Genomic DNA, 143,101 nt, shown 5'->3' with positions numbered 1-143,101 from the left:
CAAGTAAAATCATTACCCAAGTAATGAATGTATCCCCTCTGCATTATCCTGGCTAATATTGGCAGTGTCTCTTTGGAGCAATCGGTTGTCATGCACCTGTAACCATGTTTTAACACAGCAGCTTCCTTGTCCAAGCCCTTCCAACCACCTTTGATCTTGCATCTGAACCTCGAGGGCCAGCTTATTACCTGGTTACTAACCTTGGGACTGAGTGACCTGTCCGGAGTTAACAAGTAAATCAGGGGAAAAAGGAGAATTGCAGGGGAAAAAAGGGAGAAAAAAAAAAAAAAAGAGAATTGCAGGGGAAAAGGAGAGCAAGATGCAGCATGTGTTGAGCAGGGTGGATGCCTGGGACGCTTTTGGGTGGCTGAAGTGCATATGGTATTGGGTTACGGTAGAGTATCGACTGATATTGATGTGTGCTTGCGTTGATATGCTACAGCCACAGTACCAGGGGTTACTTGTCTGTGTAGAGGCGTCACTCTTTGTTTAGTCCCTTCGGTTGTTTGGTAACTATTTGCTTTACCTTTCTTTGCCTTTATTATTAGTGAAGGGGGACCAGTACGTTGTTAATTGGTTAAAAAAAAAAAAAAAAAAAAGAGTTGGAAATGTACCTGAGAAACCAGAAAAACAGGATAGGAACAATATCTTGAGGAAACCATCCTGCTCTTACAAAGCCATGGGTGACCCAGTAGAGGTGCTGCTGAGATTGGGACCTAGACCTCCCCCCCAGACACTTGGCTTTTTATTGCTGTGTATTTTCCGGGTTTATAAGCAAAACCAGAAAGCTTCTTGTCTCTTATCTTTCGCAGGATGATGACCGAACGTCAGAACGCTTAAAAACCAATTAGCCAAAAGCCTTTCACTCAGGCAGGAGCAGGATCAGCTTGACCAAAACACTGTGCTCTGCGCCTGCGTTTGTGAGGGGATGACTCCAAATAACACTTGGGTTCTAGTCACAAAACAAAAACAGCTAATGTTTCTGCTGAGCCAAGACTGTTTAAGGATTTCATATGCAGCAGACCAGCTTCAGACGGAGGGACTGTGCCAGACTGGTGAATTCTCTTAAACACTTCAGTTTGCCTAAATCAGAAGGGGAAAAAAAGCCACTTTCAGCAAGGGACTTAAATAGCTCTGCTAATTTACCCCGTGTTCCTTAGGCAGTGTGCCGAAGGGAAGTCTTTTCCCATGTTTACAATTTTGGTCATGGGGAAGGTAGGAGGAAAAAGCCAAAATTCAGTTCATCCTTTCATAACTTACCAAACACTGCTCATTGCTAGCAGCTGGAGTGGTCCCTTACAGGATCTGGTCCCATCTAGCTTTTCTGGGATTCCCTACCTTTCAGGGAAGAAAGCATGTATTGTCCTGAAGAAAACAGGCTTAGGGCTATTCCCAGTTCTCCTATCTGCTTCCTGTATTATCCAGGAAAACCATTTCACTGCCACTACACATTTCATTATCAGTCCTTATCTCACTGGCTGAAATTTTCTCACTGCTTATTTCTGTTCCCTGAGAAATGATTTTCCCCAGAAGTCGCCTTTTCCCAACAAATTGCCAGCACTGTGACAATTTTCCATCTTTCCTCCTCCCACCCCGCCTCGTTACAAGATATTTTCACTGACAGATGAGGGTGGGACCAGCAGGCATCTCCCTGCACTCAGTTCCCGTATCTCAGGACGTGCCATCCCTGCAAGAAACTGCCCAAGCACCATTCAGGCTATGCCCAGCCTTCCCTCCCTTGGCTCCTGCTGGGAGCCTGCTGCAGAGCCGTGCTGCTCAGGTGGCTGGAAAACATCTTCTAATTTCCTGACCGTGTTTATTAGTGACCAGCTTATACCCATTTGTTCTTGTGCCAGCCCTGCCTTTTGCGCTTTTCCCTCCTTCGTATTTACTTCCCTGATGTATTTATAGACAGCAATCATGCTCCCCTCATTTTGCTAGGCTTAACAAGCCAATCTCTTTTAGTCCCTTCTCATAAAACAGGCTTTCCAGGCCCTGATTATGCAACATCCTTGTTGCTTTTCTCTGCACCTGTTCTTGTTTGAATTCATCTCTTCTGATAAAGTCAAAACAGTCTAAAATCACCGAAACATCCTCCCGACTGAAGCACTGGGCTTGATTAGTTTTCAGCCAGAAACATTACAATAGGCTTGGATATTATATTATAAGAGCTATAAACAAAGGCAGCCTTTTTTTTTTTCAGATTCAGATATAATCTAATTAGTACTTGAAGGACCAAAATGCTTAATGAAGTGGCTATTCTGGCTATCCAGGAGACGTGTGGCTGTGATTGGCACGAAGCAGATGCTGGCTCTGCCTACGACATTGCTCCATTCACTGCTGGGGGAGAATCTATTTATTTAACTCTACCGGTTAACCTTTATTTTTTAAGGTTTGCTGTATCATCCATCAAACCGGGAGGATTGCTTTTCACAGGTGCAAATGAGTCATCACATGTTTTCCAGCTTGGAAAGCATTCAAAAAACTAGGAGCTAGAACTAAAAAAAAAAATAAAAAAAAAAATAAACGAGAGAAAGGGAAGAAACTACAGTCTCATGGCCCTCACTGGGGCAAGACGCGGGGATGGTTTTTCTTCCACTGCAGGTTTTGTGCTGGTTTCTGAGATCCTTGTCAGCAAACGTCAGAGGCTCTAAAGCTGATCCCGACCCGCAATGAAACAGTTATCCCAGCCTTAAAGGCAGGATTAGCTCCCCGAAGTGGAGCAGAGAGCCCCTCTGCACTTTTTAACACCTCATGAAGAGATCTGGCTGCCAACAAAAGGAAAATCCTAATGTGTAAAAAATGCATAATAATAAGGACTTTGGCTGAGTGGAATTCCATCACGGATCAGATGAAATTGCCTTGTGCAAGTCGCTGAGGGCTTCATGCTATGCTAAATGACCTTTGTACCATGTAAAATGGGCACTCCTGCAGGATGCGGGAGAACCAGGGGCTGGGCTGCTCTTTTCTTTTCCCCCCCTATGGAGTTCAAGCTTGTCAAGAATACAACAAAAACGAGGGGGAGAAAGAGAGGGGAAGAAACGTCCCATTGAATTTTTCACGAATGATTTTTGTCAGAGGAGAAGGAACATCTGTGTTTATGAAGGGTCTGGTGGGGGGGTGACACAGAGAAAGCAGGATGTGACCGGCCGGTCCTGGGTGCCCAAGAGCCATGTGCAATGCCTCACGTGAGTCGTAAAGAGCAACCTGTGCTGCAGTTTTTAAGGCTGTATCTGAAAATCACCCTGCCTTTGCCTGCCCAATGCTCCCTGCTGTGCACTTGCATAGGGGTAGATGATGCCCAGAGGGTTTGAGGACGAAGTTTCAGAGGTCTGGGCAAGGTGCTGATGCTCAGCACTCTAAAAATCAAGCCTCAAAATTATGAAAAAATCCACAATCATCCCACTCGAGAGGGGCTGTTGAGTTTTTACGACCAGGCAGGACCACGTCCCTGCCCACACAGGACATAGTGCCATCACCCAGGGCTGTTCCTGAGTGCCTGCAGACCCTGGGAGCAGATTTTCTTTCCCTGTTTGTTTGTTTGTTTTTGCTGGGGTTTCCTCACCTTCCTCAGAGGCACCTGAGACTGGAAAGGGAAGGCAGGGAAGGATGTGTGGTCTGGTCCTCCTGGAGGTGTTAAATGACGATGGTCTGGGATCACCCACTTGGGGCTGCACTTGGCACCAGATTAGAGACCAGGAATGAGTGTCCCCCAGCTCAGATGGGCAGGAGCCATGGGGCTCTTTCCTTTCGTCTGCAGTAACGGCTGTAACCATTTTCATAAAGTCGAGGGGGAATTTTACTTAATGAATTTCCTCCTATTGCATGGCTGAGGACGCCTGGGAGTTCTCCTGCAACTTATAGCAAGGCTTTGGGTCTTTTACTGAAAGTTTGTTATGGGGAGCAGGGGAGATACCCATGGTATGTGGGCATAGCTACTGAAGACATGTGGAATAGCTACTCAGTGGTGGCTTTGGGACTGAACATGTGTTGCAGAGCTCTGCAACCGTGGTGGGGGAATTGGGCTCAGCATCAGGGCACTTACTGCCAAACCTGCCTCCATCCCATTTACCCCACTAAGGACCGGGACCAACGTGCTAGGATCTGCACAAGCCAAACCAGCATGCTACTAACAAATAAATAGTACAGGATGATCCCTTAATAATAGAGAAAATAAACCGATGCCCAAAAGAGATGAGAGGAATCTAAAGACATTTCAACAATCGTATTATGAATGTCTACTGAAGCGGGGTATGGATGTCTGCTGTCATTCGCCCAGTGGCTTTTTATTTGATCTGGCTATGCATCAAGTTTCAATTTTCCGAAGAACTCACCATTCAAACCATGGTCAGATTTCAAAATAAATGTTTTTCACCAAAGCTCACCAGGTCAGCAGCCACTGAAAATTTGCCCAGAAGACTGATGAAGGGCTCTGGAAGAAGAAGCAGGACTGCTGCAGGCACAGAGCACCCAAAAATCAGCCCTTGATTTCCTGTCAAGACTTGTATTTCTGATGCTGCCTGCTGCTCCCAAATAATCCCACACTGCCCCACACCTACACAACCACATCTCCCGAAGGGTGAACAAGCCTGAACAGGCAGAGATGAGTATCAGCTCAATGGCATCAGATACCTGAACTGCTTCAGCCTCCTGACTGCTCTCCATGCCTCTCTGCAGCTCATTAGACAAAGATGCCCCTGAGTAGAGATAAAAAACTCACGGCACAAGCGGTGCTCCCGAAGGTCAAGTGGCACAAGAAAAAGCCAGCCAGAGAGGAGAAATGGAGCTGGACTCCTGGCTTCTCTTTCTGTGCACTCCACTGCCCTTTTGCATGACTCGAAGCTGTTTATTCACTCAGCCTCCAAATCTCTTTTCGCCTATCTGTGGAATTCATGCCGATCTGCCAGGAATTTTTCATGAGTTAATTTGGTTTGGGATGCTTGGAAGAGCTGCTACTGAAATGTGAAGGGGATTTTTTTAATATATATTTATATATATATTTATTTATTTATTTATTATTAAACCTTGATCCTCCCCCTGCCTCTCTCTCCCCACGCTGCCTGTGGCCAGAAGGTAGCTCTGCTCCTTACAGAGTGAGCAGTTCCACAAATCTCCCTTGAACTTTCCTCCTGAACGGCTGGTATCAGATTCTGTTAGAGATCTGATCCATCTGGAGATAACAGGAATAATTTATCCTTTAAAGCAGTTCATGTTCTTGCCCAGACATTCCCAGTGCTGAAGCAGGGAGGAGTCTCCCTCTTACAGGACAAGCAAGAAAAATTGCCCCAGTGCCTCTTTTCCTGGTGGTGTCAGAAACATTTGACCCCGGTGACATCTGATGTCCCTTCCCTAGCTGAGATGGCTGCTGAACAAACACAGGGAGCCCATGGACTGTCCTCACAACTCTTCCTTCCACGCTGGCATCCCTTTTGGAGTGATTTTGCCGTTGATGCACAGCTGAATATTTGGGCAAAGACTAAGGGGGGTGGAGGTCCCCTCTGCCCCAGCAGTGCTGCTCATGGTTGCACATCCATCAAATTCAACGTGGTAGCACCAGGGCAGCTGGGTAAGTCCCTCTACCTCTCTAATCCTGAAAAGAGATCCTGGTACCTCCTGGTGAGGCCCAGAGGACAGTTCCCTAGATCCACGGCTGTACCTCTATGCATTTTTTTTGTTGCACTGTGCCCCACGGAGCAGAGCCAGCAGTGCTCTTCCAGCCCTCATGGCCCCGCGGACACGGCACGTTCACCCGTACAGCGCCTTCCCCCCATACCAAGCAGTTCCCCACACAGCAACCCCTTTCTTCTTCAGTTCAAAGTGCCCTGGCACTTCATCTGGAAAATCCTTTAAATCTACATTACCTCTGCCTTATTTAATCTTTTCGGGAGCGCTGACATCCAGTGCATGAAAAAGAGATTTTGGGCTGAAAGGAAAGCTGCCCCCGATCACTTCTTGGGGCTAAGTTACAAACTGAATTGGAAACTGGAAGGTGAAAAGAATATGTTACCTTTTAAGTGTCACATTTTCCTCTGGAAAAAAAAAAAAAGCCTTTTAACTGAGCTGTTGCAGAAGGCGTAGACATAGCATCAAGCCATGGCCTTAGATTTTGCGCTGTGCTTTGAATGCTCCTAAACAGGTGCCTTTGGAGTCTGTTTATTTTTTGATTATTTTCTTTCCTTTTTTTTTTTTTTTCTTTTCTTATTTTTTCCCAGAAAACAGGGCTACCAGGCACATACTCTCATTCAGAATTTGGAAATCCCTCAAACTGGGGTTAGGTTTACATATCTGTGCTGAAGCACCGACGTGCAAGTGCCCGTTGCTTATGGCACTTCATAGCACAGGGCAGATTCGTCCTCAGCATCAGCAGCATAGGAAGGGCCCTGGGCACACTGCAGATTTCAGAAGGAAAAGCAGAAGGGAATCTTCAGGCAGCACCAATGCAGCTGGATATCACAAGTCTCTATTTGTGATAGCAGAGGAGTGCAATCCGCAGCACCACTTGGGGCTCACTTGGTTTTAACTTGAGGTGTCACAGACTTTGCGTGTCCCATTTGAAGGATGTGCAGGGATTTGTTGCACAAACTGATGGAAAAAGGGTTTGTAGGTGCCAGTGACAGGAGGTGAGCACAGGGGCAGAGACAGGATGGGGAGATGCAGAGACTCACTGTGCAATTCAAAAGAAGATGGAGGGAGAAGAAAGACTTGCTGGAAACAATGTTCCATGTCTGTTTCTTCCCTGTATATCTCATAAATACCATCATCTGCAAACTCTTTGCTGCCTCTTCAGCTACACCAGGATTGCCTGGCTGGTCTTGGGGTCACCAGCCCCTGGGGAACCTCCTACTTGGTGACTTCCCACTGGTCTCCTTGCATGGGCAACCCTGTCCTCCCTTTTCTGAATTCGGGTTCTGGCACACTTCTCTGTCTGCCCCCTTTTCCTCTTTTCGCTCAGGACGTTCAGCTTGGTTTTGACAGAACTTCACTTTAGTAGAAGTTTTGCCCAATTAAGAAAAAGAAAGCCATGATTTCCCTACAGAAAAGATAATCACTGTTTTTTGTGAGTGAACAGACTGGAGGACCCTGATAAGAGCAGTGTAACGGAATAAAAATACTATTTATATATCAGACAGGCTGACAAATGCTGATTAAAATGTCTCCTTTCACAATCAAATGACAAATATAATATAAAGGCATATTTTCTTATCTGTTAAGGAGCTTTCATAGCAGCCTAGGCCAGAAACCCTGTGATATTGCACAGTATCCAGTAACAGGAGAGCTCTTTACAGAAACAGGCACAAGCTACACAATATCTTGGCTCATTCTTTCCCTCTGACAGGGACTTAAGAGGTCCTATCATGGCTATTATATGCTTGGGCATCTAGTGCTGTTGGGCATGGACTTCGGTGTCCTTAGTTCAGTGTCCTTACTTCAGTGTTGTGTCCTTACAGGGAAGCCCTGTCCTGGCGCACCAGTTGAAGGTTTGTTGGTCTTCCTTGGGAGTCTGGCGAGCTCCTGTGCATGCCCCCTCTGGGTGCAGTGAGCCTACTGACTAGCAAAACCAAATACAAACAACCAGGAGCAAACTGCATTGTATTTACACAACAAAGCTGATGGGCGTGTGACCGTGGGGGGAAGGCAAGCCCCAGGTCAGGCTGCCGAAGACTTCCCCGCGGGTATCAGGTGGAGCTCACCCTGCCCACGGCTCAGTGATGCTTCATCTTGTTCCCGTCCCCTCTGCTAACCCAGAGGGGTTGGGAAGCCCTGGTTCAGACAGCTCTGACTCAGCAGTCCTCCCAGCCTCCTCCTGGAGCAGGAGTGGAGAGCAAGCCCACACCAGCCCCAAAATGATGGCGTGTGCTCCCCCACGGCAGCTGCATGAGGAGGTGTGCATGGGGAACTGGAACCACGTCTCTAGAGGCTCATCATCCTTTCCATCACTCTCCTTGCATACAGAGGACAAGCACAGGAGGTCCTACTCACACCTACCCCACACCTACAGCACCCAGGGGTACAGTACAGGTGGCAGGAGACCAAGATCAAGGGGACAATGGCACAAAAAGATGGTGACAAAGCAGGGAGCTCAGCTTGCATCCCTGGGAATGAATCCCAGTTCACCCCCCTGGGAAGGAGACCCCCCCCATAAGTAAAGCGCTCTCACTGAGCACCCATTTTGCCAGTGCTTAAGCACGCCCAGATCTGCCATTGCTCCTCACCACCATCAGTGTCTGCCTCTCCCAGGGCACCCCAAATGTGCAGCTTGTACCTGGGGCTGCCCGAGGCAGGACAGGCTTGTCTCCCACACCGGGCAGACAGGTGAGCGCTGCTGGTACCGCAGCTCCTCCGGGGGAAGGACTGCCTGATTTATCTCCAGCCAAATCCTCCCTGATGTAAATTGTAGGAGCTCTCTTGGCAGGGAGACCCATCCCTTATATAAGCTGAAATATTGCCCTGTGAGATTTGGCCACGGCTGCCAGATTGCTGAGCTGTCTGTCTTCGGCGAGGGCCCCAGGAGAGGAGGGAACGGTTGTGTTTGGACCACTTTTGTCTGCAAGGTAAATATTATTGAGCATTCTGGATGGAGATGCCTCCGCTCTGCTGTGCTAAGACACTAGGAATTCAATTTGACCCTGTAAATGACTTTCACAGTTAAATGTTTGGTCTGGGTTGGATTTTTTGGGGAGAGTGGAGTTTATATGCTCGTGCACGCACACACAAATATTATTTTTTTTTAAGAAAAATCGAAAATGTCACAGCACTGTGTATGTGGAAAATAGTTTTTCAGAAGATGTAATCCCATACCCCTTCTGTCCTTCCTCCCCTCCTTCCCACACACCCCCCCCAGCAACCCAGTCCCCACCAGAGCCAGCAGACTGGCTGGGGTTTGAAGTGTTCCTTACACAGCAGCAGGTTTCAGAAGAGAGCAAAGCCGGTGCTCTTCGGTTTGAGTTTTGGTCTGTCCCCAGGCAGTGCACTGTGGCTGCTGGTGCTCCCCAGTCCACTGCTGGCCACTGGCGCCAGGGGAACTGGTGCAGATGCTCGTGGGGGACATGCAGCAGCTCCATCTGACCTCAGAGACCTGCTGGACTGGTGCTTTGCTCGCCCCCGATGGTCCTGCCACCACATCCACCCAGGCAGGTGCCAGCCAAGTTTCTTCAGCAGCATTTTGGAAGCCACTGAGCTCGCATGGAGGTGAGCAGAGAGGGGCTGAGGCTGTGGAAGTGGGCTATCTCCAGGCTACCTACCCTGGATTTTGGCTCCTATTCTATTTTATGGCACAGCTGGTTGGAAAGGTCAGTGCCAAAATTGATGGCAAAGTGCTTTTCAAGCTGTTGCTGTGCTCACAGCGCTGGGGCTCAAAGCTGCGCTCATGAAGAAGGAGCAGAAGAGGCAGGTCTGGTCTTCTGGACATGGTGACAACTCAAAGCCCCATGCAGCAGCCACAGAGGATGACGATTGTCCCAGCTCTGTAAGGAGGACCTTTCCCTTTCCATCCTTGACCTCCTGATCCCTTTCAGGAAGACCTGTCGCAGCACATCCTGCCCATTCCTTCTTAAAATCACCGTGCGTTGAGCCTGGCTCAGCTTTGCTGTTTCTGCAGCACCAGGAGAACAGCTGGGATGCACTTTTCTCTGCCTGTAAGGGCAGTGAGGAAGCACATTGTTGACTGTGCTCTCACTGCCTTCCTCAAGGACTCCACTCATTGCAGACCCCATTTTCACCAGGCAGCAGAGAAGATCCTCACCTGAACCCCCGACCAAAAAAGCAAACCAGGGATTTGAAGCCTGAGATGCTAAATGGGGTAAACCCCAACTTTACAGTAAAGCAGCCCCCCGGCCACTACTGTCTTATTTCTCAAGGGCTGGGGTCCATTGTTAGAGAACAATGCAGCATTTTTATAAAAGAGGAGAGCACAGTTAATAAGTTCACTAACTGAGAAAAACACAGCCTTTTAATATCTCTCTTTGTGACTCATAGTGTGAGAGCCAGCTGTTACTACTGGAGTGAAATTCCTTGCTGATTAGTCTTTTAAAGGGCTTCCCAGATAATTAAATAATGATTTCTCTCCCCATTCATTCCAAGTGACAGGAGAGCCTGGCAAACCCACTAAGCATGGAAGGGCAGCATGTTTTCCCAAGCCTTATAGGAGCTTAGCTATTCTGTGGCTAATCCGGTGCTTAAGCCCAGCCGTGAGTCCCCGCACCAAGCAGGAGGCTGTCCTGCCTTCCCGGTACTCCACGGGTGCCTTGGGTTTTGCTGCCGAGACTCCAAAACAAGGCTGGAGACCAGAACCCTGTTTTCACGTGCAAAAATATTACAGGAGGGATGGCCTGACCTGGGCAGGCAAATAAAGATAGGTTTTTTGCCTAAGCCTGTGAAGGAACCAAGCCTCTCCTGGGGTTTGCATGAGCTCAGCAATGTTGAGGATGAATCCACCTCTCTTTGTCCTACCCAGAGTGTGTTCGGGGTCACTACTAGAACAAACCAGTGACTGAAATGGAGACAATCTAGGGTTTTTCTGGGATAATCTGAACACATCTGATGTTACCGCCAGATTTCTGAGTCACGGAATCATTCACAGTGTATTTGCTCAAGCAAGCATTTGAACTACACGGCCACATGGCCACCCTCATTTACCTTGCCATTGGCCTGGTGGTGTTGGTCTAGATCTCCACCAAAGCACAAAAGCCGAAGGAGAACCCCCCTGTTCAGCAGGTGTAACGCTGGGGTATAGCTGATCAACACAGCATTCGGAGGAGGCATGCCTTTACTTGAATAACTGAATCCTCACTTTGTTTCAACTCGCCTCATTTTTAGAGGCTTCTTATGTCATGCATTACTAAATCAGCAGGAAATTTTCAGGGCTCGATATACCTCTGCAGAAATTAAGGTCAGAGATTTGTTATTTTCACCACCAACAGAAAATGACTTTTCCTTAACACATATTTTACCAAAGAACAAGAGTGGCTTGTAGCTTCAGTTCTGCTGAAACATTTTTCCAGTGAACAGATGCTTTTATTTAATTGAAAACCAATCAGAAATATCAGCTGAGACAGAAAAACATTGACCAACCGTATAAATATGTGGAAATGAACTTGTGAGGTTTGCCCACGCCTAATTGAGAATCTGTTCCCATGGTTAATTGAGTGTCTGTTTAGGGGCAAGATAAGGGTGGGATAGATAAAAAGGAGGAAATATTTAAGAAGCAAGTGCTCCATCAGCAGCACACTGTAATGAGAGTCTAGCAAAAAAAAAGAGAGATTTTTAATGTTTTTTTTTTTTTTTTTTAACTAAGAGCCATCTGGCCATCTTGGCAAGGAGAAAAGATGCACCATTAGCAAAAGGCTCTTTCTGAAGAAGTTGTTCCAACTGAAATGCAACCCACAAAGCGAAATCTAGGCATTTGGAAATGTTATAGATATATCAGCACTGCTATAACCACTGAATTGACAGGTAAACTGAGGTAAAAAACGGTTTAGGTAACATTAGCATAGGACAAAATCTGTCAGTGGTAAAGGCAAAAACTCTGCCCATCTCTTTGCTCTGATGGTGAAGAAAGCATCAACCAGTTATAAGACAACGAAGAGATGGGGAGAGCTCTCTGATGGCAGATTTTGGATGAACTCTCCCCAAACCTGCAGCCTTGGAAGCAGTGGGCATTGCAAACCTTTCCATGAAAGCCTGGCTGGGGGAGGATTCTCCTATAGAAAACTTGCATTTAAATAGCATTGAGCACTTAGCTTGACAAAAGGCAGGAAATTCAAAGCAAAGGGTGACACTCTATCTTTAACTTACATTTTTATGCCTTTTATTCCTTTCTTCCCCACAGTGCAAATCAAGGACAGGGGGTCAAATTGATCCCTTCGGGAGCTCCCTGCATTCAGTAGTGCTCCACCAGAAAAGTTTGGCGGCCCAAATCATCAGAATGTAAAACTTTTTTTCTTTTTTCTTTTTTTTTTTTTTTCTGGGAATAGGAAACTTAGATACGATTTTCAGATTCACAGAGCAGAAGACCTCTGTAGACACCAGAGACCCAGCAGCATGGGTCCCAGTCCCCTACCCCTGGAGAAAAGGTTAACGCCAGACAGAGATGCTAGGAGACAGGATGCTTTGTAAACCGATAGTGTTCCCTTTGATCTGAGAAGAGTGAGGGAAGGCAGAATCTTTTTCAGATAACCCGTGGAAAGAAAGCAGTTCAGAGCATGAAGGCTGAGCTTCAGCAGAGGCTGGAAGAAAGAGGAATCTCTTTTGAAAAGATAAATGCTCCAAAACCCCACGGCTGAGCTCCCCAAGCAGGAGATATCTTCTCTATCCACATTTTTAATTCAACAAGATATACATTTTTACATCTATTGAAATAATTTTAAAAGCTGAAAAGAAAAAAAAAACAAAAAAAAAAAAACAAAAACAAAAACACAACACAGTAGAACAAAGTGAATTTGGGGAATTGTAGAGCTCTGCCTGGAGACTCAAGCATCAGGAAGAAGTTCAAACTTAAGGTCAAAGTGCTACCACCCCTAATTCATTTTTATTAACTGTGTCCTTAGAAAAACAAAAAAATACCTCTCAAGCATCACACTCAGCCCATCAGACAATGTCATTTGCCACAAGTCAGGTCCCTATTGATCTGCCTGTGCATTTCTAAGGACTCTCAGTGCAGGGGCATGAAGGAGGACACCTCACTGGAGCAGTTTAGGATGCTCTTATCCTCACTGCCCTTGACTCCCTTGAGCCAAAGGACACCCATTAGTCTGCTCCTGTGCAAGGGCAGCCGCTGCCCACCTCCTCTGATGGCTTAGGAGGAGATGGTGTCCTGAAACAAGTTAACCTTGCTGGCAAGTGGGCAGACACATACCAGGTTGGTATGAGCCTTGTCTATGCCCACACAGGTCTGAAATGGGATAAGATGCTTTCTCCTATAGCCTTACATACTCAAGAGTCTCCTGCTTTACAGACCCATGCCAGGAATCAGAGGGAGGTGCTGTGGTCTGGAAGTGGGGCAAAAGCAGGGATAATAAGGGCAAATACTTCTAGGACAGTAGAGGAAAAATTAGTGACTTTGAGAGAGAAGTTGGAGTTGCAATGCCTCTCTATTCCTCCCACTGGTGAGGAAAAACTGAAATAACTGCAGACTGTCATGGCCTGCGATCAGCCAGAACACTGGAAAACACATCAGATAATCCCCCTGTGCTGCAAAACGCATGCTGTGGTGAAGTCTGCCCAGGCTTAGCCCCTGGACCAGACTCCTGTGACAGGTACGTGGGACAACCTCATTGCTGTAAGCATGTAGTGCCATCAGGTGATACATAAGGCCTCTCCATAGTGCTGTTCTTGTGCACCGAGAAGTGGATTTTTCCAGCAGAAAGTAGCTCACTAGACAGGGATGGATTCAGCCGTAGCAGCTTTGCAGCTATAAGCGTGATGCACATCGATGCCGTCCAACAACTCAGCCCTCCCAGCACAGGCTGGACTCCTGCATGAAAGAGCAGCTATCAGCTAACTGAGGGGGCTTTCACGCCAGCAGCAGAAACCCTCCAAAGGGATTGCCTTGCTGTTTCAAAGGGAGTCTCTGGGTGAATAATTACCCTAAGGTTGCATCTTGGCCTTCCTAGCCTTGACAGTCCCTTTTTAACCGCACCAGGAGGGGAGCGGCAGGACCACAATGATGCTGTTCATGTTTGCAGGCAGAGCTGCGTGTCCAGATAACTCCCCTTCTGTTCACCCACCAAGCACAGCCCTGGCATTGTGGCTGACACTAAAAGGCTGATTTCTGGTGCCTTCAGCTGCTTCTCGCAGCCAGTCCCCAGCAATCTCGGCTGGTAGCGTATTGATCAAGGAATGAAACCCCAGCCGTGGGAGAAAGGTCCTCAGCCAGGCGATTTGGGGTGGGAGTTGGGGGTTTTGCCTTTTTTTAAACTACCAGGGAAAAATGATAATCGAGTCTCTTTGCCATTCTTAATTAGCAAGGGGAAACAGCAGTGCAAGAAGTAATTAGCGGAGGCAACTTTCTTTTAATATGAGACCACAGTCAGCTACCCCAGGCGACCCAAGCACATCAGATCGTGCAGGGACATTCAAAAGTCAGCCACAAAAGCAGAGGGACTCCTCCGCATCCAAATGTTACTGCCCTCCTTATATTGCACTATAAAACCGAGGTGTCAAAAAGGCTAGAGATTTTACACTTCGTGTCAGCATTTTATAGTCATTAGACTAATTATGTCCGTGTTTTTACCACCTTTATTCTACTAATTGGCCTAAAAGCCAAACAGGGACATCATTACTTTACACAAACAAGCAATTATTGGGCTATAAACACACCCTGGTCTGTGTTCGGGGGTGAGGAGGGAGCGCTCCTAATGCTCTCTCTGTGGTGCCTGCCACAATACCAGGCATTACAGATGCACTTGACTTCAGCGCTGTTGACAAAGAGGCCTCAAAGCCGCTGATACACGAGAGAAACTGGATATTTGTTACCTCCCTACAAACAGATTAAGGAAAATGGCAGGGCTCCAGGTTCAGCCCATGCATTGCTCTTTCAGTGCCAGGGTAGCTTGGCTTCGTTTTGGGTTGGGCTTCATCGTGTATTTGCTTTCCTAGAAAGGGACAGCTCGGCAAGCGGAGCCAGAATAATTTGTTTATGAGACACCCATGAGAAACACTTTATTTCCAAGAAATTTGGTCTCCTTGCAGGCTACTGGGTGAAACATTAGCTACGAGTTTCCAAGACTTGTCATTGCCTAGAGCCCTGTGAAATACATCTGCTTTGTCCTAAAGGGCAGCGCCTTCCCAGGTTGTACTCCCTGGCAATTCCTCACCGGCTATTTCTCTCTCCTAGCTGGGCTGTTTCAGCAACTGCTTCCAAAAACCAGTGACTGCACTTCATGCCTCCTTGCTGTATTGCTGGCTACAGTATTTTGTTCTATGGCTTGACACATCTTATGCATTTAATCACTGTCTGTGTTTGAAATTAGACTTGGTGGAGTAGAAAAGTTGGCAGGAGGAAAATTAGCTAGCATTAGGAGAACCGGGGAGTGTGTCGTCTTCACCTGGCAGACACCTTGGCTCTTCGTCACCCACAGCAAATCTTTTTGGTACTTAACACCTCCTAGAAACCACATCACATCTATTCCCAGCAGCCGTGGGTGCACAGAATGGTTTGGAGAGGCATGAAAAAAAAAAAAAAAAAAGTGAAGTCCCACATGCACACACTGATATTACCATACTGGCAATATCAATAGGATGATGGTCTAATCATTTTATTTTGGCTCCATAAAGATACCTTTATATGTTCTCATCAGATGAAGTTATAGACTTGGATTCATCTTTGATGACATGTAAAGCCCAAATATTGACTGCTCCTTGACTTAAAGAGGCCATAGAGATTCTCTGTAAGCACTGGGCTATAAGGAAAAGACTAGGGAAATAGAAGGGGGAGGATTATTTCAGGCAAAACGGAATGACATTGCACCTCCCAAAATTCTCTTCCCAGTTTCTTCCCAAAATTCCCTTCCAGTTTCTCCCGAGTGTGATAGTTCTTAAATCTGCTATTAAATTGAAACACAGCTTTGTTACGAACCGTTAAATAATGAATATGCTTCATATGAGGGAGCTCTGATTTTTAATGTTGGTTGAAACTATCCGTGTAATTAATCTGAGTTGTGATGCTGAAAATGTCTGTGTTTAGCCTAAATAAAGTGCTGGAGACTGAGACCTCTCCAGGCTGCTGAAGGGCTTTGAAATCCTCGTCTCCTAACTTTTTTTAAGCCCTTTCCCTGAAAGGCTTCATCGGGGACTCTCACTTCGAAACTGATGACACATTAGAGTTAAATTACACATGAAGTAGAAGTCAAATGCTCAATATTTCCCAAATGTTTTCTGCAGAACGACGCTGGCTGCTGTATTTACTGAGCACATCAGATCTCTGACTCTACAGTTCCTTAAACCAGCCAAGTTTTTGTTTGGTTTTGTTTATCTTCCATAAATCCATTTAAACCGAGCTATAATGGTTATTTTTAAGCTATCTCTGAAACGTTTCTAAATGACTTCTGTAATATCCAACAGAGCTGGCTGCTCTCCTTTGGAAATAAGAAACTGCAGTTTCAGGGAGAGAGGCTATCTGAACAATGTGTCCCCTAAGCAGCCCCGAAGCACCACATTTCCAACTCTAAAGGGAATTTACATGTGTTTTAGCATCAAAGGTGAATCCGACCCTATCATCTAGGGACTGTCATGTTATCTAAGCTCCCGCATATCAGGAGCACGATAACATTGTGTGGTTCAGAGCTGCTCCGGGAACTACATATTTTCTGAATTAGCCCAGGCTTGGATTTATATAAACTGCCCATGATAACATCTGCCCAGGACCCTCCTTTGAAAATGTGCAGAGATCCTGCCCAGCTCCACGCTGGAGCCTGCAGAATGAAAATCAAGTCAAAACTGGAAAAGAAAAAAAAAAAATTTAAAAAGTGGCAAAACACATCTCTTTCCCCAGCATTGGTTTCACGATGCCCATCTCAAGCAACACGTAAAAACGTTTGGCGGTGAAGGTAGAACAATGAAGATGTCAAGCTTCTCGGGAGCGAGCTGCTGTGTCTTGTCATGCTTGGACGTGAACGGGGAAAAAAATGTCTTTATTACCCAGAATGGTAACCTTGAAGTGCACCGGCTGCTTGATCCTATAACTTTCCCATTAGAAGAGGGCGCCCACAATCTTAATGAGGCACAATAAGTAGATTATGAGACTGCCTTTGTTTTGCTAAACAGCAGCTTTTCTGCACAGAGCATCACAAAGGTGTGCAGGGGCCTGGTGCGTGGGGCCGCTGTGACCGATACGCCGATTTGTTCGGTAGGGCTGGGGAGAAGAATTGAAGAAGACAGCACCAGTGTGCAGCAGAGCCATGGGGGGCGGGTGCCAGAGCTGCCGAAATTAGACTCATCAGTATAGAGGCTCTGCCCATTGTATCTGGGCTATAAAGCTGTCAGAGGAGAGCCCGGGTGAATGTTCCCTCGTTCCTACCCTGGCGCTTCCTCCGCTCTCAGCGGAGAGCTAAGCCCCAGGATCTTTTGTTTGCATGAGAAACCACTGGCATCTTACATTTATAAGGACTTTTAAGGCTCTGCTATGAAAAATAACTTTGTCTCGAAAATACAGAGGATTTGATGGTTGCTGTTGGGTTTCTTTTAACTGCCTGCAAACCAGCTAGTGAGCTTGTGTTCTTTGAGAAGTCACTTTTGCAGAGACATCAGTGGTTATTTAAGAGGCAAAAGAGAGCACAGCCTTTGACCAGGCTGCAATCTTTCCACCTTGCATACTCATTTCAATGCCTGGATAAGGAGACTGCTCCAGGGTCAAAAAGCAGCGCCGGATTCCTGCCTCTGTGAAAGGGCTGGATCTGCCGAAAAGATAAGAGGAAAACGGTGGGAATAGCAAGTGGGCTCATCATTGCCAAAACAGGCTTTGTAGCAATGTTCCTGCTGCCATTCCTGTGCTGGATGGATGGGGAGAAGGGATCAGTAGTGGTTGAACCAGTTTGCAGGCTGAGGTGTAGCATGCAAAATTGCATTCCTGTTCTCTGTTGGTTTTAATTAGGGCTTCCCAACATTTGAGGATCAAGGTTGTGGAGCTGCAGGTCAAATGAGGACCCTGTAGCAGGGTTGTTGATGTGAAAGTAGTAAGGCTGCACAGCCGAGGAGAAAGTTTCATCAGCCCACTCAGATGTTTGTTGGCTGCTTGTCATCGCTCCGGTGGAAATGGAGATATATGGAGAAGAGTCTCTCCTATTTTACTCTGGCATCTCCATGTGAGTCTGGCAACAGGCAGAGAGAAAATATAAATCTCAGGAAATCAAGTAAAAATAAATGGGTTTTTGGATGTCTGGGAAGCTCTGTTTTGTGTTAAAATGCACTCCTGGTTCACCTGGTGCAAGGTTGCTCGGTCCCAAGGAGGGGTTTCGCCTCTTCTCATCCATGTGGGGAGGGCACACTGTGAAATGCAGTGCACAACACCCCATGGCCTCTGGCAAGTCCATCCCAAACCTCCCTGGTTCCTTGGGCACTGCTGCCCAATACCAAGTATTGAGAGCCTGGCCACAAGGCTTTTGTAAAGGATTTTCTCAAACTAGAATGAAAATTTCATGCATTCAAGTCTTTTGATGGATCTGTAATTATTTGCTGGGGAGTTTCCCTGCCATTCCTTGGTCTGGAATTGAATCTGGAATTCTGTTTTCCTGTTTACTTAGTAGGTTCTGAGTTTTCTAACCCCCCCCAGAACCAATGCAAGTGTTCCCACTGAACGGTGGCAGCAAGAAGGAGAGGAGGCTGTTCCATCTGCAGTTTGTCACTGAACACTCCTTGCTGAGTGTGATTACTACTGTTTTAATGCTGGTATTAACCCATCACAGACCAAGACCCCAGTATGTGAACTGCTGGATCAGAGCAAATGGGAACTGGAAAGCTAGCTCCTTTCCCAGAAAGGCTGAGTCAAGGCAGCAATAACCAAACAGCCAACTGTGTCACCCCCAAGAGCAAACATTTTCCTACCTGGCCACTTCTCACAACTTAGGAAAGAAGACTCGATTACTTGGTCATATCAAGCAACGCTTGAACTAGTGTCTGGGATCATCTCAGTCAGCTGAAATAAAGTGCAGCAGAAATGTAATGGAACTGATTAATGTTACAGCAAAAATGATGCACACAGAGAATTATTTTAGAAGTCAAGTATCTTGAATCTTCTCTGTATTTGCTAAAGAGAACTACAAAGCAATCCTTTCATACCTGATCTAAGCAGCTACTGATGCATTTTACCAACAATGAGACACGTTACAGGTGTGTTGTTGGGACCACTCAGTCATACATTTGCTAGCTGTAGCATTGGTTTGGGCCCAAGCTGTAATGAGTGACTGAAAAAGCCCTTCTGGACACATCGTCAAAAAATCAACCTCACAGTCTTTTCTTCAAACTGTCCCAATGAAGTTTGGAGGATTTTCCCAGCAGATTTCCTCCTTGATCTCTGAAATCCCTGGCTGGTTTATTTTTTTGCTCCCCACTGCTGCCCCCTCCTTGCTCTGGGAGCCGCTTCCTTCCAGCACTTGGCCAGGGATGAGGGTTCAGCTCACTGTCATGGCACAGCCTTTGCATCTTGGCAAACGCATCGCAGAGCATCACACAACAGGCGACAGTATTTTTAAAACCTCTCTTTCCATGGGATTCAATAAAATAAAATAAAATAAAATAAAATATTGCAGCCTGATCTCTGAGAAACCCGGGAAGACCTCTTCAGTGCTGGGATACCTTAGACCATCATTATGAGCAAATACACCTGCATTACCCTCCTCTCCAGAGACTGTACATCCTTGACAAACCACTCTGAGAGACCACCCTGGACCCCTCAGGAGAGCAGGAGCTACAGGAAGGCAGCTGGGGATGTGGCAGCGCCAGCATCTTCCAACACAGCAAATGCAGTCTCAGGCTGCCTGCTCGCACCCAGGACTTCTCTGCAGAGCATCTAGGGACGTGTTTAGATAAAAGATATTGTTGAAAATAAATCTTGCTTTACATCCTTTGTTGTTGTTGCTGTTGTTGTTGTTGTTGGCAATGCATGGGTTGTTGGAAAGGGGACTGTTAGAAAACAAATCAGAATCTGTACTGTTGGCCAAGGGGTAAAACTATTGTCCAAAATCAAGCATAAAACTTGTTAACAAGCAAGTGCACTATTGGATTTAATGGCAACAGGAGTAGGCAGAAAATTATGACAACTTGCCCCAAGCACTCTGAATGCAGCCCTTATGAACAAGCCCCTTTGCAGGGATGTTGTTTTATTCCTTTCCTGTTACTTTTTTTAAGGGCTTTGTCTTATTTTTAGCAGCAATCCTGTTTTTTTCCCTTTTTTTCCTGATATTTTTCTGTAAATAATAATTGGCTCCTTTATGGCAATGGTTCCACATTGGCAGTGGCGTGTAATGCTTTCTTGGAGGTGGCAAGAAAAAAGGGAGTGATTTGTTTCAATGGGTTATTGTTGAGTGAATGCAAATATCTGCAGCCACTGGAGCAAATAGGAGCAGGGGATTAGGTGCAGGAAGCTGGCTGAGTGGCATAGGCCATCTGTCCCGGTCCTGAGAAAAGAGGAATCTTGTTTGCAGTGTATGTTAATTAGTTAGCTGATTGGCTCAGCTGTCACCTTTGTGGAGTGAAAGCGCATGGACACAATTAAATGCATGTCCATCTATGTTTATCAAAGCACGTGTTTTTAGGCTGCATTGGTTTTTAGGTGTAATTTTGTCTTCTCAGGGACTGCAAGGATTCCTTGCTATTGTGCCCACAAATGGAGGGGAGGAAAAAAGAAAAGAAAGAAAAAGAAAGAAGAAGAAAGAAAACACCTTAATTAAGACATGATCTGGATTGTTTGCTGAAGCGTCTCCGACCGCATTCTTTAATGCACTTGAAATTACCCATTTGCATCAATAGGCGTTAGCTGAATTTATTTCCATTCAAATGTATTCCCTTGATGTTTCTGCAGAAGGTGGTAGGTTTGGAAATACATGTATGGCAAGTTTGGGCTCCTACAGTGCCCCCATTCAAACACAATGTCAATATCCTACACTTGAAAGGGACCCGTTAGTTAACGTAAAACACTCCCCGGTTTGGGGTGGGTTTTGTTTTTGTTTTCATTACATTGACATCTCCAAGGCAGCATCCCCAGTAACTTTCCTTGGGAAGAAGTTGTCTGCTTGCAAGCCCCAGGGAGTTATTTCCCATGGTGTCATTTCAATTATTTTTGATTTATTCGTTTACTGTCTTCCAGTCCTTGTCAATGCACAATGGACCATGTCTCCCCCTCCACCAGCATGCAGGGCCCTGCCCATGGGGTTTTGGGATGCTGCAGAGTGCTGTCAGAGCCACCAGCACCTCGCGTGCTTTAGGGGCTTATGCAGAGAGGGAAGGCGAGGGGAGAGGGCAGGTCAGGGGCGAGGGATCCTCCCCGCTCAGAGATGCCGGCGTTGACCTTCACACAGAGGCATGAAAGAGCTGCTGAGGTTCCCAGTCAAAGGCCTGGAGGAGCAGCCAGGGAGCTGCTCTTCTGAAGCTGCTTTGCAGCGATGGAGGATTTTTCCTCACTTGCCCTTGGAAGAGGAATCTGTCACCAAGCCCACTTGGCTCAGGCAAGTCCCGGGGAGAGGAGCTGCAGAACCAGGCTATGTTCACAGCCCTGGCTCCCCAGAGGGCATGCCTGGAAGGGAACATGAGGGGAGAAGACACAAACATCTGTCCCGTCCTTCCCATCCTCTGGCTGGATCTGGCCACTGCTCCATAGGCTATAAAACCAGCCAAGGGCCACATCTCCATCACCTGGGGAGGTGACCCCCTTGGCGTGCTGTGCCCTTCACCTGCATGCACCCAGCTGCAGGGACTCCCCAGAAGCCAACAGGTTGATTCACAAGGGAAAGAAAATGCCAGGAACTTCCTTTATTGCAAGAACAAGAGCAAATGCATTCAAAGGTCCAATGGCCAGAAGAAGGGGAGGAGATATCCACATCCAAAAGTCGCAGCTCCCAGTTGTAAGCCATGTAAAAGGAATACGCATTTGTATGTTAAGGGCTTGCATCCTGCCTGGGGAAAATGCACTCTGCTGCGAGCCTGGAGTTAGGTGAAGCAGGGCTATGGGGTGTCTGTGTGGTGACAGGGCTGTTCCCAGCTAATGGGCCATTTTAAAAACCCAGGATGTTTGAATATTCATCTCTGCAGAGATGAGACATCTCCCATGCATGCACAAATTGCTAAAACATGTAGCAACCTTCAGAAGAATGTACGTGATACCTTCTTGTCCTGTTTCATAGGAGTCACCCCTTGATAAGATGAGGGCTTCCTTTCTTCCTTCCCTTCCTTCCTTCATTCCTTCCTTCTTTACTTACTTCCTTACTTCCTCACTTCCTTCTCCTTTCTTCTAACCTGGAGTACAAGATATTCAGCCATACGGAACCTCTCTGTCCTGTAGGAAAGGTGAAAGTGAGGATGGGTGAAACCATTCTCTTTTAGTTAGAGATGCTGGATCCCACCAGGAGAGACACCTAGGCAATGCCACCAGTGTGGCCTTTGATGGGTAAGATGGACTGTCTTGGAAGACTGCTCAGCCCCTGGCAGAGTAAATTAAACACACATGCCCCTGGCTGTACTCCTCCTTTTCTGCATGATTCATGGCTCCTGGCCAGCTGAAATATTCGCCAATACCTTGCATTGGCATCACACTCTTCTGGGTTGTGTGTGGATATGTGTATCTTCTTCCTTTTATAACACAAAGCACTAAATCAGCTATATTTATAGAGGATCAGCAGATGGCCAGCAAGCTGCTAAAAAAATAATAATATCTATCAGGTTTGCAAATCTGAAAGGAAAGTTCAAGCAAACCTCCATACCACCTGATGTGATTAATTTCTGCAGTTGTATTTTCTCTCAGTGAAATTATCCAGGGCTTCCAGCACACAGAGGGAGCAAGGAGTTACATGGGTGCCATAACAGCAGCATCTAAGAGCTCCTGGGGCATTCTTGCAGCCCACAAGTGCCCTTACTGCTGCCCAAGGTTGTGCTGAGGCCCCTGCATTAAAGAAGGGAACCAAAGGTGGGCTGGGGTTTGGTTTCAGTGCAGGAGGACACAGGATGGATGCAGCCTGCACCCAGCTGCTTGGGGCTGGAGTGGTGCAAGGGTGACCTACTGAATATGGTATTTCATTGGCTCTTCTGGAGATTATTGAATGCCCCAAGCCTTTATTGGGACTTTTGGGAAGCCTGGGAGAAGCCCCTGGGAGCCCCAGTGTGAAAATAAAGAGAAAAGCTGCTGATGCTCAGGAGGACAGACACAACCCATGGCCATTGCCAACAAGTGAGGGTCAGGTGGGAGCCCTGGAGGAGCAAGCAGACTTGCTCCCAGCACGATCCCAGAATGTCCCAACCAATGCAAGACTGGAATTATCCCTTTTTTCTTTAACCACTCTGCACAATGTATCCTGGCAAAGGGAGGGATTCGTGTCACAGCACTGCAGTATTTGTCCAAGTTGGCCTATAACCACTCTTAAAACTCAGTAAGTTCTTCCATCGCAGTAGGCATAGGGTGTGACTAAACAGGGCCTAAAAATGCATCTAATAGTGAGGATTGCCAAAAACCCTAATTAAGACAGGTAACACTGTATATTAACATCAACCAGGCAGAGTAGCCCCTGGGAGTTTCGCCTCATAGCAAGTGCAAAAACACAACTTGTCCTCTCTCTCCAGGAGGCTCTAGGATGCATTAGCCAAACTGTTTTAAAAATACACTTTTCCTTCTAATTTAAACCAGCTCGCTGCAGCCAGTTGCTTTGGAGTCAGAGTTTTTACAGGCAGAGAGTCTGTTTTAGTAATGGATTTAATTCATGGCAGAACATCGCATGACAGATCTGTCTGGCGTTGGGGCTGGGAGCACCGCTGTGAAGGAGATATGTGTTGTGCTGGGGGTCCCAGCACCCATCGGGTGACACCCCCTCACTCGCATCCCACTGAGGAGAAGGAGTGAGTTCATGCCCGAAACTAGGCAGTCCTTCCTAGTCGTTACTCTTAATTGCACTATTACTCAATTCTGGACTATCAGAAAATTATCCTGATTTGCCACTGCCTTTCACAGAGGTTTATACCAGCACAAATTGAGTGCTAAGTGGGTGTAAATCAATACCAACCCTTGAGCTGAGACTTCTGGCATGGCAGCTTTTCCATACATTTTTTCTAGTTGTAAAGGATACCCTACAACTGTGGAAAATTAGCTCCTCCTTCCCTAACATTGCCCACAGGACCTCTAACACAGGGAGCAGTCCCCATTTCCCAGCCTGTCCTCAGCAGTGTAGGTCATGTGCCCACACATGATTTTCCTTGCAAACCCTCGCCACCTCACTTTTTTAACTCCGTGTTTCCAACACTGGGTGATAGCTCAGCATCTCCCAGGTTGTTTGTCTTCCGTGGAGATTGGTAGCGCTCTGTGTTACAAGAACCCGCTCGCAACAGCCAAGGTTTTCCTCTGAAAAAATAAATAAAGCTCCTCTCCCCACCTCTCAGAGAAAAACCCTTCCCAAAACCCAGGGAGAATCAAAGAGCTTAGCTATCCGGGAAAGCTTATTTCTTAAAAGGGACCGATGAAGTTATTTTGGAAGACAACTGCCAGAGGTATTGCGAGACCGTTGATATCCAAAGCTGTCATAATATTTGACCCTCAGAAAATAGGAACATCCATCCCCTGGGTAAACTGGCTGCAATAATATCAAACAGGGAGCGGGAAAGAAAACACTTGATGTCTTTCAGCAGAGGGAAGCGGTGCTGCAGCAGCACTCCTGGGCCAAGCACACGGGCACGACAGAGATCAAAAGCTGAGCTGCAAGTGCTTCCAGTCAGGAGCCTTTCATCTGCAGCTCTGCAAGCGTTTAAAGATGAAAGTCCTAGAGTTTCACTGGGAGTGACGAAAAACATTCCTTAGGACCTCGCTTGAAAGCATGGCTGTCTGGAGAACGGATTTATATTTTTGGGTTTGCTCTTTTTTTATTCCCCCCCCCCAACACTCCTAGGATTTGTTATACATGTCGGGACAAATGCAGAGGTAGGCCAGCTGCAGGTAAAGGTGGCTTCATGCTCCCCTCTGCAGCACTAGGACATGAGTCTTCTCCACCAGCTGAGCGTTGCAATCCCCTTCAACCAGACATGTTGTACCTCGAGCACTGTTTTCAGTGTTGGGCCTCTCACTACAAGAAGGACATTGAGCGTCCCAAATGTTTGCAGAGAAGAGCAAGGGACTAGAAAACAAGACTTATGAGGAGCAACTGAGGGAACTGGGGTTGTTTAGTCTGGAGAAGTGGAGGCTGAAGGGAGACCTCATTGCTCTCCAGAACTACCGGAAAGGAGATTGTAGCAAGAGCGGTGTCAGTCTCTTTTCTCTGGTGACAAGTGATACAACTCAAGGAAATGGACACAAGTTGTGCCAGGGGAGGTTTAGAGTGGATGTCAGGAAGAATTTCTTCATGGAGAGGGAAGCACTGGAAAAGGCTGTCCAGGGAAGCGGTGGAGTCCCCATTCCTGGAGGTATTTAAGGTATGTGCGGGTGTGGCACTAAGGGACGTGGATTAGCGATGGGACTTGGTAGGTCAAGTTGATGGTTGGACTTGGTGATCTTGAAGATCTTTTCTAACTTAGATGATTCCATGATTCTATGTGTGCAGGTAAAATAGTCTTATTCCCCCCAGTAAAAAAAAAGTTTTCATTTAACCTTCTCCCTCCATCACAGGTCTAAAGAGACATGTGGAGGTCTCCATGTTGAGCAGCCAGGGAAGGAGCCAACTAGACCACAGCTGCTGCAGGAAGCATTGGCCATGCAACTATTCAGTGAATTCTCGCAAATGATGGTTCTGTTCTCAGAAATAAGGATCGTTCAACATACGCCTCACAAACAAGAAAAAAAAAAACGGGGGGATAAATTCATGGGATAATTTATTCACAATGAATAATTCAAGCAGAAGTGACTACTCCAAAGATCGGGTCAAAAGTTGAGTGCTTGAATAAATGAATTGCCCTTTCACAAATATATAAAAAGCAGAAATCTCAATATTTATCATTTGCAGACACACAAATATTCCAGAACAACATTTTCTAATGAAGTGGGGAAGGGTGTTAATAATAAATTCTATTGATAACAGGAGTTAGAAAAGCAAATAATAACTGACTGGAACATGTTTATATATGAAAAGTGACTTTTCAAACAAACTGTCAACAGTGGACTGCATTATAAGACTATTAGGAAATAGGAACTCTGTAAATAACTTGCCGACCCAGGCAATTACTGAACCTACTGCCAGTAAATAAGCATTACCTTGGAGCACGAAGCAAGCTGTCGCAAGCTCTGAGACATATGGCGAAAGCACAAGCAAAGAGGTTGGAGATCCCCCGCTGAGACCAGACATGCAGGCGACTGAAGTGATAAATGGAAACCCTCAGAGACATCTCCTGGTGTGGAAGCCCAGTCCCCACCCTGGCTGGGTGTGAGCAGGGTTTTGTAGCTGCTGCTGCCCGAAGACATGGGGCAACCAACCTCCAGCCCAGCCAGCATGGCTACTATGTTCCTCTCCTTTTCACCAGAATCAGCCACATCTAGGCTCCATCGGGTTGGGGCAGACACATGTGAAATGCACAGCTGTAATGTGCATGCCCCATCAGATCCCTCTCTGCAGTAAATTGCCCATGGACGCTTGCTGTGCTTTCTTGCAAAGACATTGTCTGTGGTTCCTCCAGGGCTTAATCCCACAGGGATCCAAACTGTGACTACTGTCTCTAGATGCAGTCATAACTTGAGTAAATGTTGAGGCCACACTGTGGCTCCTCATGGCATTTCACAGAATGATAGAATATCCTGAGTTGAAAGGGACCCACCAGGATCATCAAGTCTAGCTCCTGGCTCCACACAGGGCCACCCAAAAATGAGATCATAGATCTGACAGCATTGTCGAAACACTCCTTGAACTCCAGGAGCTCAATACCATGACCACTGCCCTGGGCAGCCTGTCCCAGTGCCCGACCACCCTCTGGGTGCAGAACCTTTCCCTAACACCCAGCCTGACCCTCCCCTGTCCCAGCTCCATGCCGTGCCCTCGGGTCCTGTCGCTGTCCCCAGAGAGCAGAGCTCAGCGCCTGCCCCTCCGCTCCCCTCGTGAGGGAGCTGCAGGCCGCCATGAGGCCTCCCCTCGGCCTGCTCTGCTCTGGGCTGAACAAACCAAGGGACCTCAGACACTCCTCACGCATCTTGTCCTTTCATTAACAGCCCCCCTGCTATGTCATGGTGGCAGACCTGCTCATTTCTGGTAATTATGGGTGCAGATCAATACAGAGGTCTGGACTTTCCAACTCATATCACCCAAGTTACTGTCAATGATGCTTGCTCATGGCTGATCTAAGACCTGACAGGAATGTGTCCATCCTGGGCAGTCCTCTGCCACCTTGCTTCCAGCAGAGCATGACCTTCAGCTAAACTAAGGGGAATTTGGTTCAGTGCAGTTTGGACTGATCAGAGTGAAGGTGCAGGTCCTGCAGGCTGGCCTGGTCTGATCCTGAAGTCATGCCTTGAGAATGCGTGAAGGCACTGGGTGGGGAGTGAAATGCAATTTTTGCTTATTCCCTGCATAGCTGCAGTGAGCCCAGCTTTCAGAGGAGGATTGCCTCTGGTACATGGGGTGTGGGAAAAATAAAATGAGGCACCAACAGCCCACAGTGAAAAAGGAGGCTGATGAGAGACAGAGGCACAGACAGCTCAGGTTGGAGCTGAGGTCCTCCTCTCCATTTGCAATGGGGGTGCAGGCTGAAACCCTCCCAAATTCTGGCTTCCTACAACTGCCCCAAAGAGAAACCAGCTCCTCCAACCACCCTGGAAACCAGCTTGGGTTTATTGAACTACAGAGGACTGCGAAACACTGCCCAGATGGTTTGACAATGCATCCGGGGTTTATGGCCTTGAGCAGGAGCTCTGCTGGGATGGGGAGCCTGGGAAGGCTGCTGAGCTGAGCTGAGTATTGCTTCTCTATGCTGCCAAGGACTATGGACCATAATTTGGTGGCCAAGGTAAGACTTTCACCCTACTACTTATGCAACCACAGCACAACCTTTGTGTTCAACTGCAGACCCAGATCATGAGAAAGTTGAGAAAGTTGGTTTGATTTATTTTTTCTTTATTTTATTTCTAAAAAAAAAAAAAAAAGGAAAGAAAGAAAAGAAAAGAAGAAAAGTCCATTCTCAACTTGGCAACAAGAATAACAAACACATGAGTACGAGAGCTGACAGCCTTAATTTGCGGTTACATTTCTATAGCTTCATCTCAGTAAAGACTCTGGATGCAGGGGAGGCAAATAGTATTCCTACCCTATAAAAGAGGTACAGGGGGGAAGAATGTGGTCCAGTAATTATAGAAATAGTCTGGAGTCAGAAGGACTCCACTACGAGCAATTAAAAGGAAAATTAACTATAAGAAAAGTTTTCTTTCGGTTTTATAGCTAAACCCACAAATAGAAGAAATACTGTACACTCAAACTCCAACAAACAAGCATGCCTGATTTTAATGAGCAAAATGAAGGGCTTGTTTTATGGGAAGTGTAATGTAATAGTCCCAGGGTAAGGGAGCCTATTTCTCCACAGTTCTGCACTGCATGCAGTTATTCCAAGTGGTGCGAAGTGAGTGTAAAATGCTACTGAAACTGGACTTCGTCCTTGTATCTTCCTGTGGTCATATTCTTTCCCTCTTGCGTGCATGCCAGTATCACTGCTCTACGTGCAAATCAGCAGATTAAAGCAAAAGTACCAGGACTGTGGCTAGGAAAGGGGGGAGGTTCTGGGATCACCCTCTGGCCACGAGCTTCCTGAATGATCCTGGTTGAATCACCTACTTCTGGCTAAAGGTGGGCTGGCAGGGCTCTGGCAGGGGTCCAGAGGTCCACATCATTGGTGAAGGACGGGTGCTTAGGGCTTGCAGCCCATGCTGTGACCGGGAAGGTGAAAATCTGGAAGCAGCAAAGGTGCAGCCCCAAAATTTCCCCAGGGGAGTTGCAGGCTGTTGAAGTTTCCCTGCACACCTTGGGTTTCCACCTGCATGAGGGGCACGCAGCACCAGCCACACAAATCAGCAACTGCATCCCCTTCCCATCAGACACACGTATGCACTGCTGTCATTTACTGAGCTCTCACTCACATCAGTCGAAAACACTGACGATGCTTACAGCCCCCACTGCCACTACCCTTTGCCCCAGAGACTAATCCGTTCTTACTTGCTCAAACTTACTGAAATGAAAAGGCAACTTGGAGTTTATAAATACAAAAGAAAACATAATTCATTTGCCAGGGAAAAGGTCTTAGGGCTATATAGCAAAAATTATTTCCAATTGACTCCTTCCACCCCACCAGTTTCAAAGAACCAATTTGTTGGCTACTTTGTTGCTTAATTCAAAGAAAAAAAAAAACTCATTTTTCATTTCATTTTTTTTGTGGGCAAGAACAGAGCAGAGGCAAGAGCAGCATAGAGCAGAAGAGAGAAAGGTCTGAGCAGCATCTGGTTATGAGTGAAAGCAATAATCTTCGAAGCTGGCTTTTGTTTCCCATAGCCCGTATGATACAACACAGTGATCTCATCCAGAGTTATGCTGCTTCTCCTCCTTCTCCTTCTCCTTCTCCTTCTCCTTCTCCTTCTCCTTCTCCTTCTCCTTCTCCTTCTCCTTCTCCTTCTCCTTCTCCTTCTCCTTCTCCTTCTCCTTCTCCTTCTCCTTCTCCTTCTCCTTCTCCTTCTCCTTCTCCTTCTCCTTCTCCTTCTCCTTCTCCTTCTCCTTCTCCTTCTCCTTCTCCTTCTCCTTCTCCTTCTCCTTCTCCTTCTCCTTCTCCTTCTCCTTCTCCTTCTCCTTCTCCTTCTCCTTCTCCTTCTCCTTCTCCTTCTCCTTCTCCTTCTCCTCCCATTTTTGGGTATTGCCAGGAGAAGCTGCCCTGTTTGGAAAAATACAGCCTGCAGTTGCACCTCTCAGCCTGCTATGATACTTGTGGGCATCCTGGACAACAATTTCCAAGGTGGTAAAAACCCAGGGCCTCTTGCTGGAAAGATGCATTTGGCCACACAGCAAAGCAGCACATTAGCATGTCCAGGATCATCTCCAAGCAGCTTGCAACACAGGGTCTGAGGGCTACAAGGCTTGTGGAAATGGGTTCATAACCATAATTATTGTACCCTCATTTGTCCCACATCTGCCACCAGCATGCATCTTGCAATTTAGAATTTTTATTGAACCACAAATACCTCTGACCTGTGTCTGGGCCCATTGCTGCTATTGATGAAGCACACGTTGTGCTGGGTTGCAAACCACGAGGCACCAGCTGCAGGGCAGCAGCTGGCTCTGCTGGAATGACCCAACTTCTGCCAACGGCCAACAAAACTCTATGTGTAAATACATCACACCACCAAACCCGATGGAGTTGCTGCTCCTCAGCGAGACCAACCAATTATCTCACCAACTGCATCCCCCTTCCTATGTCCCTTGGGACTCCTGGCTTTGAGCTAGTGAGTGATCTCCTTCACCCACTGGTTTGCTGGAGGCTTGGAGTGCTGAGCAGAGGGACAAGAAGACAACACTGATTTGACACTCACCTCCAAAAGTGAGTATGTTTTGGGGTTTTTTTTTGACTAACACCAAGTATGCCAGAAATGGATGATTTTGGAACATAAAATTCCTTGCAAATTCAGGGTCATCTGAGCTAACAGTTTCAGCTAGAGGGAAAAAAAAAGAGAGAGAGAGAGAGAGAAAACAGTGGGAGGGGAATTCTGAAAAAAATTTCGAAACACATTGTTTCAACATCTTCTAAACAAAATGGGTTGTTTTTTTTTCTGAAATACCAAAATGTTTCATTTCAACATTTTCACATTCATATCTCAAAACAGCTTTTTTGTTTTAAAAATGAATATAAATCAAAAGAAAACAAGGTTAAATGAAAAGGTTAATAAATACAATAAAATATTTTGGGTTTGGATTGAAGAAACTATTTGGGGTTGACCCTACAGGAATCTTTTCCTTTTTTTTTTTCCTTTTTTTTTTTTTCAGTTTGCCAAGAAAACTCAAATAATTTGTTTTGGTTTGGCCCAAAACAATTTATTTATCATTCTTGGAACCCGAAATCCATTGTTTACCTAGATCAACACATCAGCTCCCTGACACCTTTTTCTTGGGGGAATTAGGAAGATCAAGAGGGTTAAAGAAGACCACATCGAGCTGGCTGTGAAGAGGTTGTTGCTGTGGGTCTGGACTTTTTGATCACAGTCAAGGTGGTTAGGTGCTGTGGTAACCACGGTGCCCTCAGGACATGAACCAAAGTGGGGAGAGGCGGGATCTTTTATTAGACCAAAATAAAAGATCTAATAAAAAATATTATCTGCAACCACCAGACATACTTTGCCTGGAGGATGAGGCATGGCCTCTGCTGAAGCACAGCTCTGTCCCAGAGGGCACCGTACCATCCTGACCAACAGATTTTGGACTTCTTGGAAGGAAAATCAGCAGAGCCAAGTTTCTTGGCTTGCCCTGTGCTTGGGAAAACAGGGAATAAAAAACATCCCTGTTGAGCCCGTTGGGAGATGTCAGGCAGGCACCAGGATGATGTGGAAGCCCCAGAAATGAGACCTAGCCCCAGGTTGCACTCCTTGCTGTGCCATGCCGGGGACTCCTGCATACATGTTATTCATTTCGGTTGCGTAATGCTGCGCTGTAAGACCTCATCAGCTGCTATTCATTACTCAGGCACAGCCCTTCTTGAATAGAAACCATAGCAGAAAATAGATCTTGGGATGTAAAAACTGACATCTTGAATTCATAAACCGAGCGACAGCATTCTTGTTTAGAGTCTGAGGGTGGCCTGTTCTGAACTCGCCTTTTTTTATACCAGATGAGTCTAACCTCAGAGTCAGGATGACTCCAGCAAGTATCATTACCCCAAAGTGAAGAAAAGAACATGACTCAAGTCTACACACTAGAGTCGCTACAAAGCGCCCAAGCAGGGGACACCGAGTCTGGTCCTGCCATCCATCCAGACCCATTGGCTCTCTGTCATTCTGCTCGGTCCCAACAACAGCAACAACAAAGGGTGTGATTCTGGGCTGCAATCTGACTGCTTTGCTCACACACACAGATTTTCTAACTAGGATAGTGCTCTGGAAAACCCCAGCTGCTAGAAAAAGACTGACAAAAAAACAAGAAACCACCATCTTCCACCTACCCCACCACCAAACCAGCTCCATGTCCACAGCTCTGAAAACACGGAGGAGTTGTTCCAAGGATGATTGCCCTCTCTGCTAACACCAGGCTAAAGGCAAAGCCTGGTCTGTATCTGAAGAGGAGGCCTAGACGCAAGACCTTTCAAAGCTCCAGCATCTCTCAGTGAAGCTGTGACAGCTCCAGCCCCACCACAGAAGTCGCATCTTCTTGCTGCTCTGCTCGAACTCAGCTAAAGGAGATTCATTTCTCCCCAGGTAGGTAGATGGCCAGCTGCAGGCTTAAGAGTGTACTTGGTATACAGAAAGAAAGGCTGCAGGAATCAATACCCATTACTTCCCTCACCCAGAGGCGGGTAAAGGAGAGGAGCAAGCTAGATGATTTTCATTAGGCAGTGGAGGGACTGGGGAAAGGACTCAATGACCTCTCAAGGTTTTTTATAACCTGCTTTTTTAACAGTTTTATGAACCTATTTCATCAAGACATGGCTGTGGGGAGATTTGGGGAGATTTATGCTAGATTTCCTGTATGAGCCCAGGCAAGATGTCTAACCTCTCCCCACCTTCACAAAGGCAGGGTAATGCACATTGACAGACCCATTCATGTTACTGATACACTCAGATAACTGTGCTGGAGACTGAAGTATCTGGCTGGCCAGCAAGCACTGACAATTTGCAGGAGTAACGTGAGATGACATTAATGTCTTAAACACACCTCATCATTGTCCCTAATCAGCAAGGTCCTTTCCAGCAGCTCCTTGTGCTCTCTCTGCTCGGTGCCGGCATCACCCTTTCACAACCACTTTCAGGGGTGGCTGGCAGTGCAAGTCTCTTTCCCACCTACTTGGTAGGAGGGAAGAAGTCAAATATACAACATAAAAACACATCCTGTGCAGCAGCCTGGTTTAAGCATGTTGTCGCTGGGGTCTGTCTATTTATTCTTTATCAGCTCTTTATGCTTGCTCCATCTTTCTTCACATATTTTAAATCTGCATCTAATCCAAGTACTGAATCCATTTATTTTCTTAATACTTTTATTCCCTGAACCATGTTTTTATGGTGGATAGCCGTCGCTGCAAGCACAGTGCTGAAATGAGGCACTTATTGGCTGCAGCTCCAGGGATTTTAACCGGATATCTGCCTTTGTTTAAATTAAGTAAATCAGGATGTTTCCCAAACACCATAAGGACAGAAGTTCAGACTTCTACTGAAATCAAGTTTTTGACCTCAAGCCAGCAATGTTTCTGTCAAGGACATTCCTGGAAGTATCCATGGAGTCTGAAAATCCCCCTCAGCAGGTCCCTGGGCTCTGCAGCTCACCCTGTTGGAGACACCAGTTCTGCTCCCCTTGGTGGGGTTGCCTACCCCCATCAAGCACAAAGTGACTACTGGAAGGTGAACTTGTAGTTACTCAAGATTGAATGAAATACATCCCACACTTCAAATGCATTTTTGGGGGGTACATGTCTGTAGTACTTAGAGCCAAATTCATCCATTGCACCCCCAGATGAAAACAAACCTGCAGCCACGATGGGGTATGGCTTGTTGTTATAAACACATCTTCGATATGGGGTTTGACAAAGCCATGAACTGATGGATACTGAGTTCCCGAGTACCTTTTCCTATGGGAATGTTTCACCTTCACTTTTTACTCAGTGAGGAGTTTCTAAAGTACTGAAAGCTGGACATAACACTTAAAGTAAAATAGAGATTGGAAGCCCAGAAGCTAGGCATATAACTTCTAAAAGGAAGAAAAAATGGCAGATGGACAAATCTTCTAAGCAAATCCATGGCCTTTGGAGACTAGAGAGTCCCAAAAGCTTTTAAATGGATCTGTTCATCCTGGGATGTGCAATCTGATTTCCTTATGTGGAGCAAACCACGGTGGCCCCGCCATAGTCCACAGGCACCCAAATGAACCAGAGAGTTCCAGCTCACCCAAAGGAAACAGAGGCTGCTTTGAATATCAGGGGGAGAATGAGAATGAATAATTTCTTTCAGAAATTGACCAAATTATTGGAAATGCTGACAAAAGCTAAATGCAAAATAAACTACATGTGTGCCCAGCACTGGGACACTTTGAACCAGCAGGAGCTTTGCTGTCTTTCAGCCACGGGCCACTGACAAAGAAAATAGAAACTGCTGATGAAATTAATCATTAATTGTCTTAATTAAACAACTGAGAAAAAGCTTTGTCATCAAATGTCCACCTTCCACTTGTTAAGGAAAGCTAACATGTCTGCATCACAGGGCCAGCTTTAGACAGATTGCTTAAAGCGATTCCCATTTGCGACTTTGAGGTGCTCAGCTCAGTTGTTTCGGTAGGAGGGAGCTTCACCCTCAAACCATTACCTGGGCTTTGCTCTTCCAATTGCTCTCCTCAAAGTCATCTGGTCTATTTAAGGCAAGAGGTGCTTCTCCTAATGAACGATGTTAGTAAAACATGACCAGCAGTGCTTACTTTAGTGTACCTACAGAGGTCACTTGGCTTTGAAGACCTTGTTAAATATGCTTTATTTATCTCAGCTAATGTCAGTGTGGTGATTCACCCTGGAACGTCTCGCAGTGTTTCTTCATGCCAGCAAAATGAATGAGCATCATTAATGTTTTAAATGAAGGTGCAGAGTGCTTAGTTAAATGTGAAGTTGGGTGAACGCTTTCATACAGGCACTGACGTCATGCAAGAATGTTTTTCTTCACCTCTCCTCCTTGGCATTGCCCAGGACTTCACTTGGAGAAAAAGTGTACAAAGATGCAACACAGGCCTTGCGTGGCTCACCAGCAGTACCCTCCATCACTTAGTTTTTACTAGCAGTGCAGTTTTTTAGATGAAAGCAGTACTGACATATAAGTAGAGCTCAAAATCTTGTCCAGATCAGCAAAAAAGGGGGTTAAGTAATTAGCTGTATAAAAAAAGCAAACCTAATGAGAAGCCAGGTAATGCCTAACTCAATGTGATATTAGAAAGCAAAGGAATCTCAGTGAGGCAATTTACATATCTTGGCAGCAATGTGCAGCTCAGTAGGAATGTCTGGAAGGAAATCACATCTGTAGTCAGCACAGCAGTGTTAACCAAAATTTGAGCCTTAAAGATCCACAGCTTAAAGTCACATCGTTCAGGCTCCACTTTGGATGTTATTCCCTTGTTAACAAATATGTAGAAAACCAGAAAAACCTTCCAAAGGTCCAGACAGGCAAACGACTTCAGATGCAAATGCCTTGGGAAGAACGATGTACCTGATTAAATGAATTTATTGCAGAAAGTTCAGAACTTGATCAAACGCTCCTCTGCAGTGGAGATAACCTACAGACATACCTTGAAGCATCTTTAAACCTGCTAATCACTTCATCAACAGCAGACTAACCCAGCAGCACAGTGGAGTGACTACCCACATACTTATAATGTTCTTTGGGTGGGTTTTGCTACTATTTTGCTCTGCACCTGCTGCTACAGATACCTGGTTTGAATCCAAGGTAGAAGTGTCTGCTCGGCATTACGGCCACAAATGTGATGGCAGAGTGAGCCCAAAGACCTCATCAGATCTGAGTGCCCAGCATCACCCAGTAAGGGAAAAATGCACGGCCAGCATGTGCTAAAAATGAAATCAAAGCAACTGCAGAGGCCGTCCTGCCACCAGACAACTGGAAGGAAACCCAGATGGAGACAGCTACATGCCACTCATCAAAGAAAGCTGGAAGGGAACATTTCTGGGACTTAAGCAACTCAGAGGACGTGCAAAAAGCTGCTCAAGCCAGACAGGGATGACTGGGAAGTTGCCTTAAGCCTCTGATGGTGAGGGAAACATTCAAACTCAGATTCTTCAAAGTCTTGTAAGTGGGTAGGCAGAAGCACTGAAGACAAAAGGAAATAATTCATTTTTCAGCTTGTTTCCACTACCATCCTTCAGTGCCTTCAGAGCTAAAACTAAGTGACTGAAGCTCAGCTGTGTAAACACAAACCAAACCAAAAACCAGTCTGCTATTTGAAAATATCTCCACTAGCTGCTCATTTGCAACTATTTCGATGCTCAAGCCTACGCTGTGAGAATTTAAAACCTGCCGGACACCCAAGGACACGTCTGTGTGGATGGAGCCATGCTGAGCTGGGAGCAAAGGGCTTCCCCAGCAGCTGCAGCTCAGAGGGCCAGGGGGGACGGCACTACTCTGCGTGATGGCCCTTGAGCAAACGTGCTTTCAAGGGCAAATGCTGTATCTTTTCTTTCACTTCTTTAATCTTATCAGTGCTGCCTAAACCTGGTCTAACAGGCCATCCAGGGGACAGCGATTGCCTCAGGGGTGGACATGCAACTGGAGAGCGCTTGCCAAGTATGCAGATGGTTGTTATCTACAACAGCATTGCTGTGCAACAGGCTGAGCCGGGACTCTCTAGCCATCTCCTCAGGAAGAGCACACCCCAAGAGCACGGTGCTTCCGTCCTCAGCCTTTTGAATTTGGCCTCTGAAGAGGCTGCCTTTGATCAGAGCATCACCGAAGCCTTGCCAGATTAAACTCCACCAGGCGGATCCTCAGATGCGGTAGATCAGTGCGGCTCCCTTGGGTCAATGGAGTTATGGTGTAACCCCCCTGTGGAGGATCCAGCCCTGTCTTTCATCCAGCTTGAGCATTAGTGATAAATGCAGCCCATTTCAAATGCCTTTGTCCATTGCGCTGGAAGAAAGCTGATTGTGAAATGGGAATTTGCAATGCTAACAAAATCCTGAGGATGGGCGGTGGAGAAAACTAACTGCAAACACACGAGGCCAAACCCTCTCCTCACTTAGAAAATTCACAGCATCCCAAGGAAGTCACAGCGGCGAGGCAGAGACAGCATTTGAATCCATCTCATTGCTTTAGAAGGAAGGTCTGTAGGCACGGGGCACCTGGTGCCACAGGGGTGATCGCTGGCTGCTTTGTCAGCCCCCAACCTGCCAAACACCCACGCTGGCTCCAGCCCAAGGTGAAGGTGTTGTGCTGTGACATTTTGATGTCAGTGCTGTTTTCCCCCCAGCTTCGTGCAATCCTGGCCTTTCCACTATGCGCTGGTGCCCCCTCGGCACATTGCAGCACCGGAGCATAGCATTGCGTTGGTGGGTGGCAATGAGCCCTCGTAAGGAATTTGTTTCTGCTCCCCCTCTCCCTCTGCCCACTCAGCTTCTCTCTGCTTTTTTGCACCTTCTCCCATTTCTGAGAAACCTGCCCCAGGCCCAGTCCCTCCATCTGTGATGTTTTTCATCTGGAAGTAAAAATGGGATTGGTGCCGGCAATTCTTAAACTCAATGTGAATATGAAGAGGTGAGAAGTGAAATCTAGTTTTCCACCAATTCTGGCCCAGATTGCAAGGATCCCACTTCTCGTATTTTCTGCCTGAGTGAAAAGGCTGTGCAAACATATTTGGTGAAGAGAACGGTTAGCTTCATTGCTTAGCCACAGAGGCACAGTCCTCGGGTTCTGCCCTTTAAGGTTTTGGCATCCCGGGGAAGCAAAAAAATAACATCACAGACCAAGGTGGAAAACACAGAAAATGGCAAGCACCCACAAAGTAACAACAGGTGATTTTGGCAAGAAAAGACATCACCTTTTTAGAGTTCACCAACTTCCTCTGCAGACCTCAGCATGGACCTCTTATCCCTTTTACCCCAGGTCTTCTCTCATAACAGCCCTCAGGACACCCTCGTGCTCCCTGTAATACCCTCCAGCATTTTTTTCACCCAAACAACACCGTGTCTTCTGACTTGGATTTACCAACGGTGACTCATGATGCCAGAGCACAGCCAGCTCCCATAATACAGGGGCTTTATAGAAATAAAGACAGGTCTGCAGGCATGACGCTGGTACAGCCTTTGATTCCCTTTCATGTGGGTCATTGCAAAGGCAACGCGAGTGGGAGACATTTCAAACACAGGCTGTGAAAAAGATGGAGTGCAACAGAATAAAAGGCACTGGAATAAGGACAAGTGATTATTGCACACACCACCCAAGGGAGCAGTAGTATTTTTTAGTCTCCCTCCATCAGGCACCTTTGACAGGACAACAGTTAAAGCCCAAACCTTTCTCTTTTTTTGCCCTGATAACTGTCACCCTGAAAATTTCACCGACCCTGTTCAGTTAAATTCACAGATCTTTTAAAGTTTTCCAACATCACCAAATGAAAAAATAAACACTCGCAATGTTAAAAGCGCTGCAAGAGGCTGTTTGATTTGGGGAATTTTCCTCATTCACTCTCTGGCCCAACCATATGGTTAGCATTTCGACGTCCACCCGCGGCTGGAGGTGGGATTGTCCTGGCTGTGCTCAGCAGGCACCAGCTGAGGTTGCAAACAACGGGGCAGCCATGTCTCAACACTTCCACCTGCAAAATACATGGCAAAATGAAAGGCCCTCCTCAATTCGGCATTGTCGGAAAGGAAAGCCAGAGAACTGGAAAAAAAGAAGATGAAAGGGGAAGGAATCCAATGGCAAGCAATTACGTTCTCTTTTAGACCCCCGTTGGCCTGAGGTCATGGATGATCTACACGTTGGCTTCCAACTGACTGAGCTGTTGATGACATGGAGAAGCTGTTTCCTTCAAGCAATTCAGGTAGATATTTTCTGTGGTCACCCACACAGCTTCCCAGGGCAGGGTGGGCTCAGGACAGCATCCACGCAGCTTTCCTCCTGGATGCCCTGAGCAGGTACACCCAGCTCCATTATGATAAGCCACAGCATCTTATTTTAAATTGTGTTTATTACCAGTTTGACACATTACACTAATATTTAATTTCAAATTGTTCCATGAAACCTTTCACTGATACACTGATACACACTGAAACAATATTAATTTCACGTTTGACCTTAACAGGACCAATATTCACCACGTTTCTGAAATCTGCCCAAGCATATTTACCTAAGAAAAACATATTTTTTCAAGGCTGCAGTGAGGTAGGAACAAATATGATATATTTCACACATTGTAAGAGAACCAGAATTTAAAGTTAGAATATGACTCCATTTCCGAACACGAAACTCACATATTCCCTTATCCTTTCTCTGAACACAATATTCCTCTCACAAAATAATCCATCACCAGCCATTGGTCTGACTTCAAACCTTTTGGTAATGCTTACAGTTTCCTGAAAAGTCAACATTTATTTTCAACCGGTTGAGTCAGGCTACAGGTAATTTATTGGCTGAAATCAAAATATGAAACCAGGTATTTTGAAAGCTAATGTATAAATCTGGATGAAATCCATAGTGACACGATGTGTTCTTAGATAGTAGTAATACTTTTCACCAACAATTGTCATCTTTTGCTGTGCTTATCCCTCAATTACATTGTTATGTCATATACACCTGCATAGTCAAAACCTGTGTTTTAATTTTAGAGCTGTCTCACAGAGTGCCATGAAAGAAATGTATGAAGTAGAAGTAGCATACTTTAGTCATCTAGCATGTCTCTCCATCGACCTTATCTTTAAAGAAAACTATAATTGGATAATCTTTACTTAATGTAAACTTCAGAAAGCTGGAAGCCATTTCAAGATTGCTCAGATTAACTGCGGCTACCTGTGAGAACACGCTTCGACATTTCTACGAATTCAGGGTGGATAAAATCAAGTATCTCCAGTATTTATGGAACTATTTTGGCAAAGAAGGGACTGGAAATTTGTCACACAACCTTCAAGAAAAAATGATAACTTCTCTGTAGTGTCCTTGTCTTCCTTATTACCCTGCGAGCTGCTCAATTTGCTGGAAGCACAGAACCATTCTCATTCTGTTGGTTTGCAGACAGGGTGCTCCCAGGTTAACTCCAGCACTGTCAGCTGCAGGGAGGAAGATATTTTCAAAGTTCAGATTGTTTGATTTGGGTAAACGTTTTACATTTGCAGATATCCCTTGTAGCCTGGCTGCACGACTGCCCCCAGAGAAATCAAGCTGACGGTGGATTATCCCCCTCGCACTGCATAGTCAGATACAAACTATTGCAAATATTTTCATATTTCTATGGTTTGAGGCATCAACAGCCACAGAGAAAATATGCCCTTTTCAACCAAGTTCTTACTTGTGTTCTCAATTGAAAGAGGAGCTAATATATTCCTGGCAATACGCAGCCCTTTTGTTTTACCATGGCATATTATTAATACTATGCCTGAATTTCGGAAAACAACACAAATTTACTGTCTCAATCGAGTGACTTGGATGAACCACAGTGGATACTGCAGCTGCCCACTCGTTGTTTCTCAAGTGCCCAGCTTCATACACTTTTCCTTCTTCCTCCCAAAAAAACAAGGCTTCCACTCCAGTGCACGGCTGGAGACATTTGTACGATCTGCAGTGTTTGCATCCTGCCTCCCATGAGCCCATCAAGAGCAATTAAGAAGCAATTAAGAAGCCATTTCTCTGTAAACTACATTAAGCCTTTTGGCAATTATTGCTATTTTCCTGATTCATTTGAACTCTTTTCTCCACTCCTTGCATCAAATTTGGCAACTAATGATTAAGAGGAGTAACTTGATTTACCCATTAATGTTCCCAGCTAATGTCGTAGTCACTGTCCACATAGGGATATCACTAAAACAATTGAAAATACCTAAACAATATTTAGATTCATCCTTGGAGCAAACCCTTGTCCCCCCTCACCAGCAGACCCACAGATTCCAGACACTATAGAGGCCGAAGTAGACAGTCTGTATAAATATATGGCCAAAAAAAAATCATATTTAGTTACAGAAGAATAAATATATAGCAGTTTTCAATCGTTTTCACTGTAGTCTGTGGGTCTCTGGGGTACTCTGACTTCTTCTGAATGGTCTACAAAACTTAACAAGAAAAATGAGCTTATTGTCAATAGTCTTCAATTTAAGTATACAAGGGTCTGAACCTCTGCTGGAAAAAATGTGGATGTCTGCAAATGAAAAAGATGGAAAACCACTGACTGAAAACCACTGGTTATTCTGGCTGCTTTTTTTTTTTTTTTTTTTTCTTAAGGAAGACTAGGGTTATGCTGTAAAAATGCCTTCAGAAGTACCTATGTGCCTTTCGGTAGAAATTGAGATCTTTCAGATTTAAAGCTGTTGCAGTGATGTGAAACAGCGGCGGGTGCCGACCCTGACCTCAGGCATGGTGGTGGTTTGGAGAAATGAAGCCTTCGGTGATGACAGCTCAGAATCGGAGGGAACAAAGGTGAAATCTGCCTCTGCTGTTCCCAGTTCTTCCCCTCGCTCATGGCCAGATCCTGCAGTGCTCAGCTTGGCAGGGACACAGCTCTCCACCACGGGTCTCCCGTTGGCTGCTGCCCATGGACTCAGAGGGGTGCTGCTTCTCTTGCCAGCCCCACAGTGAAGCCTTGAAGCCCACCTCCACCCAGAGAGCCACAGCTGCTAAAATGGGGTGAAAACTCTCTCTCTTTGGCTGCTGAACACCCAGGACCCCTCCATTATCTGCATAGACAAGCACCATGAGAAGTAGATCAAGTTCAAAACCCCGTATTTTGGAAGCATCTGTCTCTATTGGCCACAGGGACAGATCAGGTCCATTACATTTCTAACTCAGGTGCATTGCTACTTGAGTTTATGTGGGTTTTTCAACTTATGCAGACAAGGGTGGCAAACTGTTGCAAAGGCAGGAGATGCTCAAGGAGGGTGGGAAGTTTCCGGAGTCATGCAGTTAATGGCAAATCTGGGAGTAAACCGTGGGTCTTCTCTGTAAAAAAATAAAAAAATAAACCCCACACACCTTTGACCAGCCGGTCAATCGTTTACAAGGTTCTCGAGACGAGCGGTACCTGGCATCCAGTGTTTCTAAACGCTCATAAATGATTCATCTGATCTATTGACCTAAAACAAAATCAGTGAGAAAAGCATGGCAAACCATGCCGGCCTTGCAGGGCTGATCTCTACAATACGTCTGTCCCCTAGCACTACCCTGGTCACATTTTAAATGACTCAGGGATTACTTTCAGAACAAATAGAGCTCAGATGTGTCAGCAATACACGTGAAAAAATGGGGCAAAATCCAACCGGTAAGGGGGGCCTGGCCACCAAATTCTCGGTGAATGAAAGATGAGCAATTTCATACGACGAAAGCGTAATCCAGAAGAGAATTTCTTTCTTGGGAAGAGCTCCCAACGTTGACCTCACCTCTCTTTAAGAAGCCTGCTGGCTATTTTGCAGGGAAGAAAGCCCTCTTATCTATTAAACGCAGCCACTTGCCCATCTCCAGCAGTGCTACCAGGATGCCCACCACAGCCTCACGGCTCGGCACACGTCGGCAAGGCTGCTCGCACATTGCAAACCCTGCTATAACTCGAGCAATCAATTACCTCCCCGGGAAAGCCGCTGCTAGAGCATCGCAGTGTTCCTGGAATGTTTAGAAATACTTGTCAAAACACGACTCCGATTTCATTGTTAGTTCTATTAACATTCAAACATTTCCCTTGTTGATTAAAGGCATTGGCTCCACGCAACATCTTAAAGTCAATACCTACCTGCCTCCTATCCAATTTCTTATGTAACTGCCATTTTCCACACCGCAAATGTTTTTCTCCTAATGATGAATGAAACGATTTATGCCACAATTACTATGCAGGGGCCTTTCGGGGCTGACGGAGGCCAAACCTCCCCAACCACTGGTTGCATTCTTCGTTGCATTTGATCTGGACATCCAGCGTGCTGCGCGAGGGGAGTCGCATTTCTGTAGCAGCACAGCTGTCGCTTTGCTCGGATGGAGCTGGATGTGGTTCCACGACTGAAAGCTGCAGACAGGGGGGTGGCGTTTGGGAAGGCTGTTCGCCTTCTTGGGCTCTGCAGTGATCGTGCGTGATGTGGGGGTAACACCACTCAACTCCTGCGGGAGTTATCTCTGTTTATAAAGTACCCTGTGCTGCTTTTCCACCCCAAAGCTGATGGCTGTGCACGTAGGATCCAGAATGTGTGTGCATGTTGCTTCTTATATCAAAGGGCAGTGCAAGTTAGGGAGCTGCTCAGTTCTGCAGCACAGCCCATTTATTTCGTACAGCAATACACACCCAATACACACTATCTCTGCAGTTGAATACACCCAGAGCAGAGCTTGCACCGCGCTCCCTGGAAAAACAAAGCCACCACAGGGATTGCAAGGAGATGGATGTACAAGTCACCTCTCGATGTGGCGAGGCAGGAGGCAGGCAGGGCACTGTGTCAGCACTGCTTGCGGAGCACACAGGCAGTATTAACGCAGCGCGAAGAATGCCTGATTTGTCCCTGTGCTCCAGCCTCTGCCTGCAGCAGGACAACGTGCCGCTGAGAGAGAGCTCGCCTGAAAGCTGGGGTGGTAATGCCCTAATGTTGCCCCACAGGCGTCTTTCTGTGGGTGGCGGAGGGATAAAGGGGTTGTGGCTTCGTTTCAAATGCCCCCCAAAAGAAGGGTGTCCTGCTAGCCTGTAAGTGCATTGCTCCAGCCCCACGCTTGCTTGAACTGTCCTGTGCGGTGACGGCACGAGCAGATCTGGCAGGCAGAAGTGATCATTGCCTCCCTCTCCAGGCTCCAGAGCTTTAGCATTATTCACTCCAAGGACCGGGAAAACCCAGCCTGCACTGGCGGCGAATGGCACCTCGGAGAGATGTTTGTCAAGGGGACCCCACAGCAGCCCCACGCTGCACGCGCAGCGGTTCTGCTGAGTCAGCAGTATTTCAAGATCAGCTTGAAATCTGTGCTTCTCACACCCTCCACAGGCTCTCTCCAGTTTTTTTCCCTCTCCGCTTCCTCCAGTCGTTCGCTTACCAGGCTGCCAAATGATCTTACCTCTGCCAGCACCTCCCCGCACGCAGCTCCTGCAGAAGAGGCACGGTGCGTCTCTCCGGATCACTCGTTCCTTTTTCACTTCAAATTGCTCGGCCCCTGCGGGGACCATCTATTTCTCATCTCTGCATGCTGCTCCGTGGGACACGACTTGTACGGGGTGAGGTTGTGCTGCAGCCACCTTGTAGGGGGACTGTGTGCAGGCGCAGAGAAAGCCTTCATGGGGTGGCTTAACCCCGTGCTGTGTTTTCCCTGACAATCATTTGGACCCTTAATCTTAGCAACAAGGACAGTCAGCTGGAAATTCAATAAACCCGCTCAGAAACACAGTCCTTTGGGCTGGCTAGCTAATAAAAACCGGTTTAGCCATTCCAATGCACCTTACTGATATAAATGGATAGTGACGTGAGCTCTGGAAATATATCCCGGGGTCTGCCTCCGCTGCTGCTCTTAACCCTTTGGTGCTAAGGGGTGGGCAATTTGGGCTTCTACCCACGCACTCTTTAACCAATATTTCAATCCAGTCTCATGTAACCTCGTAGCAGTCCATCAGGCTGAAGGAGCAGCTTGTTAAAGAGCTGCTAAAGCAGGGCTGCAGCTCTCGGTCTGGCTCACGGGTCCTAGCTTTGATAAGAAATATTTGGTGATGTTTATTCTGTGTACCTAACCCAATATGATTCAGACTCATGTGACCACATTTTGCTGTAATTCTGGTCAGTCTCGCTCAGCATATTAAAACTTGTAGTAAAGCTCAACCTCCTTCGTTGCTCTGCTCTCAGTATTAATGCAGGAACGGTTTCCTGCAGCATGCCCTCAGCACGCTCATGCCATCCCAACCCACATCATCCCGTGCTCTCATCCAGCAACGTCACCAAAGGTGACTCATGAGGAGCCCTGGCGCCAAGGGCTTTTGGACAGGCATCTCGCAGCCTGTCCCGTCCCCTTCTTCTGGAGGGAGGCAGAAGGAACTGCTCAAAGCACTCACACCTGCTGTCAATTTTGCTGACAGCAGCCTGCATTTAACTTGTTTTGAGACCATCAACAGGTCGCACTTTCTGAGAGATTAGCAGCCTCCTTCTGGGCAGGGCTCTGGAAAGGCACAAAGAGGGGTTTTAACCATGCCAGTGCCCCCAGAGCCTGCAAAGCTCCCAAAGCCCCTTCCCAAGAGAGCCACCTTGGTGGGATCTGGGCAGGCGGAGGCGATGGTGATCAGCTCAGACACCGAGAGCATCGCTGATCACATCGTATTTCAGCTGCTCGCTTGGAAGAGAGCAGCCGCTCGCCATCCCTGAGCTGCTGAAAGGGGGTTGATTTTCATCACTGACAGCTCTGGATATTAAGAGGCTAACCAAATATAAAGTTCTGGGCAGGGAAAGCTTATAAAGGGGAAAAGGAGAACAAACATCAGCAGTGAGAGTACCCCAGCATGCAGGGGAGTGCACGCTCCTAGCTTGAGGTGGAAGAAAAACGCTGGGGCTAAATATACGGCTTATAGTGTAGTAGTCCTAAAAAAATGCAATTGTGTTGTGTAGGATTTACTAGTACACGGGACTTTTTATAGTAAGAAAGTGGCTGAGATGCAGTCCAGAGCCGTCGTTTCCAGCGCACAGCACTGCAGCCCGGGCTGCGCTGCGGTGGCCACACAGTGACAAAGCAACACCAGGAAATCTGCGCTTAATCGGGTCTGCGCGTGCTGCCCCGGAGGTTACCCAACGGGAAACCTAAAAATATCCCACTCTGGGGAAAACTGTGAACCTTGAAGTCCTTCGTGCAGGACTATCCCAATCCCTCTTTGATTTCCTGTTGTAAAGGGCTTCCAAATGTTATAAGCCTTTAGTTTTCCTCCAAATGAAAAACAGTTCAAAACCATTAAAGGACTTGATCTGAGATGCGGACCTTCATCTCTCCGCAACATTAGGACTTGCCTGGTTGGGATCGGCCGTTTCCATCCTATTACCCTGCTCTAGGGCTATCATGAATGCCTTTGGCTTCACCTGACACAGCGGCACAGTCATAGCATATAAAAACCGCCCTGAATTATCACATTTCGGCTTTAGCTGTGGGCTTAGGAAGCTCCTGATCCTCTTTGCAGCTCCGCTCTTGGAGCTCATAATAGTCACAATAACGGGTGTCGCTCTTACCCTGCCGACTTCACACGAGATCAGAATTTGGCCCTGCTTTTCCGAAAAGTCATCTTCAAAACAACGACGGCAACGACCCCGTGCGCGGTGCTGTCCCCGCTATAATTACGCCGCTGCCGCTGTTTTTATTTTTATCGATTTTCTGGCACCTCCAGCGCAGCAGTTGCGAGAGCAAACATCGTGCAGCTTGACATGCTGCCAAGGCATCTCCGTGACGGTGAAACCACCGCGCTTTCCTTTCCCCGTCTGCTTTTCCCTCCATTGTTTTCATTTGAACCGCTGGTGTCACCGGCGAGGGTCTCCGCTGACATGTAGGGATTTCCTCGCGGCGGCCCCGTCTCAATGCTTCCCCACACAATGCGGCAGTATTGAGATGTCAGAGTCTCCCTGCCCCTGATAAAGGTGTCAGGACGGATCCCAGTCTCAGCAACAACAGCGCCAAGCCCAAAGCTCTCCACGGGGCTGGGAGCGAAACCTCCCCACTCCCCTGGATTTCAGCACAGAGCCGGGACCCAAAAAACCTCAGCTCAGCTCTAACGCGAGCTCTCGGTCTTTTTGGGCCCCTGATGCCAAGCGTTTTCAGCTCCGATAATATTTGCATCTATTTTTGGTGAACGAGCTGCTACGTCAAGGGGATTAAAGCAGAGCTGTGACTTCTCGGCGCGAAGCAGCTCGGGTGGCTCGCTGGCAGTGACTGGTGTGCGTCGCTGTGGCTGGGGGTGTCTGAGATGACCGCAGCACCCAAAATCAGGGCTGCTCAGACACAAGCGACATTTAACCAGGTTTTACTGGAGTAGCTGGTCGGGTTAGAGACAGCAGGCAGGCAGAGCCCAAGGGGGATGTGATTACTCCCATCCATACGAAACCAGCGATGCTGAGTGTTTGGAGGGAGTCCCTGGGAGCGCTGGCAGCACACCGGGGGTTTCGCCATGGGGCACAGCAGGGCAGCCCTGCGGGCACGGTGCCTTTTCCCAGCACCCATCCCGGGGTTAAACCAAAGCCCTGTCCCACCTGGGCCCCCCCTACCACCACCACCCAGTTCACCCAAACTGCAGCAGCTCCCAAAACACGCTCTTGCTGCTCCAGAAGAAAAAGCCCAAATAATACAAATTTAAAAAATAAAAAATAAAAAGCGTGCCACGACATAGCGCCGGGTCCCACACTCACCCCCTGCCCTCCCCACGTTAACAACCCCCCGCCTTCCTTAAGAGACCGCCTCCCCCAGCCTCACATCCCAGGACGGTGGGGGCCGGGGGGGGGGGGGGGAAGGCATCTTTTTGGGGCCGGGCTCCCCTCTTTTCGGGGCAGGGCTCCCTTTTGGGGCCGGGCTCCTTTCTGGGGCAGGGCTCCCTTTTGGGGCCGGGCCCCCCCCGCCTTTTTGGGGCCGGGCTCGGAGGGAGGGGAGCGCGGGCGGCGGGCGCGGCCCCCCGCGGCTGCGGGGCGGAGCGGGGGCGGCCGGGGGCGGGCGGCGGGGCCCGGCGGGCGGGGACAGCGCGGCCGCCCCGCTCCGCGCCCGAGCAGCGGCGGGCAGACGCCGGAGCGCCGCGGCGGAGGAGGGAAGGAGGGAGGGAGGGCGGCCGGCACCGCGGCCGAGGACCCGGAGGACGAGGAGGAGAAGGAGGAGGAGGCGGCGGCGGCGGCGGCTCCATGCGCGGTGCGCGGCCGGCCGCGGGGCTTGCGCAGGTAGGCGCCGCTCCGTGCTGCGCTCAGCGCCCTGCCCGCCGCCGCCGCGGGAGCGGTGCTTCGCGAGTTTCTGATTCTTTGTCCTAGGGTCCCGCATTTTGTCACTGTTCGTCTTCCTTATCGCTTATTTTGGCGTTATTTCTTTTACTATTTATTTTGTCCTTGCTTTAGCGTTCTTACGTGCTTCGTTATTTATTTTCTTGATCTTAGCTCATCACTCTCATCTTATTATTCTTATTTTCTTGCCTGGTTCATTATTCTTGTTTATTTACTCTTGTATACTTTATGTACTCTTAGTTACTCTCACTCTTACATACTTTATATGCTCTTACATACTTTATATGCACTTACATACTTTATATGCACTTACATACTTTATATGCTCTTACATACTTTATATGCTCTTACATACTTTATATGCTCTTAATTATTTCATCATCCTTATTTATTTCATTACTTATTTCATTAGCTTTATTTATTCCATTATTATTTATTTCATTACTCATTTCATCATTTTTACTTATTTCATTACTCTCATTTCACTATCCTGCTTTATTTCATTACTCTTATTTCATCACTCTCATTTATTTCATTCCCCTTACTATCCCATTACTCTCGTCTCGTTACTTTTACTTGCCCCATTCCCCCTATTTATTCCCTTCCTACTTCTTTCACCGTTTCACCTCTCCCCCCTCCCTTTCTCCCCTGGGGGGGGATGTCGGGGTGTGTGTGCCCGGAGGGGGTTGTGCGTTGGGGTGTGCGTGCACTGGGGCGTGTGTGCCCGGGGGCTGGGATGTCGGGGTGTGTATGTCGGGGTGTTTGTGCCGGGATGGGTTCCGTGCCCCCCCCCTGAGCTCCCCCCCTGCCTGTCCCCGCAGCGCGGCGGCGGAGCGGAGCGCTGAGCGGCGCCCAGCATGCGGCCGGGGGATGTCTGAGGCGGGAGGCGGCCGAGGGGAGGCAGCGGCGGCCCCGCTCCCCCGGCGCCGTGCCGGAGGCATGGGGGCGGCCTGGGGCTCCGTCTGGTGCCTCTGCCTGGCGGCGGCCGTCGGAGGGCTGCCTTCGGCTCGGCGGAGAGGCGGAGGAGCGGCGGAGAGGAGCGGCGGGCAGCCGGCAGGTAAGGGCTTCGCCTCCCTTGGGCAGGGGGTCGGCGGGCGGAGGTTGGGGGGGGGGGGGGGGGCTGAGGGAGGCGAGGAGGTGGCGCAGGGGGTGGCTGCCCCCCCCCCCTCAAGTGGCCTGAAAGGGGGGGAAAAAAAGTCACCGAGTCTTAAAAAATTTATATATATCGCCCCCGGTTTGAAACGCCGCCTCTCGCTGATACGCCTCAGCTGCTACCTGAGTCGCTGTTTATTTTTCGAAGCTGTTTAATGGACGGGAGCCCCCTCGCAGCCCCCCGTCTTCCAGCTTGCATGTACCCGGCAGAAAAGTTTCCATTGTTCAACGAAAGGGTTTGAAGCCTGGTTGCCAAAAAAGTGACAGGGGAATAAATGGGCTTCGTGGAGGCTGGGGGTGGGGGCATTACTTTCATACCCCTTTTGGTTAAAGCTATAAATCACACCGGGGGTTGGTTTTGTTTTCAAGAAAGTCCTAATAAAACACCAGATTCTTAGTGTAACTCGTTTGGCTCATTTTTCACAGCCAAAAGAACTGATTTACAGGGCAAACATCTCCGCCACCGTGTCAGGGCGGCTGAGGTGGGCGCGGGCAGCGAGCAGCCCCGTGCCGCTCGCACGGGACCCAGGTGTCACAGCCTGCTGCGGGTCTCAGCATTGGGGCTGTACCAGGGGACCAGGGGGACAACATCCCGTTTGGGACAGCGGGGAGCTCGGCCATGCTTTGGGATTTCCCGCGGAAATCCTCATGATGAGGCTCGCTCGCTGCGGAGTCGCTGTCAAAGCCCCCCCAGGAGCCAGGATGGGGCCCCCGAGCGGAGGGCTCCAGGGTCCCCTTGCCGCCCAGCGATGTCCCCAAGGCTGTCCCATGAACCTGAAGCACTGGGGGCTTGCCACGGGCAAAGGGGGCTGCGAGGGCGGGTGCTGCGATGCCACGTGCGCGGGGAAGCGGCGGCCGAGCATCGCCCGGCGCCTCGGCCGGGCAGCGGCACCCGACCCGGGGTGGGAGGGAGAGAGGTTGTGCAAAAGCAACTGTAAAGGATATAAACCTTCCGCGCCAAGCAAAAACACGTTTTGCTTTTCAGCCTTTGAACGGCATGGTAAAAAAGCAAATTCTTTCTCCTGGTCAAATGGGCCATGGGGTATTGGCTCATTACTGAGGGTTGTTGTTCGCTGGGCTTTGCATTTACAGTCTAAGGCCTTATTTTCCATAAAGGGGCTTGGAAGGATTTTTCCCCAGTGATCTAATTCTCCACACGGGGCTGTGAAGGCTATAACAGCTACTGCTTTGTGCCTATACTCAGCTACATAAAACACACATTGAAGGGAGGCATTCTCGAGGTATGTGTATGTTTGCTAATATGAATACTCGCTATTAGCGGAGGTGGAGGGGGTGCAGGTTTTAACATCTCCGCAGGGAGGTGTTCGGCTGTTGGCAGGAAGGAGGCAGATGGCGGGGCTGTTGCTGAATAGAAGCTAAACTAAAAACACCAGGGGCCTCATCTGGGCCGAGTTTCTCTTCTCTCCCTTTCTCGGGGCTGCTGCAGGAAGAACAATGTCAATTTTTTTCCACCCCCCCTTCTTTTTTTTATGAATGAAAGTAGAGAGGCGAGGCAGGATTGAATGTGTATGTCATTCAGGGGCTATGACAGAGATGATTAGGGAGGTCAGTGAACTCCTTTGCAGCCTTGAGCATGCGGTCACTCTATTCAGCAGCCACAGAATAGACATCAATATAAAAAAGCCCGTCCAATTTGCATTAGTATTCAGATAAAGATATTACTCCGTACGATTTGTGAATGTCAAGTAACGCTGGCTGTTTTCTTAGAGAGCAGACCGACTGAAACGGCAGCGTTTCGCTTTTAAAAGCTTCTGATAACTGGCCTGTCTCCTGTAGCTGGTTTGTAAGTGTCTGTCTGCCCACAATATACGTGAAAAAAGGGGAATTTTGGGGCTCCTTAGCATTTGGGAGTTAGCAGCCAGAGCTGTGTATGCGCATTGAAAGAGTTGTACAGAGAGCCAAAAGGGCGGAAAAGGTGCCAATACGGGATTTAGCCGAGCCGGGGCACGTACGGATTCCTGTCACTTCTCTGCTTGGACATGGCAGGAGATGCTCTGGGTTTGGACGATTTGCTTTACGCAGCCGATGGCAGCCGTGCTCTGGTGGCCCGCCAGCTTGTGCCCGGCGGTGGGTGCGAGGTGCACGCTGCATACGGCCTGGCTCTGTGTACCTAAATGTTCCAAAGGTCACCCTGAAATTGCCCTCGTGCTGAAGCGAGTGCCACACGGCACTGGAGCAGGGCTCGGGGTTCACGTGGTCCCTTCAGGGAAGTGTTTTAAAACCCTCTAAAAAGAGCCCCTTGTAAATTGGTGGTGCTTCCGACTTCGTGTCCGAGAACTGAAACCCTTTAGATTCAGTGGGCAGCTATGAGATAAAAAGTTGTTCTCTAATAATAGCAGCTAAAAAAGGCAATTAAGCCTTTGAAGTTGAGACTAGCATGTTTTATTGAGTAATAAAATAAGAGGACACGAGTGAAGGATGATGAAATATGGCTTTTTTTGGTTGTCTATCCCTTACCTAGCAAAAAAAGTCTGTTCCAGGGCAGAGGCTGACTCACCAACATGCTCGCCAGTGGCTGTGTAACCCCACATCTTCTACACATATTGGCAAGGGTCACTCCAATTAAATCCGAGGGTTTTTTTTTTCTTTTAATTAAGACTTCATTAACAACCATGGGGTAGGGAATGTGATGAAAGTAAATCTGTAGATTGTGTTAGCGAAGTGTTGATCTGCTAATTAAATCATGCAATTAAACTAAGCCACTCTGACCAGCACGTTAACTTTTATGACTCTCTCCAACAAATCTTCGGTGCTGTTGGGGAAAGCGTACCTGTCCAGCAGCCCTCTCCAGCGTAGGTTTTGAAGTTTTGGTGCAGCATCCCCGCTGCACCAGGGCTGTTCCCATCCAGAGGGACCCAGTCCTGCAGCCTGGACAAAGTGAAATTTCACGTGAAATTTTGGGGAGGGCTTTTTCCGCCTCTGTAAGGCCGGGAAACAATTTTTCCCCCTTCGTGTATAGTCAGTAAAGGTGAACTTTGATACCCGACTGTGTGCTCAGAGAGCTGTCCTCTCGGCACGCTCACTGCGTGCGTCTGCTCTTTCAGTCAGGGACCGAAAAAGGCGGGGGGGTGACGGTGGTTTCCGACCAGTTAACAAAATTTCCAGTTCACAGCAGCATTAGATCAACACGTTTCTGACAGTGCCCTGTCAGACAGAGCCATGGCAGGGCTGTAGCTGAAGCTTGGTGTCTGTGCCTGCCGGGACGTTCTGCTGGCAGTCACTGGAGGGGGCAGGATGCGGTGCTGGAGCTTGGGCACGAGCCCCGAGGCTTCAGAAGAGGTGAAGAAGTGGTCGTGTTGTCCCCAAGAGTTTAGCTTTTGGCAGTCTTTAGTGTACACGGATACTGATCAGGAATGCTACAAGTTCAGATATTTCTATTAGGAAGGCAGGTGAAATTCCCTTGCTAGTTGAGCGACTTTTTCCCAGCTGGGCTGAACCTGATGCACAGGCATCGATTAAACCTACGTTAATTTTATTCTGTTTCCTCATTTGAAAGGACTTACCTCTTTTTCCTAGTGTGCTGCGTGCGTGTAACTTTCCCTGTGCTCCGGGAGTCAGTTTGTCTGGCTCTGCATACCTTTTTCTTCTTTTTTCAGAAAAGAAAAGCAGCTTGAAACAGCCTGCTGACTCAGCACCCTCCAAGCCGTTCGGCAGCGCGGTTTGGTGGACGGGCTTCAGCGTTTGCTGTTTCATCCCTCTGAACACTGTTTGGTTTATAAACTTCATTCCCTTCCATGTACCAGGCCGGGTGCCAGGGGACGGTGGCTCATTACAAATTCTCCATATACCCCCTTTTTTTTCAGCAAACGGGGCTGGAGCTGGGCAGAGCCATGCCTGGTCCCTGCAAGCGGGCAGCCCAGGCTGCTGGAGGAGTAAATCCCATAGCACCCCCTGGGCAAAATGGAGGCTAAAGCTGTGTCTGAAGACACGTTCGATGCTGAAAGCACCTTAAATTACCTTGTGACACCCAGGCTTTTTTAACTAGGCCTCCTACATAGCTTATCATAGCTAAACATAGTTCACTGTCTGCCCCTCTTTCGTCTGTTTATCTGGTGACCTCGCAAAAAAATGTGCTTCTTCCCTGAACTGGAGCTGACAGCCCCAGTGCCCCCTTCCCGATAGCTCGCAGCTCAGGTTGCCAAGTGCCATAGATATGATTTAAAGCTCTGGATGTGTGAAGAAGGGCTTTTACTCCTGCGGCGAATGCGGTATTCCTGATGTTGCTTCCCCCTAAAGTATCAGCTCCTTGGCTTGAATGACCAGGAAGTTTCTGTAATATCAAAAGCAAACAAGAACTGTGAGATACGAGCCGAGTAAAACCTTTGGTAAACTTAGTAGTTAAAATGTGAAAGGTAATCAGAAGTAAAGCTGCCCTATCATTCTGATAGGCTATCTGGGGGGGGTTGCAGCGTTCAGGTGGATAGGGACAAGCCCAGCAGTTAAATTGCTCTTTTTCCTTGTTTTTGTTTTTTTTTGCTGTGACACTCAGGTTACACAACTTAGCAAAGCTTTTATTTTTGAAGAATCGCAGCGCAGCAAAGCGAGAAAGCACTTCTCCAGTAACCGCTTCAGTTTCAGATGTATTCATCTAAAAAAGGTGTGGTATTCGTAGCAGAGGGGGAGCTAGCTTCAGTGAGCTGGCCTTGCTTCCTCAAAGCCCAGAGAGGAGGGGAAGATAAAGACTCGGTTCAATAAAAAGGTTATATTGAAACTTGGAAGCGCGCTGTAGTCTCTTTATCGCCCAGAACCGTATGCAAAACAATTACCATGTGCTTACACGTCGAGCATCTGTGGGATTTTGGGGCCGTGCCATCTCCGCAGGTTGCGAGGGGTTAAAAGTATTAATGACTCAGAAGTGAGAAGGCTTCCAAGTTTTCGGGTGAGGGAAGGACGCAGTCTGGGGCTGCTGCGATCTGCGGCTGGAAAACCGCGCAGGCTGCCCTGCGTGCCGGAGGCAGCGCGCCCCGGGAGCACCGCGGCACCAGCACCAACGAAGGTCATCCCACGAGCTGCTTCGCTGCCTTAAAACGTCAGGCTGATCCACGGCAACATGCTGATTTGTGTGGTTTTTGGAGGGAGATGAGTGTTTTCCCAGGGGAAAGCAAAATAGACATCTATCCAGGCTTTTCTTTTGAGGGCAGGGAGGTACGGGAGATGTTCCTGGGTCCAGATGATGTGACCACCCCTCGTCAACCTCCCGCTCTCCCTGTAAAACAACTGAAAGCTCCCAAGAACTGGGATTTTTCACTTTATCTGGATGCTTGGCAGAGTTTGTAAAGGCCCTTCAGGGGTGACTTTGGCTCCCGGTTCAGAGGGTTGCTGCTTTGTTTCGGGGGTTTCACCGTTCCCTGCTGCTTGTAGTCCTGTAAAGATAATAATGAGGTCCTGATCCTGCGCCTATTGAATCCTAAGCAAAAAAGCCCCCATTGATTTCCAAGGGAGCAGGCTGGAGCCCCTAACAGATCGTGGTGGGAGCGACTGTTCAGCATAAGCGGGGATTGTTCGCAAAGTTTTCTAATGACCCAAACATTTTAACAAGCAGAGGAAACTTTAGGGAGGTGGGCAGGTGCCTGCCTCTGCTGCTCCAGGGCCATCCCCGGCCCTCCCGTCCCCCTGGGAACAAGCTGTCCCGGGACCTTCGCTTTCCATCTCACTTTCGGTCAGTGGCTGCCTTTGCACTGAGCGATTGCAGGTTTTTATGCCCCCCACCCGGCCTGGATGCAAATTGGTGGCATCTCAGTGACCAACGCTGCCCGGACCCCTCTGCACGGTGCTCTGGGGTGTCCCCGTGGTGTCCCCACGGGGCCGCTTCCACCAGAGCAGGAGCTGGCGTGATGTGGGTTACAGCAGCAGCGCTCGGCCAGGAACCGCTGTGGTACAGCAGAGAAACCCTGGAGGAGCTTCCCCAGCACTTCGCAGGCATGGAAAAATGTTTTTCTCAGAGAACTGCGCTGTATTTTTTTTCCTATTGTCTGCTTTCGTGTGCAAGACTCAAATGCAAGAAATTCCCTCCCAGCAAAATATTTCAGCAGCTTGTTAGGAGACTGTAGGTCTTGAAGTAAACAGTGATTTGATTTTTTTTTTCCCCTCCTAAATTTTTTAACTTCTCTCTATAGATCCCCAGGGCAAGCATTTTATTTGTGGCCGATAGCAGGGTCTGTGCAAGATTAGCACGCTGGTTCCCCGAAATGTGCTGGGGGTATCGGAGCTAAAAATGGGGGTGGGGGGGCAACATTTGCAGTGGGAAGATTAGGGAGTTTGGAGTCTGCACTGACAAGTAGCATGTGCAACCAAAGATAAATCCTCCATAAGCCAATCTTTAATTAAAAGAATGATCGGAATTAAACATAGCATTATCTCTGCTGATCTGTGTCACGTGGAGCCCGTACGAATAAAGCGTTTTTGGGGAGGGAGAAGAGAAAAACACCAGATTTTAATCTTCTTTTGGTAGCCGATATGTCTGCCTTTTGAAAGGGCATATTTCTCCCTGTCTTGGAGTACCCAGGCTTGTTGACAGTAAACAACTGTCACTTGGCAGTTTATGAAAGAGGAGGAATGTTTAAGAAAACATGTCCAGTTTAAATAGTTATGTTAATAGCTGGGGATTCGTGCAGAAGTAGGGGGGCCAGTAAATGGAGGTGCATAAATTAGCTGGTATTTCCTGTGCAGGGCACGGACTGCGAACGAATGCAGTTGGAACAGGGGGGAACACTTGCAAAATAAAATAAAAAATACATTCATTTTACGGCCGGCGTGTTACGCACGCTCCCGCAGCTTTGCATGAAAGAGTTTTTTTGTTGTTTTTTTTTTCCAGGGAAAACTCAGAGAGCCTCTTTCTTGCAGCGTGCAGTCGTTGGGTGCCTGGTGAGCGGGCAGCCCAGAGCTCCCCCTGCCCATCGCCCCCCTCGTCCTTGCCTCTCCTTCCCAGGGCTGGGGGAAGAGAAACCTCGGCCTCCCAGTCTGCGAACTGATAAATTGCAGAAAGGAAGGCAAAAAAAGTAAGAAAGAGCAGATGGTGTCCTCTCTGCATCCTTTCTCGAAATTGCTACAAATCCATCAGCCACCTTCTTCTGCGTTAAGCGCTTGCAAATGTAGTGAGTGATGGCCGAGCGTGAAGCATTCCTTCCCCGTGAGCCCAAAGGCATCAGTGTCAAAAGTGTAATGAGTGAGTGCCTGGTGTCAAGCACTCAAGAACTGTAATTAAGCATAAAAATAAGTTTCAGGCTTTCCAGGCTCCTGATTTCCCTGCCTAGGGAGGCAGGGAAAAATGCTATTGGGGCGTGATGATGTCTGCTTTGGAGATCCCTGGTAAAACCATGTTCTTGTCCTCACACAGCTGCATCCCCAACTCCCAGCCCAGCTGAAATACCGTATAAATACAGTAAATACCATAGAATTTAAGTGTAGATACTACGTTACAGATACTAGATCTTTCATTCAGCTTTGGGTATCTCAGAGAGAGGCGCCTTGACTGTGGCACCTTCTCTTGCCATCGTTTCTTCTACCCCTTGTTAGAGGAGATCGAGTGGCTCCAGCAAACAGGAGCCCCCAGAGTGTGGGGTAGCACTTCAGTTTTGGCCAGTGGTTCTCTTAGTATTGCTGTTATTTAGACACAGAGGCAAAGGAGACCCAAATCTGAAGCATCCTGCCCCAGAAATGCTTCGGGATGTGTCCCTGGTTTAACCACCTGCATGCGGCCCAGAAAAAAAAAAAAAAAGGAAAACCAGTCCTTGCATGCGTTTGTTGAGTTGTACAGGGACTCCAACTTGTGTGATATTTAGTGGAGAAATGAGATTCCTGCCTCATTGCTGGCAGCGATGGATTTGAGAAGGCAGTGGGCATCTTCATCAGGGTGTCTTCATGGAGGGAGAGGAACAACACAGGCAGCTGGGGGGCACAGCAGGGTTCCCCTGTGCCCTTCTCTCTCTCAGTGCAGGAAAAAGGGACAGCTTTGTCCCCGCTGCTCTGATTTCCGTGGTGGGTCGCAGCCCTGCAAACTGGGCTGCCCGCCTGATTCTGGGTATCGTAACCCCACACACAACGCAAATGCTTCCTACCAGGAGCCCTCTGGATAAGGTAATCGTGTCGGTGGAATGTGTTAGTCCTGGCAAAAGGCGCCTGAAGCCTTCTCAGGTGCTTTCAAAATATGCGTAAATGTTTGAAGTGGAGGTTTTCGTCCCCTCTGCCCCCCTGCTCCCAGTGCATAGCAAATGAGGCATGGACAAGTGGTGCAGTCTTGCAGGGATGGCAACCACTGCTGCTTGAGCCTGGCTGGTTTTGGGGTGAGGAGGAGCTGTAGGAGCAGCACGCGGTGTCTCGGGGCTGGGAGGAAGAGGAAATGATGCTGGATTAGATGCCAGTCCTCTAACAGGGAGCAAAGAGACCAGAGCCCAGATTTTGGGTCATTTGTGGGTCTGAACTGCTCAATGGTCTCACTGCTGTGGGCAGCTCTCACTCTTCTTATGGATACATGCATCTACATTGAGAAATAGGTTTAAATATGTGGTGAGGGTCTGACTTCACGTCTTGGCTCATGCTGCCAGGTGGTGGTTCGTCCACCCATCCCACCCAAGGGAGCCCCACTGGAGCTTGCCATCGGTGCCTGACTTACAGACAAATCCAGCCCGTGTGTGGCCACTGGCCTCAGATTTATGTCCCACGGTTTCTGTCTGCAGAAGAGAAATGGCTCTTTGCTTCCTCCTTCCTCTTGCCCGTTGCAATGACCAACCCCGCTGTCGCAATGGCATCCGTCTCACAGGGATGTGTGGGAGCTCGTTTGCAGAGCGAAGAGGTTTTAGACGTGTTTTTTGGGGGGGAAGGAAGGGAAAAGCTGGGAAGGTCAGACCGCAGAGGATGGGGCAGGTGCCTGAGAGAGCCTGTGGAAGGTCCCAGGCTCCCGCAGGCAGGACCAGCAGTGTCCTGCTGCAGGAGGCTCCGCAGAGAGTGCCTTTCCTTATGGATGCATTAAAATAGCTGCGCGTGGAGCTGTCTAACCTGCTGCTGGCATTTCTGGAGCCTACCGTGGTTCAGTTCCTAGAGGATGATTATTTGGGAGCATTAAAGCAGTTTGTAGGGAGTGGGAACTGAGACACGCATGACTTCCTTGAACTCTCTCTTAATTTATTACGTGCAGTCAGAAACCCGCTGTAATAGATACGGTTGCACGAGACCATTAAAAGGTCCGTGCTGCTGAACCCGATGCCCTGCTGTTGCTGCTGGAAATGATAAAACGCCGCGTTCGGGTAGGATGGTATGCGGCACTCTGTGTGTGTGCGCCTAGGCATGTATGCCGGTAAGTCCTGCTAATTTAGGGATTGTTTTCCAAGTCTGTTTTCTATAACTCCGTAGACTTAATACAAATAAAGAGCTGACCAAGTTTCCTGTGAGAAGCCCAGAACAAACGCTAGCATGGGATTTGAATGCAGAAAGGTGAAAACACAAAATGTATACAGAAACAGCAAGTCAAACAAGCTGAAAAAATACTGTAAGGTTGATTTAACAGAGCAGTGAACTCCAAGCTGTCTAATCCCTTCAGCAGCCTTCTTTAAAGACGAGAAATAAAAGAATTTTCGACAACCCTTTTTCTTTTACCATCTCTCAAAACTCTTTCTCGTAACGCTGAAGGGTAAGTGTTGAGTTTAGCAGAGGGGCAAAGTGTTGCAGCTTTAGTGAGATGTGCTTTCTAAATAATAAAATATTGGTTTGTCGTTTGCGACTTTAGATTACAACGGCTCAGCCTTCACGAAAAGGAGATTAGACTTCTGCAATTTGGGTACCTGGCACCTCCATCTCGCTTGAGGCATTGAAATAACAGGCTTGGTTTTGAAAGATGCTGAGCCAGGTCAGGCTCCGCATTTAAAGCACTTAAGCACTCTTAAAATCTGGCTATTCATTTTGGTGCCTAGATATGGATTTCTGGGCTTAATCACTGACCTTTGCATTTCAAATGTTTGGCCTTTGTTTTCTTTGCTAAGTATGCAGACAGAGTGGCCCCCAAATTATTTTTTTTTCCCTTTTACACAGCTGAAAACAGCTAGCAGAGAAGCCTTGAAGTTCTGTGTCTTATTACTGAGAAATAGGGATCTTTGAAAAATGCCATTTTATGTAACTCAAGGGAAGCTTGCAAAGAGGGGAATATTTACTTATTTTCATTCATGTAAACGTGATCAGTAATATATCTAAAACCCACAATCAGTTGGAAAAAAAAAAAAGAAACTACCCTAAACCTTTGCCCTCTCTTAATCTGTGTGTACCAGAGGTTTTTTTTTTTTCAGATGTGCTTTTTTCCCCCCTGAAATAGAGGCAATTGATAGGCTCATAAACAAATACCAAACATTAAGCCCTAATCTCCATATAGAGGGGCCTGACCCTTTTTATGGAGAGAGAGGGTAGAGGGAGGAAACAGGGCCAGGAGTTTGAGGTTTAATGCTTATTAAAGTTTTAGTGGGTGGGAAAATGCAATCAATAAATTTTGTTTAATGCCTTGAAACTGGTGTTGGTTTTCACTAGCTACGCTGGAGAGTAGTTTTCATTTTGAAACTAGGACACTCGTAGTTGGAATGACAATTAATGTGGAGTGAATATGGTCCCAGTTGGAAGCCGGGTTTTGAATAGCATGAAAACTCCCCCCACCTCCCATCGCTGGCTCCAGAGTATGGTCGCTTCCGTTTTTAATTAGCGGGCCAGGCAAAATTTAGCTCATTGTGCCTTTCTGCTCTTTTGGCCCAGTGGCTAGCTTGGATTTCTCCATCTTGCTGTCATGAGGCTGTTCTTTTTATTTTTCTTCAGTTTTGGCGCAGGGAGGAAGGGGGGCTTCAGGATACTTAGGATTAAAGTCATTGTTCTGGGGTATTTACAGCCAGCTGCCTGCATTAAATGAAGATTAGAGGAGCGCACATGAGAAGTGCAAGGGAAACGCAGAGGCGCTGGGATTTGGTGGCTGCATAGCTGTGAACCAAAGGGGAAAGGTTAGGGCCTTATGGCAAATTTTTTCTAGCGCCATGTGATCTCAAAACCCGCTTCAGGAAAGCATCACAAGCACCCGCCTGGACCAGCCTGGGAATTGTATTCCCACTGTTCCAGGTCTGCATCCCGTAGAAACTTCCTCTGAGGTGAACCTCAACTGTTGGGCCTGGTGACTACGTATTGTTTAAAAAAAAGTATGCAAAGGCACTGAAAAGGTGCTGAATGTTCTGCTAGCATTCACCAGATAGCTGAAAGCCCATCCTGAGGTCAAGAACTTTCAATGTGATGAATTTTTGAAGGATTTTAGGAAGGAAATGAGAGCGTAGAGGAGGACCCAGCTGAGCGGCCTGGTCTGGGAAGGCCAGCGTGGTGTGCTGATGCCTGAAGAGCTTGGGTTTGCTCAGGACCTCCACTCTGTGGTCGGTTGTGTGTACTTTGGTGTGGTTCTGGGACCCAGTCCTGCTTGAGTGGAGGCTGGGGACGAGCTTTACTCAGGCCTTTGGGAAGCTGGGAAGCTCCAGTCTAGGCCTCAGTTTCCATAACTGCCTCCACTGGCTTCAGCCAGTTGTTGGTGGTCATTTACTCACTACAGCGATGATTCTTTTTAAATTTCCTTGGGCATGAGGAGCAGAAATGTAAAACCTCAACCATTTTGTGACAGGATCAGCCTATTGAGACCAAGCCAGGACACCACTGCTATCCTGTGCAGCCAGTGATTTTGACCTCACTTCTCCCATACCAGCTTGTCACTCTACGGATCTGAAAGCTGGGGCTGAGTTGGCCACCACTCTTGAGGCAACGGGAAGCATACACCAAACAGACAGCCCATGGTTGTGCTTCCCCTAGGATCAGCCCAACGGGTGTCCCATCACTCTGCCTTGTGTAGGAAGCGGTCCAGGTTGACCGTGTTTGGCCACCACGATGGGGTGAGGTGGGCTGGGTATAACTGAGTGTGGGCTCAGTTACTGGCCTTCTTTGGAGTAAAGCAGGACCAACATGAAGCCTTTGGTACCCAGGAGAACAGGAGGGACTATTCCAGAACAGGAACCATCTGTGTGGGCATCCTTGAGGTGCTTCAGCACAAGCCAGGAGCTCCCATGGGATGCATGGAACAGCACGGCCTGGGGACATGAGCATCCCCACTCCCTGTGTTCAGGAACCACTGATGTTGAAGTGGAGGACATTTCATTCGTTTTTTTTCTTTACTCTAGAAAAAAAAAAAAAAGTGCAAAACTGTGAGACAGATATGGGTGGTAGTTGCTTCTTGTTCTTCTTATTTTTTTTTCATTAGAGGAACAAATGAAAATCTGGCCAAACTTTAAGGAAAATACCCATCAGTGTCTGTTCCTTTAAGCCAGCAAACTCCCAGCTGAAGGCTGTCTTTGGGACAGGCACTCTGCTCTCAGCAGCAACCAAAGCTTTGTGTTCCTGGGGTTTTGCATTCCCATTTTTCCTGGGTGTAGCCAGGAGACCCCTTTGATTTGTTCTCCTTTTTTTTTTTTACTCCTTAGGGCTTTCCAAGTGCCACAGGGAAATCCTCCCAGCCAAAGTGTTTTTGTAACTATTTTAGCTTTGTGACAATTTATTTCTTCTTCTAACTCTGAGCATCTGAATTGGGTGATTTGAGAAAACAGTCCATTAAAAGGAGGATACTGTAGAGTCCTGATGAATCCTGTTTTCTACTTGGCCGGTGGAACAGAAAGCTAATTGCCAGTAGTAAATCCATTCAAAGGAGGGCTGGAGGGAGGGAGAAAAGCTAATATTCCTTCTTGAATGCCATTTAATCTCTGAAACCTTTCATGCAGATGTAAATTAGGATTTGCACAACAGAGTCAACAGTTGCTCAGTAGATAAGGCAGATTTGCAACATCTGCTTTTCCATTTGAGAAGCCCTTCCAAAGTCGCTGTTGGGGATAGCCAAGCTAAACACTAGAGGGTTTTTTTCCCATAATCTCTTGTTTATGAAAAAAATGCATATGACTTGAGAATTAAACCTGGTTATCATTCTGGAGATTCTCTAGAAAGAAAGTTTGCTTTCCTCCTAATACACAAATCTAAGAAAAAGTAAAAATAAAAAAAAAAATCCCTTGGTGGTAATAGAGCATAGCACACTTGTTAAGGCTGTCTGGTAGCAGTTGCACAGGCACTGCAGTGGTAATACTGTATAAACAGTTTACCTTTCTTTATTATTAGGAAAGCTATTTTAGGCTTTTCCAGAAGAACCCCCCTCACACCCCGGAGCAAAGACAGCAGGTGAAAGATAAAGCAACCCCTTCAAATGGCTGAAGCAAACTGTTTTCAGACGTTGTTTCCTAAAGGCAAATTTCTAAATCACAGGTTAGGCTTCTACAGAAGTGACCAAGTCGTTTCACTTACAGAAGTGAACAGGCTTTGGGGTTTTGCTGAGGTGTGAGCCCTCAGGAGCCACGTTGAGCGGGGGAGATAACCCGGCTGTGCCTCACTGCTGGAAATGATGTTGTTTTGGCCGAGCATCCCTTGGGGATGTGCTCGCTGGTGCCCCTTCTGCGCAGGCTGGTGGGGCTGTGGCAGGGCAGGGATGCTCCACTGACGCCGTCACACATGCTGCAGAAAAAGGGGAAGCTTCACCTTGCATAAAATGCTGCCAAAAAATAATAATATATATATGTAATAGATATATAATGCGGTGCTGTAAGGATGACCAGAGATGGGCTCACTTTCCTGCCACTCCACCAATCTTTTCTGCCCTAACAAAGCAGGGATGGTGTGAGCAGGCAGCCCCACCATCTTATCGTGCCCCTGCTCCTTGCTGCCCCCCATGGCCTTGCCGGGAGGATGGGTCTTGTGGGGCTGCTTGGTGCCACGTTTGGGGCTTTTTGCGTGAGTTTCAATATTCCCTGGGGCCTGTCTGCCTTTCTGGGGAGGGGGCGGCACATCCTGGTTTGGGAACATTGCAGGATGCTGGCACGGGGGTTGGCACACTGGCTGCTTGTCACTGCTTGCCAGCCCTCCTGGCTGCTCTTATAAATGATGGCACATCCCAAATGAACAATGCGCAGCCAGAAAAGAGAGGTTTATTCCCGTTGTCATCCATGGGGCTTGCTCTTCCCGGGACAGAAGCCCCTAAGGGGAGGACATACATATATTGGGGGACACAGTGTAGCTAGCAAGCTGTAGCCCTCTTCAGAGGGATCAGGCTGATGAAGCTTCATACTAGGACTTACTGGGCTGCAGCTGGAGGAAACTGGGCTCAACACAGCTGGCTTCTTGCCGTGGTGCAGACTGGCCAGCCCGCATGGAGGGAAAGGGAAAAACATGGTGTAGGTTTTGGGAAAAAGAAAAAATAAAGGATTCTTTGCTCAGATTTTACTGTGGGACAGTTGAAAGCAGAAAGTGCTTTTATTCCTCTGCATTTTTCCATCAGACTGTTGGGGGGATATAATAGTACCATGGCCCCCAGTAACAGCACGGGAGAGTTATGTAGTGACCAGGACTGACCCCACAAGGAGGAGACAGCACTGATCTGAGCCTGGGGATAACCTGTCTCGTTCATCCCAGCAGTACAGGGCCTGGAGAAGTTTCCATGTCCCTACAGCAGTGAGCCACAGGCTCGGTGGCTGCAATCAGTTTTCCCTGGGAACAGGACACCAGCCTCTGCAGGAGAAAGCTCGGTGTGGTTGTTACCCCGTGATCCTATAATATATCCTGTCACGGTGGATTTAGCACAATAAAATACATAGAACGAGAAAACAGTTTTGAATTAACTTACAGAGGGAAACGAGTGGAGTGCTGCTATCTTTCTGCTTGTTAACATAGCAAATACAGCTTGAACAGAGGAAAATGCTCTGCACTTACACATGAGCCGCCAGAGCCGCTTGGTTGATGTCACCGCTGAGCTGTGAAACGATCACAGAAAAACCTCCCTGGGGTTTTCAGAGCTCTGGATCGGGGTGAGGAATATCTGGTCATGGTACTGAAGGTGGTGAGCTTCGAGTCTGTCCAAGATCCCGGGGCTCCCCCACCCCACTGAGCATCCCGCAGGTACCGTTGTCCTTCACTGCCCGGAGAAGCTGTGGTGCTTTGTCACAGCACCTGGAAATAGTCCCCAATACCAGGGGGGGCACGAGCCAGGGTGCAGGTTGGCTTCAAGTTTTTGGGGAGCCGTAGGCAGCCCAGGAGTATCCCCCCTCCGCCTCCTCATCCTTTGATCTCTTGAGAAGTAAATCCCAGTATATCCTCCTGCAGCTCTTGAGAGGTGCCTGCGTTCAAACCAAAATAAAACACTTCCAGGCTCAGCCCGAAACAAGTATTGATGTCTAAGAGGAGCAGGCATCTGATGGAAATACTGACACGCTTAAGTACGCGGAGCTCTGAACCACACAGAAAGTGAATTATCGCTGGGATGAGCCAAGCAGCTACAGAGATGAAGTATCTTATCCTTATAAGTGAATCCACACAAAAGCATTTTAGTGTAGCTGGGCCAGCTGCTTCTCGTTGTGGAAGGTGCTTCCCAGCGAGTCACTGCCTTTTTGCTCCAGTGAAAGGTCCAAAAATTGCCTCTTCCTCTGCAGCCTGCGTGCTACAGGCAACAGCAGTAACGCTGCAAGTGCAGATCTTCCTCGGAAGTGTCTCTTGGTAACTCTCGACTCGTTACTGCTTCGGCTAAACTAATAAGTGGTTGAATTTGAATCATACCTTGGGAGCCCACAGCCTGAATTGCCTCCTCCTCACTACGAACCCATTAAAGCTGCAAACTCATTAATCCCAGCACTGCTAGCAAGAGGCAGAGCGGCCTCCCTTAGCCCTCACAGCAGCTGATCCCCAGTCCTTCCTACCTGTGGAAGCCCATGCTTACAGCTCTCTGCTGCGGGGTTTGAAAAGATGCTCTTAAGGTTGGTTTAATCCCAATAGGAGTTTGCTTTGGGAGGGCGGCTTGGGGGAACCTTCATAACCTGACTTGCAGTAGAAACGCTTTAGGTTCAAAGGGGATAACTGTTTGCCAGCAGTGAGGATGGTTTTCATAGGACGCAGGACTGATACTCGGGTGATGGGTGTCGTAAGCCCATCTGAAGTCTGAAAGCTTCTTCCCAGCAGCGCCACTTTGCAGCAGGACGTTTTGTGAGTGCCTACGTCAGGTGCGTGTCCAGATGCAAGAAGCAACTGTGTCGGGAGAGCTCGGTGCCTGTTCCCCCTGCTGGCTTCTTTATCAGCTAGCAGTGGGAGATCCAGGGTGAAGAAGGAGGCCAAACCCTCCCCAGGTCCCCAGGAGGACTCAGCCTCTCTGCGTTAAACCCTGTACCAAGATGGGGTTGGAGATGTAGACTTCTGCCCGCCAGCCTGATGGCCAGTTGAGGAATAATAACAGTAAAACATCATTGTCCAAGGTCCCAGTTAGGCAAAGGGCTCAGGCACTTCAGCGCACGTTGGAGTACTTTGTAGAGGTCCTCAGTTTAGGTCCTGTTTATTGTTTAGCCATGGGTATATAAATTGAAACTTCAAAAGCTGTTTAAAGAATTGAGATTAAAACCATCAGTAACGTTCTCCTTTTAAGTTGCCACTCCTTCAAATTTCCAGATATTACATACAGTTGATGGGAATAAAGTCAGTAAGACTGAAGTGTGTATTTAACGGGCATCAGATATCTGCTGGAGAACACCTGGGGAGATTGAGGGCAGAGATGTCAAAATGAAGGTGTCAGGGACAAGAGGTGAGGCTCCTTTCCACAGGAAGCTACCTTGTCACTTTGTCATTAACATGGGTTCATTATGGTTTTAAGAAAAGAATGACTTCCTTTTAAATGGCTAAACAGTACAGTTTGGTTTGGGCTTGTTCTTGTTTGATAGGTTTACGATACAAAAGCCAAAATATACAAGTCTTGATCATTGGGCAAACAGCTCAGGTAAAACTGTGTGTTTTGTATGGAGGAATGGTGCAGCTGTGTGGGGTTTGTTTTCCAGTAGATTAAATTAGGAACAGCTTCCATCCGAGTCAACAAATAAAGATCAGTAGCCAGCCATGCAAGTGCAAAGCTGTATACGGGGCTTTTTTATCGGAAGCCAAAGTTGGTACCATTGAAAAAGCCCAAAGAAGGGAGGCAAAACCCTGAAACTAACATTTAAAACAGAAAATTCCTGTTTACCTGGTGCTGCACGTTTCTTTTTCTCAACCATATTTCTCCAAGGATCTCCCAGCTGGGAAGAGACTGCGGGCAAACCCTCAGCATCATAGCAGGGGTGATGGAGATGCTGGTGCTCCTTCGTCTTTCTCTTTTTACTAACAGTGTATATTTCCAAGGGAAAATCTTTTCATTAAAAATAATATGTATTAAAAAGAAACCCTTAACTGTATGAAGACCACAGCATTCTGGCCAAAACCAAAAATATTTGAGTTGGAATTGCTGCCAGGGTATTAGGGAAAGGTGCCTTGTGACCCCAATGTGTGTGGGCTTTGCCTACTGCGGGATGATACCTCCCATGAAATACCACATTTGCAGCTCCCTAGAATTCATCGATCTTACCATGTAAGACTATCAACTGAAGCATTTTTGTATTTTTAAAGTTCCACAAGTACGAAAACCTGCATGACAAGAGGAGAAAAGTAACACATTTTTCTTTTATAACCTGTTCCACTTCTTCCACTTAATAGCAAGGAGCAACTTGAAGACAGTGCCCCATAATCAGGTGTTCTGAGCTGCTGAAATGTTGGTTTGACAGTTAAACTCTAATTATGCATGTGCTTGAGCTGCAAAATTAGGATTTCTATCCATATCTGATTACTATCAGAGGTAAAGTTGGACCACCTGTGGGCTGCCTGAATTTGGATCATGGGAATAGGTTCAGACTGGTCTGTTTTGCATTACTTCTTACTTGTTAATTGGGTAATTTTAGCACCAGAGAGTCTTCTCTGTGGATTAGGATCCTGTGCAATACACAGTGTACAAAACCAAGAAGACTTGTGTGTGGTGGAGCACAACATCTCAGAGCTGGTAGAAGCCAGAAAGAAACAGATGGAGCATTGCAAAGTGAAAATGTTGGTTAGCATAGACAAAGCAGGAAACCAGTGCTCATGCTGTTCATATAGGGGGGTTGAGGGCAGCTGGAGAGAGATGTCTTCTTTTTCTAACTGGTGTAAAAGAGGAAGAAATTATTACATGTCTAAAGTGAGTTTATATGTCACTGCAAAGTGAGTCAGAGGACCATGAAACAGAGGAATCACACTTTCAGCATGTCTCGTGTTCCTTCTTAGGAAGACTTCTGAGTCTGAACCTTTCCTTTTGTCGTTACTCTACAAAACTCCCCAGCCCACAGCAGGATTCCCTGTCAACCCTAGTGTAACAGGCTGCTGCAGCTGGTAGGTAGGCTGATCTGAAGGATTTCACCTTTCATGTTCAGTCTTTGGTTCTGCACACCTTCATTGCACAGAGCAGAGAGCTAGTGGGTGGGAACATTATTTTAGCTATTCCAGCTTGTCTGCTGTCCACCCTTCTCCCTCGTTTCCTTCAGCCCTCAGAGGCTGCTTTCGGGCCACCCAGAGTCACTTGAGAAATTGGGTTAATCCCTATTCCTGCTCCTTGCTGAGTCCTACAGCATTTGTGGATAGTCTCATAGGAGTAGAGAAGTCAAGATCCAGAGACCAAACTATTCTTCTCACACACTTATTTCTGCCAGATCACTACCCACATGCAACGTTGTATGTTGCAATGACCCTGCAAAGAGATCTGTGCTGTATTTTGTGGTGCACCTGGTGGAGTGTTCATGTTCTGGTCCCTACAGCATTGATCTACAGATCAGCCAGAGACCTGACTGTGTTGTGCAGAGCTGTGTTTCTGCATTACTGCCTGCTTGGGAGGGGTGCACAAGTTTCAACTCTGTCAAGAAGGAGCTCTGGGTACATAGAAGCATCTGTAGGGCAAATAGAAGATAAATTTTGTTTTGACATGCTCTTTTTGTTTTCTGATACCCGCTTTTACTCATTTCCATGTCTTCTTCCCTTTGCAGAATACTTGAGGAGTGAGACCGCCTTTCTGGAAGAGTTGGTGTTTGGAAGTGGAGATACCATTGAACTTTCCTGCAACACCCAAGGCTCTTCTGTGTCAGTTTTCTGGTTTAAAGATGGTATTGGGATTGCACCTACCAACAGAACTCATATTGGACAAAAACTGTTGAAGATAATCAATGTGTCTTATGATGACTCGGGGCTCTACAGTTGCAAGCCAAGGCATTCCAATGAGGTCCTGGGAAACTTTACAGTCAGAGTTACAGGTACGTGCAGAAATACGGCTGTTTCACTTTTTTTTTTTTTGTATTTTTGCCCCTTCACATGTTCAGCGCGGCTGGTGCTTTGCAGTGTTTTGCCATACTTGGTAGGTCTTTACCTCCCCAGCAATTCCTGGCAGTAATTAGTCTAGCAAAACAAAAAAAACAATCAAAGAATGCTTGCGCGTCTGTACCAAGTGGTAAAACTTGATGTTAAGATAGAGAGAGACTTGGAAACGGTGCTGGTCAGATTAAACCTCAGATTCTTCTTAACACTCAAATAGATGCAATGCTACACGTGCCTTTGAAGTCTTTAGTGAATGAACTGTGGCTCAGGGAAGTTCAGTGACTTTTTCTACCTTATGTGGCAAATCAGTGGCAAAATTGGATGTCAAAGCTGGAGGTTCCTGAACACTGCATCCCTATTTTAGCTGATAAATGTCACTTCCCTCCACCCCAGTTATCGCAAGTGACCAGTTTGTTTCAGAAGTAGCTTATCTGCAGACTGCATATCTAGAATATGTGCTTCATCAGAGGTACTTACTGCAAACCATGTATTGCAAGCAAGTGATGCATTAGCACAGCACATGCTGTCATTTGCTTGGCCATATTTTCCATGGTGGGGACAGTAGGACAGAACAGCTACAAGCTGTCCAAGCTTGGATCACTCAACAGAGGGTGCCAGAAAAAAATGTTGTTCCCAGATAGCTAACAAACAACGTTAAGATCATCTTCATGATTTCACATTGCTGCACTGGTAGAAGGATATCTGTCACTGAGAGCTGATAAAAAGCCTCCTAATCACACAGACTAAAGGCCTGAATTTTCAGAAGAATTAACCCCTTGTGGATCTAAGGTTTTGAAAACTTTTCTTCCCCTGTGTGCTGTTGGAACCTTCTCAAGTATTCCCAACACAGTAGGTCCTTGCCTCCAAAAACTGAGTTCCCTCAAAAAGCAAGGGGCTCCATTTGAAAACCAAACACAGAGATGTCTGTGATAGCAAATCACATCCACTCCATAAAGGTCTTTCTCTTGCCAGAAATAGGATTTTGTGTAAGTGAGAGAATCGAACCATCGTGAGAATAAAAGCTCGTTTCAGCAAGCCTTCACCAACATCTGCTTTTCATTGAACGTTACTGGAGATTGCTGTGAATGCTTCAAGGTCATATCAATTAAATGGTTAAAGAAGTATTTGGCCCTTGAAAGGCTTTCTTTAACTAGGTAGGATTATTGGGACTATCCAAGGAACTGCAGGTTGTTAGAAATGTTACTCTCTTTTTTTAAGTGACATTAAAATGCTTTTGAGTTCAAGGGGCAGCAGGGAGGCAGAAGAGGGCAGCTGGTTACACATTCAAATGAAACAGCTGCCAGCCCCAAAAGTTTGTAAAGTGAGAAATTGTTTTAATAGTGGAAGGGCTGATAATCCTCTGCTTTTAGAAAGTTTAAGCCCCTGTGTTTTTCCTCTTCTCTAATAATAGCTAATAACAGCTTAAGAACAAGCGAGTAACCTGAACCTGCTTTCTGACAGCATTACGAGTCTTTGATTCTATTAGCCCACTGTCATTACCACCAAAGTGCTGGTAATGTGGGAGTCTCCATTTTAGTTGTCAGCAGCACTTGTTTCAAACTTTGAAGCCCTGCTCGGTGTGGCAATAGTGGCGCCTCTCATACGCTCAGATATTTCTTCATAATTGTTATTGATTGCTCAGTGTTCCGCTGCGGAGAGGAGATTGTTATCTGAGATCTGTGGTTTGCGTTCCCACTTCTTAAAGGTAACACCAGCGATTAGCTCAGATGTCTCGTTGGGTGTTTATGTGGATATCTGATGTACGGGGCTGGAGTTGTTCTCTTTGTTAAACTGGGTTAAATCCGTACTAATGAACTGGAATTGCTCTGATCTGTACCCGTAAGTGAGCAAAGGAGGCTGGCTTGACAAGATGACTCAAAGCAGCTGATAGACACCTAAGTCCCTTTTTGAGAGCTGCTTCCAGATCCTATCAGGATTTTCTAGTTTGGGACCTTGAGTTCTGAGTTCACAGCAAACCAGCTCTTCTGCTGCAACTTTGTGTGCCCAGTGAGATGGCTGATGCTGAAGGTAGAGCAAGGAGATGCTGGAGCTGGCATTTCAGGGCTTTTCCAGGTGGGCACGCTGTGTGGCCGTGCTGGCAGGACACACTTCTGTCCCTGCAGACCCTTCTGGGGGGTGTTCAGTTGGCGGGTACAAACCAAGGTGGTTATTGCACAGAGCTGGTGGCAGCATTAGGAAGCATCAGGTACCTGAGAAGGGAGAAGCTGCTACTCTAAACTGAAAACCAGTCTGATTAGTAACAGGCTTTGGTTTATTTAAAATGCCTCCAATGACAGACATGGGCTTGATTGCTTTACTAGTTCACAAGAAGAAATGTACTGCCCTCTTAAAGCACAAGCACTTGATGTGAATCACAACTGAAGAGTGCATGCCCAAACTGATCTCCAGGCCTGTTGGCAGAAGCTCTGCTTCTGCAGCCATTTCATGCACGCCCTTTGGATTTAGTGGCCGAGCAGCACCCCTGGGATGAGCAGCACGGGCTGCAGGCTGGTATCAGCAAAAAGAACTTTCAAAGTACCCAACACCAAACTTCTCAAGCCGAGTGACTAAAACTGTTAAGCCCTTCCTGCTCATAAAGAAAGCCCTTTTAGAATAGCATCTAACCGTTTTTGCTGATGCCAGTAGGTGTTGTCTTATGGAAAGGATTACAGGTTTAGTGAATGATTAACAAATAGCTGACACATTTTTGGTCATTTTTTGAAGGTGGTTTTTTAGTAATCTGAACAGAAGCGTAACTCTGAGCATGGGATAGTCTTAAAACCCAAGCTGCAGAGCTCTCATATGAAACACAAGCAAGGTCAAAAGCTCTCCCTCGATCTTGTGCAAACATTTTGAATTGGTTTAAAAATTGATTCTGCTGCTCTGGTCACGATTGGTTCATTTGAAACCAGAAGTAAACTGCAATCACGTGTTAATATACAGGTAACCGAATCTCAGAGTGTGGGGCTGAGAATGTACTCGTTCATCTGTCGATGCTGGTGGGTATTTGGCAAGGTTTCTGCCTTCACCAGGACTTGAGTAAACCTGCTGGTTCTGCTGAAACACCTAAAGAGGCACTTGACTTTCAGCAAGCCCCGTGGCATTTCCCTGGATCTGCTGCCAGCAGGACCTTAGCCGTGGATCTGCAGTTAGATACGTGCTTCACATCTGCCCTGAGTCCATGCCAAAGAGAGGGTGCAAAGCACGATGCGCGACTGCAGGCTGGTGCAGGGAGCTGGTTCCTGGGTTACTTGCTGCTATGTGCAGTGAGTATCTTTGGAAGTTCCTTCCAGATTCTGCAGAGAAGTGATGTTTGTTATTACCTTTCCTGTCCCTTTTGGTTTTTACCTCCGAGCTTTTTGTCGCTGGGCCGGTTAGAGAATGGCAGAAAACTCAAGTGCATCTTGATAGGAAGGAGTCTTGGTCTGAATCGGTATTTTGCTTTTCTGGCCACATGTCGTACACTCATAGTTTCCTGTTTTCTTGTGCTTCGTGCCAAGTGCTTTTACCTCTGTCTCAGAATATAAAGGCTGCTGCATTGTTAGCATTTTGCCTTTCTTTTAAAAAATAAATTCCTGGAGATTATATAAAGTCGGAGACACTAAATCTTCCAGACACTGAATTGTACTAAATTGTGTAAAACTAAATCAAGCACTAAGCTGCTATTTTATCATGGGATTTACATTTACAGTAGTTGTTCAGGGGCATGGAGGGGGTTGGAGGCTTCATTGTGGACAGCTTGGAGAAGGTGAGATGTTAGACCACATCAAGAGAATGGGTACAGGAAGCTTTAGAGAGATACTGATGGAAAATTCCCACCTGTTAACCTGTATTCAGTTACAGCCTTGAGGTGCCTCTGTAGAAGGAATATAACTGAAGGCAGCTGGGTCAAGGAGTAGCCAGCAAAATATCTATCTGGAGAGAGCTTTGATTACAGGGGGAAGTTTTAAAAGCCTTGGTCTGAGTAGTTTAGCAAGGAATTAACACAGGGAGATATAGCAGGGATATGCTGAGCTAAAAGAACAGTACAGAGAAAGTGAATTAGAAATGCTGACCTGTCGTTCTGAGACTTGGTGAAATAAAAAGTCTTCAGAGTGAACGCTGGGAAAAAAAAAAAAGCGGGGAGAGCTTGTTCTGCAAAAATAAATCTCCCCTTTTGGAATTGCTTTTGTATTTAGGAGGAGAGAGCCCTTTGCACATGGAGCAGTAGTTGGCACTGGAGCCCTGCTCTCCAGTGGCAGAGCACTAGCAAATTCATGCCCCCCTCTCCTAGTTTGGAAAGCTCCTGGCTGGTCATCCCAGGCTGGTGGAGGTACAGGGGAGGGAGACACATCACTCAGGTGTCGTCCCTCACTAGAGGACTGGCACCAGCAGCCTCATCCAATGCAGTATCCCCATGTGCCATCTTTTTTCTGCTTCATTTCTTTCCTCTTCTCTTCCTAGATTCGCCTTCATCAGGTGATGATGAAGATGACGATGATGAGTCAGAAGATACAGGTAATTTGTTTTTATGAGATACAGAGATCTTTCCTTTAAAAGAGATGTGGCTGCCATGTGGAGTAGCTCACCTGGATATATGCCTAGACTGACGGCAGCTCTTTGTCACGTTGAAATTGGTGTCCTTCGGACAGGGAAACTCTTTGCAAACTCTTTGGACCAGGCAGCAGAAATTTAGAAATAGATGCCAGAGTGGTAGAGCTGCTCCAGTATCTTACTGATATTTGATTTTTTCAGATGCTTGATTCTGTGAGTTTGACTTGACGAACTCTAACTATAAATTCTCCTTGCATGTAAAATCCATCCAAGTCCTCTCTGTCATTGCTTTTTTCACTGTGCTGAAGTTACACCTTGCAGTTACACATCGCAAACCTTAGCCTGCTTTATTTTTAGCAGGTTTAATTCTGGTCCTTACAAGCATCTTGGCTGGAGGCAGAGGCAGCTCGGAGAACAAAATTCATGCTAGCCAAGCGCCAAATTTACTGCTGCCGTAAGCAGGAGCAACCCCTTTGGCTTTCCTGGCTTTTTCTTTAACTCGCATGGGGAAGGGAGCCCCAGAACAGAGCCTCAGTGCTTTTTACACTGAGTCTCTTTCAATCCCAGTGCTTGTTTCTTTAAGTGCAATATCATTAATCAGGATCATTACATGCTTCATAGGCGTTAGTGTTGTGTTTTATTATGCTCTTTATATTTCTGCAAAGAGAGCTGCCTGTGCATATGTGTTTTTAATAAATAAATGTCTTGCATTTGAACTCCAAATCAGCTATGTACGTTGGCAGAAGTTCAACATGACTGGAAAATTTCTTCTGCCCATAGCGTTGGAGGACTCTTTAAAACAGGTCTCCCACTGTAATAAATTTGTGCCGCTGTGTCGTGCAGTATGTGGACAGTAATTGTGAGGTACGGTGCCAGGCAACCCATCGGCAGCAGTTAGTGGTTTTCTGATAGCTTCTAATTACGGGCTGGATCCCGCATGTTGAAGAGCACCTTTGCAGAGGTGCTCAGCGCTCCCGATGCCTGTTGAAGCCTGCTGGAGACATGGGAAGGGTCAGTTTTGGTCAGGGTTTGCTCTTGCTACAGAGCAACTTCTGATGAGCACAATTAATCGCTCTGTGCTTTTTTTAATGTGGTTTGTAGTAAACTTCATCTCTTAGCAACAGGTATCACAAAACACGGGCTGTTTTATGGTACAGAAAGACACGTTTTTCTTCACAGAGAGGGAAAACACACGTTTTGCCGCATGTATTTATAGCCTGTATTCTGGGTCTTCTTGACTTCAAGGCTGTCTCTTTTTTTAGACCCGAAGGTAACCACTGGCTTTGCTTAAAGGTCTTGCTATAAAAAGTTGGATTCTCTTTTGCTTTAAAAACAGTTGATTAGCTTCAAGTGCCAGAGCGATGAAGCCTCATGGTGTGCGGTGACATGAATGTACTTTATGTTGCTTTGTTTAATGTCAGACCCCCCAAGTTAACGTTGGCAGATCTGTTGAGTGTGGGGAGCTGTGTGTTAACCCCAGCAGCACCACCACTGGGACATCTCACTGGGGACAGGGGCTGCTCGACCATCCCGAGCAGGATGCGTGGGTATAGCTGGTGCCATGTCCTGTGGACTGCTCAAACGCCCGTGTCCTCCATTTCTTGTGGCAAAAAGTACCCTAAGTGTGCGAGCCATTGCCTGGCCATCAGACATGCCCACAGTCAGGAGTTAGAGCACTGAGAGCAATAAACTTGCCTCTCACGCAAAAGCAAAATACAACCAAGAGTTGTTCTTATGCAGAGGGAGATAATGTGTCCAGGACTGTCTTACTGCATGTTGCCACGTTTTGCACATCACTGAGTAATAATTTTTCCAGGCCCCTTGTGATGCTATGTGAATTTTCTGGCTTGCTTGTGTTGTTCAAGAGTTTTTAAGCCTCATATTTACAGAGAGGGACTTGGAGAGACAACAGTAGTAGTGGTATGAGTTTGAAGCCAATCTCATTAATTTTGGAGATTTCACCCAAGATCGTTGAAATCCAAGCTGGAAATATCAAAGCTGGGGGATGAGAAGAAGTTTCACCTAGCAGAAACAAAGTATTTGGCCCAGAAGCCCTTGGAGAGCATGGAGACAGCATCCCTTAGAGATGGGTGGCCAAAGAGAAGAAAGAGGAACCTCAGCAACTTCAAATCATCATCCCATTTGTTGCAGCCTTGTCACGAACTGCGATCCGCCTTTGCAAAAAGAGGCTTTCCAGTACCTCTGTTCTCTACAGCTGTTTTTCCTGGCCCCGGAACAAAAACCAAACTCCCTTTTCACACAGTGCTCTTCTGCCCCAGTGCTCCCTACTCCTCTGTATCTGTTTGTTTGGAGCCCCTGCTGCGTAGCCCCAGCACCTTCAAAGAGCCCCTATAATCTCCAATTAAATCTGGCTGTGTACTCGGAGGTGTCAGCTGGGGAAATTACACAATTAGAGTTGATTCTGTCTGCTGCAGAATTTTGTGGCAGCTCCTAATTGCTAAATGAGCGCTCGGCTGTATTAATTATTCCAAGTATCGCTCTCAGTTTTTTAATTGGTCATTCCAGGCGGATGGGTGGCCGGTGTCTTTGACAAACAAAACGGACGGTCGGGCTTAGTGCTTGATGATGGGAAAGGGCCGGCAACAATGTTTGCGGATCCCTTTTTTCACACCTGCACATGCAGAATCATTGCTGGTAATTAATTTAGAGAGAGTGGCTCTGAATTTATTTTTTTTTGCTGTCTTTCATCCTTCCTCACTCCCAAAACTCTCTGGTGCTTTGCAAGCTTTGTGTGAACAGAAGATTTGAGCAAAAAATTTCACCCCCTTTAAAAAGTGGTAATGAAAGGACTCAGAGGGCACAGTAAACCAAAAGCGCTGATGTTTTTGTTTGCCACTCCTGAGCGTGAGAACAAAGGCACCATTTTGAATGCACAGACACTTTTTTTCCAGTTCCAGTTCGCTGTGCGTGATGCCCTGGTTGTTGGATGCTTGGCATGTTAGCCCAGGGTGCCAAGCCCCGAGTCGCACGGGAGAGCACCCAAACGGAGGGGATGCACTCAGGGAAGAAGCCCTTTCTAACAGCAGGAGGGAGGAGCGCTTCCTGCTTTTGCTCCATATGGAGGATATCCCCAGATTCTCAGGAAAACAAGCAGCAGGTTATAGAGCTGCCCTTCTCTGCAGCGACACGTGGGGACTTTTCTGGCAGTGCCTGGCCCCTCCCTGAGCCCTCTCCTCAGTCCCAGGAAAAGTGTGTGAAGTCCTCAGGAAGTCCGGGTGTGTGAGACATGCAGTTCTTGGCTGTTTTTCTAAGATATTGGAAAGTGAATGGCTGCTCCCGTTTAGCCCATGTTATCATGCAGTATTTGAGGCCCACCCCAGATGTGCAGTTTGTTCACAGCAAGCTTTGCTGCGCCTGGAATTTTGCAGGAGCACAGTTGCATGGACTCCTTTTGCTTTCGTTTCTGCCAGCTGCACACCTCTCTGGTGTGAGCCCAGCAAGAAAAGATCTTTAAACAGTTTTGTTTTTTAAAAGATGCCTAGGTGTACATGCCACGGTTGAACACCACATTCCTCTGATACATGGAGCTGACTGACAGGAGTCGCAGCATGTTGTGCAAGGCATTTTGAGGGCAGATGCAAGCCCTTAATGTTCATTTTTGCCCCCTGGAAAGGCTGTGACACTACTGAGGCACCTTGTGTCCAGCCATCCAGCTGCAGAGGTGTGAAAGCATGAGATGCAGCAGCAACGCACCCAGACGCCAAAGGGAAACCAGGCCACGTGGAGTGCGTTAGCAGGTGCTAAAATGGTGCATGCTTTAGCTGAGCCATATGAGCCTGCCTGCAAAGTCTCTGGGGCTGAAATGCCATGAATTGAAGAGCCCTTGAGCCCTTTGAGCTGCGGAGGTGGGTTGCACGGCAGTGAGCTTTGCCACCAAACATCTATGGGATTCATCCGAGCAGAAGCAGCCCCCTCTGTGACCCCTCCCCAAGGGCTGTCAAAAAAAATCCCCTCTTCGTGCGGGTGGATCCAAGGCAATATTTTGCTCTGTGTTCGCTGTAATTGTCCTTGTAATACTTGCAGGGCAGGGGGGAATCCGCTGGAAGGGCTGGGTGTTGGTGCTTGCCAGCATCCTCTCGGCTCTTCTCTAAACCCAGGCTTATGTTACGAGAAATGAGGGAAATCCCGGTTCTGCAGAAGCAAACAGGCGAATGCCCGCTTGGTTCCCACCTGCCTGGGATGTGTCATTAAAACTGAATATTGAATTTCCAGCTGGGAAGAGAGGAGGCCACTCCTAATTGGAGGCAGACGATGTAAAACTCTCCGTTGGGCCTGCTTCGTTGTGCTAGGCCTGCCTGGTTGTGCTTATCAAAGGCCTTCAAAACCCGTAATCCTCGCGCACCCCTGGGAATACAGAGTGCTGTGACGTGTTTCTGTCTGAGCAATGTTTGTGTTGCACTTTTGTGTCTGGTCTGTGGTTTTTAAAGCAAGGTGGGGTCACCACTGCCCTACCTGGAGCAGGTAGGAACCAGACGTGTCAGGGCCGACTGCGCTGGTGAACGCTGGAGAGAGGGAACAGCTCGGGTGCAGCTCCGAGAGGCTTGAAAGGAGAGGGAAAACCTTGTACACCCTTGTAATGAAGAGGAAGGGGCTACAGAGGCATCACTGAGGTGGAGCTGTGATCCTGAGTGGTGTTTCTGAGCCTCTCATCCCTGGATCTGCTCAAGGCCCGGCTGGATGGGGCTTTAGGCAACTTGGTCTGGTGGAAGGTGTCGCTGCCCATGGCAGAGAGTTGGAACTGGATGCACTTTACTGTCCCTTCCAACCCAAACCATTCTGTGATTCTGTGATCTTCACCACTGCGGGAGAGGCTGGCAGCGATGCTCTCCCAGCAGCTTTGGTGGCCGCCATGTTTTCCAAGACAGGTCTTTCAGGACCAGCACCTTCGGTTTGTCTTGGCCAGAAGCACGCAGGGCTCTGCAGCCAGTGGGTTTGGGTACTCTGTGTTGGTGGGTGCTTCCTTCCCATGCACTGGTTACACTCCTTGGCCTCCTCTTTGCTATTTTCCTAAGCACACACCGTGTGCCCCCATCTCTCTTCGGCCTCGGTGCAGGGCATGGAGCTGGTAGGGCAAGCAGCCTGAGTGCAGCTCTGCAGTGTTTCCTTAAGCAGAAATGAAAGCTTGGGAGGCTTGTTTTTAGAACTTTCTCTTTCTTTCTTTCCAGAATAATAAGTTTGCTGCCGCTGCTGCCTTAATTTGGAGTTAATATGTAATGTTTGTAACGATGCCAAGAAACATTGCTGTACTCAAGGCAGATTATAAAAAGTATCTCATGCTAACACTGGTATTTTAAAACTTATCCCTGTTCAAAGGTAACATGAATCTTTAAAACTAAAATCACTTGAACTTTAAGAACATAAACATGATAAACCAGTTTGGCACTGTCTTTTTTTCCTTTCCTTCCCTTAAGGAGGCTGCACTATGTTTGTGCTCACGGAGGAGCAAAATTTTCCAAAGCACTCAGCTAATACTTTTTCTCTGCTCCCTTGCTGGCCCATCAGCATTTTTTTACAGTTCCAACATCTTTCTGCTGTTCATGCTTCCTGACTACTATTGTCCCAAAGGTACATCTGTATCTTTTTACACACTGAGGCCAAACCCTCACCCTGATCTGGGATAGCTCTCCCTGCTGATTTAAGAGCAGCTACTCTAGACTTACACCGGCATTACCAAGACAAGAACCTGGTCATGAACTTTTCATCACAAACCTAAAATGCAAACGCCCTGTCTACGTCTATAAGAGTCATTTAGCTGGAAAGCATTTCTGTGTCATTTATCTTAACTGCAGCAGGTAGCAATTTAACTGTCACTCCGCACATGCCAAAGCCTCTTCAAATGCATCTGCTCACCAGCTGATATCCTCCGCAGCAGAAACGGGCCTGTTCAGCTTGTTCTTTTTCTCAGGTGTCCCCTTCTGGACCCGGCCAGATAAGATGGAGAAGAAGCTGCTGGCAGTTCCCGCCGCCAACACCGTTCGCTTCCGATGTCCGGCGGGTGGCAACCCAACTCCCTCCATCTACTGGCTGAAGAACGGCAAAGAGTTCAAGGGAGAGCATAGGATTGGGGGCATCAAGGTAAGGCCTCGGTTTGGATCTGTGGCTTTGTCAAGTTTTCTACTGACTGGAGGAAATTGTATTTCACTGTAATTAACGTTGGTACATATAAGCGCATGGTCCCAGCTTCATAGGAATGGGGATGTTTCTGGCAGTCCAAGCAATTGCTCGACACCAAAGTGTTAGATAGGGCTGCTGTCCATCGGGTTTCAGGGCTTAATTCCCTCTGAGTTTGTCTATATTGGCCATTCAGGGCTTAGGTAGAAAAGAGGCTGAGTTTATGGGTGCGTTGTGGACAGCAACGAGAAAGTAATAATACTCCTAACTTCTGGAGATCAGCCCAGTGCATTCAGATGTGCATGACCAAGCCATAGCTACTCCCAGCTTTCAAGGAAAAATGACTGTGTTGTTTGAAGGTGTGGGAAGGTCCTCACCAAAGAGCTGGACTGCTGTGTTGGTGGTCATTAACATTCTTGTGGTATAAATCATTGACCCTTGGTCAAGTGTTGGATTACCCTGTTTCGAGAGTAATAGCATCTGCTCCTTGGCTTCTTCCTTCTCTCTCTTCCCTTTTTACCATAAGGTGTTCTGAAAAATGTTCTTGCTCAAGTGTGTTCTGGAAAATGTTCTTGCTCAAGTGGACACCAAAAGTGCACTCAAATGACCAAATTATCTAGAAGTTTCTGTGCTACTGTACATGACAAATGGGAGGACTTTAACAAGAAAATCTGCTGCTCTGATTTTGTTGTTGTTGTTGTTGTTGTTCCTTTGTCCCCTTGAGGTCACGATCAAACATATCTGGGGAGCATAAAGCTGGCAGTAGCTGGTTAGAACAATACTAGAGCAGCAGGAAGGACTCCTGAGCAGGCATTTTCAGCCTGCACTCTGCCAGCCCTGGCGTCTCCCTGGGCTGCTGGTGAGGAAAGAAGGTGGTTTTTCAAAAGACACCTTCATCAGTACCTTAAATAGCTCTGTGCTGATGCCTACCACATCTGTAATGCTGTGAAAGGGGGCTAGGCATGCGGAGCGTGCAGGGCTCCAGAAACCAGAAAAGGATTTGAAAAAGTCTTCCCTCCCCGCTGCTTTTGGGCTGTTGCTTTCCTGTTAGCTCAGGCCTGTTCCTGAAAGAGCCTATTGTGGTTGTTTCAGAGAAGCCTTTGAAGGTCCCTCCTCAGCCCTGTCCCTGTTCCAGCCTGGATGAGGCTGAGGACACACTTGCTTTTAGATCTGAAAATTTAAGGAGAGAAAAGACTCCTGTCTGTAAACAGTCTTACAGCAGATAACAGTTACAAAGCACAAGCATCTTTTACTAATTGCACGCTGTAAGGATCATCATGAAATGTTTTCAGGCTTGCGTGCGCTGTTTGAACTGCTTTTTACAAGACTATGTGACATCAGCTGCACTAAATTATGCTTGCAGAATAAAATCTAAAGCTGAAAGCAATTCCCCTACCCACTTCCCGGTGGTTTTAATCTATCCTTGAGTTTAAATTGACACATTTCATCCTCTGCAACACAGTAGTGAGTCTTTGGCATCGCTGTGCTTTGTTTCTCTAGGGGCACCTTCCAGCAACAAGCCAATGCTTAAAGTGCTGTTGAAGGCAACGTCAGGCCAGTTACAGCAAGATTGGTTTAAACTCTCTGTCTGTCTAGGTATAGTTCTTTGTCCCTTTCCTGATATAAAGACATCTTTCTCTCTCTGTAATTTTCCTTCTCTTATTTGCTCGCTTTTGCTCTTGAGCCATAGTTAGATGTAAGTAGTCTAATGTAAATCTCATCCAATATAAATAATACTGATAGATATCAACCAAGATTTGAACCAGAAAAATAAATCAAAAACCTCTTCACTATTTCATGTATTTAAGATTTAAATTCCCTGTTACAACTTAGCTTCATAACAGGATTAGGCAGCTTGAAAAGAATGGGCAAGATCCAGATCTGGCAGAGTTTGGTTGGCTTGCTTCATCTCAAGATCTGGTCTTAACCCAGAAATCTTTGAGCTGGGAATTTTCTCATTTGTTCTCAGTGTGCGGAAGAGTTTAAACGTTGATTGTGAAAGGACTGTGGTCAGCAGATGAAAGCTGACCACTGTTCCACTTCTGCCTCTCACAAATGGCATTTAGATCCTGTGTGATTGTCAGAGCCCTTTGTAAAGTCTGCAAGAGAGAAGGGCAGGCTAAAGAGAAGGCCCAGGCTAAACTGATCTTCTTACAGTTCATCCTTAAGTGGTAGAGAGAAGAAATTCATATGACTTATCATATGAAATTTCCCAAAGAGCATTAATGGTTAAATCCGTGTTGGAATCCCTAATATCGTAAGCCTGTGTGTGTTAAATGACCCTAGAAGGGAAGATCGAGGGGGAGGGGAGATAGGGGATTATCCCTTCCCCAGACCATTGCACATACCAGTCTGGCAAACACCGACTGAGTTTCCAAGTGTGTCTGCAAATGTTTGTTTCACAAGAAGCCAAGAATGACAACACCAAATAAACCAGAGGGACTTCCAGTATCTCACTGACTTGATTAATGTCTGCACTAAGTCACTTCTTATTTCTAGTGTTTTATCAAGTACAGCAATTATCCTAACTTGGGAACATCCCTTTTTATTATCCTTTAAGTTTAGACCCAGTCTCAACCTAAAAAAAAAAAGCCCTGTTGCTTCTAGAAAAGTTCCCAAACAAGTTTTCCCCAAGTTTATGCCCACAGTTCCACAGTATCATGTCTTTGTTCAGGGTCCAAAGTCCCTGTCACAAACCCAATGAAGAGACATTCCTTGAAAGTAAATACAAGACATGCTAAGTAAAATACCTAATTTGGACCTGATTTTATAATACAGTTCAGACTAGGGAGTTGATCGGGTGTCTGGAGTCCCATTTCCTTGGAGTAGCTCCTTGGGGTTCCACGGGCAAATACTTTGCAATGCTGAAGAGTGGATTAAAAGAAGTCTTTAAACAAAACTACGAGACAAGCCAGTATGGAAATGAGCCACTGAGCAGCCACAAATTTGCATTCAAACTTCCTTGACAGTCTGGTATGTTCAGATGTGAACCCAGGGTTCAGGCCCTCAGCTCTCACCGCTCCTGTTACCCTGTAATTGCAGCGCTGTTGAAGAGCTGCACCAAGTGGGTTGTTGCGTTACAAAAGGTGAGCTGTTGGCTCTGCACTGAGCTCCATCCGTGCCCTGGGTGGGCAACGAGCACAGTCAGACCTGACCAGACATCGGCAGCAACCGAGACCGCTTTGCAGGCTGTTTAAAACAGCCATGGCCTCCTGAAATGAAAGGAAATCACAACGTCTGAGAAGTGGGGTGCTCAGCACTGCTATCCCAGGGATGTACAAAGTAGGGGGCTTTGTCAGATGGCTTTTGCTTGCTTGGGTTGAAACTAAGCAAGTTGTTTAAGCTGTCTGGTCCTATGGCTTCAAACCTTCTCTTTCCAAAATTCTGGCTTTAATTGCGACTTGGCCCTTTAAAGGAAAGCATGTGGATGCAATTTATGTGTAGCAAAAGAGGTTAAATGACTTCATATTGGAGTTCACCTGCTGCAGCAAGAAACCTCCAGGAGCAATTACACCCTTGTTTTTTCCATCAGCCCTTGACATTCTCTAGCACAGCATTATTGTAATCTCCTGCTTCTGTGTCCTTGGAGTCACCTTCACCATGTTTAATAAAGTTAAATGTGCTGCTCTGGGCAGCAGAAGGCATCAAACGAATATCCAGAGATTTGCAGAGCTTTTATATGCTATGCATCCTGAAGTCATCTTTGTGTTGGTTGCTTTCTGTATTAATTCAAGATTTACTTCCCATATCCGTTATTTCCTTTGTACTCATTAGAAACAAACGTTCCAGGGGGAGCGCAGGGCAGTGGGTCAGGCTGGAGACATGGGTAGTGCTTTACCTTTTGCTACTGCACAACCAATAGCTCTGGATATAAGCCCCATCCAGAAAAATAAGTAGCTTGAGGCTTAGGGCAGAAAGAGAAGGGCTGACCAAGCATCTTAGGACCGGACTTGAGGTTGGGCATGTTTTCTCATCTGTTCTTGACAGAAAATTTAGGGGGCCAACTCAGTTGTAGATAACCATTTCTGTTCAGACAGATGCCATGCCATGTTGTTCCCATAGCATAGTTGTTCAAAATACCTTATAGATGGGATAAGAAGTATAATCTGTATTGTTTCTAGTTATCTTTACGTGTTATATGTAGCAGTTGGTAAAGATCTGCAGACAAGAGTGCAATGTTTTGGGCTGACGGTCTGTGGACCAGAGTGGTCTCACAAAGGGGACAAGTGGATTGGAGCTACCTTAGCTGATGTCTTCTAAACTCATTATTCTAATGAGAGGCACCATAATCAGTGCAACTGTCAGCTGATTTCATATGTGGAAGCATCTACAGGTCCCCATTACAATCTCAGTGTGGCACTGTTTATGCACTGGTCTTAATTCCTCTTCAAATTAAGTCTTTAATGACCCTTGAAATGGGTGCTTGTGATGTTCAGGCCAGCTCTGGGGGCTGTTCATGCTGGCCGAGTGTGTAGAAGGTCCCTGACTGTTCACTGATTTGAAGGCTCTGGTGACGACAGTGCTTGACCATGGGCTTGATGGTTTCATTTCTTCTTCTAGTTGCGACACCAGCAGTGGAGCCTGGTGATGGAGAGTGTTGTACCATCGGATCGAGGAAACTACACTTGCGTTGTGGAGAACAAATACGGCAATATTAGGCACACGTACCAGCTTGATGTATTAGGTGAGATTTCCCTGTTTTCCCTCAACAACTGATCTGTGGTGATGTTGAACAGGCACATGATGGGATACAGGAAGCAGGAGCTTGGTTTCTTTCACAAATGGCTGAATCATGCATCTTCTGAAGCCAAGAGGAAGCCTCCTTTTGACCAGCACTTCAGCCTCGGATCTGCGATCAATAAATTACCGAGCTGGTCTAGAGAGGAGCCAGAGAAGGAATGGCATGAGTGGGGCTGGGATCCTCTGCTCTCGGGTGGTTCTCCTTCCCTTGGCTTGTTTGGCCATGACACCTGGAAGGGATGGCAATCCCAGTTTGCACCCTTTCTGCTGAAAAACAAAGGAGATTCCCCATCTGAAACAACTCCTGCCAGGTCACTGTGAGCTGCCACCACTGAGCGGTGTTGTCCCCTCCCATCGAGAGCGCTGAAGGCTGCAGAGAGGAGACCTTGCTGGAAGAAGGACGGGTAAATTAAGATTTCCTTCTCCTCTGTGTTTCAGAACGGTCACCCCACCGACCGATCCTGCAAGCAGGGCTCCCTGCCAACCAGACTGTGGTGGTTGGGAGCAATGTGGAGTTTCACTGCAAGGTCTACAGCGATGCCCAGCCTCACATTCAGTGGCTGAAACATGTGGAAGTCAATGGCAGCAAATACGGCCCCGATGGGACACCCTATGTCACGGTGCTGAAGGTTGGTACTTGCTCCTTCTTTTCACCCTCAGGGCAGTCTTTCCTCTGCCGTGGTCCCAGTGTTACAGGGACAGCAGCTACATTGTGGGGATGCTTCTCAAAGAAGCCCACTGTCTTGTGGCAAAAGAGATCAGCACTGAATAGAGGTGCTCACCATCAATGGAAGCCATAAACTTTTATTTTCATGTTTGTTAAATAAGCCCTAGACTAGCCCTGCAGTGCAAACCAGAAACTCCCAACAGAATATGCTAAATGCCACCGCTCCTGGAAGGGTGGTTATTATTTAAATCAGATCTTTGGGAGCTCCAGGTTTCATTTTATGTAATTGTTTCACATCTATAAGAAAAAACAGTGAGAGTAAACCCCTGTTGGGATTGTTCTTTCCTTTAAAGCCTGTGCAGTGGAATATTCTACTTTTGGAGGGGGTACAGCAAAAATGTCCTGAAGTCGATGTTCCAGACTCTTCTGCTTGCCAGAGATAACACAACTACTGTAGTGGCACAGATAAGCAAAGTAGTTGTAAGGGCTGAGGCAACTGTGAGAAATGCAGCATAATAAAAGAGAAGCTGTCAGATTGAATTTGACCTAAAATTGTAAAAATAACTCTCTTTTACAGCTTCAAAAGAGGTATTTTCAAGGCTCACTAAAATAAAAGGCTCCCAACTAAAACACATTCTTTCCTTTTCCAAGTAAACATACTGCAGCGCACATGTGCTAAATAATGCTCAACGACCAGCACCTGAGAGCCAAGACAGTCTTGTTGTTCCAGCCACTAACATTTGCGAGCATTGCTATTATCCATGCTCAGGAAAGCTTATTTTTTATTGAGCAAAAGCTCAGTGAGTAAAACTCCACTTTGTTAAAATGCTTTCTAGAAAGGGATCTTCCAGCTTACAGACAGAGCAAAGCCAGCAGGTCTGGTTTCTTCTGAAGCAGTACAGATATAAAAGTAAGGAACAGAGATTGAAAAACAAATCGAACTTTTAAGCCCCAGCCTCCCTTTTTTTTTAAATAATTAAAGGCATCCTGTGTTTGTATTGTATTTATTAAAATACGTAGTGCCAAATCCAGTTTTTCTGTGTCTGAAACCAGATTTTGTCCCTGCACTTTTGAGCAGAGGTTGTCCTCTGCATGGACATTCCCCGTGCACATCCTGCTGTACGCACCCTTTTATCTCTTTGTATGAAATTAAAAAAAAAAAAAACTTATCAGACAGCATCTACAAAACTGTAACTCAGCCAGATACATGATAATAAAAGCCAGAGACCCTGGAAATAATTACATAGATTGAAATAACAGATTGGTTGGAAGAAATGGCTGGAGACAGTTCTTCAGGATTGGCAGCAGGCGCTTCTCGCAAGTTGATAAAACTTTTTATTTTCTGTCTGTGTCTCCAAATATGTTTGAATTATGCATATTTGAATTTCCCCCTGGTTTCACAGCCCAGTACCACGCTCTGAATAGCTGGCTGTGTCACATGCCATCTCGTATAGTCTCCGAGCTCTGTGTGTGGTCCCCATGGGATAAAGTGCTACCTTTGGGAAGTTTGCAGAGCCGCTGCGAACAGTGGCTTGTGTCACAAGCACAAGCTCCCATTTTGCTGTGGCAAAGAACATATAAATAGTCCGTATAAATAGTGTTTTAAAATTACGTTTGAGCGGCACCGGGGTGGCTAGGTAATTAGAATTGCCAAATACCTTCTCTTCTGTGGACGGCAAAGGCTCCGCATTCCTCGAAGGGGAGCACAGGCAGGCGTTTGAAAGCAGAAGTTTTGTTTGGTTTTATTTTTGCTGAATAGGACCAGCACACGTCTATTTACTACTTCTGGTTAATCAGGAATGCTTTGAATTGTATTAATGCCGGCATCAGCACTGGGGCACGGAGCATTTCCATTTTGGGATGCATCTTTTGTGCACCAGTACTGGGCCTCTGCAGAGCTGTATCAGGCCCAGCTTTGCAGGGATTTTTTTTCTTTTTTTTTTTTTTTTGGTGTACGTGCTTGTTTGCTTTTTCAAAAATAAAGATGATCTCGCTGTCATCTCGGGGCCAGTCCTTTGGCTGTGTGGACTCGTTGCCCTTGTGCCGTGCGATGCTGTTGCTTTGATCCAGGATCCTGGCCGTGCTGCCAGAGCAGGGTCCTGGTAGCAGCCCTTCTGACCTCTGCTGCTTTAGAAAGGGCTCCCCACTGCCTCACAGTATGGTGCCTGCAGGGAGATAAGGCTTTTTTATCAGCCTGTCCTTCCCTCCTGCCTTCAGGAGATTTTGTGGAGCCTAGGAGCTGCTGCGGGGCAGTTTGTATATGGGGAGCATCCCAGTCTCCATCAGAGCAAGGGGGAAGGAGAGGTGCCCAGCATGTGAAATTCCCCCTCACATTTAAATCATGGGGACAAAACCCACCCCAGGCCAGATGGATAAACTGAATGCTGTACTTTCAACCTATTTTTTAAGCAGCCTGACAAAACCAAGCCATCACCTGCGTCAGCTCCTGAAAGCCAGGCTCATTTGTGATCAAAGGAAAGCCCTTGTTCTTTGCAGAAGAGCACTAAATGCATTCCAGTTTTGGAGGGGGCTGGCAGCACGGTGCCCGAGCTTTGTCAAAGGCTAAATTGTACGTTCGGCATTGAAAAATGCCTGGTTTAATTATAAACAAGGCGGCAGCAGCAGGCAGGCACATTTCCCCACTGGTCAGGACAGACAGACCTTGCAGCGTGTGAGCCTCAGAGACGAGATCAGGTCAAAGCCAGCGGGGTTTGCCATCAGACGTGGACACCAGGGCTCCTTGCTGATGCCACCTCTGGGTTTGGCTTCCAATAACCTATGAGATCTGGCAGCCCTGCTCATTTTCATGGGCTGAGAGTCACATTGGCAAGATCAGGCTCTGAAATCAAAAGCACTGAGATGGAGCTGGAGGACATAAGAACAAAACTGAGAAATGCAATCGGTTTATTTTCATTTCCAGGACTGAAGCTGATATTTTTATGGACCTTCCCTAGGCTACTTCAGAGGCCACCCAAAACAGTTGTGTTTTTTTTGGGTGTGTGCGTTTTCAACCAAAATAAAAACAACTGTTTAGGAACAAACTGATACGCAGTTGTGGCAGCTTGGAAGAAGAGAAATAAACCCCTGCTTAACAGCCTGAAGTTTGTTTGATTTACATATGCCACTTTATTTAGTGAAGAAGAGGCTCCTATAAGCAGTGGAAAAAATTACAGCTAATTTCTGAAAGGCAAAGTCAGCAGCTAGTTTCAGACCGCCACTGCTTATATTTTGTTTCCAAATTCTATTTTGGAATCTGATAATTGAAACAGTATTTGCTGAGCCGGGTTGCAAACACAAATCTCTGCTTAAGCCCTTTCTCTGGTGCTCCTGTCTGCGGAGTTATTAGGGAACTGTAGGGCCATTGACTGCTGTCAGATGGAGAAGTGGGAAATTGTTCTAAGAAAGAAATGGCACGCGTGCCTCCAGCAGCAGGAACACCAGTGAAGGGGTGGGAGGTCACCTACGTGTGGTTTGGGGACTTTGTCACCCAAGTCCTGGGTAGGTCTATCACCACAGGGCGAGCTGGGGATGTTGCTATAGCTGGAAAGAAAATAGGCATGAACAGTCAATCCTAGCTGATATAGGTTCGATGGAGGTATTGTTTGGTTTACTGAAGTTCAGGTTTCTGTCTATTCCTGCAGTCTTGGATCAGTAAAAACGCTGAAGCCGATGCTAACCTAAATCTGTTCAATGTGACAGAACAAGATGAAGGAGAATATCTGTGTAGAGCCAACAATTTCGTAGGCATAGCCGAAAAACCATTTTGGCTCCACATTCGCAAACCAAAACCAGGTAAACCACAGACTCTGTCCCAAGGCCCTGGCAACTGCAAGAATGAGCTATAACATTTTAAGAAGCTAGTGATTAAAATTACTATTCATTTTGTATTACACCCTGTCAACTGACGCTGAATGGCTTTATCTTATTTTCTTGCTAATTTTTTTTTACAAGAATGTAACGCCTATACAGCAATTGCCATGGAAAAATTCCCACAATAAAATGACTGTCAAATTTTGCTATCAACTCTTCATGCTTTTATTCCTTTCCCTTCCTTACAATTGAGTGCTGATAACAGAATTGCATGCTAATGACCTGTGACGTTTGGTGCTATGGAAAACCAAGATTTTTGCCCCTAAAACTGATACAATCGTTACGGACTGACTTCTGTCCGTTTGAGGAGTAATTGGGAAATAAATGTCAATGTTGACTCATACGAGCAAGCACATTAAGCAGAGAGCAGTGCAGAGTTGTGAGCTCTCTGGTGTGACTCCAGCTGTTGCACCCCTGGAGGGTTTGGCACCTTCTTGGGATCAGCCAGAGTCACATTGTAGTATCAAAGGCTGTATGATAAATATATGGCTTAGAAATGGCCATTCTGAAAATAATTCTTAAAAAAAATTGACAATTCAATATTCTTCAATGAACTCAGTATTTGTACGTTCGTCTGATCAGCACTTGAGTCTTTCCCCACTACCTCTCACCTCCTTTCTCATTTCTTTCCTTCTTTCCTCTTTCCTTTTTCTTTCTCTTTCTTCCCCCCTGTACTCACCCTACTAACTGAAGGTCAGTCATATTGTGGGGGCAATTTTTCGTCTGGATGCTTTTGCTTGCATGCTTCTTTAGTGGGACAGAGTAAGAACCTGGTGAAGGGAACTTTTTTGCTTTTGACTACAGGTTGCAGAGGGGAATGAATGAATAAATGTGGAAGATGGGCCGTTGGAAAAAAAAAAAAAGAAAAAAGAAAAAACACTTTAATCTGCTTTTGAAATTTGCCTGTGGTGTCCTCACACTTGCTGGGAATGTGGCTTATTCTCTGTTTTCCCTCTTTCTATATGTGTGTGTTTTTTTTCCCCGTAGACGGCAGGTGTTAACACAACGGATAAGGAGCTAGAGATTCTGTACTTGCGAAATGTTACTTTTGAGGATGCTGGGGAATATACTTGTCTCGCAGGGAATTCTATTGGTTTCTCACATCACTCTGCTTGGCTGACGGTGCTACCAGGTATTTCCTTCTGTGCTGGCCTCTCCTTCCTTCTCCAGGGTGCTTTGATGTTTGCTGTAGAAATGCCAGGTTCCTGCTGACACGTTACCCAGGGAGGGCTCCCCTCTGGGATTTGCCATGCCGGTGACAAACCGGTGCAGCAGAAGACCCCTGTTGCATACTCACAGCTGGCAGATTTTGCATTTCATCTCGGGATTTAAATTACTGTTGCAGCAATGATACAAATTGCCCAGTATCTTTCTAGATGTCAGTAACTCAGAGGTGCTCACAGCCTCTGCATTAGGAGACTGTCTCTAGGTGCCAAAATCAGTCGCTTTGTCTCCTTATGCTGCAAGTGTACCCAGTGGGAGAAGGAAACTCCCCATCAGACAATCCAGGACACCTACACTGGCCGTGTACCGTGGATCATCTCATGGAGAAACCTTTCTGTCCAACCTCATATCTCAACCAAAAATCAGATGCACAAGTAGTCGGTGTGAGTACCCCCGTCCCTGCCTGTAGCTTTATTTCCACTTCACGGATGAACAGGCGGAGAGAGCGATCTCGGACGGGAGGTCGACCGGAGTCATCTGTGGACAGAGCCCAGGAGTGCTGGCTCCCAGGGGCACTGAATGCTGCTTGCTCCAGCTGAAACCGATGAAAGCTGCCACGGGTTTCAAACCCGAGGCCAGAGTGACCTCAATTTCGTGGTCCTTTCATGTGCAAAGCTCTCGCTGACAATGAAGCCAGTGCAGAATATGCAGCAGGAGGGGTCTGCCCTCCAAAAGAAAGGGCCGAGGCTGTGCTGTGCCTTCACCTGCAAAATCTGCCTCCAGCTATGGAGGCAGCGTGAGCACAGCCCAGGAAAGCACCATTAGTGTTTTACAGTAAAGCTAAGTGGGTGCTGTGCCTTGCAGAGGCTGCGGGAACAGACCTGGAGTATGTTCAGTAGGCCCTTGTAAGCATCCCATACCCACAGCTTTTGCTCACCGAGTCATAGACCACATTTGTTTCTATCCCACAAATGTCTTGGGATATGTTTAGGAACCAGGAACTTTGGCATTTCTAAGCTTGACTTTATCTGTGTGGGTGATTTGCTCGTAAACACTTCTCCTGGGGCTCAAGAGGGTTTCCTCCACGCCTGACCCTGCTGCCGGTGGGATCTGCTGGTCTTTTCTCTGTTTATCTGCCAGCTCTAAAATAGCTGATCCTATCCTGTTTCTGCTTCTGCCATCCACTGGATGACAAATCACTTCCTTTGGTTAGAGCACTAATATCCCTGTTATTTAAGAATCTCCTGATCCTGTCTCATTCAACCGTTGCGCTGTTTTTATAATGTATGAACTCACACCTCCGATTTAAGCAAAGAACAAACGGGAGAAAAAGAAAAACACCTGAAGTGGAACTTTGTATTGAAGTCCCGTGCAGCAAAGTACAGCTGTCTGTGCAGCAGCAGGCTCCAAAGCGCTGCCCAAAGGGAGGGAGGTGCAGGATCCAGCCCTGCTGGGGAACCTGACTTTGTGAACCTGTCCTCGTGGAGCAGAGGGCGACGTGCTGTGAGCTGTGGCACCAACCTAGTGCCTGATCCCGAAAGATCTGGTAACCCTTCCCTGCAGGAAGAGATCACCGCCTGGCAGGATCAGGCCCTGCACAGCTGGCACATGGGCCCACATGCTCTGGTGTGAACCCTGTGCTCACCCATGACCGTTTCTCCATATGCACCCTGGAAACAGCCACTGAAGACCTGATTTGGAGCCTGCTGCTGCCAGCAGAAAGGCTCCTGCTGCCTGCCGAAGCCGCTGATGGACATGGGATGTTAGCAAGCTGCCCACGCTGGCGTGACTTCACTGTAAAGTTTCCTACTGCTGACTGTTCCTCTGATGCTGGTCTGCCTTTGGGGGACAGAAAACCGGTCCCACCACGGCTCCTTCCTCTGGTCCAAGTGCCTGTCCTGAAGGGAACAAGGGGAGAATTGCAACCGAGCCTTGCTGGTCCCAAAAATGCCTTGCTCTCAGGTGGCCACTGCTGATGGGCTCATGCCACTGTCCTCCTGGCTCAGCCACCTCTCCAGGCCAGACCTTCCAGCCTCCTCCCAAAAGAACGAAGTTTTCACAAAATAATTATGTAGCTTTCTATTGTGAGACATTTTCCTGTTGTGGTACCTTACCCCTGGGTGCCCTTTGAGCCCCTTTGTCCGTCAGGGCAGGCACTGGTCCAGTGGAGATCTTCACTGGAGCTCTGGGCGCACCCAGTTACGTGGTTTGGATGTGCAGAGAGAGCACGATGTGGTTCAGAGGAACAGCACAGGCACGTGGAGATGCCTTCAGTCTAGAGCAGTGGTTTTCAACCTGTGGCTGAAGGCCCTCCAGGATCACATCAAAGGGCAGTAAAATCACCCCCCCAAAAGAAGCAAACCAAGCAAATATTGTAGCTACAGCCACAGGTGGAAAACCACTGGCCTAGGAGGGACCCCTCGCTGAAGTCAGTCAGAAAATCGGTGTGGATGAGCAGGTCCTCCCCAAATTCTTTGTGCTGCGTGTGTGTGGTTGCGTGCGGGCAGCCGCTGGCCCCATCCTGACTGCTGTCTCTTGTCACCCTGCAGCAGAGGAGCTAATGGAAATGGACGATTCAGGCTCGGTGTATGCTGGCATTCTCAGTTACGGCACTGGCTTAGTTCTCTTCATCCTGGTGCTGGTCATTGTGATTATCTGCAGGATGAAGATGCCAAACAAAAAGGCCATGAACACCACCACTGTACAGAAAGTCTCCAAATTTCCACTTAAGAGACAGGTAACAGAAAGTAGATACAAGATTCCTATTCCCCCCTATGGTCATTCCTTTTTTTTTTTTTTCCTTGAAATTTCCTTTCTAGGTGAGAAACTCTACCAGAAAGATGTTGCCCAAGAGGGACATAACTTGGCTGCAGTCTAGAAGTCTTAACGCCCTTTTATTCATTTGTTTCTGTTCCAGTGGAGCAGTAGCTGGTGGCATCTGCCTTGGGTTCAAGCTCCCAGTGCTTGGCTGCCACAGAAAGAAGGTCTTGCAGGGGAGCAGTATAATCCTGGCTCCCTGGCAGAGGGGTAATTTGGGGAGCAAGAGCACGTTAAATGTGCCTGTTCCTTCCGTTCTCATGGAGATGTAAGAGGGTCATCTTTCTCCATGCACTTTCTGCCATTGCTGCGGGGCAAAAGGCACCACATAAAGCCACATGGTGAAGTACGTGGATTTCACAGCTCGTGGTGGGCAGTTGCAGTGCCAGGATAGAACTACAGCCTGTACGTGCACGTGTACACCTGTGTAGAAGCATACAGAGCAAATGAAGGGCTTATATCACCGCTGCCAGGACTCTTCCCTGCTGGAGAGCACTGGCTGACCCATCCCTCCTTCCCACCAGCGAAGACGGTGACCACGTGTGCCAAGATCAGCTCATTTCTGCAAGGGTGGGACAGATGAGAGATGGGGGGTGGGAGGGATTTCCCGTTTCAAAATCACCAGTGAGATGTCAGAGATAGCTCAAAACCCCTCAGTGACCCACCTAGGGCATGTTCCCACCCGCTTGCCCGCTGGGACTACAGTTGGCAATAACACTTCATTTGCTCTACCCAAGCAGGTGTCGTTGGAGTCCAACTCTTCCATGAATTCCAACACACCCCTGGTCCGGATCACGCGTCTCTCCTCCAGCGACGGGCCGATGCTGGCCAACGTCTCTGAGCTGGAACTGCCTCCAGATCCCAAGTGGGAATTGGCACGCTCTCGGTCAGTCAAACTCACGGGCCGGGTCCCCACGTTTCCCAGGAGTGTCACCATCCTGATACCCACTAACACGCCTGTTATTCCTCCCTCCAGCCTGACCTTGGGGAAGCCGCTCGGTGAGGGGTGTTTTGGCCAGGTGGTGATGGCAGAAGCGATTGGGATTGATAAGGACAAGCCAAACAAGGCCATCACAGTGGCTGTCAAGATGTTGAAAGGTATGGGGAGCCCACGGAGGGCGGAGCGGCATGTTGCACTGGGGTTTCCTCTCTTTCCTTCTCTTCTAAGTCTTTTGTACAAACAGATCCAATAGAAGAAAGCAAAAGGGGCCTTCCTTCCGCTTCACCCACATAGCCTGGGGGGGAGGGCTGTCTCCTTGGAGAGGATGTAAAAGTGTAAGTCCCATCAGGAAAAGGCAATGGGAATTAACCCGGTTCTCTGCCAAGGGGTAATATGATCGCTGAGGAGAAGGGGAAGCACCTTCACTGCTAGCCAGCTCCGTGAAGCAGTCTGCTCTTTACTCCCCCCATAACCAACGCTGGCTATTTTAGCAAACATTTTTCAGCAAGCTCAGGTGGAGCTTGCAGAAATTAATCTGCCAAACTCCTTCTGACCCCTCACTTAAAAAAAATCAATCCAAAACTGCTGAGAGGTGGAAGGGAGGCCAAAATGGGGGATGCACTGGGCACCTCCGTAAGAGTCCCTGTTTCCCATCCTGCCCCCATGCAGTCTTTTGGTAATCACAAGCAAAATCCCCCTGCGGAGTTTGGGTGGAACAGGCAGGGCGGTCGCTCTGTCAGTGAGCAGCCCAGGTCTGAGGTTACACGGGGTGACATTTTTTTAAACAAAACTATTTCTTATCAGAAAAGGATTCTTTAGATTTCCTTCAGTCCGTTCTGAAGTTATTTTTGGAAGCAGGAACATTCCCATCTCTCCAAACCAAAGCATTCGTCTGGGGAGCTTTTCCCTCATTTTTCTACTGTTGTTGAAAAATTACAGGTTTCCGTGCAAAAACTACATTCCTTCTTCTATCCTATATCCCAGATCTGATCTTCCCCCATCCTTAACCCTTTTCCCTGGAAGACAAGGGAGAGAAACAATCAGTACAGAAAAATGGTGCCAAGTACCCAGACTGACTTTTTTTCTTTAATGTTCATCAGGGTGAAACAGAAGATGAAAGGTATTACTGATTTTCATAGGAATATTTCTCTCCATTTATTCCATTTTTATTTTTGAACAAATACTCTCTTTTTTGGATAATAGTTTTTGTTTTTATTTTGATTCTTCTTTCCAAAGTAGAAGAAAAACAAATACTGACAGTTTTTGCATACTTTTTCCCCATTAAAACCCTGCATGGCTGTGCAGCAGTATTTTACAAAACACTTATTTTCATCCTGACATTTTCTTTTTCTCCCTCTCTTGCTTTCACCAGATGATGCAACAGACAAGGACCTTTCAGACCTGGTCTCTGAGATGGAAATGATGAAGATGATTGGGAAGCACAAAAACATCATCAACCTCCTCGGTGCCTGCACGCAGGACGGTACGAGCTCACAGGGTGACGGGAGGCTCAGGGTGCTGTGTTTCACACTCCTGCATCCACAGCATTGCTCTTAGTGCTCAGCATGGCTTTCTGGAGCTAATCTCACCCCAAATAGGACCTGCCTGCTGTATTTGATCAGTGCCGAGGGATTTTTCCTCCTTCCTCTGGCTCACTCACACACACATTGACTGTGTGAGACCTGGCCAGGCCCTGCTGACGGCCATATAGCTGGCATCAGCAACAGACTCCTGCCTATGTCTGATGTGGTTTGGCCTGGATTGCACCTTTCCCTGAGGTCCTCCTGTACGTCTTTCTTCTTTTCTCATCGATATAAAATGATGTCCTGGAGAGAGGCAAAGTTTGTGACTAGCTCCTCTATTAACTGACTGTCCAAAATGTCTCAAAATATAAGATTTTAGGGGTCAGCTTGCACATGCTTCCTCTTTTTCTTCTGGATGCTGATGGTGTTCTTGCTTGCAGGACCACTCTACGTGCTGGTGGAATATGCATCGAAGGGGAACTTGCGGGAATACCTCAGGGCACGTCGCCCACCTGGCATGGACTATTCCTTCGACACCTGCAAGCTGCCTGAGGAGCAGCTGACATTTAAAGACCTGGTTTCCTGCGCCTACCAGGTGGCTCGGGGCATGGAGTACTTGGCATCTCAGAAAGTGAGTTTGAGAAGTCTCATTTGGTAAAAATGCTGGTCAGCCCTGTGTGTTCAGAGACGTGTGTGTGTATAGGCAAATTCAGGCAAATTTACCTACACAGGCTTCTCCCTTTAGAGACCAGATTTTTCAGTACAAAGGATCTTGGTATTTTTGCAGAGGGCTGAAGCTGTAGAAGCCTGTTCCCCGTGTGCAAGCTGCATTCGTGAGCTGTGCAGCTGAACAGCCCTGGCTGTTCCCTGCAGGCCCGTTAGCATCTCCAAAGGGCATGCAAAAACACAGGCAGCCCAGACCCTGGTGCGTGTCCTCAGCAGTTCAACCTCTACCGCTTGTAGAAGTAATTGGTTTTCAGATGTGTGGTCCTGGGGCTCGTCCAGCAGTGGTCGGGGTGGGCATCACACAAAGTTGTGAGCTTCCACCCTGGGAGGCATTACCTTAGATGACAGAGTCAGGAGCTCCCTGCACCCCTGGCTTTCCCCCATCTCTCTTTTGGGATTGCTGAAGATTGCACCTAAAAGGAAGCTGAGATCCCGCTTGCAGTGCACGTGTTTGCGGCTGTCACCAGCACGTGTAAGCTAGTTTGGAGCAGAGCTGGCAGTGGATTTGGCATGGCTATGCCCAGGATGCTCCCTGGGGAGTACTTTGTTGGCGTTGAGCCGGCTGCTGTGTTTGCTTACATCACACCCTGGGGATTAGTCCTGATTTACCCTGACACCAGCAAGTGGACGATCAGGCCTTTGAGTTCGCTAAGCTGTGCACCAGCTGGTGTGACCTCTTTCTGGGGGTAGGGAACACAAAGGCAAGAACAAGTTCAGCTCCAGATTTCAGGTGTGTTGGCCCTGTGAGTGCAGTTCAGAGTGGATGCTTTGTGGTAGCTTTCAACTCCCTCTGCACAGTGCAGGCTAATTTAGCTTGTTTCTCTGCTAACAGCTATGATGTGTTTTGGGTGTATTGATGAGTCTTAATTTGACGATTTTTTTACTCTAAACATCAACCTGCAGTCCTCTTTGTGGAGGAAGGGGGATAGGAACAGCTTCATGTCCCAGTAGGCACCCACAGAATAGGAAAGTTTGATTTCTCACCCATCCATGCATTTGGAGAAGGAAAAGCTGCATGGCCGTGTCAGCACTGGGGCTGCCGATTAGGTGTTGCTAAGAGGTGGCTCCCACTGAGCATGCATGATGCAGCGATGACACAGAGAGCGAGGAATTAGGCAGTGCTCACAGCTTTATGAGCTTGGGAGTCAATGAAACAGCAGCTCGTAAACCACACGTTGCTGTTAGTTCCAGGCGCAAGCAGCTAACAAGCCCTTATTTATTGACTTGCTCACCTTTCACAGTGCATTCATCGCGACTTGGCAGCCAGGAACGTGTTAGTCACTGAAGACAATGTGATGAAAATAGCTGATTTTGGCCTTGCTAGAGACGTTCACAACATCGACTATTACAAGAAAACCACCAATGTAAGTACAGAACTGCCAAGAACTTGTAGTTTTCCTTCTGGCAAGGAACTGCTGTCCCTGCAGCAAGTGGCCCTCACTCCACCTCCCTTTTTAGAGGGACTTAGGAGGAAGAGATCTGCCATTGGCCTCGCCTGTGAGGGACCACAGACAGGCTGATCCCACGAGTCCATCCACCATCCATTTTCTTCCTGACAGATGCTGCTGGTGCTAGCAGCTGGTTGAGAGGTCCCGGCTCTGCCAAGAAGGCTCTAGACTAAGAAACCAAGGTTTTTACCAAAGGAGCCTTTCCAAGCCTGTTGCACTACTGTTCGTAAAGGTCCCAGGGAGCCAACCTCTGGCCCCACCAGAGCCCTTGAGTGAAGAGTATCACTTTTTGTGTTCCTGGAGCTACCTGGCTTTCATGCACTTCTCTCTCTTTTTTTACAACTGAACTCCATGGGTCTGCTACCAAGGGTGAGAAGAGGGTCCCAGCCAAGGGCTGAGTCCCAAAGCAGTTCAGATTTCTGCCACGCTGCAGAGCACAAAGCACGTCCCAGTGCTCTGCAGCAAAAGAGCAAAAGCCACAACTACAACGTGGTGCAGAGGACAGCAGTGGAAGAGCTGAGTGTATTGTGGAGCTCAGCAGCTTTGCAGCTGCAAGGGGTTTCAATTCTCAGGCAGTCCTACAAAGCCCACCATGATCCCATGCAATATCAAAAGAATATATTTTTAAAAAATTATTGGGAATTTTGATTACAGCTCAGATGGATTTCCCATTTGAGCTGCGTTGGACAGCTGACAACCTAATCCCATTTGTGCATGTTTATGACCCTGATGTAGAATAGCCCCCTGGAAACCTGGGTTCAGGCCTCCTTCAGACTTCAGTGGGATTAGAATTTGATTCTCAGAGGATCTGGCCCTTGATTTCACTCTAGGAAATTGCCCCTCTGGTTCAGCCTAAGCAGAATTTGGTCTAAGCATCAAACTGCTTCTTCCAACCAAAGAGATTGAAACTGTTGTCCTATGCTCTCTGCCTCTGAGCTAGCTGCATTTGTGAGCAATAGAAGTTGTTCCCACACAAAGATTTAGATGCTCTGATATGTTAAACCTGCCTTGGCAGAGAAATACAGTTCACAGAGAGCATTTACTGCAAAGATTGTTAGCGAAGATCCAGGGATCAAATGCTGTAATCTGTTTATATGTGTCCACTACTGCTTTGCCCAGTGACCGGGAAGGCAGATGTGGTTGTTAATGAAAATGTTTCAAACTGGATTAGAAAAGAAGATTCAGATGGTGCCGTTGTGGCTGGGGGAATATGCTGATGGGATGTTCCCATTGTCTTCCTAATTACAGGGTCGGCTGCCTGTGAAATGGATGGCTCCAGAAGCATTGTTTGACCGGGTCTATACTCACCAGAGCGATGTGTAAGCATTACCCACACTTTTTAAAAAATAAAACAAAATAACAGTAAAATAAACACCCATACTATCCCAAAAACATATGTACTGCTAAACTCAAGCAGGGCTTGCTCAGTGCTGGGGCGCCTGGGGATGAAAACACAAATGATTCAATTTCAAGCTGCAGCTTTGCACACGTGGTTTTGTTTTTCTGTTATCTAGTTGCTTTTAACTAAGGATAAATCTCCAGTAGGCTGCTGAAGAATTACTGGGAGGCAGGCAGGTATTTCTTGTGCAGTTTATAGATGAGGAGATTCATCCTGCAGTCAAAAAAAAACATGAAAAGAAAAACCATTAAAAAGTTACCCTTGACTTCTTCCAGACTTTGACCCAGACAGTTACACTTCAGTTGAGTACGTGGGATGAGCTTGAAATATTCTGCCCAGCATTAGTAGAGGTGATCAGAGAATAGTCAACAGATATATTCTCAGATTAATTTTGCTGCTTCATTTATTTACCTTTATTTTTCCTAATCCCGTCTTGTCAGTTTTAGTGTCTCTGTACTGTAAGCAAACAGCAGAGCCTATGTTAAATGTAAATCTATCAGGCTGCTACCTTAAACATCTCTTTTTCTTTTTCCTGACTTGAACAGAAAGTAGAGCAGTCTGGGAAGCAGTTTCAGATCACATCTAAACTTTACAAGGACTGAAGTAGCTCAATATGCACACCGGCTTTTTTATTTCAATATTTGGATGATAATAGCTTTTTACAGTAATTTAGCAGACAGGCTGCCGGCTCCCCAAGGCTCACTGCTTGCAGTTGGACAAATGAATCATTTCTATTTCTGTAAATTTCACATACTTTGGCTTTATTGATCTTAAATCATAGTTTCCATGCTTAGGTAATGCTGCATTGGGCATGACAGATAAATCAAAGCTAGAGAACAGGAGAGAGAGCATGCATGAAAGAGAAACAGAGACAGATAATCCCTGTTTTTAAAAAGAAAACGAAGAAGGCAAAAGATATTTTTGAAAAGAGGACTTTTAACCAGAGCACAGCTGCAGGACTGGAGTGTGTAACATTAGTGCTTTGCTGATTTTTGTTGGGGTATTTTTCTCCCAGCTTGGCCAGTGAAATGAGTGTTGTAACAAGCAAGTTTTGGTATCAGCTTGCACAATTAGTGGCCTGTGGTTCCAAGCCTGCAATTCAGTGAAGCTGTGCATGAATAATTTGATTTGTTCCATTCAGTGGAGCTGGTGGAAGACCTAACAAAGAGCTGGGGGTAATAGATGGGCTGTCACCTATCTGATTAAATGCTCATTTCAATTTCAGACTTGGTGCCTGGGATTTCTTTGCTATTGAGTTGGATCAGCGGAGATCTCCAAGTAACTAGTAAAAATGGCCTAGGCAATTAGTCATGCTATTGATGACTTTGTTAGCTATGCATGGCTGCACAGAAATAAAGCAGAGCAGGGGGGAGGGGATATGGGGGGTGGAAAAAAAAACTCATTGAATTTTAAAGATCTTTCTTTGGTTTCCAGCTGGTCCTTTGGAGTGCTACTATGGGAGATCTTCACTTTGGGAGGGTCTCCATACCCAGGAATTCCTGTCGAGGAACTCTTCAAACTCTTGAAAGAAGGCCATCGGATGGATAAACCTGCCAACTGCACCCATGACCTGTGAGTGGAAGGAGGGTGACCCAGCAGCTTTCCCCTCACCTCTCCCCACTCCCCATTCCCTCAGTGGCCACAACCACAAATGGCCTGCTTCGGGCTGCTGGGGCATCACATACCTGCCTCATTCGATGGGTGGCAATTTGGGGCACAGCTCTGGTGTCTCGTCTTTAGCACAGGTCCTTGTCCTGCTTTGAGAGCGCGTATAGGCTTGAGGTGATCAGTAATGAGGGCTTGGCTCCACAAAACCCTCCTCCTCCCCTCCCCGAGACGACACCACAGCCTCACACCCTCCTCACCTCATGCCTGAGGGGCGCCGTCCTAGGAGCTGGGGCCGCAGCCTGCTTTGCGTCCCAGAAAATGACACAATTACGCTCAGTTCCTCCTCGTTACTTCAGCTCCAGTGACTCCTCAAGTCAATGTGAGCAGAGGAGGCTTCTCCTACCCATGCTCAGCAGGGACCTGCCGCCATCCCCTCAGCGCTGGGCTTCATCCCTGCTGCTTCCTGACATGGCGGCTGGGGCTGAGCCGTGCTGCTCCCCTCTGCCGTAGCTTTTCTCTCAGGCAGACGGGGTTTTGGGGGCGAGCTTTACCACAGGTGACGATCTCCCTTTCCCTGTCATGCCCCACAGGTACATGATCATGCGGGAGTGCTGGCACGCTGTCCCCTCGCAGCGACCCACCTTCAAGCAGCTGGTGGAAGACCTGGACAGGGTCCTCACCGTGACGTCCACCGACGTGAGTGTGGTGTTGGTGGGGGGACGCGGGGAGGGGTGGCTTGTCCCCAAGGGTGCTGACGGGTCTGTCACCCCCTCAGGAGTACCTGGACCTCTCGGTGCCCTTCGAGCAGTACTCGCCGGCTGGCCAGGACACCCACAGCACCTGCTCCTCGGGGGACGACTCGGTTTTTGCACATGACCTGCTGCCCGATGAGCCCTGCCTGCCCAAGCACCCCCCCTGTAACGGCGTCATCCGGACGTGACGGCACCCCCGGTCAGACGGATGGACGGACGGACGGATGGATGGACAGGCAGCGCGCCCAACCCGGCGCGAGCGTGGGGCGCCGAGGACAAACCCGTAGTGAAGGATGTTTCCGTGAAACTGCTCGGCGACGCTGGAGGATTTGTGTTGTTGAGCTGTTCAGGGTAAAAAAGAAAAAAAAAAAAAAGAAAAAGAAAAATCTTTATTTTTTATTTTCCCATTTGCTGTATAAAAAGTCAAGAAGCACTGTTTGGCCTGAAGGAACTAATCTCTTGCCAAGATGATCTATCTTGTATGATTTTTTTTTTTTTTGGTATTTTTTATTTTATTTTTTCCTAAGTAGAATGTTAAACCTGGGGGTGCTGACCTCCAGCCTCCACGGTCGTGTGCCGAGTGCCAGAGTAGCCGATCTGTGCCTGCAATACGAAGAAGAGAAAAAAAAAATCTTCCTTTTTTTTATAAAAAAAAAAAGCTAACGGAAAAAAAAAAGTGTAAAGAATGTAGAAATTCTTTGCTTATGCAATCTGTACATGAACCTTTTTGGTGGAGCTGAAAAGCCACGTTGCCTGCAGGGATTCATATATTTATAAAAATATCTATATTTTTGTTGTCGTCGTTTTTATAGCTTCATGATCTTATTACCCAGCTACATAGAAGGAATCTTTTTTGGAAGAAGAAGAAGAAAAAAGAGTAAAATGCAAATCGTCATGGAGAAAGGAAAAGAAAAAAAAAAAAAAAGAAACAGTCAAGTCATCCTAATTGGAGGAGAGCATCACCCTGCCGCTAGCCGGGTCCCACGGGGACCGAGCACCCATGCTGCTTCTCAAGCCCTGTCCCAACCTGCGGGAGCAGCCGTTTTGGGGGAACCTTGCTTTCTGGAGATGGGGGTTTGCATACTTTTGCTTGCAAAGGGCGAGTTGGAGGGGAGCAGCTCCTCCGGCCCTTGGCGCCAGCGGTTTGGCTCCATCTACGTGCAGTGACTTGGAGAAAGAAGTTACGGGTACCTGTAGGCAAGAGCCTTTAACTTATATCAAAAAGGTTTATTCCAGAGAATCTGTGTATATATCTATAAATATATCCTGTATATATATAAATAAATATATGGGAAAAAAAAGAATGTATAATACTAATGCAACATAAAGCAGTACTGAGAGAGAGTCTCAAAATATGAGCATTGCAATCTAGGATATACTGATCTGGGTGAAAGAAGATTTTTTTGTTTGTTTTATATCTTCACAGTTTTGTTTTAAAAATTGTACCTTAACATGTATATTTGTAAAGTTATTTATAGACATTAACATATCTGTTCATCTGTTTAAATAGCGTAGCGTTACTGTAAACTTTAAATTTCACTGAGTTTAAGGGTGTTTTTTTTAACTTATTAAAAATGGAGAAAAAATATATTAATCAAGTTTTTCTTTTGTGTTTATGGGAAATATTGAAAGAATGTATAGATGTACAGTCCTTTAACAAATTACATTTAATGTTATAAATATATATATATGTATTCGTTAAAAAAATATTAGTTTATCCTGGATTGCAGTGAGCAAAGGTAAGTTTATTTTTCAATACATCACCAGTGGTTAAAACCAAACAAATAGCAGCAGAGAGATGATTTTTACGTATTTCAGAAAAATAGGGCCAAGAATTCTTCCATCAGTTTAACCACTGTGCATTAAGGGGGGTGTGGGTGTTTATTTTTCTATTTTCGAATGAAGGTATTCTTTGTGGTCGAGTTAATAACAAGTACGCAGCAAAGCGAAATGTTGACTTTGGATGATGCGCATTATTTTTTTTTCCCCCCTTTGCCAGTACCGTTGTATTTTGGGCTTAAGAAATACCCATGTGGGCAAAATAGCAAGAGAAGTGACACTGTTTGCAGGGGAGATGCAATGACTGCATATTTCTTTTGCATCTAACACACTGAAAAATGCCAGTGATGCCTAATTTTCTGTGTTCAGAGTGCTGTGCTGTTTTGTTCCTGTACGTCAGATAGCAGTTTAAAAGCACACAAGTGAACTAGAGAATCTTACTGTGGCTCAAGCTGACAAGGGGGGAGGTTTGGGTTGGCTTTTTTGTTGTTTGTTTGTTTGTTTTTGTCCAGAAGACTGTCTACTACCATGAAGAGGCAAGGATAATTGCATCCTGAATTTTCTTTACATTTTTCTCTGGTGCATATTACATATCAATGTTTCAGAATACCAGGATGGCAGCATCTCATTTTAAGTTTTTTTTTTTTTCCTTCTTAGAGCCACAAAATCCTTATCCTAAAATAAATAATTTATAGTTTGAGGTTACTTCGATGGAAGTTTGAGAAGGTAGATTTCTATAGATTTTTGTTTTGTTGTGTTGGAATAAAAAAAAGAATTTTTTGGTATTTTCTTACAAATGTCTGCTAATTGTGTACATTCCAAGTACTCGAAGCGTTGAGTTTCATGTACTGAAAAAAGAAAATGTACAAAACTGTGCATGATTTCAAATGTTACTAGATATTATAAATATATATATAATTTATTGAGTTTTTACAAGATGTATCTGTTGTAGACTTGTTGACTTAACATTTCTTATTCAATGCTTATATAGTTTTATAGCCTGGACTATTATCTTTAAAAGCTTAAAAAATTAAAAAATTCCAATTTTGTTACATTTTATACTGTTGATGTTACAATCCACAGGTTTGCATAGCGTGATTTTTCAATGAGCAACTCTGTTCAGTTTATTTTAATACTGTATTTCTGTGCCTGACAGCTGCAGCTGTCGAAGGTGTGAGATGAACACTAAATAAAACTATTCTGCTTTTGTTAACATGGCAAACTTACTTTTACCAAAAGAAAAATAACAATAATAAAGATAAACAAGTTGTTAAATTTGGGGGTTTATTCCCAGTTGTGAGGGTCCTTTAAAAAAAAAAAAAGTCTGTGGGGTCTGTAGTGACCAAACCTGTGCCAGGAGGGTGTATTTTACAGCGCTTCACAAGTCCTGGCCAGCACAGGTTTTATATTTATAACTTTAAAAGTTATGGATTAGCAGGGCAGGATTATTTCTTTAGTAGTGGGTGTATTTATGTCCACACAGGCCATTGCGTGCATGCAGGAACAGGGGCGTTTTGCTCCCTCTCCCATACAGGACCAAGCATCTGCCCCTAGCACAAGGGCAGGATTTGCTGATGAAACCTCAGCTGTGGATTTTGTTCAGACCTGGAAGTCTCCCAGCATGATGTGGTGCAAACATTGTGTTCAGTCCCGCCATGCACAAGGGAAGCTCCTGCTAGGAAAGAGAATGGGGATTTATCCAGAGCAGGCACCCAGCACCTCTCAGGGTGGGTACGAGGGACCTCATCCTGCCCAGCATCCAAGGAGCAGACCCACATTTGTCTCCTTTACCTCCGGAGGAGCATGCAAGGGAGCTCCACAAATCCTCGCTCTGCCAGCAGCAGACGGGGTGTTGCAGCTTGGGGAGCACTGGGCCAACCCAGCACAGCCATATAACATACCCCTGCGAGTGATCTTGTTGAACTGCTTCCCAAAAACCTCAATTTTTGCATGCAAGTTTATCCAACTGCATGTAGCCTGCCTATTTTTAAGAAAGTGGCATGGGGGGGGGGTTCATGCATCTCTGCTGGTTACATCCACAGCACTGGAAGCACTGTTGCTCCTGCTGCTTCCTAGGATTTACGTTCTATTTATTTATTTATTTATTGAAGATAGATTGTATGGCATTTAGGTCATTTCCTTGCCGTTGTAGGAAAAAACCTTTTTTTTTAGCGCTGCGTTGTGGGAGGAGAAGCCTTGCTCCTTGCAGTGGATCATTTCCACGCTTCCCGGACACGCGTTGATGATGGCCAGCCCCGAGCCCTGCAGGAGCACCACGGGCTGAGCGATGCTCTCTGCTCGTTCATCACGAGCTCGTTCATCACGTTGAGGGTGTTGCGCACCGCTGGCCACCGGGATGGCAAAAGCAGGAGCAGGGCAGGTTGTGGTGTGCAGCGCACCCATGCTTTATAGCTGCCGAGAAAAGTCCTCGGAGCACACAGCAGAGGAGACAAAGTCCGTCTGTGGCTGCCCTGCGCACGGAGCTGGCGGGATGTTTGCTTTCCCTCTTGGGTTTCATGATGTCATTCTTCCTCTGCAGGCCTCCGTGCGCGGAGCTATTTGCCTGTGGGTTAGGGAGGGGGGGTAATATTTTACTTCAACTGCCCTACGACGCAGCCAGCCCTTAGCCGAGGATGAATTTTTGGCTGGCTGCAGCGGGCGAGGTGCATTTAGCCATGTGCAAAACAAGCTCAAGGACCTTTTGTGAAGCTGCCCTGGCTGCGTGGCTGAGCCATCGCAGCTCATCCTCCCCATCAGTGGCCGCAGCTTTCCACCCAAACCGTGCTCCCCTTCCACATGAAAGTGGTATTTTTCAAAACAGAACAAATGTCTTTTTTTTCCTCTGCGGGTGACTACACAAACAGGGCCTCACGCTGGCCCCTGTGACCCGTTTCATAGCAACATTCAAACAAATGACTAATATTGTCATATTTTACATGTTCTCGTTGGTCACGGTTTCATGGTGAGCCAGGCAGGGTTTGGCAAAAGGAAGAAAAAGTCCGAAGCCCTGCAGGTGTCAGTAGGAGATGGACGCAGCTAGAACTAAAATAGCAAAGTTTCCTGGTTCCTGGTGCCACCTAAAACCCTTGAAGGCAGTGTCTCCTGCTGGTGGACTCCAAGTTAGCTCCTCCCAGAGCATACCCAACCTGCAGAAAGGGAAGACGGAGACGTGGGTTGTGTTGATATGAAAAGGGAATAGAAAAGGTGAGTGCTGGATCTGGACCCAGGACTGTGAAGAGAGGGAAGGGATTTGTCACGCTTGCCTGTACCCTTGTGATCATGGTTTCACTTTCTCATACCTCTGATTTCATTTCTCTGTTTCAACACCACCATGTTGACTTTCACAAGCAGCATCTTGGGTGTAGGCCAACACACAGAGCAGAAGCAGCACCATGCCCTGCCCCAAGAAGATCACTGTCTAAAACCAGGAGAGAAGTCTGTGTCCAGCAGACAGCAATGCCATCAGCTCTGAGCCCTGCAGGGATAGTCGTACCCACACACACTGCTTGCTGGGGGATCAGCTCAACTTTCTGGTGCCCACCGAGGACCAGACCATAATCACTGTGCCTGTCCCAGGACTTTTTTTGGGGCCAGCAGCATGCAGGAGCATGGGATGGGAAAAAAAAAAAAAAAAAAAAAAAGCATGCAAGGAGAAGAAAGATATCTTACTGAATGTGTGAGTGGAACTGGTCCAGGAATGATTTTGCTAAAGGCCACAATCCGCCTGCTTCCCCCACCTTGGCATAGGCAAAGCAGGCAGGAAAATCAGATATTTTGGCAGTCTGCGGCAGTTCTCTGCCCGTGAGAAGTGCCACTGTTTGGCCTCTGGTTTGGGCATGACTAGGGAACAGATTAATGTGAAATTACGCTTTTTTTCGGTGTCCCTTCCTAAATACAAGCCCAGCACAAGGCAGAAGAATGAAATGCCATTGCTCTTAAGATGGAGAACCACTAGGCTGGCAGAGTCACTGATACTTCTGCTTTCTGCTGAGCCTGTCCCCAGCTCTGACGGCAATGCCAAGAGCTGGAAGAAACCCCTTGGGTGAGGGTGGTCCAGCTCCTGCCCCACCAATGAGGGAATATGAACGAGTGCATCTGCCCCAGGGAACGTGCCAACACCAGGAAAGGGGCAAGTGCTGCTTTCAAACGGGGCTGGGCTGACGTGCAGCTTCCCATTTCCAACCGAGGGCTACATTCAAGCAGGCACTGGGCACCAAAGTCAAGCAGTGAAAGCAGGGGGATGTTTGGCATCAGCAGAGGGCTGTGTGCCTCCTATGGCCGTACGTGTCAGGTCAGAAAATCAGGCAGCACAAACTAAAACTGATGCTGAGCAGCACAAGATATGCCATGGATAAACCCTCTCCAGTGATAACATACCCCGTCTAGCTGATATTAGAGACATTTAGTGAAATGCCATGCACATTTGCCCCTGGGGCTCCCTCACCACCCTCCGCATCCCCCTGGGGCACGGTAGCACTGCCTGACATCAAACCCAGCTCAGGCAGGCACCGTGTTTGGGCTCAGTCTGCCCTGAGCTAAAGTCAGCCTGGATGCTAATCAGAGCCTTCCAGACAGCAGAGGGGGATTACAGGTTGCAAGCAGGGGTGGTGAGTGTTAGCTTTTGACTCATTCTTCTTAATATGAGAGGAGAAGAACTGAACGTACTGATGAGAGAAAATCCAGGCTGAGAAAGGCAATATAAAACACAGCACATGCCCTGAAGCCTCTTCAAGACTTGTAGAGCTGGGCAAAAATAACAAATGTCTTCCTACAAGCCCTCACTGAAGCTGCCTCAGGGAAGCATCCAGTTTTGAGAGTAACAACCCCAGAGTGATCACAGGCTGCTCAGATCTGAGCATAAAGCTCTGTGGAGAAGCACGATCGTGCCACACGTGGTGCATTCAGGCACATCCAGAAAGGCTGCCCAGACAGCCAGCAGCTTGTGCTTTCCTGGGAGCCAACATTTGCTCTATCAGATAGTTCTGGTCCTACCAAAAGATTCTGAACCCAATCCAAGAGAAATCTCTCCATGTCCTTCCTGGGTATCACCATGGGTATATGTATATTTTTTTCCCAATATAGACAATAACTTGTTCAGGAAACGATTCTTTGTGCTGACCTTCCATCAGACACTTAGCTAGTCTGCTCAGCAAAGCAGAAAATCTACTTATTGGTTCCAATCAGTCAATGTCAATTTTCCCCCTTCCACACCATCAATATGGAGGAGGCAGGCAAATGCAATATTCTCCAAAAGCAAAAATTAGCTAGTCTTTGTACAAGTTGTTTTCAAGCGGCCCCTGGTATTAAATCTGCTTTAGTTGTACCGTCATGTAATCCCTTGTTATTAATGCTCAGAGGGGAGGGATACCTGTTCTCATTCTCTTGTGCCTCCCTGGAGCATTTGGCTCCTTCAGCCGTTTCTGTCCGGGCGAAGATCACAGAATCACACATTTTGGTGTTTGAGGCCCTTCTGGAAGAGCAGACTCAACAAGCAGTGGTAGGCAGTCACCCCTGTTCATTGCACACCTCCGTTATAGGGTCCTAAAACAACCCTTTGCCTTCCTGTCCCAGTGCAACCTGTATGCATCCTCCCCATGGGAAGACACTCAGGTACTGACGTTATGTGGAAGATGCTCACATCCTCACTGAGAACCACCGTGAAGGCTGGGCAGCTGGACAGGAACAACTCTTGAAAATGTGTAGGTGGCTCACTGTGGCCAGTGGCTTCAGAGGACTGCCAGTTCTCTTCTACTCTTAAGGTTCTTTTGCCTAACACAGTCTTTTAGAGGACTTTCTCATTTGAGGTCAATGAGGAGTTTGCTTTGTCTTCACAGACAGAGAATTGGCCTCTACTACACAGCTTGAAGGGAATTACAGAAGAGCATTAACTCCGTGACCATGCACCACGAGCAGGCCCTGCCGAACACAACAGCAGAAAGGCTCGGGGATATCTGGTTGGTGAGGGCAGTAAGAAACCAAAGGAGAAGAACAGAGATGGGCATGAGGATGGTGAAAGCTGAGTCACATTTGTACAGGCAGGGAAAGGACCCGGTGGTTTTCCGAGGTGGATACAATCCCTTTCCAGGTGCTTACAAGTTCACACGCTGGGAATGTGTTACTGGGTCCCTTCCAACTCAGGGTATTCTCTGATTCTACGATCCTACTGTCAGAAAGGGGAAATCATATATAACCTGCATGTGAAGTGTCCAAAATTGTGGCAGTCTGAGTCTCAGAGTTCTTGTTATATAAGTAATGCAGATCTCTGGTGTTTATTCTCCCTTGGACAGAAACCATGTAGCCAACTCTACCCCACAAAAGAGACGGAGGAGAATTTTAGGGCTGATTGATCTGGGCATTATAAAATGCATTTGTGGAAGCACCCTTGTCAGTATGTACATTCCTATCTAATGCTTCTGTTGGAGGTTTATGCCTTGCACATGAAAAACTTCTGCAAATACCTCCCAAAGGCATTTATGGTCAAAATCTCAGCGAACACCTGGAAAATCCAGAATTGGACCATCTTAATGAGACCCTGCAGTCTCTCTCTTCAAAAAGGCCGTCCCATTCAGAACAACCCTCACTGCTTCAGCCTGGGGTGTATAAACACCCAACTAATAAAAATCATCTGTCAAACAGCCCTTCAAACTACCCAATGAAATGTTTCTGCCCCAATTGGAGAAGTGACAGAAACTCCTGAAAATTTAGATCATGATTTTGCAAGCATTATCGCCTTCCAAATAGCCCAGGAGAGAAAAGGAGAGGCTATGCAATACACCCCTAATGACCAGGGAATTTTGTCTGGCAAAGCAAATACCAAGGTCTGAAACCATCATACTTGGCTCCCGAACAGCACGGTGACTACTAGATAAAAAATGCAGATAAACACGACACACGTTGTGAGGCTGATGGTGAGCACAGAGATCCAGACAGGGGCGCAGGTCTTTGGCTGTAAGTGAGGGATGCAAAGGACCTTCCAGCTCTTTGCACAGGCTGAGCAGAGACGTTCATGGTGTGAGCGGAGCTGACCAAACTCTGGACCTCCTCCAGCCCAAGAATGGCAAAAAATGGTGTTTCACCTAAGATCAAAGCCTGTGGAGAGGCCAGCGTACCTGGAGCTGTGCCAGGTGGGCATCCCTCCCTTTTTATTATTAATATATCATTATAACCATATGCTTGCAATTTACAAATTTCAGCACATGAAGAGTTTTGCTGGTAAAATGGAGGCTTTTAAAACTGCCTACCACTTTTACTGATGTTCACTACTAAGGTCAGAACTCTGCCTTAAACTGAGGGAAGTCTTAGGTGGGCTGAAACATGCTGGATACACCCCTTCCATCTCCATTTAAGCCCCTTCTAATTGTGATAAGAATTTTTTGTCACAAAGGTCTCAGAGCGTAGGAGATATGTGCACATTCGCACCACGTTTTACTTTTATTAGGAATTATTATTTATTTGTGAGGCTCACGTTTTTTTTTTTCTCTTTTTGAAAAATAAACAGGAGGTAAGTAACCTGAGCCAGTGGCAGCCCTCAGATACGACTGATGATAGCCACTTCACACGATGCCCCGCTATCGACTTTCAGTCATTGAGAGTGATTTTAATGACATTTTCAGGAATTAGGTTTCCAAAAGCAAGGCTGTTATTGGATATCCAGAAAACAGAAAGGTAAGAGCTGTATTCATTACAACACTACAATGTTATGTTGGCAGAGAAATACTCTTGACTTTTCCGTCAGACTTGTGCTTAAATATAGAATTTAAGAAATTTTTACAAGGTTGAGGAAGGGCAAAAAATAATTGGCAAAATGTTTTGAGGTTACAGAATCCAAATTTTGTTTGGCTGACCCAAAGCTGGTTAATTTTCCTGAATGCGACGCAGTCCTCGTGTAGGTGGTACCAGCTCAAATTTGCTTTGCCTGGATCAGTATATTGCATAGATTTTGTTAACGGGGAAGAATTTAAGTGCAGTCTGAGCCCAAGGAGAGTGGGCAGCTCTCCAAAACGGGTACACTCATCCTCCTCATCAAAGTCAATCTGAAGAAACCATGTAAAAGGTGACATTTTAATTATTAGGCGAAATTTCCAGCAAAGCCAAGGGAGGTTTGCTTGTGTGGGAGGGACCAGAGAAGCAGGGCCTCCGTGCATGCGTGAGCATGTAGAAGAGGGCAGAAAAACAGTTGTTTATGCAACATTAAAATTGAGAAATGAAGCAGTCGAGAAATGCAGCGTTAGGGTTGAATGCTCAGCTGTAATGTTGCCTCCCAACACAAAGGGTACAAAGGGTTGAGCAGCGGTGCGCTTGTACGTTGTTATGGATAGATGCAACAGGCAGGCTTCCCGTGGCAGGGCAGGATCTGTGAAATATGCCAGGGCTGTTCAGTGACAAGACAACCTTTGATTATCCTGCCAAAAACAAAAAACTACAATACAAGGCTTTAACAAGAGACCTCACCACCCTCATGGCCCCACACTTTGAGCTCAATCCCTGCGAGCTGTGCCTTGGTGCAGGGGTCACTTCGTACTCTCAGCAGCAGAGAATTATATCTGAAATAAGACTATCACTTAGCTGACCACAAAGCACTTCAGTCTGGATGCCCAGCAGCCCAATAAGACTCTGAAACCATCACCATTGATTTTAGCTCCTGCAGATGCATGCTGGGGAGCTGGGTGTCCTGCCTGGGGGCTCTGAGATGCCGCGGCATGGGCATCCCCTGCACACACAGCCCTGCACACAGCAGGTCATGGGAGCAGCCCTTCCCATGCAGCATCTCCTCTGGAAGCTGTGTCCCACACTGCAGTACTTTTTTCTTCATTATTCCCAGTAATTAACTGATTTCTGGCTCTTGCTCTAGGATGCTGCTCGTGGCTGACACACACCAAGCCAACTGGCTTGCAGGGAGTCCCTTACAAAGCTCACGTCATCCTTCAGGATTCAGCTGTGCAAGACAGCCAGGGCAAGCACAGCACCATTGTTTATGGTGAGAGCTTTTTGAGAAACTGAGACAAAATGTATGGCTACGAAGAGAAAGGTCTTCCACATCCATGTGCCTTTCAAATTTCCCAGTGCATTTTGTACATTGTTTCAAGTGGTCATATCTACTGCTGATCTGACCTTTGTTTATTTTTCTTTCCTCAATGTCTGAGTGATTCATTTGGCTCCAAAAATGGATTTCACTAACATTTCAAGCAAATGTTAATTAGAGTGCTTAATTCCAGCCTCAAAGAAGCCAATGGCTCACAGTAAATATCAGATAAGCAAAACATCTCAGTTTGGTCTGGCTATGCATTTGTCTGATTTCTCTGCAGAATTCAAGCATGAGCAAGATACAACCAAGGCACAGGAAATCAGGTATCACCAAGCTCTCAGTGACACTCAAGGAGCATAACCTGCTCCATTTGTCTTAGGTACCTTGAAGTCCAGGCACCAATGAAGCAGATTTGGGGTGGGAAACCTAATGCACAGAAGTAGTGAAATAAAGCATTAATGATCAACCTCTCTATTTTCACATCTTAACACCCCAAGCTGCTGAAGTGAGAAAGACTTTTGCAAATTCATTCAACAAGAGCAATGCAAGCTTGAGGAACTGTGTGAGTTCGTGGCATGTCCCCCAGCTAGGCAGAGATAGATAGGGTCAAGTGACAAGGGGGATAAAAAAAAAAAAGGCTTTTCAGATTCCTGCAAATTCTTTTAGAATGGTGCCAAAGCTGCCAAGCTTGACAGCTGAGATTCTACAGCTAATTAACATAGTTTACAGACACTAAAATTAAGGTGGGCATTTTTGGAAGGGCTGAGAGCTCAGCCCCCCAGTATGGTGCGAATTAAAGCAATAGCTTCATTAACTGTTGTGTCATACAACACATTGCAGCAGTAACCCTGGGAGCTGAGGACCACTGGCATCTAGAGGAGGATTAACTTCTGGGATCCTCGGCCTTACCCTTGCCTGGATCAGACAGCAAAGGTAGTTCATTTTTTTCACCACTCTCTTGACGAATATAATAATTACAATACAAAAAAAAAAAAAAAAGGCATTTGACATTTGACTATTGCCAACTAACGTGGATTTAGCTGTCTCATTTTCAGATGCTCAGGTTTGAGCCATTCTTCTACCTGACATTAAACCATTAAACCTCCCATTATTCAGCATTTGCCCCAGAAAGCCAAGCACAGTTGTTCAAGGGAGGCTAAAATATGGATGTAGATTATTCCAGTAATCCCATGTACAACCATCCCCATCAGCTCCTGCAGCAGGAAACCCTCATACGCAGCATTTCAAGGCTCTGGGCACATCCCAGCAGTTATTTTTTCTGCAGTCCTGCTGCTTCTGCGACTCTTACTCTGGAGTACACCAAACACATCCAGCTGCCCTGGAGCCAGGGCTTTACCTGTGCTCATTCACCATAAAACCCTGTTGTTCTGTGGGAACATCTGCTCATTTGTGCTCCACCCAAACACCCCACACATTCTTCAGAAATTTCTCTTTCTACAGATCTGGTTGCTTCTTGCCAACAGCAATACACACACTTGACATGCTAAGAAAAAGTATTTAACGGGGGGGTGGGGGGCGGGGGGAGGATGATTGCCTCGTAAATTATTCTCGCTGCAGGATGAAGAGTCACAAACTAACAGTCCTGTACTTTAGGAAACCTGTTTGCAAAAGGAAAGGATCCTGACTGAGTCAGTTAAGGTGAAATACCTGCCATTTCTTCTCCATAATGAGCTTCAAAAAACATTTAGGACAATGTACCCAAGTACTATATTGAATGCTGGTCACTACTGGGTTAAGTGTCACCCCAGGAACCATATACCCCATTTGAATTAAACCCATACTTGGTAAATTTTGAAAATCTAGCTAATGGTTCAGTTCTGACTGCACTTGTCCCCCCCTCTCCTTCACTCTGACAATGCTGGTGTTACTGGGAGTAGAATGACCTTTTAAACACATGGTGGTGGCTGGCCTTTAAAACCCCCTGTGAAAGCTCACATTGCAGTTGTTCCTGTGCTTCACACTTGATCTTCAGCCATATGAAAGCAAATGAGTACTACTTTAATATTTTGTGGCTAGCCGTACTGGATTTGTTGCTAAAACGTCTTCTCCCCGATGACCCAGCGCTCTTCTTTGGATCTTCATTTTGAGCTTGCAGTGTCTGTGTGTTTTTCTCATCAGAATGCAAACAGAATTCTCCGTCTGACTAGACAGAGGCAGAAAGCCTTTCCTCAGCTTCTTGTTTTCAGTCTCACTACTGTAGTTAAGTTTCACAAGACTGAGATATGGCACTGAGCATTGCACAAAAGCCTGGCACCCGACTCCTGCCCTCCAAATGACTGCTCTGGCAGGGGCTGAGACAGAAAAACAGGCTGTAGACAAGGCAGGAGAAGAGTGCAGGTTCTCCAGCACCCAAAAAGTCCAGCTCTGACTCCAGACCCCTCCAGTTTCGTCTCTGCAATTCTAATGCAAAAGAAACATCCCTTTACTTAGTCCTTCAGAGAGTTACATGGCTGGTCCGAGTGTTAGGCAAAAAGGGCCATCTGTAGGAGCTACCTTCAAAGAGCTGGTTACTCAAGAGCTGCCTCTGGTTGGATGCTCGGTGCCAGGGAAGTTGGTGGACAAAGTTTCTGCAAAACCTGTTCAAATTGCAGCACGGTGTTTCTTCCCTCTGCTCCTGAAGTTTCAATTAATCCGGTTTGATTTAATCTCTCATAATTGTGCAGTGCGTTTTTATTTAAATTTGCCTCCAGTCTTCCACCAATTAGCACATCCATGCATAAGTGATGGCAGTGCCTCAGATCTCACCAGACTGCCTTGCTCACTTGTTTCACCATCTTCAGCTCCTAAAACGCTCTGGGTGGCTGCCAGAAGCTGAGCATTTTTTCCCTCAAATTCCAGACCAGCTTGTGAAAAGCCCTTTGCGATCGCACGGCTACTACCCTGAAACCTCTCCACATGCAGGCAAGTGCTGTTAAATCATCCGTGTGCCTTATCAGCCATGCTTTTCCCCTGTGACTCCCAGAAGTGACTCCCGTAGGAAGCCATGTGCTGATCTTGGCCTGAAGGAGAAAATTAAGGCTGAAGAACTGCTATCGAGTTGTTTGAACTGGGTTCCAGCTCCATCTCTGCCACGTTTAATAGCCTCCATAAATTGCTTAATTCCTCTATAAGATTAAATAGATGGTTATGCACAGTGCTCTCTGGCTTCCCTGTTATCAGTGGTAACGCTGGGATCTCAGCCATGAACTGGGCTGACCGGCTGATAAATGCTATCCAGGTACAGGCTGTAGATGCATCTAGGGGCCATCACATCCTGTTGGCTTTGGATAGGGAGATAGTTTGTCAGGACAGCCTTCCAAGCCCACCCTTCTGACTCAAGATAGAAGATTTACCTAGTCCCTTAGATATATATGAATTGCACAGAGTCAGGTCAACAAAAGTAAGAGGGTAAGCAATTCCCAGCTTCTCACATTGTGCCCAGGATGGCCTTTGCCACCTCCTTGCCATCTGCTTCCAACCTGCACTGATGTTGGAAGAGAAATTGAAGGATCAGTAAGTTTTTCTCTGGGTTCCCCACTGTTCCCACTAACAACTTTTTTGAGATAAATGGGTTAATGCTCTCCTCTCTAACAAAAATCTTCATAAAAGTGGATGGTAATTACAACTATAACTAAGAGACACCAAGCAGTGATGAATCAGTTTTGTACTTTTTACTTGTCTGGAACTCCAGATTGTGTCTACGGTGGAAAAGTTCGTCTTAGAGTACACATTCGTTAGCATGATTAGATCAACACCACCACAATATTCAATATTACTTTGCCTTTGGCACCAGCAAGGACATCTGGGCAAAACAACATTTAACATCATGCTAGTTAAGGCATGTCAGATAATACAGTTTCCAACACGAGGCAGTCTCCCACAACAGACAAGCCATAGCAAAGGAATCAGTTTCAGTGGTCACCGAATGAAAGAAAGTCTTTCTGAGGTTAGACACACGGGATGGGTCAACACCCAGCCCAGCAGCTGCCTCTCACAGCAGGGGCAGTCCTGTGAAATGGCAGCTCACGGGAACAAGCCCTAGAGCACCACACCGCCCACACCAACGGGAGCTCTGCACCCCCCCAGCAAAGTCTGGAATATGGAATTGGGCAGTGCCGGGAGCTCTCAGCTGTCTTGGGAGCTCTTGGAGGCTGGTTTCCAGCTGAACTAGCAACTCACACCCGCTACAACAGGACACAAGATTGGTCTATGTGCACTGGCTATAGCCCATCTGGACCTGTCCCGCTTCTCCGAGGACTTCCCCAGACCCAGGGATGCTGTCTGCACCCCACTTTCCATCAGACTGCGCTCCTTCCACTCCTGTCATACTTCCTCAGAGCTGATGTTGTGAAGGTTTCAGTTGAAAATGTTGTCTTTATTCACTTAAAATGCTTTCTTATTTTCACATGCTCCCTCTCCAGTGGTTACAAGCACTCTGTCTGTGTAAGGACATGGTAGATGAGGTGTAAATGCTCCAGCTGAATATCTTACATACTCAGGAGTAGCTTCTTGGTCTGATGGAGCTAGCAAACATTGCTGTGCCTGTAGGATGTTTTCTCAAGCTGCTGTTAATGCTCTACACATAAAAAAGTTAAAAGTGTCTGCTAGGTCAAATACACAAACACACACACACACTGTAAGCCATTCAGGAGATGTAGAGAGGGGTAAAAGCTCATAAAAGCACATTATGACAGGGGAAAATAAAAATAAATAAATAAATAGATAAGTATTCTTCAGCCATGGCAGAGATGAGCATAGGTCAATCAGCACAGCATTGGAGACCCAACCGATGAGCATCACAGCTTCTTGGCATCACTCAGTGAGCTATAGGATATGCAAAGCCAACTCCACCAATGCACATGCCACCTTCAGAGGCCTCTGAAGGCTGCTCTGAGCTAGATTGATGCAAACTCTGGATACAGGCACTGCTGACACTTTCCCCAGCTGTAATCCAGTCCCAGAGCTGGCAGTGGGAATTGTCCTGCACTGACTCTGCCCTGCCAGAGGATTCCCCAGTGCATGGGAACTCTTTCTCTTGGCAGCTCAGCCAGTTTTTCTGGTTTGCTTTGCATAGCCATAGTGGAGCAGAGCGGCTGGTATGGCTGCTCTGACCGACTGACTCCTACCCAGCTGCCTAGGAAAACTACCATGGGATCAGACATGAAATTCAATGTTTCAGAAAGATTTGCCCTGGCAAAGAGCCTTGGCCAGCAGCCTTGGAAGTCCACAGAGCAGAAATTACCTTTCCCTCACAGTCAGGAGAGATTTCAAACTTTGCCTTATCTGTCACCCCAGGTGTTTGCATGGGTCCCTTCACCAGAAGCTCTGCGTAATGCTTTCTCTTACCCTATTGAAAAGATGGCAAATTAAAGCATAGGCTAAACCAAATAAAGGACCATGGACTCTAACTGAGCCTGTAGATGCAGGAGCGAAGATGGGAGCTCAACTGAGCATCACTTCAGGACCATCACCTCAAATCCTTCTTTCCTCTACAGTGGAGTGACTGAGTACACTGTCTAAATACCTACACACAGGGGATGCTGCTGCTTTCTCATGTGTACTCCTCCTCCTCTGTGCTCTCCCCATGCACCACCATCCCGTCTGTGGACCCTACAGGAAAGAAAGCCCTCTACAAATCTTGGTGAACTCTTTCTGCCTATAAAAATAAGTAACCTCTGCATTCCTTGCTATTAAAAGACAAGATTTGGCTGTATGGATACAGCCCCTGCAGGCAATTATCTCCTTTTGCTCTCTAACATTAACCCTTCTTATATCTGCAAGCCCTTTCCCCCATAACAGGTATCAAACCTTACCAAGAGGTCTACAGAGTTCTCAGTAAGCTGGAGTTCCCGGGTTGCGATGCCAGAAGACAAAGCTGATTTAAACACTCGCGATCTTTGAAACCCTGGGCCATGACATCTACCTCCCACCCTACCTCTCCTCTCCTGGCCACACACCTTCGCTCTATTCCCTATTAAGGGACTCCTCCATGAGACAGTTCAATGCATCCAACCATTAGAAGACTGTTCTACCTCTTAAAGAAGGGGCAGTTCACTGCTGGGCTAGGACTGAGCAGCTCAGAGAGCAGGCTGGCAACACCAGAGAGCCATGGGACCAGACAGCCTGGGGCAGAGGTGGAAGAAAGGAGAAGAATGAGCTAAGGGGTTGTCCTAGGTGAACTCTTGGGTTGTCTTTGGAGAGGCTTTTGGGTTGCCCAAGGAGGGAATCTTGGGTTGTCCTCACACGGACTCTTGTTTTTTTCCCAGAGGGACTCATTTTGTCCTCCAGGTGTCCTCCATGCTGCTAGTCCCATGCCAGGGGCAGGGGTTTTGCCTCTCTAGTTGAGGACAGAAAGGGAGAAAGAAGCCCCACGCTCCAGGGGTTTGCAGCCTGGATATGATATGCAAAGTGTCCCCAGGAGAGTCATGAGCTATACCAAGACAGTTCCTCCACATCATCAGAAACAGCAGCACTGCAATAGAAATCTCTTTCCAGTCACAAGCTTCAAAATTATTTCTATTTGCATTGCAATGAATATGCCACTGGCAGGGGCTGAAACTCAGGAGTTAATGTGCTGCAGGTTTATGGTAAACGAATGCTTCTGGAGCCATAATTCATGTTAATTGACAGAAGCTGTCTGCAACACTATGAAATATGCACATCATAGCTGCAAAACAGGAATCCCTGTGTGCATTGGAAAACAAACTGCGCCTTTTGCTTCCAAGCACCGTGATTACTTCTCTTTTTCACATCAAATAAAAACAGCTAGTTATATCCGCATCTGAAATGAGGTGTGAATAGTCAAAGACTCATCTGTAATGAACCAGCCAATGTAACTGGATGAGGAACGTACCTGAGGAACAGTGGACCATTCCCATCCTCTCCACACTTTGATCATAACACACACCGAGCAACCGGTGAGCTCAGGGCAATGAAAATCATCAGGCAATTACCATTTGTGTGACCCATTTTCATCACTTCATTAAAAAAAAGGGGGGGGCAGCTGGGGCAAACTGGCTTAGCTCCATTGACTAGAGGACAATCAGCCCCCTAAGATTTGTCTGCTTGGAAAATGAATATATTCTGTAATTAGAACCACTTTTAATGCCTGAACTGGATTTGCAACCTTACAGATACATTTAGGGGAATAGGTTCAGTTCCTTAGCAAGGAAATCAGTTTGAAGGATGTGAGACCCAAGGACCTTTACTGGGAGAACTGAGCCACAGATAAGTTTGTGAGACATAGAGATTTGTGAAGTGAGATTTGAAATATTGTGTATGGAAGGTCCTTCAAGACAGCAAGGGAAGCACCTGAACAGTTTCATTTTGTCAAGGTATGTCGTCACATCAAAGTACAGACATCCTTTGAAGACATTTGGGTTTGATAGTGGAAGTCAAAGGAATCCCTAGCCAAAAGAAACATCTTTTAATAGGGTGGAATTTTCTTTTAAATGAGATTTTTGACCCCAAACTGATAATATTAACAAATTATATTTTAGGAAACCATGCTAAAAAAAATCTGTCTTGTTCCTACGGAAAATGAAAACTATTTTGGTAGCTATGAAATCTGCCACAAACAGAATTATCTGTTTACATCCATAGCCATAGTGGACAATGTTTGGCCTAAGAAAACCCATCCTAGAACAACAAACCCAGCTAATGGAAGTTATCTCTCACTCTAGCTGTAAATAATTTTTCCCTGTTCCTTTCCTTATTAATGTTACTGAACTTTAGTAACTTCAAGGAAATATATTGAAAAGCAAAATCCACCATCTAGGCTATACCCAATAAAGGTTTTCTTGCCACCACTGAGGTTAGTCAGATTTCATGTGCAATCCTACGTCACGCTGAACGAATCAATACGGGAGCCTATGGGTGGCCTAAAGGACAGCATATTCACCAGGTTTCTTGTCATCCAAAGTGCCTTTCCATCACCCCAACGAGATGGAGAAAAAAACCCCATGGGCTTCCCGTGTCCTCCCCTCCCAGCACAGCCCCCCAACTTCAGCAGGGCTCTCACCGAAGCGAGGTGCTAGGCTGCTCCAGGCTGGGGAGGCAGAGCCTGGGCAGATGCGGGTTGGGGCATGGCATGGAAGGGGAGGAGGTGAGAGCCAGCGTTGCTTAATCACAGGGATTGCACAAGGCTCGAGGGGTGACGTCACAGGATGGGGGGCTCACCGAGATTCTCCTGGGTTTTGCTCTGAAATAAATATTTACTTAATCCTGCCTAATTTATTTTTTTTAACTTTTTTTTCTTAAAGTACTTGTTTTATGCTTTGATAAGCCCCAAGGACCAGCTTTACATCTTACATCCCTTATGCACTAGGAGAAGTAGTGGGTGTCTTTTTATTCTTTCACTAATGGTAAGTGCATACTGAATAAGTTTCTTATTAATGAATAAGTTTCTTATTCCCAAGAGAGATCCTGATGCATTCAACAGTAGTACCTAAGGGTCAAGGCATTGCAAGGCAGGACAGGATTTGGCCCAGGACATCATTACTGAGCCTTAACTTGTCCCTTATTTTAACAAAGCCATTCCGCTGCTCTGCTCCTGCATATCGAATAAAGAAAACCATGAACAATCCCTGATCCTTCCCCAAGAGGCCCATGAGCCCAGCCCTGCAATCACCACTCCCACAACTCTTCCTTAGCTTACATGAGCAGCTCCACATGTGGATGAGGTTGGAGGATCTGGGGGATGAGACCTCAGGTAATCCTGACCTGACCTGACTCACGAGGGGGGAGGAAGGAACTCGCTCCAGCTGGCTCCAGAGGTGGTTCATCTTGCCAGAGATACCTTGTGCCAGTTCCTTTGAAAATATGGAATTAATCATCTTTCTGATTACGTTTAGATACTCCTAGGAGAAATAAGTCAAAGCTGAAGACACTGTCAAAAAAAGAATGGAAGAGGAACAATAAGTGGGAGGGCAAATTTTTCTCATTTGGGAGCTCTGCTGAAAAGAGGTGTTAAATTGCAGGAGGCCGTGTTTGCTGTTAACAGCCTGCGAGCCTTTCCTCTCCCACCCCAACCCAGATGCTGAGTGAGCACAAACAGGGCTTTTCTTTTGTTTTGAACCTGATCCTGCTCCATTCATATCAGCCAGGCTTTGTCATTAGCCCCAAGTTCACAGGTGGGGAGTGAACACAGACCCCTACGTGTCCTGCCTGTCCCGACTCCAGTGAAAAGAGCATTTCTGAAACTTGTCAGCCGAAATATTTGCACAAGCAGGTTTTCAAATCCCAGTGTGGACAGAAGGAGCTGCTTTTTAGCAGGTGTTAGCAGGGAAAGATAAAGCTGCTCGGTTGAAAATATGTCATCTTTCATTTACAAATGTGTCAGTACAAGCGTGTTAGCATCTTCACGCCAAGCCTGGACAAGCCTTGGAGGAGGAGAAGGGCTGAACAGCGAGGAGAAAGAGTGGGAAGTCGCTCTGTGGGCAGCCCGGTGCTGCAGGGCTTTGGGTAGGGGAGAGAAAGCAGCTCTCCTCCAACGGGGAACATTTTAAAGCCAAGGAGTTTAGGAAAGTAGTTTGCTTCTGCCAGCATTTTACACCTGCTCCAAGCAATGTCCGAGGATCATGTTTGAGGCAGCTGTGGCCACATGGAGCCTTTTCTGCACTAGGATTCCCAAGGCTGATGCTGTTGTGGGAGCTAAACCAGGTTCAGCAGTGGTGGGACCACTGCAGGAGCCAGACCCAGCAGGATGGATCCAGCGGGGAAAGGGATGATCTCTCAAGAGCTCAGGCTCTTCTTGTGCTAGCCCCTGCTGCTGTAGATGCTTTGGCATACAAGCTGGTTTTCTGGACCCTGCACACTCAGAGCAAAACCCAGCCTAGACATCTTCACATCCCTCTATCAACATCCCCAACAGAGCTTCAAGTGCAGGCTTTGCCTGGCTTGTCTTTCTCCACGCAGAGTGGCTGCACGGTCCCGTTCACTTGGCACTTACCCAAGCAGCTGCTGATACAGCCCCGAAGAGACACAATAAAAAGGCTGGGGGAATGTACAAATTCAATTTAATGTGGAATGAGGGACCAGTTAATCTAATCCCCGAGGAGCACGAAAATATTTAATTTCATGACAGTGTTGTCAGGGCTCCTATTCCAAGACAAGAACAGCTCTCATCCCTTGGATCCAAACTCCCTCTGTGCAGACATGCCCAAATGGCCAGCTCTGAAGCCAGCTCCCAATCTGCTGCTTGCAACCACATGTTGTATTTTGAGCCATATCTGCATTTGGCACAAAGAAATGGGTATAAACCCAAGCCACGGAGGCATCTAACAGCAGCAACGACAACGTGAATTGTGATGCTCGGATTTCCATCCTGTTTCCTGGGCACACCATGCTCCCATCCTAACAAATCCAGTGTGACACTTCAAGTGGAGTTTTCCTCTTGAATGGCTCTGAAGGGTTATTAAGAATGTTCACGAGGCTTGAATGGAGTTACAAAAAATAAATGGTCATCAGTGCCAATGCCTCAGTATTCAGGACAGATTTCTAGAGCTATATCCCAACTGCAAGTTGGAAGAAGAAACACTCAACCCATGTACGGAGAGAACAGAACCTTGAGAACATTAATCCTGAGAGTTCTCTGACTATTAACATCAGCACTAATTACTATCACCTCAGCTTTCACCCCAGCCTGTTCCTCCAGGCCTGTAGATTAGCTCAGAGCTTTCTGAGTGAAGGCATGGCCTGCCTTGCTGCAGAGCCTTCTCAGGTCTCCCAGCCCTCCTCTCCACGCTCTGTGCCCCAGGTGTCTGGATCCTGTGCCGACCCCTGTGCCAATTACAGCTGTCTCAGCTGTAATTGTAATGTAATTGTGTTGCCACAATATTGGATTAACAACGTGGAGATTCTGAAGGTACATCACGTTTCTTATTTCCTACTTGATGTAGGTGCTGAAAACTACATTTTCATCACCCAGTTTAAGGGAGTGATCAAAGTTCTGTTATTGTGCGTGACCTGAGCTGACTTCCCCTTGGATAAAACAAGAAAAAACAATTTCTTGCCCAGCTCCGCTTGGAAAACACAAAAAGTAGGTACCCCTGAACGGGCACTTCCACCACCACATATTGTCAGGGCGAATTGAACGAGTTGTACCGGCGTAAAGCACAGCAGCCACTGGCACCTTCACCCAAAACACATCCTGAGGGGGAGGTGGAAGCTCTCAGCTCCATGGTAGCTACAGCACTGGGCCAAGAAACAGCAAACCTGGATCCAGCACCTCCCTGAGGGTGAGGGGTCTCCAGCTCCCTGCTCCCATGAGGCTGCCCAGACCACCAGGCTGAGGAAAAGCCTGAGAGAAACCTCCAGCACAGCAGCTGGGGCCCCTTTGCAGGCAGGAAGCCCTAAGTGACAGTCAGAAATGAGAGCAGGCAAGAATCAATCTGCCTTTAGCCTCCTGGCTGCAGCACGCAGCTGTAAAGAAATGGATCAAAATCATTTCAAAATCAGCCCTTTAGGAAATGTAAGAAAGCCTCAACTCTACCTCCAGTGATTTTACTTGAATGACTCAGGTGCTTCAAGTGCCTCAGACTCTGAAATCCACTGAAATGTTGTGTAAAGGTGAGGTGCGGAGAAGCAGAGTTTACTAAGAGCAGGCGGTGACTATACTGTGGATTTAACCCTTTCCAGAAAATCTGATTTATTTCATATATTCTCAGTAAGAGACAATGCCTGCTTCCAAGGAGTTTATTGCCCAGATGCACCATATAAAGGGTGAGCTTCACACCAGGATGCATGGCATGTTGATGGTCGCAGGCTATGTTAGCCTTAAACACCAAATCCCATCCAGGAGGTCATTGTTCCTCCAGAAGTCCGATGACTCAAGCAGATGAAAGGATCTTCATCCCCTGAAGGCAAACAGTTCTTCTGAGACATCTAGGGATAGGTTTAGATGCATGGAGGAGGCAAGACAAGGCAAGACAAAGTCAGTGTATCATCTCTGTGGCTGTTCATCCAGGCAAAGCAGCTTGTCCTCCACTTTGGGACATGAGGAGGGGCAAAGCCTCCTACCAGGTGTCCCAGGTGCAGGATGAGCCTTGTGTAGGGTGCAACTGAACAAGCCCTTCAGATGCCATGTGTGGCTCAGTCCCCTCCTGTCCCACCAAGACAGAGCCAAAGCAGGTATGTGAGAATGTGGTCACCAGTGAAGCTGGGGGTTTGAATGAGATAAAATGCTGGAGCGTGAGTTTTTTAAAGCAAGGACATTATTTTTTTTTTACTTTTGTACAGTACAAGGGACCACAATTCCTGAGTGTAAAATATAAGCAGCTGTGTAATAAAAGGAGAATAACAACAGGTATGGCCATCCTAAGGAAAAAGAGTGAAATATAGTACTTTTAGGTTGAGTAAAGTCACGCTTTTCAGAGTTCTATTAATAACGGAACAATTTGTCAAAGGAATTACATTTCAGAAGTTTTTATGGATACTGGATGAAAGTAGAGAATATACGTCTTAGATACAATCCTATGTTAATAGGAGTGAGCAGGAGAATTATATCTTCTTCTTCTCTAGTTTCTGCGCATGCTTAGCCTTTTACCCAAGGGGATTATCTCTCTCTTAACATGTTAACATTAAGGCTGCATACTTCTCTGAAAGATGCAATTCAGTGAAACACAAAGTACTGAGCTTAACACAAAAGTAAATGGGTGAAATTCTGTGACCTCTGTATTTCACAGGAGATGAGACAAGATGATCTAATGGGTCCTTCTGGTTCTACTGTCTGTAAATCCATGATGAACGACTTTTTGGTCTTTTTTTTCCTTTTTTTTGTGTGTGTGTCCTATGCAAATTGTTTTTACATCTTCTCAAGGAGATAAGAGATTTAGGGACACCAAATTGAATTAAAGATACATATAACAACAAGTAAATAAATATGCAGTGTTTTTGCTAACAAATTGAGGGTATCATGGATCAGCAGTTTTATTATAGTCTCAGAGAGAAAAGATCAAAAGACAGATCAATGCATCAGCTTTTAGTTGGTTTTAGATAGCATGCTAAGGGATTAAAAACTCAAAGGAATTCCCTACAATCTCAGAGAGTTTCCAGAACATGTAACAGTTTTAGGTCAAATTATAATAATTAACTTGAGATAGCACGTTGACTGGAGAGGAACTTTGCCAAATATAATTTTGTACATCACTAAATACTGACGTTTGAATTCAGAAGGGAAGCTTGCTTTAGCTCACCCACAAGTTTATACAGGTTCAACCACCGAGAAGGAGGTTGGTCCTTGGAAAAAACAAGAGCTGAAAGTTGTAATGCTTCCCAAGTCAGATGGGGAGTAGCTCCAAGAGCATGATGCACAGTGCAGCAGAAAGAATGTTTAAACATATATGGGCTCGTGCTGCCGTGCAGATAGACATGGCCTCTTAGAACTCTGATAATTAATCAGTGGCAGGATTGTTAATCAGCACTTCTGTGTTCTTTGGAGATCCTTGGGAAATGGTAAATGTAAATGCCAGGAATTATTTTCTCGTAGGCAATGTATTTTTGATAATTAACAGATAGACAGTTGACAGGAAAAGAAAAGAAGATCTCAGCCCAAAGTTGAAATTTTGCATTCTCATTAAACAGTTGCAGTATTGCAGCCAGTAGGATGGGCTTGCTGCAAGAGGCACTGGGTGATATCACATGGCCTGCCTCAGATAAAGAGAAAAGTTATATTAAGAGAAGGAATAGCAGTTTTGAAGGTCACAAATAGCTGGATTTTAATTAGAATATATCCATCCATTGTTGCTCTGTATTCAAGTGAATGAGCAGAGGTGAGCTCAAACATTTACACTGGCCAGACAAAAGTTGTATTCAATTTTATTTCAACTCACACTCCTCAAACTACAAACTGTCATTGCTCCCTACTGCCCTGCAGGCTGCTTCATCCCTTTCGAGGAGGTGAGGCAGCTGGAAAAGTCATTTCATTAAAAAAAAAAAAAGGCAAAAACAACAAAAAGCTGGCATCTAGGCCTCGGCTTGAAGAATTAGACAGTCTAACAATCGCCGGGTCAATTCACATTAAGCTGAACAAAGGGCAGACTGCAACAAGAAGATGAGCCGAGCGGCTCGGTGGCCACTGCCTGTCCTTAATTCTCTGTTGACTTTCGCCATTGCCTTGTCAGAGGGGGGCTGCAGCATTTGACCCCCCGTTCCCAGGCGCAGGGAGGGAGCTGGGGACACATGCGGCAACCTTAAATAGGCGACTTCTTCCCCGCGTGCCCCGGCCCTGCCATGGGTGACTGCTCTCCCAAGTCAGCCTATCAGGAATTTATTGCCTCTTCTCCATTACCCGGCAAAGAAACTGTCACACAGATGTTGGCATTGTAACTCATTCAGTGTCACCGTGGGGTTCTCCGCCATTGTGTCCCCGCACAATGGGGCGGCATTCAGGGAAGGGCACGGCGGGGATGCGAAGGTAGCCCCGAGCCGGGGCCGTGTTGATGTGCTCTTTGTTGGGCTCCTGCTCCGAGGGTCTCGCCTGCCCTTGCACTCCTGTGAGCCGGAGGCAAGGCCCAGAGAGGAGCCTGCAGGAAGGAAGGATTTTCTGCCTTTTGTGGGCTCTTTCTGTGCTATTTTTGTTCTCTCGGATGGCTTTTGTTGCCCAAGGTAATGATCCTTGGCCCTCATTCATATCTCTGCTTTTGTCTGGGGGCCTTTGTAGGCAACACAACATGCGGCCCGCCAGGCACAGCACCAGGGCCAGCCCCTGTTATCAATACAGCCATAAATAACCAGTTACGAGTTACAGAATCATAAAATCATAGAGTATCCCAAACTGGAAGGGACCCTCCAGGATCACGGAGTCCAGCTCCTGGCTCCACACAGGACCACCCAACAATCAGACCCTATGTCTGAGAGCGTTGTCCGAATACTTCTTGAACTCTGGCAGGCTCGGTGCTGTGACCACTGCCCTGGGGAGCCTGTCCCAGTGCCCGACCACCTCTGGGTGCAGAACCTTTCCCTCACACCCAGCCTGACCCTCCCCTGTCCCAGCCCCATGCCGTTCCCTCGGGTCCTGTCGCTGTCCCCAGAGAGCAGAGCTCAGCGCCTGCCCCTCCGCTCCCCTCGTGAGGGAGCTGCAGGCCGCCATGAGACCTTCCCTTAGCATGAAATCATCACTGTCAGAATATTACTGACAGGTTTTGCAAAGGATTTCCCAAAGATATAGGAGATGTAACCCAGCTCTCCAAAGTGTCCCCAAGAGCATACCCCATCAACCACAGAGATGATGGTGTCCCAAAGTCTGGTCAGGACAAGCATTTTCACAGGCTGTCCCACAGCCACATACTACAGTCTCCTGGGCTTTGTTAAGTGCACACACACTCCTGTCTGGAGGAAAGGACAAGAAAATGGGGTTTCAGGAGTGGCGTAAACCAAAGCAAAACTCTCCCCTTGACCCTCTGCTGAGCCTCCTGGGATGATGCTCTCATCCCTTCTTGTGTTCCTGCCCTGGCTCCTGCAAGGGGACAAGCTGCCAGAAAGCACAGCCACGCTGCTCTTTGAACACACATATACACACACTGATGTGAAACAGCAAAACCAGCTTTGCTCCTTAACAAAAGAGCATGCTCCAAGGCCACGTCCTTCTTCCCTAACGGCACTGCCAACACTGGTGACATCTTCACCATGCACAAGACAGAAGGCCAAAAAAAGACGGGGACAGCTCATGGTGACACTGCTCCATACTGAAGCTTCCCCGACACCCAGCGTGAGCTTTGCTCCAGCTCACTGTGCCGAGCTCCCCCAGGCTCCAGACCTGCAAACAGTTATGCAAGTTCTCACATGCATAATATTAAGCATATTTGTTTTTGTTTTTTTTTCAGGTTCAAGGCCTTGGAGTGTAAGCTCCGGAGGGTAGGGAGGCTCTGCACTTCAGACATCTAAGGCACCACACCCAGCCATGAGGAGGAGGATTATATATATATAATATATATATATAAAAAATATATATATTATATATATATATTAACTCCCATCCATCAGCTCACCAGCAAGAACAGTGCCAAATGAAGTCTTTCCACTTGTGCAGTTTTTACAGTCTAAAATTCACCACGTGTTTAACCACGGCTCCTTGGCCAGTCCCTGCAGCACCCAGGTTCCCAGGTGGTCCCCAGCCCCAGCACCAGCCAAGCCTGCAACAGTTTAGTTTCTAAGCCCAGGGCAGTCAGGCCAGAGTGGATACAGGCCAAATATAACATAGACACACACAGGCCTACATTATATAAAATACACACACACATTGCACATATTTTATATATATACATATACATATGTATATAAAAATATATAAACTCACACACAATGTATGCGTTTAAAATAGAACACCCCAATCAGAAAATAAAATATTTTACTGCAAAGCGAATTGATTTTTTTAATGCTTAAAGAAATGTTTTAAAATATAACTAGAACATTAATGAACCCCTGCTTAAATGCCGATGAAATACAGTGCTTCTTACTGACTGTATAAAATTTTTACTGTTTATTTATATCACTACTAATAGGAAAATCTCATTTGGAGTGAAATGTAATACTTGATACAGAAGGGGCCTCGGTCTTCATGGCCCACCAAGCTGTCCTCAGCAGAAAACCGATGGTACAAAGGGCCTGAAAGCCCATGATCTTGCTGAATGCAAGGTTGAAAACCAAAAACGAATAGCTGAACATAAAGTTCACCCTCCTAGTGGGGTCCTTTTTCCCTTGTGAGGATCCTGAGCCAAGCAGTTTCCTCTGAGCCTGTCTTTCACTCCAACCTTTTTTTATTTTTTATTTTTTTAATTTTCCCTTAAATAGGTGCCATCTGCTGCAGAGAGCTTCCCAGTACCCCCACAGACAAGGTGGCCACCCCAGATAAAACATTTCTTCATAGGACCTGGCATACTGTCCGTGATGCTTGTGTTTGAAGAAAGGACCACCTCCACTTCACACACCCTGGTGTTCAATGGAAAGACCCTGGTGGGGATTGGGCACCCAGCCAGGAGAGGATTTCTTGATGGAGGTAGGTTTGGAGTGCTCAGACCTTCAAACAGAAGCCACGAATTGTGTGGGCAGGTTTCCTGAATCATTACACCCTGTTATTAGGGCATTCAGCTGGGAAGGGGAAAGACCTGGACTGTTCCAGTGGCAATTTAATTATGTTATACAAATGGGAACATCTTTAAAAGCTTTTGAGTCTGGGAGAGGCTTTGAGAGCTGGGTTTGGACATTTCTTTGGGGAAAGCAAGTTCAAGTCTCATCAAGCAGAGGAAGAACACTCACTGGAGTCTCTCATACCCTAGATGAATATTTTAATTATTGGCCTGGTTGCAGGGAGGAGAGGAGAAGTACATTACTGCTGTCTCTAGTTCCTCCACTGAAAGAAGGGATTAACCCTTCTTGGGCACCAGACCAGGCCCAAGTTTTGGGTTTGTAGTCATAAGAGACACCTATAGACCATGTGGAAATAATACCCAAAGCTAACGGCAGGCACTTCTCTGAGGTGGTGAAGCTGGGATGAGGGTTCAGTGAAGCTATTCCTGTGGTCAAGGGGCAGAGGTGTGCTTCTCCAGAAGGCAATTAACCACTAAAAATGTAAATTTCACTCCAGAGTAGTCTGTCTTTCCCTGCTGAAGGAAGAGGTATCTCAGGCAGTCAGAGTCCTAAGGCAGGAACCTTCTCAGGTGCTGAAGGGAGGTGGGATGACTCCAGGCCCCAAAGCTCAGTGTTTCCTCAGCTGTTCCCCTTCCAAAATCCATTAATCCCGTCCCTTATGGTGCCCAGTGAGCTGCATGGATGCTCAGTTTCCCTGTGTAAAGATGATTCACACAGTGACCTTTAGCTTTGGCTGGATGAGAGCACTAACATATATAAAAGTTTAAGCCAAGCTCTTGAAAGCTAAAGGGAAAGAAAACAAGCTAATTTGCTGACATAGCACTGTAATATGGAGTAATCAAGAAAAAGAGTAATGCTATAACATGGCTTAAGCAGCCCATGAGCTAATATTATACAGACATTGAAATGCCCTGAAAAATTGTGGGAGGAATCCATTTCCTCTGAAAAAGGAACCTGCCCATTCATCTGGACATGGTCTTGGGCAGCCAGCTCCATTTTGTCCCTGCTTGAGCAGGGGCATTGAACCAGATGACCTCCAGATTTCTCTTCCAACCCCATCCTGTGATTTTGTGAGTTCAGAAGCTCATGATGCCCTGGACTAGCTCAGAGCAGCATGCTAGGACAGGACAGAAGACCCCTTCCAAGTCCAATGAGTAAGTAGTTTTAACCAGATTTAACAAAGTAAGTTTTCAGCATGTAGATATAATGGTGCCACAGCCCAAGGAGATAAAAGGAGAGGGCTGACGTTCACAGTCAAAACAGGCTAGTCTGAATCAGTTTGTTATGATGGATATATCTGAGCTCAACCAAAGACGATTTTGAGATTCCTAGAGTAATCTTATGTGGCAAGCCTAGCTAATGGCTGTATTCTGGTTCTGTGTAAGTGGGACTTCATAATCATCATCACATCTTGAGGAAAAATACATTAAAATAATTTTGCTTTGTACAAGTTAGTTTAGAACAACAACATAAATACTGGAGGCCCTCAGGGGAAAATCTTTCTTAAGCATAACTACTGAGCACAGCTTGCACTGATTAGGTACCTCTAAATCCCCAGCGGGAGATCTAGGGACATAACTCAGGCTGTGGATATCACAGTTTTTCACCAACTGTTCTTGCCTTAAACTGTCATGCAACCCAGATCATCACAGGGTGCAACGAGAGCAAGGGAGTCCAAGCTATAAGCTGTGCGATAGCCCTCCCGAAACTCTCCATCAGCAAGCAGATCAAACACCCACTGAGATGGTGGAAGGAATCTCATTCTCTTCAGTGGTCTTTGGATCCTGTCCCAAAGGGAAAGCAATTTCCGTCACAGAAATATGCCTGCCACCTAGCTCATTTATTGCTCCTTTGTTAAATGTACTATAAAGGCTCAAGCAATAAAGTTCCAGAAATCATCCAATATCAACAAGCTTCAGCTGGAGTGATTAACCAAGGCCTAGGAACTTGGAGAGCAAGCATATTAATGTCTTCTGGCCGCTAAATCTTTCTTGCCAAGCAATAAAAGAGCCAAAAAAACTAAGTAATTAGGAAGTTATCACAATAACTCCAAATCCCAGAGAGGGTTCTCTAATTGTTTACAGAAGATAGGCTGCAATGAAGGGATGATTAGAAATATGTCAGCTGCAGGACTTTGATAGCAGCAAATCTGTCTTGGCAGGGGGGGAGGAATACACTACAGACAAAAACAGCAGTAAAAATAAGCAGAGGGCTCGGCTTCGGAGGTTTCCCAGTCCTGCAAACTTCTGCTATTTTGGTCTGAATGTAAGGTGGCATCAGACAAGTGTGGTACTTTACGTAACAGGAAACAAATAAAAAAGAAGCTGACACTGTATGTAGCCATGGTGTTCCCAGCTGGGACCATCCGTCCACCTGACAAAGCAGAGACCCTCCCCAACAGCAGCACTGCACACAGCTTGTGACATCGCAGCCCTGAGAAATGAAGACAAGTTTGGGCAGCATCCCATTCTGTTTTTCTAGACCCTGTTGGTGCCAATGGCATTAGAAGGCATGGGGACAGGCAGAGGACAAGGTTGGTGTCTGGGGCATTCTCCCAGTATCACCAGTAAAGTGAATTTCTACAAGCATTTTATGTTTGGGCCAGTGCAATATATCCAGGGCTGTGACACCCCACAGCCCTGTTTCTTGCATGGCTGTAGCCCACTGTAAAGTGTGTAGTGATACCCATAGCTTTGTGCCAGGTCATACATACTGAAGAATAGGACATGCCTACAGGAACAGGTGAAGAATTCAGAGCCACTTTATCTATAGGACAGTCAAGGCCAACCACCATCAGCATCTCTGTTTCGCCTCTCCACTCCACCATCAGAAGCACAGGGAAGACACACATGTGAACATCCCCATGCGGAGAGGCCGATAAAGCTGTTTCCCTCCCTTCCACAGCTTCCAGATCTGATTGCCTCTGTTTCTAGGAGATATTTCATTTTTGCGATTGCCAAGGCTGCAAACCCTGCCTTGAGCCCATTAAACTGTGTCCGTACACCCCAGGACTCAGAGCTATTCACATCAGTTATTAACAGGCCCTCTTGGGAGGGAGTAAATAGGGATTAGTTGTAACAAATATTAACAGGAAGCTCTAATGAGACCTCTGGGCACAGGTCAGTGAAGCACTCTGTCCCTCTGCCCGTCCAATGTGTGCCCTGCAGGGCTCCCCCAGTCCCAGCTGGCCGGTTAAGCTGGCCAGCAGAAGACAAGGCGCTCTGCTCTTCTGGTGCTCCTCCAGACACACAGAGCTTGTAGCCGGTACCAGGAATTTCTGCCAATGACTTCAAAGAGGGCAGGATCCAACTCATCGTTTGAAGCCCAGCCCCGTTCCCTGTCCTTAGGCTAACAGAGCCATGAGAACAGCTCAGAAACCTCAACTGCTTCAAAGCACCTCTGCCTACCTTGGGAATCAAGGAACACCCTAAAAACACACCTCCCTGTGCACCTGCAAAGTGCTGGTGACCTGTTCTCGCTGCCTGAGATGAGATGGATGCCCGTGTCCTGCTTCCCAGCCACACTGTCAAACAGACAGGTCCCTGCTATGTCACGTCACATCCCAGCTCTTCCCACTGTGTACTGCCACAAAAGCTGCGTCAGCCTAAAGTCTGTTCCTGAATCGAACACCCGTAATCAAATGGGCAAAGACATGATCCCATCTAGGATGTGTGGCTTGATAGCTTGGCTTTCCCGACAGCAGCAGTGGAAAAGCAGCACAGAAGTACTTTTTGTGACATTACGGCAATCTCCTTTTTAATTAAGACTTTTTTTTTTTGCACTAATTCAGCCTGCTTTGCAGCTTGCCGGCCATTAGTATGAAATCATTCACCCCCAAAGGTACTGGTAATGCAGATGTTTTCCCATGGTGCGTTGTTCCTCTCTCCATCCTGTCCCACCCAACATGAGGACCCCCCAGGGAGTCCATGGGGACATTTTGCAAATGAAGCGATACAATGCCCCAAAATACAAACAAAACAGGGCAAGGGGCCATGCAAGAGGACAGGCTAGCCGAGTGCATGCTGTCCCCATCCCAAAGATGAGCTTTGGGAACAGCCCCATGATCTTGCATCCCCCCCAAACAGTCTCAGAGAGCTCATGGTAATTCAGGCCAAATCTGTGCCAAGGCATTTTTTTTAACACTGAAGCTGTGTGGATGGTCACTGGCCAGTGCTCAACACCATGATTTGGCCACGAGTGCCTACTGATGGCCATGGTGCACAGGGATCTGCTCACACTCACCTTGTGCTGCCTGGTCAGTGCACAAAATTTAAAAAAAGCAAAAGCACTTTTTTTTTTTTTTTTTTTTTTTGTACAAAAGAGGCCCAAAGGGAATTTCAGAAGGAGACTTGAGACACTTAATGACTCTTTGGAAGAGCTGGTTCAGAACACCACTGCATGATGAAGCACGTAGCCTTGGGAAAGCTCCTTTTCGTCTCCAGGCCTCCTTCCCCATCTGCCCAACGGGAAAAACAGCATGTTTCTTTTTCACAGGGGTGTTGTTAGAGTTGCTACATCAAAGACCATAGGGTGCCCAGGCTCTGTGGGGATGGGAACCACATGGGCACCCAATCTGAGATGAAAACACAAAGAAAGGCATTTTCAAAAAGAAGCAATCTAAGACAATTTTGTCATCTCTGACTTCAAAGATACAAGCTCTATTATTTTGTCTGCCCAGGAAATGGAAAAACATTCTTCTTGTCCAATACAGATTCGTGCCGACAGCAGGCAAAATTTTGGCCTATTGAATTAATTAACATCATTCTTAATTGAGGTTCCAGCTTTCACCCAGCCTGGTTTAGGGCATGTCTACGCAGATGGGTGCAGACACATGCAGGCTCTTCTGTCTGCCTTCCACGCCAGCTTGACTTGAGATGGTTTCAGCATCACGCCATGCTCACATGAGCTCTGTGTCTACTTGCAGGATCTAATGCGCACTCCTAACAAATAGAGTATAATATCTAAGCCCAGCACTGCAAGAACATGGCCTTGTGGCTTCTAGATGAAGCTGGCTTGTGCTCAGTTGGCTTGGAGAGCAAGAGAGGAGCTCACGTCTGTTTGCACCCATCCATGCAGGCATGCCCTTATATGCCTGTTTTCATGTTTACTAAATACCTTTTTATTTGGCCACCCACTAATGGAAGCATTTTCATGACAGCTTTTAGAAACTGTACAGTTTTTCATTTTGCTATTTCCTTGTACAGTGCAAAGCCAAAATATTGTGGTGTTCATGATAATCAGCAAAATCAGGAATAGAAACATACATGATTATGACAACATTAAATAGAGACAAATTAATTGCATTTGTAAAAGGTTTTTGTTTCTGATAATCGCAGTTGCTTTTTGCAACACAGGCTTTATTTTATATGTGGGTGTGAGCAATGATCTATTATTTTGGCAGATTCTTTTAAAAAAGCACATTCATCAGTCCTTACTCCAATAAAGCACTCAACCAGAGTAAAATCTACAGGACGTGGAAGTATCCATGGAAAGGGTGCAGCCACAGGAAAACAAACCATCCCCATTTCATCTGTATTAGGGTTCAGCCAAGCTCAGGATAAATACACACACAGAGCCACAGCTGAAACAATCTCAGAGTATTTGCAGTGATCACTTTTTGTGAAACGTCACAGATAGATTCAGAGTGAGCCCAGTCACTGGAAAGAAAATTTCTGAAAATGGAATAATAGGGAGTTTCACAGAGCGTACAGAGGAAAAAGCTTTTCACAGAAACACAAATAATTCAGAATTCAAGAGGACATAATTTACAATGAATGTAGTAATTTACTCGGAGAAGGAGGAAACTTACAATTATTCATTTGAAGTGGCTTTCTTTGCATAAACATTGACGAAGATAAAGCTTATCAGAGGCATTCTTATAACTTCTCTATGTAATTGTAGTAGTCCGTGGAGTATTAGTTATTTGGCAGTTAACGTGTTATTCGGACATAAATTAAACAAACCAATTCAGGTTTTTTTTAACCATTCACTGTCCACCGCTGGAAAAATGTCAGTGCTCCTCACAACCTTCAAACAAAGTCTTTGCTTATGACATTGTTATCATTATAATGTTGCCAAGAAGGAAAAATGAAAATACTTACCAAGATAACATAGTTATTAGGGAAAGAAATTATAGGGGGAGGTTTGCAGAATTTGATCAGTTGAAAAATCAAGCCCAGGAACACAAAATGCACATAGTAGCAGTAAGATTTCCTTTTCAACAGCAGAGTTTCTTGGCCTTTATTCAAGGTGGCCTCCTAAATTCAAGTGTATGAGCATTACCTGGGGGTCAGCAGTGTTCAGAGCTGCTCTGTGAACTACAGCAGCCAGGTAGATCTGCCAGTCAAAGAAGAATGCTTTTGCTGCTTGTTTCAGTGCCAGATAGCAAGAGTTTATACAGTGATCAGGAGTGCTTGCCATTAACCATTAGCTGCCACAATAATACAAATAGGAATTGCAATAATGTTTCAGCGTCTAGCCCGTTACCTCTGTTGAAAAGAAACAGATGTTTCGTAGAAAGGTAAACTGAACAAGCTCACCAAAACTTGTGTATTTTATATCCTTCCTGTAGCCTATTCCTCTGTCGTATGCCTGTACTATCCATCCTACCATGACCCTCCTAAGTCAGTAAGAAGCTTGCATGACAAAAGTGGGCGTAGGTTTGATCCAATGTGAGACCCCATCCATCCGCAGTTGCTGCATGGACAAGAGGTGGGAAGGGTTTATCACCTGAACCTCTGTGTGAAGGCGGGGGTGATTCTGCAGCACCAACCCCTGCCATGGCACTCAGTCCTGGAGAGACGTGGAGGAGAAGAACATGAGATTTGTGCTCCTGTTATGTTTGCTATAGTCACATCCATCCCAGAGGAATCAGTCAGGATTCGGGTAACCCATAATTTCCTTCCCCAAGCAGCAGCCTCTGTCTGCACTGATGAATGGGATCAAACCAGCCCCCAGAAATAAATGAATTAACAAGGTTGGATAATGCAGCTGCCAAAATAAAAGATTACTGTACAGTCATGAGAATTAAAACTACTCTTGAATTCAGTCAAAATCTCTTCTAAGGGGCTGAATTCCCTGATCATCTATAGGAGAAGAAAATACCCAGTTCTCACTGCCAGTTTCTTGCTGCTGATTATTACAAAAGGGTAGAAGAACATCAAAAGCTAAGGACACAGAAGACTGTAACTAACCAGTTACTCAGGTTTAGCTTAAAGGATTTGGCCTGCAGCAATAACTGGCTCCTTGTTTAAAGACAATGTGCCTTACTAGACTGAGAGTTCAGAGAGCTGTGGGGTAATGTGAGCAAGAAGACTTGAGGCAGTCACACCAAGGTGACCATAGGAACTTCTCTCTGCACTGACCAAAGCTGAAGGTAAGGTAATACCTCTAACTGCCATGGGATATCTAGTAGGTCTGATGAATTTCAGCTTCTGCACTTAGGCCCAGAATGGTGGAGGCTGATGCAAGAGGAATAAGGAGACATTTACTGAAACTGACTTCTCCTTTGAGGGCCTATCCTACGGGCTTTTCCTTGGGACACTAGTATCAGCAGTGTCTCTATATTCATTGGCTTCACTGTCCCTTTAGTCAGGTCCTACATCTATGTTTCAGCTGGGTATCAAGCACAGGCTGAAGCCCATACAAGCCCAAGCTCATCCATTGTCTTCATTGCATGGACTTGTTCACGTTCAGGCTGAAGAAAAGCTTTGGGTGGCAGAGGCTTCAGCAAGCAACCAATTCCACAGTGTGCCATGCTACCTGCCACCTTTTACCCCTCTGGTGAGGTCATTTGGTCTCAGGGACCTCAGCAGTACCTGCTACTCAGGTGACTGGAAAATACAAGTTAATCTGCTGTTATACAGCATGAACACACGTTTGCAGACATACAGGTCCTGTAGCTGCCATATGGAGGCACATACCCAGGTGAAGAATCAATCCAGGGTTTACTCATAACTTGGTTCCCGCATCAAAGGATGGTATGGCCTACGCTGCCTGCTCAAGAGCCACAGGTGTACGAGGATATCTACAGTGCTAGAAGACGTTTCCTGCTCCATTGCCTTTGCTACTGCGGCAAGGAGGGCTGATACGAGCGGACGCACCCTTTGGACTTCTTTGCCACATAAAGGGACACAAAACAGAAGAGCAGATAATGGTGTTTATACAGAGCTCTCACAAGTTTTGGCAACAAAGTGTTATAAACAACTGTTGCTTTGCATTAGTTCATCAAAAGACCTTTGCAAGATGGTCATTCTTTGCACATCAATAGAGGGTGGCAAGAGTAGGATTATTTTGATGCTGTACGTTTCTTTGAGCGTCATGTTTATGCACTATGAGTACTGAAGGATGGTGTGTGCTGTACCAGGTTCTGCAGGTTTTCCCACCAGGTAGGTAGGTGAGTAGAAGTTGTCAGCCATCACCCAACCCACAATTGCCTTGCCTTGCTGCCTCGCAACAAAACACAGCCATGCCTTATCTCCCAAAGGATCTTACAGCAATATTTCTGACATGTGTAAGTTGTTACACTGTGGAAATAGCTCTCTCCTTTCTGGGGCTGAACACAACTCCACATTGACTCTCAAGTTCTACCCAAATCTTCCACCAGGATTAATTTCGCTTACAAATACTGGCCTGAAATTTTTTGTCTGCTATGAAGCTCGGCGGGGCATCCAAGATAGTTTTCCCTTGGTTTTAGCAGGAAAGTCTTGTCCTTCCTTCTATGGACTCCATCCATGGCTCTGAGAAAAGAGAAGGAAAAGGCCTGGACTTCGTTCTCAGGAAAGCAATCCTGCTCTATCCCATCCCGGCAGCTCTCTCCAGATCAGGAAAGATATGCAATACTTACAACTGGAACATTCATTTTCTCTTCACGCTCCACAGTTGCCAAAATAAACTCTCCACAAGATAGAGGCAAAAAAAGTTATTAACGCAGTGAGTTATGCCCTGATTGCTGCATTCCTCTCAGCATTCCCCGGGGGCTTGCTTGCTGCACAGCCCCGCGAGGAAGTGCTCTGCATGGTAGGCTGGTTTGTGTATCCCCATCAGGATTTAACTCTCTTTAACTCCTAAGCAAAGAGCTGGTACAGAGAACTCCTGCCTCTGACCATGCCAGCTGCCTGGGGCGAGCTGGGGTTTTCTCCTTCACAGTGATGGGACAGCCTGCCTCTCACATTATCCTCTCCACATCTCAAGCAGTTAGACTGACCTCAGCCCAGAGGCAGATTTATTATCCCTTCCAACCACCGATCTATTATTTTAGAGATGGATTTTTTTTTTTTTTAAATAAAAATCTGTTCCTTATTCAAAGCAGAATCAATTCTTGGCCATCCCAGGGCCATGACCCCACAGGATCATGCTGCATGAAATCCTCCACCTTCCTACTGGTTTTGAATTCCTCACTGCTTAATTTTACTGAATCTTTCCTTACTTCTCTTTGCCCACACTAAAAGGAAAACCAAAAGCTCCATCATGATCGCTATATTCCTTTTCTTTCTTCTTCTTACCAGGATAGTTTATCTCAGTGCCCCTCTGAAGCATTGTGGCCAACATCTCGGGCTGTGTGCTATACAAGGCCATGCTGTTCATTGCAGCAGGTAATGCAATAATATCCCTACTTAGTCTCCACCTCATTCCTTTCTCTCACCTCTGTTTGTTTTCTCAACTGAAGAAATGCACAGAGCAAAGCTTTTCCTCGCCTACAACATTTTCCTGGTTAAAGCAGTTCATTGAAAACACTTTTCTTGACCTGCACTAAGCAGATTTTCTCATTTCATCATATTTAGATTTTTCATTCCTGTGGCTTTAGTCACTTTTTCAATTCATATTTCACAACTTTGCACGTACAGAGACATGACTGACAGGCTCGTATGTTCCCTCGCCGTCCTTATGGTCTTTTTACAGTGCAGTACAGCCTGGGCCACACTTTACTCTTCTAAGGTGGCATGGCTAAGGAGCAACACAATTTTCTTGCTGTTGGCATCTCTGTCTCAGCCCCCCTGGGAACTTCCAGCTGCCCAGGAGCTTTTTGGACAATCGCTTTAATTCCAGTGGAGAAATGTCCAGGTAAATAACCGTGTGGAGAGATGTCCCAGGTGTACCCCCCCTTCCACAAACCTAACCTCTTGCGCTGATCAAAACTTTATTATATCGTATGCGCACTTCCTATTAAAAACATGATTGGAAATCACTAAGGATTGAAGCCCTATAAGCCACCGTTCCCCTGCCTCATCACCAAATGCTATACACATTCAACATTTTTAAGGGCATTCTTCTAAAGAAACTACAAGAGCTCAGAAAACCATCTGCTTTGTGCTCCCCTTTTGCTCTGCTGCTGCATCTCCACGCTGCGGGACACAGCCCTGGGTTGCTGTGACAAAGTGACGATGGGACAGCGACTGCAGCAGAGATGGGAGGCAAGACTCCAAACTGCAAAGTCAATCCCTTGGGAATACTCATGTCCAGTATTTCTCAGCACTGCTGGCTGCAAGGAAATTATTTCTGATGTCCTCCACCACGAAGACATGCACCTCATCCCTTCCCTCCCATTCTTGCATCCAGCTATTTATTCCCGCCAAAAAACTCCCCCATGGCTGGTAGGGGAAAGATGAGCCAGGTGTGAAAAGCAAATCTGCCCTTGCACAAAGAGTTGGGTGCAGATGTGTTAGCGCTGCCCATGCTCAGTGGAAGTCTGCCAGTCTACCAACTAAAACCCAGGCTCCCCAAATATCAGACACTCGCTAAGACAGACAAGTGGTTTACTTGGTCATCTGATGTCCTCTGAGGCTGAAATCACAGCTCACCACGGTGTCTTCAGAGTTGTTTTTAAGGGACAAATACTCCTTCCCACATGAAGTAGATTTGCCTTGAGTGGAGGGTTGCCTGCCTTACAGGGGAGAAAGCTTGTTTGTTTTTAACTTTTCATGAAAACAGTTTCTGAAGTTATATGATAGCTGTAGCCTTCCATAATGATGTATTAGCTTTCTATTAAATATAGTTATTTGTTATTTTAAGGAATAGATGCCACAATCTGTATAAAGCCTTAACCTCCATCAGTATGAAGTTTCAGAGTGGGACGGGGACAAGTCTCTGAGCAAACATAAGCCATCAAAAAGAGTTCTTAGATTGAAAGGGAAGTCCCTGGAGCATACAAGTACAGGGAGATGCCCTTGATGTTCAACAATGATATTTGATATTTGGCCTTGATATTTGGTCACCACAGTGTAGATATGAACTGGAACTGAGGTCAGCTTCAGCTGGTCTGTAAAGGTCAATCATATGAACCTTTGAGATAATTCTGGGCTTTGAACATTAATTTAATGTAACTGAAGAAAACATTTTATTTCTCAAAGCTCATTTTCTTCTCCCAACACAGCTTATATGTGCAGGAGTGAGGCTGCCTCTGCCGTGTGTTAGTGGCTTTGCTAATAGATTAAGGTGGGGGTTACAAATCCATTTCTAGAGCAAACATCAAAATTTTGGGGCTGATTTGTACTTGAGAAAAAAAGAACCTTCAGCAATAACAAAAGAAGTGCTGAAGATCAAAATAGCAGTTTAACAGCATAATCTGTGTTGAAGCAGCTGCTTTTTGAGTCCTCTAATGATTTTAAGAGTTTTTCAAGGTTGAGCTAAAAGAGGTACATGACATACAGAGCAATCGCTGTTACTTTGAATGAGCACAGGGGGATATGTGATGTGATGTGATGAAACTCCTGAAACCATCACTGGCAGAAGCAAGAATACAGTATTCAGCTTTGTGATTTCTACTTTAACCATAAAATAAAATATACAGACTATTATTCTGACTCTATCAGGTGTGACAGCTGGGGTGTGGTGTTTGCTAGTGAACCCGATATCAAGAGGGAAAAAGTCTCCTGAGTTGCCAGTGTAGGCAGCTATTTACAGTCTGTTTGCCTGAGATCTGTGTAGGTCCAGCTCAGCAAAGCATCTTCCTACAAAGCAGGCACCAAGCAAGAATGTTCCCACCAAGTATGTTTAATCAGTATGCAGAGACCGTATAAAAGGAAAATTGGAAACTTAACCAAGGCAAACAAAATGAATGGCAGATAGCAAATAAAAACAAATACAAAGATCTAATTTTACGTATCACGGGAAAATTCCACTAGGTCAAATGTTAGGATCTGCATTTAAATGTGCTTTAAGCAAAAAGGGGCTGATTTTCAAACCTGCTTTCAGTGTTTTTACTGTCATCACTTGAACATTTTACACCGGGTTTAAAACTATGGGACTGAGAGTAGAACAGACCTATTAAATTAAACCTGACTGGCTTTGCTATACGAGAAAAACCACTTAGTGCAGAAGTTAATCCATTGCACTACAGCAGCACGATGACATTAACTTTATGCTAGTGCTTCATGTGCCCTCTGTGCCTCGCTGAGCCTCAGTGCAGGTCGGCAGCATTAGTTCTGGTCTGGCTGCACCACGGGACTGCTCGGCTGGGGCACAAAGACATGGGTCCCCAGAGAGATAGATGGGAGATTAACTCATACAAGTTAAAAAAAAAAAAAAAAAGGTGCTATTTAAAATAATATGCCAAAAGAAAGGGTCATTACAAGCTGTGGTTGCAGCACTGCGGTTTCCTTCCATCATGGAGAGCTGGTGTGCAATGGGATGCCGCAGAGCTCAGCAGAAGGGGATGCTCCAGCTGGAGGGCATGTCCTTGCAAAAACCTCCCAGCACTGCCAGGGTTATCGGTGTTGTGTCCCTCCACTTTGAAAATCCTGCTGAAATATGCAGTTATTCAAATCAGTTTTATATTTCTCTGTATGGACAGACAGCTGTGGCTGTGGTTCTGTGGATCCAGCAGCTGCCTGATGACCTCTCCACTTCCAGGCTGGCTTATTGCTGCCGAGATTTTCTGGAAATGAAAAAAAAAAAAAGAAAAGAAAAAAAGAAAAAAGGAAAGGGAAAGGAAAAGGAAAAGAAAAATGGAAAATAAAAGGAAAAAGAAAGTGAAAACCTTCCAAAAAAAAATCCTCAAACCAAAAGGAACAGCAGCAGCCAGCATGAGGTCAGTCCCCATTCAGAGGACGTGCTTGGCCATGCTATCGGAGCATCCACTCCTCACACAGTGTGTCTCATGCAGCAGAGAATGGCCCCCATGAGACAGTTTTGGAAGATGAGCTGATGCTCCTCCTTATCTCGCAGACTGTGGAGTATGTCTAATGCAAAGGCTCATGCAAGGATATTGCCACAGCTCCAAGATACCCCATATAAAGCCTCAGGTATGCGGGCTCAGCTATTCAGCTCTGTGCAGGAGCTTCTTCTTTCCACCTCAAGTGTTTCTAAGTAAGATTATTTTTTAAATAATAATCGATTAAAAATACAATTAAAAATAATGTATTTATAATAATAATACATTTATAATAATAATACATTTATAATAATAATACAAAAAGCATAATATATCTATCATAATTTTTTATTAGGTACCATTAGCGAGCCTTCCTTAGTTGAAGACTTCAGAGGTTCAGCACAAACCATGTTATTTTTTTTTTCTCTGTGCAGGAGTCTTTCACAGACACCTCTAAGCAAAGAGCTGAACTCCAGAAGTCATTTGCAGCTCAGTTCCCTGACGGTGATATTAGCGTGCCACAAACTTACAAGATTAGAGCAGATTTATGTCACCCTTCTAACACAGAAAGAAAGAGGCTGCTCTGCACGGGCTATTCCCAGACCACACTTTAACATGTAAAACCATCTGTTCCTTCTCTATCAACATTCATAGAAGGAATTATGAGAAATAATAATAGCAGAAATGTTTTCTCTCTCTCTCCTTAGATGGAAGGGAGACTTAGTAATTTTTGGCTTAAATATGTTTACACACGTATAGATACTTTTTTTCCAGGTGGAAAACAAGCCCAGAATATTTCAGCCTCAAAGCTGAAAATTTCAACAAATTATTAACTGAAAATGAATCAGAATGGAAACCATTATGTAACTTTATCTTTGTTATGTTAATTTATCGCTCTTATTCCCTTAGGCCTAGTATAATGCCAAACTCAAGTCTCTTATCAATCTCTCCCTAGGATAAGAGGATCATGTGGTTTCTCACATTAAAATATTATGCTAAAGAGATGCTATGCATTTTAGTTCAATTTTGTAGCCCTGCATCTCCAGCTCCTCTTTCTGTACCGTGTTTTTAGGACTTTCTGTACCGTGTTTTTAGGAGACCAAAAGCTGTTGGACTGATGTCACACAGTAATTGTCTTTCCCTGAATTCATAAGCCTTGAATATATTCTCATGAAAAGCAGGACATGGTATATGGGACTGCATATAGAAAGGAAATATTGCACAGGTCAGAAGCATACAGCACGTTTTGAAGTATTTTGGATTAGCATTTCCAAAGCCCACTCTCATGACAAAAATTACAATGAGGTGGAGAGGAGCAGGATGAACCCAACCAAGATGCAACGTGCATGGAGGAAAGGAACCCCTGGTTCATTGCGACTCTACTGATGCCAACAAAAGACTTATCCATGCTGTCCTTCCCTGAGGGACTTCCCCTGCACCCAGCTGCTGGGTGCCTCTTCTCTGGCCACCCTCCCAGGTAGGCACGTGTCTAGAGGTGCCCAGTCCCACCCTCTGCTCCTCCCTTCGTTGAGTCTGGCAGGAGCACTTTACACCTTGAAGCTGAAGGAAACATCCAGGTGGAGGACCTAATGGTGACCCCCAACACCAGTCTCATCCCTGTGCCCCTCACCTGGCATGTGACAGGGGCAAAGAGGCTCCAGGCTCACCTTCTTGAGAGCATTTCTACTCCAGCAACACCCATCAGGTATTCCTAAGCTGTCTTTTCTCACTGCACACATCTGTGGTTGTGTTTATGAAAAAGAAAATATGAGTGGAGGTGTCCATATTGAGCACAGAGAGGGCGAGGGGGCTGGATGGGATGAAGGGAAGGTGGGCATGGAGCCTCACCATCCAGGGTGACAGAGTGGGAACTGCAACACCTGCCAGTCGGCAGCGTGGCTTCCTCCTGCATCAGCGATGTGCTTGATGCTGCGTGGGAATGCCCACAGGAC

General features: G+C 46.6%; 2 protein-coding genes across 7 annotated transcripts; one reads left to right on the top strand and one right to left on the bottom strand.

Annotated features, from left to right (window-relative positions):
• Nucleotides 1-37,983: 37,983 nt before the first annotated feature.
• LOC310898369 (uncharacterized protein) lies at nt 37,984-47,026 on the bottom strand. Of its 3 annotated transcripts, none has more exons than XM_083833296.1 (2): nt 40,867-47,026; nt 37,984-39,576 (listed from the first exon to the last, which is right to left on the bottom strand). In XM_083833296.1, the coding sequence occupies exon 1, from the start codon at nt 43,641-43,643 to the stop codon at nt 42,735-42,737; it is 909 nt and encodes a 302-aa protein (XP_083689422.1). In that variant the 5' UTR covers nt 43,644-47,026; the 3' UTR covers nt 37,984-39,576; nt 40,867-42,734. The 3 variants fall into 3 exon arrangements, with proteins under 3 accessions (XP_083689422.1, XP_083689421.1, XP_083689423.1); XM_083833295.1 differs by having other exon boundaries at nt 37,984-41,455; nt 42,240-47,026; XM_083833297.1 differs by having other exon boundaries at nt 42,240-47,026.
• Nucleotides 47,027-47,207: 181 nt separating this feature from the next.
• FGFR3 (fibroblast growth factor receptor 3) lies at nt 47,208-101,761 on the top strand. 4 transcript variants are annotated; one of them, XM_083835196.1, is made up of 18 exons: nt 47,208-47,355; nt 48,234-48,469; nt 67,527-67,790; nt 72,295-72,348; nt 78,311-78,480; nt 83,077-83,200; nt 83,695-83,885; nt 88,781-88,925; nt 91,507-91,694; nt 92,512-92,660; nt 92,751-92,872; nt 94,087-94,197; nt 94,678-94,868; nt 96,205-96,327; nt 97,660-97,730; nt 99,245-99,382; nt 100,009-100,114; nt 100,194-101,761. In XM_083835196.1, the coding sequence occupies exons 2-18, from the start codon at nt 48,283-48,285 to the stop codon at nt 100,356-100,358; spliced, it is 2,499 nt and encodes an 832-aa protein (XP_083691322.1). In that variant the 5' UTR covers nt 47,208-47,355; nt 48,234-48,282; the 3' UTR covers nt 100,359-101,761. The 4 variants fall into 4 exon arrangements, with proteins under 4 accessions (XP_083691322.1, XP_083691323.1, XP_083691321.1 ...); XM_083835197.1 differs by having other exon boundaries at nt 47,209-47,355; nt 92,515-92,660; XM_083835195.1 differs by lacking the exon at nt 88,781-88,925 and adding an exon at nt 87,565-87,715 and having other exon boundaries at nt 47,209-47,355; nt 92,515-92,660.
• The last annotated feature ends 41,340 nt before the right edge of the window (nt 101,762-143,101 follow it).

Source organism: Anser anser (genome assembly GCF_964211835.1).
Source record: "Anser anser genome assembly, chromosome: 4".
NCBI lineage: Eukaryota > Metazoa > Chordata > Aves > Anseriformes > Anatidae > Anser > Anser anser.
Note: the sequence above shows the minus strand (reverse complement) of the source record. Positions and strands in the feature narration are given on the sequence as shown.

What these genes read in the sequence shown, in the direction of transcription:
- LOC310898369 (XM_083833296.1), bottom strand. Translation starts at nt 43,643, where the DNA reads ATGGTCCCCGCAGGGGCCGAGCAATTTGAAGTGAAAAAGGAACGAGTG.
- FGFR3 (XM_083835194.1), top strand. Translation starts at nt 48,283, where the DNA reads ATGTCTGAGGCGGGAGGCGGCCGAGGGGAGGCAGCGGCGGCCCCGCTC. An exon ending in TGATGAGTCAGAAGATACAG is followed by an intron (nt 72,349 to 78,310) that starts GTAATTTGTTTT and finishes TCTTTTTCTCAG; the next exon opens with GTGTCCCCTTCTGGACCCGG. An exon ending in ATTACAAGAAAACCACCAAT is followed by an intron (nt 96,328 to 97,659) that starts GTAAGTACAGAA and finishes TCCTAATTACAG; the next exon opens with GGTCGGCTGCCTGTGAAATG.